The sequence below is a fragment of the Aotus nancymaae genome, unplaced genomic scaffold (assembly GCF_030222135.1).
Source record: "Aotus nancymaae isolate 86718 unplaced genomic scaffold, 86718_ANA_hifiasm-v0.15.2.pri h1tg000010l, whole genome shotgun sequence".
In the NCBI taxonomy this organism is placed as follows: domain Eukaryota; kingdom Metazoa; phylum Chordata; class Mammalia; order Primates; family Aotidae; genus Aotus; species Aotus nancymaae.
Window position 1 is genome coordinate 38,583,190 of NW_026988421.1, and position 144,179 is coordinate 38,727,368.

At 37.8% G+C, this 144,179-nt stretch overlaps 1 protein-coding gene across 1 annotated transcript; it reads right to left on the reverse strand.

Annotated features, from left to right (window-relative positions):
• Window positions 1–236: 236 nt before the first annotated feature.
• TNKS2 (tankyrase 2) lies at window positions 237–71,640 on the reverse strand. Its single transcript, XM_012454767.3, has 27 exons — window positions 71,178–71,640; window positions 59,184–59,408; window positions 55,526–55,621; window positions 53,447–53,483; window positions 53,202–53,277; window positions 52,736–52,830; window positions 50,404–50,470; window positions 45,615–45,801; window positions 44,369–44,490; window positions 41,720–41,811; window positions 41,553–41,631; window positions 38,565–38,736; window positions 35,280–35,359; window positions 30,629–30,774; window positions 29,577–29,742; window positions 28,641–28,860; window positions 26,003–26,112; window positions 24,929–25,117; window positions 21,818–22,070; window positions 20,999–21,081; window positions 19,888–20,008; window positions 17,165–17,262; window positions 16,635–16,709; window positions 14,785–14,890; window positions 6,168–6,354; window positions 3,422–3,578; window positions 237–2,589 (listed from the first exon to the last, which is right to left on the reverse strand). Exons 1-27 carry the CDS (start codon window positions 71,374–71,376, stop codon window positions 2,527–2,529), a joined length of 3,501 nt encoding a protein of 1,166 aa, XP_012310190.2. The 5' UTR covers window positions 71,377–71,640; the 3' UTR covers window positions 237–2,526.
• Between the last annotated feature and the right edge of the window lie 72,539 nt (window positions 71,641–144,179).

Sequence of the window (144,179 nt, forward strand, 5' to 3'; positions counted from 1 at the left end):
AAGTTGTGTTGGATGGACTAAATGTTGAAAACGTCTTACAGCTACTTTCATTTTACTGAGCAAGTATGGCTACAATATTCAATATTTCAAACTTCAAACTGCATTCTTTATCACTATTAGACTCAGAACTACATTGTTTTCCTGCAATTGTGGTTTATTGTAATATCTTAATCCATTTTCTCAAAGACCATTCAACACATTTATACTATTCCAGTAATTACCATGCTACCCAGAAAAACAAGTGAACAGTTTATTAAGAATTAAATGAGGGTATGGAATGTGATACAGTCTAAGTAAGACACTGAAGATGGGTATAATAGTACTACTTGCACAAAAAGTTAAATTTCACTTCAAAAAAAAAATCACAAGACAAAAGAAAAAGCAATTCCATCATTATAAAATAAGCTATTTCATGCAAAGTACTAATCCTCCCCACCCCCAAAACCCCAACTTCCCAACAAACAAAAAGCTATCTGAAAACACTGCCATGCTAACATATTAACCACAGTATATTCATTCATGGAAAAACACACTCATCAAGCAATGGATTAGATGAAATAACACAGTTTGCAATATTGTAAACTCATAGACCACAATGATTTTACATGAAAAGCAATTCCAGATTCACTCATAGGGTGAGTAATATGGGCTAAATGTTGAGAGATAATGTAAATATAAACCCCATTAATTCTCTCATTATCTTCTAATTATAAAACCTGGAAACTTAGATAATCTGAAAAATTTATATAAAATTTGGCATACTCCATTTGTGTTCCAAGAAATGACTTTAGGATCATATTCATAATTACTAGAGAGCTGTATAAAAAGCACTTCAACGTCAGGATTTGACCTCTTAAATAACGACCATAATTTACATCATAGAAACAACTCCAGAAATGCATTTACTCTGATTAACTCTTATTCAGGACAAGAAACATGATTTTCTAGCACTTTATGTATAAGTTACTGCAAAGGGCCAGTTAATTTACAGACTGAATAAAATGCAAAATAAAGGTGAACTGGTACAGAGAGTGATGGGGAATGTCCTCGTTAAGTGAGTAAAGATCTTCCCTCGACTTTGGAGGGAGCTACAGTCAACAAATAAAATAGACTGCCAAGCCGTAATGCACGTACGTCTCTGTAATAAGATGCTTAAGCATGCTTCCTGGAAAAGAGGTTTATATTAGAAAATAGGAATGGCATTTTATGGGACAGCATTTCCTTCTATAGCTGCCAAACTGAACACAGGCCTAGTCACCATATGGTGCACAAACTGAGAGCATATTTCCAATTGGGCATAACGTCATGGAGAGGCAACCCAGGAGCAAGTAGCACCTGTTTCACTGTACTTGCCCATTCAGGAGGCCTGGAGGGGACTGAGACAACTACAGTTTATAGTTCTGGGTTGAGTTTACCCATGATGTATAGTTTGGCTATAAACATAGCAATAAAACCAAGTAAAAAAGAATGGAAAAAAAAATACTTAGGATAAAAAACTACCCAGTCTTTTATCTACCCAAAAAAATAGTTGGCTATTTTTTTTCCCTTTAGATTTAAGGTAATTAGAATACATTGGGAAATGATTTAGGATTACCCCCACCTTGGAAATGTAACATCTTACTTAAGTTCCATGAAAAGAACACAGTAATTGTTCAATAGCAAGATTTAGTTTCTCTAAAAAACAGGAGCACTTTGCTCTACTTTTCACAGAATGACTTTAGAAAATTTTCCAACATGAAAGCCAGAAATTGAGGCCAGTAAAGAAGCTTCTTTAGTAATCAGGACCTATCATAGTTAGAGCTCTTTGGAATGTGTCTTATACATACAAAAGTGTCACAAATTAAATCTTCAGCATATTTGTAAGTTCTATGAGAAAGATTTCTAATGACAGATAAAAGCTCTCATCAGCAAATTAAATCTGATAAATCAATCTTTCCCAACTAACAACTCAACATAGCGTCTGGAATCAAATGTAAAGATCACTCAATCATGATGATGCAAGATGAAGTACAGATGAACAATACATATGAAAAAATTTTGTAAACCGCTGCAGTTCTAAAACAGATTTATATTACAAAGCAATGTAAATAAATATTGGGCTAGTACAAAAGCTCTTATTTACAGTTTTACAAATGAAATTGTATTCAGTGTAAATGCTGTGTTTTAAAGAACACAGTACTGTATTAGTAAAATGAGCTGTTGAGGGCATTACAGTTTCTGTTAGAATCAATGAATAATGTATAAAAGGTTCAAGTTAACTCTGTTTATAATTTAGTACAGACAAACCCAGTTTAACCTGGAATGGCATCTGTTAAAGTGCTGAAAAACAGGAAATATTTAGAAAACACTGTACATTATTAAAGCTTTATCAAGTCAGAATGTTAAACTTCTTTCACATTTTTATCCTTTTGCTATAGGCTTGTAGGGCAAGATGATTTTTTTTTTTCAGCAAAGGAGTAAAACTTAGAGGCCACTGCTGCTTTGATGATTTTAGGTTCAGTGGAATTAGTTTCTTAAAACAACTATTTATCCATCAACCATACCTTCAGGTCTCATAATCTGGTAAGTAATTAAATACTCAGGATAAGCCTGGAAGAGAAAGAAATTCAAATAATGGTACACAAATTTTCTTGAAAGATAAATAGACTTACTGTAAGTATTCCTAACGTTAGGGAGGAGGCTCTAAATTAGTGTTGTAGATCAGAATCATCTAGGGACATTTTCTCAAAACATCTTTACCCTGACTACAATCCTTTTGATTTTCAATCAGCAAGTCTAGGATCAATACTAAGTTCATGTCTGATTTTAGTAACTGAGGTGATTCCAATACCTACCCCCAGTTCAGAACACTGCTCTAGAACTACTTTTGGCTGGATCTATGCCACTGAGAGCAAAACACAATTATATACTTCTTTGCTACAGACAGGCTAACTGTTAAATACAAGATTTCAATAATTTATAAGAGCTAAAATAATCCGGTACAATTGGCAAAATTTGAATAAAGTCTGTAGGTCAGATATAATTACCTCAATGGCATTTTCCTGATTTTGATAAATATAAGGGAATATTCTTGTTTTTAGGAAATTTACATGGAAGCAGTTAACGGTAAAGGGACATGTCCTGCAACTTACTCTCAAACAGTTCACAAAAAAATATGTATACATACACAGGGAAGGAAGAATGATAAAGGAGAAAAAAAGAGAATGATAAAATGTTAACATTTAGGAAATCTAGGTAAAGGTTATAAGGGGATTCTCTTTACTATTTTTGTAACTTTTCAAGTCTGAAATTATTTCCAAATAAAATTTTTAAAAATCCAGTTCTTAAGGCAATAATATGTCTTGTCAATTCAAGGGATTAGTAAAAAGTTAAAGTATGTCTCTCGAGCATTTTTGAAGATGAACAAATAGAACTGTATTACCTGTTCTCCTCTGTAAATAACATATTCAGCTAATGCTAGGCCATTTACACTGGGCCTACCAGTGACTGAGTGATGACCTGGAGGAGAATGTGCCATTTTCATTGCACTGAACTGCAGGAAAGACTTTCCCAAGGTTACCCGGCAAAAGAGCAGTTGCCTATAACATGAAAAGGAAAATATCACCCTGAAGGCAAATTTGACACATAAATATGACAATCTGTGGACATGGCATAAGTTTTAAAAATTTATTTATACATAAATATTTATGATTGTTTTTATCATTTCACCCCTAAAAGAACTTTTTAAGAATCTCTTCTACTACTCTTATTAATGAAATAATTTGTCACTTTAGTCCTTATTTTAACTACCTGAAAAATGTAATAACCCTATAGAGATGCAGACTCTACCACCTTGTTTATATCTCAGCAAACACACAAGTCACTGGCCAAGTGGGAAGATGGCTTAGGGGCCTTCCATCAAGTGGCTTGCAAGTTGGACACATATCTAATTAAGTCCAGTTGATTTTACCTTCAAAATACATTTGAGGCCGGGCGCGGTGGCTCAAGCCTGTAATCCCAGCACTTTGGGAGGCTGAGGCGGGTGGATCACAAGGTCAAGAGATCGAGACCATCCTGGTCAACATGGTGATACCCCATCTCTACTAAAAATACAAAAAATTAGCTGGGCATGGTGGCACGTGCCTGTAATCCCAGCTACTCAGGAGGCTGAGGCAGGAGAATTGCCTGAACTCAGGAGGCGGAGGTTGCAGTGAGCCAAGATCGCGCCATTGCACTCCAGCCTGGGTAACAAGAGCGAAACTCTGTCTCAAGAAAAACAAAACAAAACAAAAAAAACATTTGAAATCCATTTACTTTTCTTAATTCTACTGTCACCATTAAGTCAAATCACTGAAATTTTCCCCTGGACTATCATACAATGGCTTCTAAAACAGTCTTCTGTTTCTACTCTAATTCCTGTCCATATCTTTCCCATCCAAGTAATTAAAACAAATAAAAATCAGATCAAGTCACTTTTCTGCTTAAAACCTTTTAGAGGCTGCTGACTGTACTTCGGAGAAAATCCAAATTCCCCACAGTGGCTCCAGTTTCTCTAATCTCATTTTATGTTCATTATGTCCCATGCACATTAGTTTTTTTCTTTTCTTCACAAAGGCCAAACTTCCTTTACTAATGGTCCCCATCCATGTAATTTTCACCACCACTGGAATGGTATCTATTTTACCACTCTTCCACTCGCTGACACCCACTCAATTTTCAGACTTCAGCTGAAATGTTACTTCCTTAGATAGGTCTCTCCTTACGACCAGTTTCAGTAGATTACCCTCCCATTTCTCTCAGGCATGTGATTGGCCTTTCTTAGTTTCAAACAACCTTTTAGTATTGCGTCAGTTTCTTTTTAGAAAATAACAGGAGATTTTGGTAGACTAGTTGATGGTTCTATCTTCCAAAGAAGAGGGAGGTATTAAAATGTTGCTCATTACTAATAATCAGAACTATTTAGCCTTCAGACTATATATGACAAGTAAAAACAGCAGTGTTCAATGTACAAAATCTCAGAAAATTACATGCCTCCTAACCAGTCTAATTTATGATCTAAAATAGAAGTGGGTGGGAAGTCATACATAGGAGGGCCTACTGCATACCACCTATGCAAGTCTAAATTTAGAGGGATAACAGTAAAAACAAAACAAACACAAAGAAAGAACTTGTTTCCCTCCACGACTGCAATTCTTTGGCTCTGGAGCCCTTTGAAATCAGCTGGGAAGCTTTTAAAAATTCTAATATCCAGATCAGGCCTCAGACCAATTAAATGAGACTCTCTGAGGTTGGAACACAGGCATTAATAGTTTTTAATATTCGCTAGGTGATTCCAATGTGCTGCCAAGGTGCAAAGTATTGCTCTAGGGTTTTTTTCTAGATCAGTGGTCAGAAATACAGCGTCACGTCTGGGAACTTGGTAGATACTCAAATTCTAAAGCCCCACCCCAGATCTACTAAATCAGCAACTGAGGAGGTGGCGAAAAGAATCTGTTTAAATAAGCCCTCTAGGTGATTCTGATGCTTGATAAACTATGCTCTATATGTTCAATAAGCAGTGCCCTAACTGTGGAATAAATCTCAGGAATTAATCTTATTGGATTTTTCAAATGGCATAACTTTTTGCCTATAAGGATTTTATAAGTTAGGGCCAAGTTACTGAAATGATTTTTAACAAGTGATTTAGAACAGGTAATTAAAAGTGGGAAAAAAAGTACAAAGTAGTTATTTGATTATTATTTGCTTTCAAAAAGGATAGATGCTTTAATTGTAACTTCTAACAGTAAATTGAGGATTAGGACTCAGGCACTGCCATAAAAGACTCGACAAATAATGCCATTTTAGCATTTGAATACTAGATTTTTGAAGAGTCCACAGAGTCCTATAATATTCAAGGACTACAATAAAGCCTCTTTCATACCTAATGTTACTTTCTACTCAGTATGCTTCAAGGCAGCAGGTATTCTAATGATTAAATTAGTTAAATAGGTCAAGTGCTTAAATTATAATTGGCCTATACAGATCACTTAATAAATATTAGCAATTATAATCAGTGAGAGGGCCAAAAGCAACCTAAAACATGCCTAGCTTGCATTCTTAAGGCTGTCCAACATAATGCTTTGCTCTAAAAAATGTAACTAGTTCTTATCTGATTATTATAAAAATAATGAGAACAAGTGATGTCTTACCTGTGGCAAATGTAACAAGATCTGTCTTTGTGAACTGGACACCCAGTACCTCCTCCAATTCCATATACATATTGATTGCTTTTGGAAGAGTTTTCAGCAAAATAGATGCCAGCTCCAAACATGCCACCTATGTATGCATGCCTTTCATCAAAGCCTTTGTGGATAATTGCATTCACAAAAGGAGACCCTGAAATACATATAGATGGATGACAACAATTTAAAATTTATCTTAAAAGCAAAAAACGAGTTTCTTAGAAACAGAATTCTTAAATATACAACCCCACCACAATAAAGCCAGAACAAAAAAGGGTAACCAGATAACTGTCAGCCAGCTTACTATTTTAGAATAAAGAACTGCTGGAGGAAGATCCAAGATGGCCGGTTAGGAGCAGTTCAGGATTGCAGCTCCCAGTGAAAGTGCAGAGGGTGAGTGGATGCTGCATTTCCAGACGGATTTTTATTGCCCACAGACCAGGAGAATTCCAGGCGGAGGAGCCCCGCGGGTCGCCAGCGCGGCTGTTTTGCTGGCGCCCTGGTGCGGCGGTTCTCCGTACAAAACACACTGGTCTGGGTCTGGCGAGTGGAGGTCCGGGAACACAGTTGCCCATTCATCTGATTAAAAAAGGGGACTGAAACAGGGAGCCAGGCCATGAGATTCCCGGGCAAAAAAGTGCCACGAATCTCAGAGCTGCTGTTTCAGCCAGCGCAGTGGGTCGCCGCACAGGAAATCATACAGATCCTGGCGCCTTTTCAACAGGCAACCAGAACACCTGGGAGAGAGCCGACCGTTCAACTAAAAAACAAAAGGCTCTGAAGGCAGGGAGCCAGGTGATCAGGCCCGGCTGGTCCCATCCCCACAAAAACAAAAACAAAAACAAAAAACCAGCAATTGGAAACGGTCTGGATTGAGAGTTTCACAGCAAGCACAGCTGAACCCAGGATGGTCCAGCTCTGTGGGGGAGGGGCGTCTGCCATTACCGAGGCACTCCACCACTACGGAGGCAGACCACCATTGCTGAGGCAGCCTGCCGTTGCTGAGGCAACCCACCATTACAGAGAGAGTCCGTCATTACAGAGGCGGGCCACCATTCCCGAGGCAGTTCTAACTACACCCATATAAACAGGACTGCAGGGAAGTTCACAGGGCAGCTGGGTGAAGCCCACAGCAGCTCAGCAAAGCCTCTGCAGGCAGACAGTGACTAGGCTGCCTCCTTGCCGGGCAGGGCAGCCCTGAAAAAAGGCAGCAACACAGCAGAAACTCATAAATAAAGCCCTAACTCCCCGGGACAGAACACCTGGGGAAAAAAAAGGGGTTTATAAGTTCTGCTGCAGCAGACTTAAACGTACCTGCCCAGCAGCTCTGAATGAACAACAGAGCTCACAGCTCAGCACTTGAGCTCCTATAAAGGACAGACTGTCTCCTCAAGCAGCTCCCTGACCCCCGTATATCCAAAGAATCACCTCATAAAGGAGAGCTCAGACTGACATTTGGCAGGTATCCTTCTGGGACAAAGCAGAAGAAACTGGTAGCAACCTTTACTGTTTTGCAGCTGCTGCAGGTGATCCCCAGGCAAGCAGGGCCTGGAGTGGACCTCAGCAGTCCTACAGCAGAGGGGCCAGACTGTTAGAAGGAAAACTAAGAAACAGAAATAACTTCATCATCAACAAACATGACGTCCACTCAGAGACTCAATCAGAAAGTCAGCAACTACAAAGACGACAGGTGGATAAATCCACAAAGATGGGAAGAAACCAGCGCAAAAAGGATGAAAACACCCAAAACCAGAACACCTCTCCTCCTACAAGGGATCACAACTCCTCACCAGCTAGGGAACAAGACTGGATGGAGAATGAGTGTGATGAAATGACAGAATCAGGCTTCAGAAGGTGGGTAATAAGAAACTTCTGTGAGCTAAAAGAACATGTTCTAACCCAATGCAAAGAAACTAAGAACCTTGAAAAAAGATTTGATGAAATGCTAACAAGAATGGACAACTTAAAGAGGAATATAAGTGAATTGATGGAACTGAAAAATACAACACGAGAACTTTGTGAAGCATGCACAAGTTTCAACAGCCAAATTGACCAAGCAGAAGAAAGGATATCAGAGGTCGAAGATCAACTCAGTGAAATAAAACGAGAAGGTAAGATTAGAGAAAACATGGTAAAAAGGAATGAACAAAGTCAACAAGAAATATGGGACTACGTGAAAAGACCTAATCTACATTTGATAGGTGTACCTGAATGTGACGAAGAGAATGAATCCAAGCTAGAAAATACTCTTCAGGATATTATCCAGGAAAACTTCCCCAACCTAGCAAGGCAGGCCAATATTCAAGTCCAGGAAATACAGAGAACACCACAAAGATATTCCTCAAGAAGAGCAACCCCAAGGCACATAATCGTGAGATTCACCAGGGTTGAAATGAAGGAGAAAATGCTAAGGGCAGCCAGAAAGAAAGGTCAGGTTACCCACAAAGGGAAGCCCATCAGACTCACAGCAGATCTCTCAGAAGAAACCCTACAAGCCAGAAGAGAGTGGGGGCCAATATTCAACATCCTTAAAGAAAAGAACTTTCAACCCAGAATTTCATATCCAGCCAAACTAAGCTTCATAAGTGAAGAAAAAATAAAATCCTTTGAGAATAAGCAAGTACTCAGAGATTTCATCACCACCAGGCCTGCTTTACAAAAGCTCCTGAAAGAGGCACTACACATAGAAAAGAACAACCAGTACCAGCCACTCCAGAAACACACGAAATGGTAAACAGCATCAACACAATGAAGAATCTGCATCAACTAATGGGCAAAACAACCAGCTAGCATCAAAATGGCAGTATCAAATTCACACTTAACAATATTAACCCTAAACGCAAATGGACTAAATGCCCCAATCAAAAGACACAGACTGGCAAACTGGATAAAAAGCCAAAACCCATCGGTGTGCTGTATCCAGGAAACCCATCTCACATGCAAGGATACACAAAGGTTCAAATAAAGGGATGGAGAAAATTTACCAAGCAAATGGAGAGCAAAAAAAAGCAGGAGTTGCAATTCTCATCTCTGATAAAATAGACTTTAAAGCAACAAAGATCAAAAGAGACAAAGAAGGACATTATATAATGGTAAAAGGATCAATGCAACAAGAAGAGCTAATGATCCTAAATATATATGCACCTAATACAGGAAAACCCAGATACATAAGGCAAGTTCTTAATGACTTACAAAGAGACGTAGACTCCCACACAATAATAGTGGGAGACTTTAACAGCCCATTGTCAATATTAGACAGATCAACGAGACAGAAAATTAACAAAGATATCCAGGACTTGAACTCAGACCTGGACCAAGCAAACCTAATAGACATTTACAGAACTCTCCACCCCAAATCCACAGAATATACATTCTTCTCAGCACCACATCACACCTACTCTAAAATTGACCACATAATTGGAAGTAAATCACTCCTCAGCAAATGCAAAAGAACGGAAATCATAACAAACAGTCTCTCAGACCACAGTGCAATCAAGTTAGAACTCAGAATTCAGAAACCAACCCAGAACCGCACAGCTTCATGGAAACTGAACAACTTTCTCTTGAATGTTGACTGGATAAACAATGAAATGAAGGCAGAAATAAAGATGTTCTTCGAAACCAATGAGAACGAAGACATCACATACCAGAATCTCTGGGACACATTTAAAGCAGTCTCTAGAGGAAAATATATAGCAATAGGTGCCCACATGAGAAGCAAGGAGAAATCTAAAATTGACACCCTATCATCAAAATTGAATGAGCTAGAGGAGCAAGATCAAATAAACTCAAAACCTAGCAGAAGACAAGAAACAACTAAGATCAGAGCAGAACTGAAGGAGACAGAGACACAAAAAACCCTTCAAAAAATCAATAAATCCAGGAGCTGGTTTTTTGAAAAAATCAACAAAATAGACCACTAGCCAGATTAATAAAAAAGAAAAGAGAGAATAACCAAATAGATGCAATAAAAAACGGTAAAGGGGATATCTCCACAGATTCCACAGAAATTCAAACCATCATCAGAGACTATTACAAACAACTCTATGCACATAAACTAGAAAACCTGGAAGAAATGGATAAATTCCTGGACACTTGCCTCCTCCCAAGCCTAAACCAGGAAGAAGTCGAAACCCTGAGTAGACCAATAACAAGGTCTGAAGTCGAGGCGGCAATTAAGAGCCTACCACCCAAAAAAAGCCCAGGTCCAGATGGGTTCACAGTCGAATTCTACCAGACATACAAAGAGGAGCTGGTACCATTCCTTCTGAAACTGTTTCAAATAATCCAAAAAGAGGGAATCCTTCCTACATCATTTTATGAGACCAACATCATCCTGATACCAAAACCCAGTAGAGACTCAACAAGAAGACTACAGGCCAATATCCATGATGAACATAGATGCAAAAATCTTCAATAAAATACTGGCAAGTCAATTGCAACAGCACATCCAAAAGCTTATCCACCATGATCAAGTAGGATTCATCTTGGGGATGCAAGGCTGGTTCAACATACACAAGTCTATAAACGTAATTCACCACATAAACAGAACCAAAGACAAAAACCACATGATTATCTCAATTGATGCAGAGAAGGCCTTTGACAAAATTCAACAGCCCTTTATGATAAAAACCTCAATAAACTAGGTATTGACAGAATGTATCTCAAAATAATAAAAGCTATTTACGACAAACCAACAGCCAATATCATACTGAATGGGCAAAAACTGGAAGCATTCTCTTTGAAATCTGGCACTAGACAAGGATGCCCTCTCTCACCACTCCTGTTCAATACAGTACTGGAAGTTTTAGCCAGATCAATCAGGCAAGAAAAAGAAATAAAGGGTATTCAAATAGGAAAGGAGGAAGTCAAATTGTCTCAATTTGCAGACGACATGATTGTATATCGTCTCAGCCCAAAATCTCCTGAAACTGATAAGCAACTTCAGTAAAGTCTCAGGATATAAAATCAATGTGCAAAAATCACAAGCATTCCTATACACCAATAATAGACTTAAAGAGAGCCAAATCAAGAATGAACTGCCATTCACAATTGCTACAAAGAGAATAAAATACCTAGGAATACAACAAGGAACGTAAAGGACCTCTTCAAGGAGAACTACAAACCACTGCTCAATGAAATAAGAGAGGACACAAACAGATGGAGAAACATTCCATATTCATGGTTAGGAAGAATCAATATCGTGAAAATGGCCATACTGCCCAAAGTAATTTACAGATTCAACACTATCCCCATCAAGCTACCAATGACCTTCTTCACAGAACTGGAAAAAACCACCTTAAACTTCATATGGAACCAAAAGAGAGCCCGCATAGCCAAGTCAATTCTAAGCAAAAAGAACAAAGCGGGAGGCATCACACTACTGGACATCAAACTATACTACAAGGCTACAGTAATCAAATCAGCATAGTACTGGTACCAAAACAGAGATATAGACCAATGGAACAGAACGGAGGCCTCGGAGGCAACACAACATATCTACAACCATCCGATCTTTGACAAACCTGATAAAAACAAGCAATGGGGAAAGGATTCCCTGTTTAATAAGTGGTGTTGGGAAAACTGGCTAGCCATATGCAGAAAGCAGAAACTGGACCCCTTCCTGACACCTTACACTAAAATTGACTCCAGATGGATTAAAGACTTAAACATAAGACCTAATACCATAAAAACCACAGAAGAAAATCTAGGCAAAACCATTCAGGACATAGGTGTAGGCAAGGACTTCATGACCAAAACACCAAAAGCATTGGCAACAAAAGCCAAAATAGACAAATGGGACCTAATCAAACTCCACAGCTTCTGCACAGCAAAAGAAACAGTCATTAGAGTGAACTGGCAACCAACAGAATGGGAAAAAATTTTTGCAGCTTACCCATCTGACAAAGGGCTGATATCCAGAATTTACAAAGAACTAAAACAGATTTACAAGAAAAAAACAAACAAGCCCATGCAAAAGTGGGCAAAGGATATGAACAGATACTTTACAAAAGAAGACATACATGAGGCCAACAAACATATGAAAAAATGTTCATCATCACTGGTCATTAGAGAAATGCAAATCAAAACTACATTGAGATACCATCTCACGCCAGTTAGAATGGCGATCACTAAAAAATCTGGAGACAACAGATGCTGGAGAGGATGTGGAGAAATAGGAACACTTTTACACTGTTGGTGGGAGTGTAAATTAGTTCAACCATTGTGGAAGACAGTGTGGCGATTCCTCAAGGACCTAGATATAGAAATTCCATTTGACCCAGCAATTCCATTACTGGGTATATATCCAAAGGATTATAAATCGTTCTACTATAAGGACACATGCATACGAATGTTCATTGCAGCACAGTTTACAATAGCAAAGACCTGGAACCAACCCAAATGCCCATCGATGATAGACTGGACAGGGAAAATGTGGCACATATACACCATGGAATATTATGCAGCCATCAAAAACGATGAGTTTGCATCCTTTGTAGGGACATGGATGAACCTGGAAACCATCATTCTCAGCAAACTGACACAAGAACACAAAATCAAACACCGCATGTTCTCACTCATAGGCGGGTGTTGAACAATGAGAACACATGGACACAGGGAGGGGAGCACTACACACTGGGGTCTGTTGTGGGGAAATAGGGGAGGGACAGCAGGGGGTGGGGAGTTGGGGAGAGATAGCATGGGGAGAAATGCCAGATATAGGTGAAGGGGAGGAAGGCAGCAAATCACACTGCCATGTATGCACCTATGCAACAATCTTGCATGTTCTTCACTTGTACCCCAAAACCTAAAATGCAATTAAAAAAAAAAAAAAAGAACTGCTAACATCAATTAATGTTTCTAATAGGATGCTGGTTCATGTGCTAAAATAAGGACACAGATTGAATTAGAAAAACAGATTACTTGAAATATCAATGCAAGAGTTAGCAAATGTCAGACTGAAAATCCATACAAATCTGAAACCAAGAGTCTCATAATTCACTTTAAATAGCAAAGCTAAATGCGATTAGGTCTTACGATAATGCCTATGCCTGTGTGCTTTTTTTTTAAGCTATCAAGTGGCCCAGGTAGTTCACATTCTTTTTTTTTTTTTGAGATGGAGTCTTGCTCTGTGGCCTAGGCTGGAGTGCAGCAGCACAATCTCAGCTCACTGCACCCTCTGCCTCCCGGGTTCAAGCAATTCTCTTGTCTTAGCCTCCTGAGTAGCTGAGACTACAGGTGCACACTACCACACCCGGCTAATTTTTGTATTTTTAGTAGAGATGGGGTTTCACCATATGGGTCAGGCTGGTCTTGAACTCCTGACTGCAGGTGATCCACCCAACTCAGCCTCCCAAAGTGCTGGGATTACAGGTTTGAGCCACTGCACCTGGCCCAACTTTCACATTCTTATTCTCTTTCTTATACCTCTTCTCTGTCTTTTATCCTTCCACTTCAGCCTTTCATTAACTGCAATACAAGATTCTATCTGCAAATGTGGTACTTTCTCTCACTCCTTGCACATTGACTTCTTTTTCCTCTTTCCTTGGGAGTGGAGTAGAGTGGGAGATGGTAAAAGTAAAAACCCACAGCTATCATTTATCAAGATCACATTCCCTGTCCACAGAGAGATAGGAAAATACACTGAATTCTACTTTACAGAAATACAGATGAATAGAATCACTTTTTGAGTTAACTTGAGAAAACCGAAATTATTTATATTACAAATTAGAAAAACCACATTATAACCATCGAGTTAATAGACAAATATTATGTTCTGGGTCAAGAGATTATCCTGATGATTATTTAGGGTTTTGGAATAAGGAGGGCTATTTAGATACTGCACATGAATCCATTCTGTTACTGCCATTCTCTGAGGGTACTATGAAGTTTCTTGTGTTTTAGAGAACTTTACAGGTCTCTAACATTTTTCTGCAATCACGAACAAGTGAAGAAACAGACTAGAACTACTATGGATAATGTACCTGAAGGCCTGATAAATACTACATTAATATATTTAATTTTGCTAAAATTTGAAAGACTAATCAACATCTGTCAGCTTATAATACAAAAAACCAGAAAATTCCAAGAAGAATAAGTAATTGTGCTTTCAATTCAATTCTATAGTTAACAGAAACCTCTATAGGTTCAATAACAATGGCTCTTTTCACATTGTGTGGGTTTGATACTTAGAATAAAAATCAGAATAGGATGTATACCTTCTTTTGAGGTGATTCCAGGTCTTATTTTATTTTTAATTCAATCAATTAGTTAAAATACAAAATTTCTTAGAGTGACCATAAGCAAAATTTACTATTTAAAGAAAAAAGGAAAAGATAGTCAACACTCCCATTTCTCTCTATTTTTTACTGTGGTAATCTTATTTAAAAACAATCCAATATAAAATATACAAATTCGAAAGAAGTTGAAAATATGAATATAAATATAAAATTTACAGAAATACGAGGTTTATTTTAAAAGAATGACATAAAGAATATACAGGCTTATTATTATTTCACATCCAAACCAAAAAAACTATTCTAATGTGAAGGACAGTGGTAGAGTTGGCGGGGAGGAATCTTACCATGAAATAGCATTCGTTCATTGGCATGGTTGTGGTTTTCTTCAGAAACTTCTTTTCTCCTGTGAGTATATCTTTCCCATAGTTTCTTGTTACAAACCTTCTGAATCTACAAAAAATAAGCCAGCAAAATCAAATCTTTAGGTCTTTATAATTACTTACTGACTTCTTCATCTAAACCAAAGATAGGTCATACATTTAGCTAGAAGGGAGGCAAAACTTTTCTCTGAAATATAAAATGTGTTAATAAACTAAAAATACCTTGTCTCAGCCATAAAGTTGGAAGTATAGCTACATTATGGAGATTAAAAAATTCAAAGAAAAAAATGCTATATGTAAAGGTCAAGAATACTGTTAACTTATTAAAATACTTCCATTCTCATTAACTTAAAACTATTACAAAAACACCTCCAAATCAGACACGCCAAGTTTTTTTCTGTACAAAGTACTAGAAACTGTATCCTTTTCTCCCAATGTATCTGTCTCAGAGTACCATATTAATCTGTTTTAAATTAAGAATATTTAAAATAGTGTCCTCTCCCCACCCACAACACACATACACGATTACTCCCTCGACCCTCTAATTCTGAAAATTTTTGTCTGGAGAAGATTTTAAGGTAGATGCTTGTCTCATTATGAATATTTCTAGGAACAAAATTCACAATCCTAGTGTTGTTTCTTAGCTGTGTTTAAAGGTGCTACATCCCCCTGCTGGTCCCTAGAGCACACCTGGGAGCTGATGGTTTTATTCTTGACTCAATGCAAAATATTGCCACAGACGTAGTCAAGGACCGTAACTGTCATAAATAGATCTCATTTATGCATTAAAAAGAAACAAAAAAACCCTGTTTTATCACTGAAAAATTTTTCATTAAACATTACATGAAAATATCTTTATTAGAAGAAGAAAAGTATATCTTTCTCAAATCCAACTACTTTAGAAAATCAAACACATAATCTCTCTCCTGCTCTCACTCTTAACAAAACTTCACACATTTTGTTAATGCTTGTAGACAAAGTGGACTTGACTGAAATGAACCTGTAGTAGGCATGCATTTGTCTGATTAAATATTATACTCATAGTATGTTATGAAACAGTAATACAATACAGTTGATTTTATACTGTTCAGAGTTTAACATCTGTGTATCAGAAAGGCATTTGCCACATTTTAATTCTAACCTTATGTCTCATTTTTACAATTATTAAGAATATACTGCATCAATGTAGTTAATACAAATTCATTATTCATTAAATATGGTGTGAAGTTTTGATTGCTCTAGTTCTAGAAAAACATAATGTTGCAAAAGTTCCTAAGAAGAGTAACTAAAATCAGTAAGACAGAATGGTCATTAAATGACTCAAAACATTTCTAAAAGACTGTTTTTTTTTTTTAAAAGATGAAGAGAGAGTACAATTAAAGTTTATAAAAAGGTGATATTTCTGGGGACTTTGAGAAACCTGGAGTAGTCAATCAGTATAAAAAAACAACCATTCTATGGCTATAAAGATGGTATCTGCCACAGAAAAATGTAGCTTTGTTATAAGAGAGTACTTTAATAGTACTTTATATAAAGTCTTCAACCTATAGTATTTATCATTACCCCAAGATAAAGCATAACCCATAAACCTGAATATGTTCAACAAGAATTTAATTATTATCCATTATTAAAAATAGTAGAGGGATTTGGAGAATATTAACCTTCCGAGGGTTAAATTCTTCCCCAAAACAGTCTCTGATGGTGAGTCAAGGGCTTACTAGGCTAGACAAATTAACACTCTTATGAAAGTTACTTATAGCTTCAGGCTTTGAAAACTATGGTCTCAGAAAACTTTATTTTCACTAATTTATTACCTTGAGAATATTGTATCTATTGAAGATTCCACCTGCATGACCTCCATCTCTGTGCTCTCGAACTGTACTTTGCATCTGATGGAAAAATGGTTTGAAATATATGTGCATTACCATTTGTGTATTTTCTGATTTGGCGAACATGGTTCTTGACTTATCTGACTCTATTTTTGAGAATACAAAACGGGTTTTAACATTTTTGTTATTCAAAGAATATGAGGGCTGGGGATGGTGGCCCACTTTAGGAGGCTGAGGCAGGCGGACTGCGTGAGCTCAGCAGTTCAAGACCAGCCTGGGCAACATGGCAAAACCCTGTCTCTACTGAAAATACAAAACAAAAACAAAAACAACAAAAAAGAAGAATATGAGTTTTATAAATTCATGAGTAATATGTTCTAGAAACAGTTATTAGAAAACAATTATTTATAGGTCAAAATTATATAATGCAAACTAAAGGAAGAAAAAGAAGCCAGAGGATGCAAGGTGAACTAAACATACAAAGCCAGCCTAATGTTGAAGGTATATGAACATACCTCTTCCTCCACAGACTGAAACTCTTTATCATCAGGAGATAGATCTATGAGAATTGTTCCACTACCACAGGTGTTCAAAGTTAAATATGGGTTAAGACCTATGAAACAAAATTTGAAGGTAGAAAAATAAATTGCCAATAAACAATGAACATCAAAACCAAAAATAACCACCTAATTTTTCTGATGCTTACTACCAATTTTAAAAAACATTTTATACTGTGATAATTTAGCTATTTAGAAAGGCTGAAAGTACAGAGTTCCTATGTACGCTTCACCCAGTTTCCCCCTAATGTTACCATTTTACAACCATAGCACATTTGTCAAAATTGATTAACTAAATTGTAGAAGTCATTTTTTTCACCAGTTTTCCCCACTAATGTTCTTTTTTTTTGTTCTGGGATCAAAACTAGTATACCACATTGCATTTAGACTACTAATTTTTGACCCTGACAAGTAATAAGGGATTTTATGGAAATATTTCAGGAAATCTTTCTCTTTATCTCCTATTCTTAATGAGTTTGTAACACATTTTCTTCTTCAGATTACTTCCTTTGCTAACTACACAGGCCTTTCAACATTTATCTTTCTTCTTTGTAACTATGAGGAAGAATTATGACAGAAACTTGCAGAGCCTCAGGCAATTTTAAATCACCCTAGAATGAGAAATCCATAGTTTACCACCTGTTGAATGTATATTCTGTCCCATGATAGATTGTTTACCTCAGCAATGAATTTGTGATGTTTTCCAAATGTCAATGACCAAGATAATCATATATATTTTTGTATCTTTACTCTTACAAAAGCTTTTAAAATTGGATTTTAAACAGAATTTTCTAATTCCTTTGATATATTTGTAGCACAACTTTCTCCTTTAATCTCTACAACAATATCTCTAACACCGCTGTTTTCCCGTGTAGGGGCCAAATCCTTTACTGCTGGGTCACTGCATGAAGTTTGCCTCTGGAGATGAAGAGCACTATTGTGGTTCTAAGCTATAGTCTGAAGAACAGGACTACTACCAACATGCCAATGTTAATAAACACAGTGGCCGAACTGCAGTATTTTTAAGGATTATGAAGAGCATATGGAGAGTATTTTACAGAAAAAAGACAGTGACAAATGCTTGACTAAGGCATCTGCAACATATGTCAGAAGATGTTTATCAATACTGAAAGATCAGTATGGTACTAGTCATCTATTGACTTGATGCACTGAATAACAGGTAAAGCTGTTAAGTCAGCATGACAGATTGTTAGAAGATCATCACAGGCAGCTATCAGTTCCACTTTGTAAATTAGGTAGAAGTATGGAATCCCTGTTGGTTGACTAACATCAGGTTGGGGAAAAAAAAAAAAAGAATCCTGGCTTCGAATGAACATAAGGAAGGTGGTAACTTTATGTAGGAAAGTGATCCTGATATGCTAGATCAGACATGACATTTTATCTCATGACGTTTCTCTTTCATATAGGAATGAATGTTCCTATCCAAGTGTAGCTGGATGTATCAGAGTGACTATAGGATCAGAGGTGGCATGAAAGTACCTCTGCCATTTGGAGGCAATGTATCTATTTCTGTCATTGAGCCTTTCACCTTTTCAGTGCAGTCCTAATTCAGTATTATTCCAGTAGAGTCACAATGATGGTCCACAACTGAGGGTTCTAGTTCCTCATTTTTAGTGCTAATTATATTGTATGCTAATATTCCAGGAAGCCATGGATTTTTCCTCCTCTTTATCTTATAAAAATTTGTCCTCTATACTAGAAAAAGCCAAGACTATATTGCACTTTAAATATCTTGTCCTAGTCCCTATCAGGCAGTGAAATACATCTACCTTTAATTGAGCTTATTCTAGAATACCAGTTGAAAGTATTCCTTAGCTTGAATCACCTACATTTTTAGAAGTGCTCTTATTTCTTTAGAGGTGGACCCCATCCTGGCTGGCATACATTCTTTCCCGAAAATACCTTCATTTTTACTAATGGAGGTTTCTCTTTAACCCCAGCTGTACAGCTATGACATTCAATTATTGGATATTTTTGACCCCAGGATACATCACTCCCTCAGTTTAACAATAAAGTTAAATGTGGTTTTGACACTTAATTCACCTTTTTATACCCATACCTGGTACAGATAAAATGTTAACATCTGTTGAATAAATGCAATTTGCATTTTCCTTACGTGCCAACACTAAGGAGAAATAAAAATATTACTCAACTTTGTTTTGTTCAATTTCCTCAGTTGCAACATTATTGTTTTTCAGTATTTTCCAGTATTTTCATCCCAAGTGCTTAAAATTTTATCTATGCATAGAGATCTATTACAGTATTTTAAGGGTTAGCCTGAATACTTAGTCATTATCTATTATATTACCATAAGAAATGAGATACTTAAGTTTCAGATCTTTAAAATTATAAAATTTTAGAGCTAGAATAATGTCAGAAAATAATCTCAACTAACTTCCTTATTTTCAGGAGCTAAAACAATTCCCAAATTTCTGAATGATCCAGAAATTTTACTTAGTTTCACATCTTAACAGCAGCAGCTCAGTAAGTTTAAGTTAGCAGCAGAGCTAAAACTTAATCCCAGTTTCCTGAATCCTAAATTAGTATTCTTCCTATTAAACAGATTCTGTCATACATATTTTAAAATTATAATTAGTACACTAAGGGTTGCCTTTATGCAAACTGTTAAACTGACAACAGCAATTATTAAAATAAAATACCTTGTTGTCCGGAGATAAGTCTCTCAACTCCTTTAATTAGTTTGTGTCTATGTCCATAAGCATTGATTCCAATCTCCTTCAGCTCCTTGTGCCCCATCTCAACCAATACATCCAAAGTGATCTTACACAAGAGGAGGAAACTATTTAGAACGCTTATGTGGTGAACCGTCATATACTGGTGTTCTCATAATACGTAAGATTCATACATTTACTCCAGATTATTTTAAACATTTCTAAAAATGTTATTTCCATTTAGCATAAGAACCTGAGCAGAACTAAAATGCAAAACAAAAACGCACTTTCAAATTAACCACATTCAGGTATTTTATCTTTTCCATAATACGTTTCTACCATCACTCTATATGCAACCCTATTTACATAATGTTTTTCAATGGTTCCTTCCAAGTCTGGACTACGCCAAGTGGTACTTCTGCATCACTGTTCAAAGTAACCCTTTTACCTTTAATACAGTAATACATTATGGTTTCATGAAATTGAAGCCATTCTTTAAAATCCTGTTTTATTTACACACGTTCCATGAAGCTTTCCATGAAGAGTCCAGCTCACAGTAATCTCTTCCTTCTTCAAATTTCTAAAATCTATGCTAAAGATTGAATTTTCATATGTTCTTATTCTAGTTCCCTAACTACACTGAAAGTTCCTTAGGGTGCAAATCTACAGTAACACTATTTTCTGAAAAACCACAAAAATCAGTAATGTATTCTCTCAGAGTACTTTAAACTGAGACTGCTTAGAAAAGCCCAGATATGGCTGGCATATTCATATACCTTTCCATAGCAGCTAGAAAAGTGTCAGGCTTAAGAGAGAGAACTGAATAGAGGCAGCTCAAGGATAACTTACTTCAATAACTGAATAAGCTAAACTTCCCATTCAAGAAAGCTATTTTACCATTACTACACAAGTCAATTGTGTGGTAATAAACTAAATGAAAGTTCCAAGATTGAGCCAAATTAGATGACTGACTGATGTCATCTCTTAAAAAACATTCTCCCCCAATAGCTTACATGGTTCAGCTCATTTCAAGTTTGTTCCAAATTTTCCTTGAGCTTCCTTAAAACACTAAACACAACAATATGATTCATCTACTCACCTGTTCTCTCTCAAATATATCCATTAGGTGCTCAAGCCCAAGATTCCTTACGAATTGAGTTATGCTAAAATCTACTCCTGGAACTGGGAGATAAAAAAAATCCAAAGCAAATGAATTTCACACCAGAATAATGTATTTCATCACTATAACAATAATGTCTTATTACTATATATGAAGAGAATAAAGATGAGGCAAAATATTTATAGCCACTTAGGATGTAATACTGAACAAGAGAAAGCTATACAATTTCAATATTAGAAAAAACAGTTAATCAATGGGGCAGTCTCAGTACTCCACATTGTTGCATAAGGTGAAATGAATTTTAACAGAAAAGGTTTACATCCAAAGAGTAGGTTAAGGGCTGGGAGTGGTGGCTCATGCCTGTAATCCCAGCACTTTGGGAGACCGAGGTGGGTGGATCACCTGAGGTCAAGAGTTTGAAACTGGCCTGGCCAACATGGTGAAACCCCATCTCTACTACAAATACAAAAATTAGCCGGGCGTGGTGGCGGGTGCCTATAATCCCAGCTACTCGGGAGGCTGAGGCAGAAGAATCACTTGAATCCTTGAGGCAGAGGTTGCAGTGAGCCAAGATCACACCACTGCATGCCAGCCTGCGTGACAAAAGCAAAACTCTGTCTCCAAAAAGAAAAAAACAGAAAAAAAACAAAGCAATATAAGGCTAAACCTTTTCAAGGCTATGTTAACTAATTTGATACTAATAGTTGTATTTAAAGTTAAAAATGACTTTTTAGCATCCCAAATGACAAATACGGGCTACAATACCAGTTAGAAAGTTATTTTTGCAGAATGTCTCACCCTCCTTTTTCTCCAAACTGGAAGCACCCTCTGTTCCACTTGAACTAACTACTGAAGACAGTTCTGAAAAACTCCCAGATAAGTTGTCAAGACTGCTGGCTGCAGAAAGGCTTGATGGGCTAGATGGACCTGAAGACAGAGCATCTGCAGTGGCTCCTGGGCTTCTCACACCATTGAGCACTTGCGGCTTGTAACAAGAAGGCAGAACAGAAGGGGGCATGGCTGCTGTCAGAAGAGCGCTGACATCATCTGCCTAGGGTATGTGTCAGAGACAAAATCTGCCATAAGCAAGTTTTAAAATGCTATTATACTTAATAAAATATATTTAAAAATATGACAAAACCCAGCAATTTGTGCCAGGATTATCACAATGAAGGATTATTCATTTTAAAAAGTGAAGCAAATAGGTTAATACAGGTCAAATATCCCAAGTCTGAATTTTTAAAAATGTTGATGTAAAGCTCAAAGGAAATGTTCATTGTAGCATCTTGGATTTCAGATTTTGGGATCAGGGATGCTCAACAGTAAATATAATGCAAGTATTTCAAAATCTGAAAAAAAAAAAAAAAATCCAAAAGCCGAAACACATCTGGTTCTAAGCATTTCCGATAAGGGATATTCAATCTGTATTCAGCTAAACTGTTATTAAAATATAAGACATAACTGAGAACATCTCTTCCAAAACACATATAATCAAAATATAACTTAAATGTGGCAAAGCATGAGCAAAACCCTAATTATGATATTATGACTGAGAAGCACAATGAATTACAGAAATACCAATTTTGAAAGGTAAGAGTTTTTAATCCTATTGTGGTTATTGTGAAAGAAGTAACTCAACATACATGGAACTTTAGCAAACAGAATCATTTGCATTTCCTGAAAAATATTCAGCAATATATTTGTTCCTCAAAATTGAAAGCTTTTTGGAGAGGAGGTGGGTAGGAAAGATAATCCTTTTAATCAAATCTGCTAGAATGGGGCTGGGTGTGGTGGCTTATACCTGTAATCCCAGCACTTTGGGAGGCTGAGGCGGGTGGATCACTAGAGGTCAGGACCAGCCTGGCCAACATGGTGAAACCCTGCCTCTACTAAAAATACAAAAATTATTAGCCAGGTGTGGTGGCGCATGCCTGTAATCCCAGCTACTTGGGAGGCTGAGGCAGGAGAATCATTTGAACCTGGGAGGTGGAGTTTGGAGTGAGCCAAGATTGTGGCCACTGCACTCCAGCCTGGGTGACAGAGCCAGACTCTGTCTCGAAAAACAAACAAACAAAAAACAAAAAACAAAAAAACCTGCTAGAATGGAAAAAAGCCCCCACATTTACTGGTACATTAATTTGTTTAATTAGTAATATATACTATTCTTTCATAATGTTCAACTAATATTCAGCAAGGAATAAATCAGTACTTGTTTCATAGTCATTTGTTCTGCCTATTCCAGTCATCACCTTTCTCTTCCCCCAGTCTGTGCAGTCCCATGGCACTCAGTTTATATATGACATTTGTTTACAATGATAGTATCATTTATTGAGTGTTTTTTATACACCTGATACCATGCCAAAGACTTTAAGTAAATTACCCCATTTAATTCTCACATTAACCAGATATATTTTACCCCTATTTATAGATGAGGTAACTAAGTTTAGAGGTTAGGCAATTCATAAGATTGTACAATTTAAGTGGTGGAGCTGGAATTCTAGGCCTGGTCTGTCTGACTCTAAAACCTTTGTATGTTCTCCAGAGCATTTTGCTGCACTGTCACTTAATTATATCTGGTTGATGAACATATGGGTGGAATGAATTCCAAATGTTCACTTTTAAGGTAGTTTGGAACTAAAAAGACATTTCCCTGAAGAGATAATGTTGCAAATATGGCTGGGTTGTCAGTGGCTGAGAAAAATCTCCTGAAGCCCCAATGCAGCTGAACTACATCAGTTTCTTACTGTAACTTATAACAATGGAATCTCTCTCAGCAGAAAGCAGTCTGCAGAAATGATTCCCCTTCCTTCCCATCTCAAAAAGAATTCCTTCTTCCTTTCCTTCCACTGTGTCCTCAGTGGTAGTCAATGTACTCAGTGGTAGAGGCAGAGAGAAGCATCTGCTTCAGTGCCCAAAGCAGAGGTGGAAGATTCAGTGGGAGCTCCTAAACCTGCTCCATGCTCTGGAGGAGGGGAAGGAACACAGGACCTCCACAGGAAAGTGGGTAATAGGCTTGTTTCATGAACAGTTAAGGTAGGGTGAGCAATAAACTCTGCGATGAGGCAATGTGGGAGGAAAAGGAATCTCTACTGGCAGCCGGTGCTTTGCAGCTTTGTGGTTGCACCCTGGGGGCAATGTTCCCAGTTGGGGCTGTGTGTAAGACCCATAGTCTCTACCATCTTGTGCTGCACTATAAGTAACAGTATTCTCTGAGAGCCTGGGCCTGTTTAGTTTCCTAACTAACATAAGCAGTTACATCATGTACTTATTTTTCCTATTTTCAAAGTACTCGGTATACAAGTATTGATCATTCTATTCTACAGAAAAATAATTATATTACTCTATAATTCTATTTATATATATACATATATATACACACATATATATATATACTTTTTTTTTTGAGACCAAGTCTTGCTCTTTTCACCCAGGCTGGAGTGCAATGGCACAAACTCAGCTCATTGCAACCTCTGCCTCCCAGGTTCAAGTGATTCTCCTGCCTCAGCCTCCTGAGTAGCTGGGATTATAGGCGTGTGCCACCACACCTAGCTAATTTTTGTATTTTTAGTAGAGATGGAGTTTCACCATGTTGGCCAGGCTGGTCTCGAACTCCTGACCTCAGGTGATCTGCCTGCCTCAGCCTCCCAAAGTGCTGGGATTACAGTTACAGGCATGAGCTACCACATCTGCCTTAATTCTATTATATTTTAATACTAAAGAAGTCTTGCATTAAAATTGGGCTAAAAAACAGATTTTGTCATTCACATTCACTATAAAGACATTTTATAATAACATTTCAAGTGAATTTTAAAAAGTCACAAATTACAACAATCCCATGAGGAAAAACAATAACAACAACAACAAAAGTCAGAAAAGCACTGAGATTTTTTCAAAGAGCCCACCACTTACTGAAACTAAATCTAAAGGTGTTTGTCCTTCCTGATTTTTAAGAGTAGGATCAGCTCCATGGGCTAGCAACAAAGCACAAAGCTGTGTTCGTCCCTTTTGGGCTGCTTCGTGCAAAGGTGTGAAAGCCCATTTGTCCGTGGCATTGACACATGCATTATACTTTATTAGTAGAGCTGCTACATCTACATGCTGTAAAAGAAAATACCCGTTACAGTCTGAAATATTATTTTGTCACACTTTACTTCTTAAGAAAAAGCTAGCTATGTACCTACTTCTACATTTTCAAACTTTGGAAAGGAAAAGAAAAACTCTTTCTTCCCAACATCACAACTTATGGGTAGCTGATTAAAAATTACAGTGGACATTTCAAAAACTTGAGGAACTATCCAGAAAAGAGTTAACAATTCTATATAGCAGGAAATTAAACTAATGACTTCAATAATTTCTAATTTATTCAATGTTGTAACTACTAAACATCAATTTAAAAAGCAGCAATCTTCCTTAATTATTCAAACTATACCATTGAAGATGGTCAATTTTGAATGTAACATTCAGGACTATGATAAGTCAGGAACAATGCATCTGAATCTATACAGATTTCATCAACCCCAGTGGATTTTCTGGGCACCAACAAATAAATACAATCACCAACATCTCACTGAAAATAAGAGACAGGTGGTAAGAAAGATAATAAAACAACACCACACTGCATATCACACAGCAAGCTTACAACAGATTCAGAACTGAAATTTGGAAGTTAAAATTTAACTTCTTTAACTCTCCATGAGAGCTAAACTTCTTTAGCTCTACCATGGCTTTAGCCATCAAATAAGACTTATTTCTATTGTAGTTTTATCCTTTTGCTAAAGGATTTAAAGCAAAAGAATTTTAAAAGATTCAGTTAAAAAAGAGTAAAACTATAAAACCACCATAAAATATTACGCTAACTCATTTACTTTAACTCATTTACTTCTCTGTAAAATGAGTATATCAAACTAAATTCCATTTGAACTGCAATACTGACTTTCACTTTAAAATTCCACAATTTTTTAAAGGTAACACAGAAGAACTTACCCCATAAGATGCTGCATTATGTAAAGGAATAAGTCCTCCTTTGTCTTGGGCATTCACATCAGCTCCATGTTGTAACAAATACTCTGCAACTTCTAAATTGTTATAACCAGCTAATTTAGAAAAGAAATAAAATTATTTTGTTTTTTCTTTTTTAGTCCTATGTCATAATACGTCTACTAGTTACATAAAAAAGTCACACACACATACACACACATATATATATATACACACACATATTTATAAGGCATAGACATTACTGAAAAGATTAAAAAAGAGATTTCGTATAAATCTGAAATACCTCATTGGACTCTATTAACAATTTGCTTTCTAGAAAACATTTCCCCCGGCCTCAAGTTGGAAGCTTATCATGTTATCTATTAGTTTTGTAGATCCCCAGAATTAGATTAACTGATTTGCTTGTATCTTTCCTATTAAAACCTTCCTACCAAAGTCTCTGCCTTCATAGTTGTTACATACAACTTCTTGAACTCAGGTACATAGGTCTCAAGTGCTGCAAGTCAAAGGTCTGCAATCACATACAAGTCAAACCAGAGTGGGTCTCAGAGCCTTCTTCCCCAGAAGGCCACAAGAACATGCTTGTTTGCTAGAGAGAGCTCAGAGGTACACACCTCTGCAAGTCTGGTAGAGGAACTTATGTGTTCTACCCGACATACGTGCTCTACCATGGCTTTAGCCATCAAGTAAGACTTATTTCTATTGTAGTTTTATCCTTTTGCTAAAGGATTTAAAGCAAAAGAATTTTAAAAGATTCAGTTAAAAAAGAGTAAAACTATAAAACCACCATAAAATATTACGCTAATCTAAAAGTCTTTCTAGGTCTCAAGGTATGGTATTTAACACTGCAAAAGTGGACAGAAATATTTTGTGCAAGTTATTTGACTTACAAAGACAACCTGGACACAGATATTAATGTTAAGTGTTCTAGATAAGCTACAAGAAAAATAAAAGCTAACATAAAATATGCACAGCACAATTTCCAATTAGAGGTCAAGTCATATTTTGTCTTGCAGGGACTAGAAACTTCTGATAGCCAGTGGAAGTAAAGCTTTTTCTCACCATGTTAGCATTTGCGGCTTATCACTTCCAGAATACTTGAAAGACATATAGAGTAATTGGATGCCTTGGACAGTGAGGTTTCAACTTACATGGAGTGAGAATTTAAAGGTAAAAAATCATATATAACACCAAATTATAATACAAGACTGAAATGAACAGAACAGATTTCCATCTCCCATATTACACAAAGTGGCAGAAATATTTGCATGATTTTTTCTTTCTTTTTAAACCATGTATATTTAGATAAACTTGTACGAGTCCACTAGGCCTATGATGGAACTTCACTGAGGTATTAGCTGTAGCTCAGTGATTTTAATGGTTTATTCCCTAATATCTGTAATGCAGCTGAAAAAGCTGTACTGAAACCATAATATATTGTATATCTGCACTAAAAACAAAGGTACACTGTGCTAGTTTTATGAGTGAAAACTTAGAACAAATGTTTTAAATGAATTGTCCCCTACCCCCAAATTCTTATGTTGAAGCCCTAACCCCAGTACCTTAGAATGTGACTGTATTTGGAGACAGAGCCTTCCTAAAGAGCTAAAATTTGGGTGGGCTTGAATATAATCTGACTGGTTTCCTTAAAAATAGAGAAGACTAGAACATATAGAAAGAGACCCCATGTTCCAGGAAGGACACAGTGAGAAGGTAGACATCTGTAAGCCAAGAGGGGGCTTCAGAAGAAACCAACACTGCCAACACCTTAAACTTGGACTCCTAGCCTCCAGAACTGTGAGAAAACAAATTTCTGTTGTAGCCACCCCGTCTTTGGTATTTTGTTACAGAAACTCTTGCAAACCAAAACAACAAATAACTTGGGTGAGAGGTTTATGTAACTTCTGAGAGTTTAAATTTTATTTTATTTTCCTGCTTGTGCTTAGCAGCTATCATCAGGAAGAATAGAAAGCTTTAGCTTTCCATAAGGAAGGCTGGCTCAAGTAGGCATATTTTTCAAAACTTGTTTACCAAAGATGATACAAATAAAATGATGATCTGGAATAATGATCCCAAAGCACATGGAGTCTGGCAGAGCCTACACTTCAATTGTTCTTACTGAATGTAACATACTAGTAATAAAGTGAACTGGAACTCAGCTAATAGCTTCAAGTATGGTTGTCTTGTACAAATATACTAAAGGGTGTAATGGTGGCATTCGAAGGTATTTGATTTTAATTCTATTTATTTTTTGAGACAGCGTCTTGTTTTGTTGCCCAGGCTGAAGTATAGTGGCACAATCTAGGCTCACTGCAGTGACCTCCTGGGCTCAATCTTCCCACATCAGCCTCCTGAATAGCTGGGACTACAGGTGTGTGTCGCCACTCCTGGCTAATTTTTGTATTTTTTTTTAGTAGAGATGGCATTTTGCCATGTTGCCCTCAAACTCCTGGGCTCAAGCAATCCTCCTGCCTTGGCCTCATAAAGTATTGAGATTACAGATATGAGCTACTGTACTTGGCCTAATTTGAATTTTTAAAGTTTAGTTAAAGGAAATATTTTACCTAGGTAAAATGAATCTCAGGTGTTACCAGCCTAAATCTGTGAAACTCCATTCACTTACCTGCTAAATGTAAAGGTGTTGAATGTCGGCCTTGGGTATCACGGCAGTTTACATTATCAGGTGAAGACAGCTTCTTCACTCTGGCTAAACAACCCTTCTTGGCAGCATCTAGCAAAGCTGCATCTCCCCTAAGCAGATCTTGAATATCTGTATCTCCATCTTTAACAAGATCCAAAGGAGTATTTCCATCCCTGTTTTTCTTTGTAGGGTCTGCACCATGCTAGGCACGTGAAAAATAGAAAAAGAGGAGGAAATGGCTCAAACGTGCCTTTGGTCAACGAGAAAATAGTCAATGTAACTATACCAAAGAAAAACTAAATTTATATTGAGACTCTATCTTAAAGGTTAACATTGTTATTAACGTTTACTTTATATACAAAATTACAATAAAAAGAATACAGAGGCAGTTAAATATTACTGCGTTTCTCTAATGCATCAATGTAGTCAAAATTTTAAATTACATTCAAAATAAAGTAATATTTCTTTAAAAATTAACTTTCATGTTATACCATTTTTACTTTTCATGAACATTTAAATAAAGTATAAATCTCTGTATTCTTGGTATTGTAAAATACCCACTGGTATCTGTATTGAACCAGTATCATCCATTTTATCAATGCTAAATAAATCTGGCTTTTAAGTACATACTTCATCAAATATTTTTAGGTTAAAGTACTAAAGAGGAAAAATAAAAATAGTAACAGAACTATCACATAATAGTTGGCTGTAGACAAAAATAACTCTAGGTGCTCGTAAACATACTTGTGGATTAAAATATAAAATAATGTTTATGACATTTATTCTAAAATCTAGGTACAGAATTAGATAACATTCCTTCCCATTGCTTAATAGTTTAAGTGTATACTGGAATTATTTAAAAAACCATAAACATATTCTATGTAATTCATACTATTTACAGTAAGTAATTAAATATACCTGGAGCAGAAGTTTGCAAATTTCATATTTTCCTTTTGCTGCTGCTTCATGTAATGGTGTAAATTTCCATAAATCAGCTACATTAACCACTGCTCCATGTTTAACAAGAAGTTCTGCAACTTCATAATGTCCATAAGAACATGCATTGTGCAAAGGTACAAGGCCTCTGAAAAGTGATAAATGAACAATAATGCCCCAGAAGAACAAGTTTTAATTTAAATAATTACATATAACTGATGAAAGATAATTCTTGAACTACCTGAGACATTATACTGATTATACTTTGTAAAACCTAAATCTATTTAAGGCAGAAATAAGTTCTTTTTTGGTGAGTCAGGGGAGAACATTTAAAAAATGTTTTAAATGTAGAGATGATAATAACCATCCATATATACAACATAAAATTGTATATATATATATATATATTTTTTGAGACGGAGTTTCGCTCTTGTTACCCAGGCTGGAGTGCAATGGCGCGATCTCGGCTCACCGCAACCTCCACCTCCTGGGTTCAGGCAATTCTCCTGCCTCAGCCTCCTGAGTAGCTGGGATTACAGGCACGCGCCACCATGCCCAGCTAATTTTTTGTGTTAGTAGAGACGGGGTTTCACCATGTTGACCAGGATGGTCTCGATCTCTTGACCTCGTGATCCACCCGCCTCGGCCTCCCAAAGTGCTGGGATTACAGGCTTGAGCCACCGCGCCGGGCCTAAAATTGTATATTTTTAATAAAAAATAACTTCAAGATAAATTGGAAGAATTCAAAAATCCTCCATGAAAACTGAAAAGTTTACTACATTAAAAATCACTATCACACTAATGCTGTAATCTCCTTGGCCATTATAAAATTCCCATGCATTATGCCAGTGAAGTCTTTATATGAATGCTAACCATATAAAATCTTAACTGAAATTAAGAAGCTCTATTTAATACTTAAGCCAATGTTAGGAAACAGATTTCCTTGAAAAATAACACATAACGTATTTCCAGGTTTTCCTAAAAACGTCAGGTAAAAGTAAGGAAGAGAGTCCGTGACACTCGTTAGTATTTACCCTTTATCTTTAGCATGCACATCAGCTCCGTGCTGTAGCAGATATTCCACCACAGACACTCTGTTATACCCAGCTGCAAAATGAAGTGGTGTAGACTGACGCCCTTCAATGTCTCTGCAGTTGACACTCTGAACAGTACACAGTTTCTGTAGACAAAAGGCAACATATATGATACTATATCTATATATTCTAGGAATTTTCAAAATGTCTGACTTATTTTCTTGTCTCTTTAGTATTCTTATTTCATCATATCATTTACTGGGAATCCCTCTGGTCCTCTCATCTACGTCTTTTTTTTGTGTTTGAGACACAGTCTCACTCTCTTGCCCAGGCTGGGGCGCAGTGGTACAATCTCAGCTCACCACAACCTCCACCTACCGGGTTCAAGCAATTTTTCTGCCTCAGCCTCCTGAGTAGTGGGGACTACAGGTGTGTGCCACTGCACCCAGCTAATTTTTGTATTTTTAGTAGAGATGGGGTTTCACCATGTTGGCCAGGCTGGTCTCGAACTCCTGACCTCAAGGGATCTGCCCACCTTGGCCTTCCAAATACCAGGATTACAGGTGTGAGCCACTGTGCCTAGCCTCATGTATGCCTTTATATTCTACTTTTTCTAAAGCTAAAGGGTACATTTTATCATTACCACTACTATATATATATATAGGTAAACTAAGTGCCAATCATCAGCAAGTGTAACTTCCATTTTGTGGCAAATACACACGGGGTACATGAGATTACTCTAGTATCAGCATTACCGAGGGGCTTATTAAGAATTCAGAATCTCAGGTTTCTATCCACTGAGTCGGAATTCGCACTCGAACAAGATCACTAGGTAATATGTAAACACATTAAAGTTTGAAAAGTACTCCTTTAGAGCGGTGGTTCTCAAACTTTAATGTGCATTGGTTCCAACCCTCAAATTTTCAGTGTAACTGTTGCAGAGCCTAAAAATCTTCACTTCTAACAAATTATTAGGTGATGCTGAGGCTGGTGGTTAAAGAACCATAGCACACTATATGGAATGAAATAACTAATAGAATGCTGATGGTTCGGCTGGGCGTGGTGGCTCATGCCTGTAATCACAGCACTTTGGGAGGCTGAGGCAGGCTCATCATTTGAGGTCAGGAGTTCGAGACCAGCCTGGCCAACATGGGCAGTCTCTACTACTTGGGAGACAGACAGGAGAACTGCTTGAACCTGGGAGACAGAGGAGGCTGCACCAAGCCAAGATCATGCCATTGCAGTGAACAACTGTCTTAAAAAAAAAAAAAAAAAAAAAAGAATGCTGATGGTTACATACAGCCCTGGGGAGAATTAAGAAAACAGTCCATTTTCTGTGTTCTTTGGTTCAGATGAGGAAGTACAGTTATGAAAAGCATGAAAGTTTGGGGAAGAAAAGGAACACAGATAAAAAATCAGAGTGATTAAAGAGTCAAAAGAATATATCCATATTAGGCTGGGCGAGGTAGCTCACACCTGTAATCCCAGCACTTTTGGAGGCCAAGGGTCACCTAAGGTCAGGAGTTCAAGACCAGCTTGGCCAACATGGTGAAATCCCATCTCTACTAAAAGCACAAAAAATTAGCTGGGTGTGGTGGCAGGTGCCTGTAATCCCAGCTACCTGGGAGGCTGAGGCAGGAGAATTGCTTGAACCTGAAAGATGGAGGCTGCAGTGAGCCGAGATCGTGCCATTGCACTCCAGCACAGGCAACAAGAGTGAAACTCTATCTCAAACAAACAAACAAACAAAAAGAATATATCCATATTAGTAAAAACTCTTTCCCCGCTTTTACTATCCTACCCCCCAAAGCAGGGATAACCTAAGTTCAATAAAATAAAGGAGCCTGCTATCAGTGGGTTGACCTCAAGGGGTTTAATCACTATACTGGTAAAGCTCTTCTGTGCTTCCCAAATAAGAGTTGGCTAGATATATAGATTCAAGGTCCCATTCAAGAAATGGTATTTCAGTGGGTCTCAAGTTAGGTCCCTACCAAACCTAGCAGCACCTGGTACACATGTTAAAAAATATTCATTTTCATTAACATATTCATTTTTTAACATGTGTACCAGGTGCTGCTAGGCTTGGTAGTTATCACAAGGCATTCTACTCTTTACCTCTCAGTTTAATTTTGTCCACTCTGAGACAGGTTTTCTAGTAGCAGGTATCAAATAAAGTATCCAGTCTGGGGGATTATCAGTAAAGAAACACAACTGAGCACAGTAGTTAAGTGTTCATTAGATAATATGCAGATGTTCTTGTCCCAGTGATATGTACAAAGTCATCTGTCTAGAGGTAGGTAAGAAGTAGCATGGCTGATGGAGATAAATGTCCATCAAGTGATTTAAAAAGCAGAGGGTAGGGAAGACAGCCTGATGCCTATCACAGGTTTTCCTGAATCCAATGGCATTATTGTGTTCTCTAAGTCCATTTCCTGCCCTCAACTTCATCTCCTCTTTATCTATCCCCTCCTCTAGACTCCTTTCACCTTTATAAAAACAAAGTTTAGTTTTTAACATGTTTGTTAAATATAGTTTTATGTTCTTTAATATATGTAAGAGAATGAGAATTTAAAATTCTGTATCTCTCCCTGCCCACACACACCAAAAAAAAAAAAAAAAAAAAAAAAAAATCAGTTAATTGCCTTAAACTTAATTTTCATGTCTCTTGAAAAATCAGTTCACAACCTTTTAACTCAAGGGATTTGTATTTCCAGAAGTCAATAGCAACAGAAACAAAATCCTTTCAATATCTTATTAGCCTCCTACTTAAGGGAATGAGAATAATGAGGATCAAAGTAAAACATGTCAAATAATAAAACTGCATAATAGCTGCATTTTTCTATGAGAAACGAACTTAAAAAACAAATCTGAAGTTATCTGAGATGTCTATACTGTCTACGCAGATAAAGCAACAGAAGAGGATCACGTAATTTGTAGAAAGCTCTTCATTTAAAAGGGCAGTGAATAAATTCCCTGAGAGCTCTAGTTCAGAAGGGAACAACATTTGTATTTCTTCCTGAGAAAATCTAAAATTATTGACTTTGTGAGTGGGTCTGTTTAGGATTTAGAACATTCTACAGAAACATAATGAAATTGCCAGGGCATGGTGGCTCATGTTTATAATCCCAGTACTTTGGGAGGCTGAGATGGGAGGACTGCTTGAGCCCAGGAATTTGGGAACAGCCTGGGTACATAGTGAGATTTTGTCTTTACAAGAAAAAAATCAAGAAAATTAGCTGGGCATGGTGGCATGCACCTGTAGTACCAGCTACTTGGGAGGCTGAAGTCAGGAGGATCACTTGAGCCCAGAAGATGAAGGTTACAGTGAGCCAAGATAGCACCACTGTGCTCCAGCCTGAGCAACAGACCCTGTCTCCCCGCCTACCCCCCACCAAAGAAATATAATGAAATTACTTCAAATAGCTACTTCTGCCATGAATTAAATGAATGAATTTAACTTTCTATAAAACTTAGTACCTGTTAATATCCTCTCAAACAGGATCAAGACTGTTTTGAAAAAGTCTCCAAAGGGGAAGGGGAAGAAATACAAGGTTTGCCTCCCCTACTAGCTTTGGAAATTAAAATAACACTATTGCATTACTGAAAAATTATTTAATTCATGAAGAATGGTTAAATTTTAATTTATATTAAATTCTAAAACAGTCTCACCCTCTCAAAATGTTAGGCCTTTGAGTTTACACAATTTCTGCAGGTAAAAGAAATATCTGAGATAGATAGTAAGATATTACATACTTATTTTTTTCTTTCTTCTCTTTTTTTCTTTGACGGAGTCTCACTCTGTCACAATGGCTGGAGTGCAATGGCACAATCTCAGCTCACTGCAACCTCCGTCTCCCAGGTTCAATCAATTAACTTGCCTCACCCTCCCGAGTAGCTGGGATTACAGGCGCCCCCACCAACACTCCCGGCTAATTTGTCTTTTTTTTTTGTATTTTTAGTAGAGATGGGGTTTTGCTATGTTGGCCAAGCTGGTCACAAACTCCTAACCTCAGGTGATCCACCCACCCCCACCTACCAAATTGCTGCGATTATAGGCGTGAGCCACTGCACCGGCCTTACATATGTATTTCTATAGTAAGAGTCAAACAGTAAGGAAGGGTTACTCTGGGGAAGGCTCTAGTCAGAGAAACACATAAGAGCTGAAGTTGGCAGCTCTGAGAAAGAGCTGTATTCATTACTGTACTAAACCCTGAATCCCTAGAGGTAGAGGGGACAAAGAAATGAAAAACTCAGAAGAAATCTATAGACAAAAGTCATACACTGTTTTTCCATCTTCTTGTCTTATGTGTCATATGTAAACAGTAATATTCAGTAATTTGATATACTTTATTCTGTTAAAGGTACAAATTAATAGGTTCTTTAAGCAAAACCCATTTGTTATTACCTGAATTTATTTATATTTGTGAATGTAGTATTTACTGGGATGTGTGTGAAAGTGAAGTCTTTTTCTTTCATTACCTAATGCTCCTTATTTGTAAAAAAAAAAAAAAAAAAAAAAAAGATTATATTATTGACCTTTTAAAGCAAGGCACATACAAATAAACCAGGCTCTTCATTATAACAGTACAGATTCATTAACAATGTCAAGATAAAAACCCAAAGTTAACAAAAATATAATATTGTATCTTACTTTTACAGTTTCCACATCTCCAGCCTTTGCAGCTTCCAGCAATTGTCTGTCTGCCTCTGAATTACCTAATGAGATACCCTCTAAAAAAGAGAGAGAGAGAAAGAGTGACTAATCTCTATTTGGAAGATGGAACCAAGTTTTATGGAAGACATCTCATCAGAAAGCAAAGTTCCTTAACAATTTGGTAGATGATGTAGGAAATCTCCATGGTAGTGAGGGGGTAGGGGTTGAGGAGGGGAAAAATAAGATTCTCTTAAAAGTCTTTGAAATACAATCCATATAAGCAAAATATGTAAATGTGTACAATGATTATAAAATGTGATTTAAGCAATATAAAGGAACATAAAGTAGATGACTAAAGATGGCCTACTCTATAAGAAAGCCATTTGGAATGGTGCAAAAGAATTAAATTAAGAGAGCAACTAGAAATCTAACTGTGGTTCTGTCATTAATTAGCTATCTGAACTGGAGCAAGTCACTGGAACTTCCTGGGCCTCAAATTTTTTTTAGTTCTAAAGACATAAGGTAGACTAGAAGAAATGTAACATCATTTCCAGGTCTGAAATTCTATGCTTACAGCTCCTTTAAAGTGTCAGACAAGGAAAACATCTACCTTGCACCTTAGAACAAAATGAACTCCAGATGGATTAAAGACCTAAGTACGAAAAATTAAGCCTTAAAAATACTAGAAAAAAATGGAATATTTTCATAATATGAAATAAAAAAGCTTCTTAGAACAGTACATCAAAGGCAGCATCGGCCAGGTGCGGTGGCTCACGCCTGCTACCCCAGCACTTTGGGAGGCCGAGGCAGGCGGATCAAGAGGTCAAGAGATTGAGACCATCCTGGCCAACATGGTGAAACCCTGTCTCTACTAAAAATACAAAAAAATTAGCTGGGTGTGGCGGCAAGCGCCGGTAGTCTCAGGCAGAATTGCTTGAACCCGGGAGGTGGAGGTTGCAGTGAGCTGAGGTAGCGCCACTGCACTCCATCCTGGCGCCTGGTGATGGAGTGGGACTCTGTCTCAAAAAAAAAAAATAAATAAAGGGCAGCATCAAAAAAAAGAAAATTGGTATTTAGAAAAATATGTAAGGCAATAACAGCATTAAACAACAACAAAATGGAAAAAAAAATCATACTTAACATGCACCTTTAAAGAGAATATATTTGAGGCTGTAGTGAGTTGAGATTGCATTCCAGCCTTGGTAACAAAAGAGAAACTCTGTCTCAAATAAAACAAAACAAAATAAAATAAAATAAAATAGGCCAGGCATGGTGGCTCATATATGTAATCCCAGCACTTTGGGAGGCCAATACAGGTGGACCACCTCTGGTGAGGAGTTCGAGACCAGCTGGCCAACATGGAGAAACTTCATCTCTACTAAAAATACAAAAATTGGCTGGGCATGGTGGTGAGCATCTGTAATCCCAGCTACTTGGAACTGAGGCAGGAGAATTGCTTGAACTCGGGAGGCAGAGGTTGCAGTCAGCCAAGATCGTGCCACTGCACTCCAGCCTTGGTGACAAGAACGAAACTCCGTCTCTTTCTCTCTATATGTATATATAGGTATACACACACACACACACACACACACACATATAATTTAATATATAAGGTGTTCTTAGGAGTACTTTGGAAGGCTTCAACAAATGAGCTAAAGACATGAACAAGAAATTCACACATACAAAAAAAAGAGACATGGTTGGCTGGGCTTGGTGGCTCACACCTATAATCCCAGCACTTGGGGAGGCTGAGGTGGCAAATTACTTGAGGTCAGGAGTTGGAGACCAGACTGGCCAACATGGTGAAACTCCATCTCTACTAAAAATACAAAAATCAGGCGCATGCTTGTAATCCCAGCTACTCAGGAGGGTGAGGCACTAGAACTGCTTGAATCTGGAAGGCTGAGGCTGTAGTGAGTCAAGATTGCGGCACTGCACTCCAGCATGGGCAACAGAGTGAGACTCCATCTCAAAAATAAATGAATAAGGAAGGAAGGAAGGAAAAAAAGAAATGGGCAATAAAAACATTAAAAATTAAGTTCAGATTTACTCACAATCAGAAATGTAAATCAAAATATCATTTTTTTCCCCATCTGCTAGTAGGCAGAGAGGAAATGGAGAGCTAAACTGATGGGACTTTTATAGTTAGCATTAAAATCTATTACTTCTGTAATTCACATATGCATATTCATTCAAGGAAAATATTAAGAATTGTAATATCTAATGCTGACAGAAAACAGGTGCTTCGAATACTCTGTGACTGTAAAATGGTAAATACCAGTTTTCTATTAATAGAAAACGATTTCACAATTATATGCTACCCATTGACCTGGAAATTCCACTTCAATAATTTATTGTAAGAAACTAGTTACAAAGGCAAGTAAAAGCCATATGTAATGGTAATTAGTATAAAACTGTTCTATCAGTTGGCTGGTGTTAGAAACTAAGTACATTCTATCACTAGACAACTGAATAGGACCAGTGTTATTAACTCCAAAACCGACAACGAAATGAATGTGTGGTGTGTGGGGGAAGTAATGGGAATCTTGAAAGCAGTCTTGTAGTTCACAGTTTTGGCAGATTCCAGGAGGCTGTTATCAATCTGCCTTTATCTGTTCAAGTAGTGTTTCTCAAAACATGGTTCCCAGACCAAAGGCATAAAGATCATTAAGGACTGACTGTTAAAGACAGAAAAGTTTGATCTATTACATTTTTCTCAACTGAGCTTTTAGATGTCAAAGCTACTGTATTAAATTCTAATAAAAGTAGAGATTTAGACAAAAATACTTTAAAATTTATGGGACCGTATCTCTGGGTTGAAATGTTTCATCAATGCCAAGTGTGTAGACATCTGATTAAATCTTTTAAAATGTAATGAATATGAGTGTATTCAGTTGTTAAAGGTTTTAATAAGTCAAATAGTTGGCTACCTTATACAAACTCTACCTGCCTCGAATATGTAGGATCTAAAAATTCCTTTCTTTAAAAATAAATAACAACTATTTTATCTTACTCTTATAACTTTCTTAATAAAAACTTGAGAGCCATCTATTTAACTTGAGAAATTGGGCAGAAAATGCTACTGGAACAAAAATCATAATTATCATTTAATGACACTTGGGGACTGAGGATATTGAGCTGATTAAAAGTTTAATAACCTAAGAAGAAGTAACCAAAAATCCTCAAAATTTTTTTCTTATTAACAACTCCTACCTCTAACAACTAAGTGAAAATTTCTTAAAGGTTAATTTAAAAAATTAATTTCATGGAAGCATATAATACCTTGGAGGAGTTGCTGTACGTTTTCATTTCCCATCTGTAAAGCAGTAAAGCCCTGAAGGGATATAATGTTAGGATCACACCCATAGCTCAGGAGTAGGCGGCAGGTCTGTAGATGACCACAATAAGCAGCTCTGTGCAGAGAAGTCTGACCAAGATTATCCAGAGCATTAACCTTAACAATGCAGAAAAAACTGAAATTAGCCTGCAATGCAAAATTTAAAGCCATGCTATCATATATTTAACACTTTTTACTACTTTTAAGTCTCAATTCTTTTATGAAGCCTATTATCCAATGCCAAAGCAAGTTATTTTTGCTCAAATCTAGAAAATAAATTTACCAATTCATGAAGGCTAACATCAGAAGGAAGATCCAGTTCTGGGTTAAATGTGAGAGGCTGAATAGTAGTTGTGTTTATCATTAAAGCATTCACAGATTCAGAGATATTTAGAGTTAAACATTGCCTAAGAAAGTTGAACCCGTGTATTTTTATGGATCTCTAAAGTGTAGAAATGTAAAGATTAATCCAAGATAGACAATAGTAACAAAGCCAGAGATAAATTAGCATTAAACGCTTATTTCTATTCACTTTATCTTTTCCCTTATTTATTATTGTTTCATTGAGTGTGTTATGTAAAATATATAGATACACATACTATGGAACAGTCACACAGTGGAATACTCAGCAATAAAAAGGAACAAACTATTGCTACATGGATGAATCTCTAAAACATTACACAATGTGAGAAAAACCTTACACAAAAGCATACATTTTGTTATGATTCCATGTATGTCAAGGCCTAGAACAGGCACTTTTATGTCAGAAAAAATAAAAATGGTTATCTGTCAAAGTGGAGACTGCCTGGGACTGTGCATTGCTTTTGCCATGAGATACTGTTCTATATCTCAAAAGGAGTTTTGGTTATGCAGGTGTATGTACTAGTCAAAATTCAGCAAATATCCATTTAAAATCTCTACATTTCACTGCATTCAAATTTTACATCTAAAGAAAAACTGTAAACAAAGATTAAACTCTACTTGATGTGAATGTGGAAGTATTTAGGAGAAATAGTCTGCAAATTACTTTGAAATGTGTCAAAAAGAGATAATGGTGGATGGAGGGAAAAATGAAAAGATATGTAATAAAACACTATAGTAAAATGTTAGTAATAGAATCTAAGTGGTAGGCAGATAGTTTTTCTCTGTAAAATTCTACTTGGTTATATCTTTGAAACTTTTCAAGATAAAAAGAATCACCTGTAAGACTCTACCAACCTTATCCCTACCCCCACACTTCCCCTTGCCATGGAAATATCTTCAATATAACTAGGAAATTAAGTTCCTCAGTAATCAATCCTGTGGACACTAGTGTGTTTTGAGACACTGGAAATTTATATTCATGCAATCAGACAGTATTTGAATGGGAATATAACCAAGACCTCAATGAACCTAAAACTGAAGTACGAATAGCTAGTCTCCCTGCTTACAGGGCCTGAAAAATTGATTTAAAATGCTCAGGACAATCAAACTATTTATTCACATACTCTAACTCACTGACATGTGAAAAATACCCACTTGAAAATTTTATTTGGCTACCACTTTGCGTTAGGATTAGGGTGACCACTTGTTCTCGTCTGCCTAGGACTTTCCTGGTTTTAGCACTGAAAGTCCTGTGTCCCAGAAAACCCCAAGTCCTGGACAAACTGGATGGTTGATCACCCTAGTCAAGATTGTTTCACTGAGTGTCACAACTCTAATTCAATATGCATCCAGATACTCTTCAAGTAATGTAGCACAAATATGAAAAAAGCAATCAACAGTTATAGAACACAGAGACAAGATATGCCAAGCAGTCAAGCAGAAATAAACTTTATTTTATTCAATAATTTACAATAGGAAAAGATCAAGATTATACAGTATCAAGAATTCCCCCAAATGAAAGAGTTAAGACATGGAGAGGCAACACAAAAAGAAATTGGAGAACTCTAAGTGGTTTCTTGAATGAATGGAAACCCAAGAAAGGACAGGTAAGAAAACTATTCTGCAAATTTCATTTATGCAAGGGCCTCAGGGGCCATCCAAGGAGAAGAGTGTCTATTCCTTTCTTCTCCCTTCATCTACAGCAGCTCCATTCTTTCTCTGTTATAGAGTATACTGAATTTCAACTAAAGATTTTGTTTGAAGGAGGCAAGGATCTGTGGGTAAAAACTGTTAAAAACTGCTGAATCAGGTGACTACTGTCATTTTTTCCAATCTGATATGCTAAGTATATCTTTTGCTTAGTAGTACTTTTAAAAGTTCCTGGGTAAGAGATTATTTCTAGCCTTGATGAAAGCATATTTGGTGAATAAAATGCTTTGTGCACAAACGTCAACTAAAGAACAGTAACTTATCAACAAAACTTACCCTGTGGAAACTAGTGTGTTTTGAGACACTGGCTAATTCAAATTCTATTGGGGAGTTATTATAATATTTAATTATTAAATGTATACTTACTCTTCAGTCTTTTCATTTCAGTCAAATTATTTTTAGTCAAATTATTTAAACAATTTAAAATTAATGTATTTCCTTCTGTTCAAGTCCTTTGGCTTAGTTACAGAAATGACAGAGGGTAATAAAAATGGTGGTTGGGAAGAATAACAGAAGTTATAATAGCAACCAAGAATTAGAAGATATGGGTGAAAAAAGATGAGTAGAAAAGATGATAGGTCACAAAAAGTCTTTAAGAATAACTTTGACCTGTAGGGTGTGGTTAAAAGGAATGGAGAAGGGAGGACATACAGAAAGAATGCGTATCTGAATAAACCTATAGAAGTTCTAGCAAAAATTAGATGTAAAAAAGGTTACCTGCTGGATAATTCTTAAACATAGATTATGAGGGAAAAACATAATACTTATGAGAAAGTAAATAGTTTAGAAAGTCACGCATTTCACCCACTAAATAAAAAAAAACTCATTGCATTACCAAAGATACCAAAAAGGAAGTATACCTTTGCTTCATGTTTCACCACTACTTCGACAACATCATTATGAGCTTTCTCAGATGCCACATGCAGAGGAGTCAAGAATCTTAAAGAGAAAAAGTCAGCCAGACAATGAATATACTTTCCAAAAGAGTAAAATCTCAATAATATTTAATTATTAAATGTATACTTACTCTTTAGTCTTTTCATTGATGTTTGCTCCTTTTCTTAGCAACAGTTCACATATTTGCTTTCTTTTGGGATATGGAGACGCGGCAGCACAATGCTAAATAATTTAAATTGCAGCATTAATCAAGGACTACACAAAATTGTTTTAAGAATACTCGTGTTTCCAATCAAGAACAATCAAGTAGTAGTTATTTAATCTCTGTTTTACTTTTGATGCAACTTTGCTCTTGACTTTTGATTGAATAGAACTGCAATAATCACTAAATTCTGACAGGGCCTGAAAATCCTACCTACAAGATAATATCTATTATTAAATATTCTGATCAAACTTTATAGTTGTCCTACATCTTTGAAAAAGCTACCACTGGTGTGATGAAAGCCTTAATGTGACCAGTATCTTTTTAAAAATAGTTACCATGTAGCATTGTGTTATGCAATACTTTAAAGTTTAAGAAAACACCCCAATGGTTGAACCGGTTTCTTTACATGAAGAAGTAACAGAATACAGCCGGGCATGGCACTTGCGCTTGTTAACCCAGCACTTTGGGAGGCCGAGGCGGGCAGATCACCTGAGGTCAGGAGTTCAAGACCAGCATGGCCAACATGGTGAAACCCCCTCTCTACTAAAAATACAAAAATTAGCCAGTCGTGGTGGCACTCGCCTGTAATCTCAGATAACTTGGGAGGCTGAGACAGGAGAATCACTTGAACCCAAGAGTCGAAGGTTGCAGTGAGCCAAGATTGCACCACTAGCCAAGACTGCACTCTAGCCTAGACGGCAGAGCAAAACTCTGTCTCAAAAAAAAAAAAGAAATAACAGAATACTCATCAGCTCTGGATTCTGTTTGGTAATAGCACTGACGGAACAGCTAATAAGCTGAGTAGTATTTATATCTCTCTCAACTAGTTGATTCAGCAGCATAAGGAACATGCATTATCTCTTTGCAAAATCAGTGGTAGAAAAATGATATAATCTGGAGTTTGAGGCTGCAGCATCTCTATGACGTATCCAGGAGGAAAGGATACAGGAGGTAGAGATTTGCCAGTTAAAAGCCTAAGCCTAATATCTGCACAACAGGTGTTCAATAATGTCTGAATGATACATAACAAAATCAATGTACATATGTTAAGTTAAAACTGAAACCCGAAAACCTATAGAATAAAAGTTCTGGGTAATTTTTCAGCTAAGCTGCTCTATATATCTAAAAGCACAGTACACATGAAATTTGGTCTTTGATTTTAACCTGTTGTTAATCATAAAGCTTATCATATCCTCATGACTTTGCTGCAGACCCATTCTTTGATGTTGCTGTCACCAAAATCATTCCTTTACCCTCAATAAAATCAGTTCTAACTGGAGAACATAGTTACTTTGGTATGTTAAGGGTAATCATCCCAGGACATCTATCATGAGAGCACAGAGAATAGACATGGTTTTTTAAAGACTTTTTTTTTTAATCACATCTACCTCAAATTACACCCACTCCTCTGCACCATCATAGAGCAGGGCCTGTAAATCTCTGGTAACATGTAAGAAACTGCTACTGTACCATAACTACTCACCAACACTTAACTCCTAGTGTGTTTTAAGGTTAATTACAAAAACAAGTTGCTTAACAGCAGTATATTTAAGGGAAAACAACAGGTAGTATTAGCTTTTCCAACCAGAATTTTCCATGTCTGTCTTTCCAAGTTTCTTTGTACAGTTTTAATGCTGCTATGGTTTTAATTTTATACTAGCATTTCTTGTTAGTCTATAGCTTTGCAATTTTTTTTTTTAACTTTAGATGTTTCTTAAAACAGCAAAAGGTCCAAAACGCTTTATAGGTAGGTTTCTACATAAATTTCATAGTTTACATTATAGCATAAGGAAGAAAACTTACCATAAAAGATATTAGGTAAGTAAGGCTACTATGAGTTAAATCTGCTTTTACACATATTCATTCACTTATCTTCTCTCACCCAAGGCACATTCTGCAACTGATACAATAGGATTTACTTTTTTCCTTTTAAATTCCTACCTTTCTTTTTTTCTACCTTTCAATTTTAAGGTAGCCCCTGATTTTACCATTCCCTTTCTTATCTTTTATCATGTATCCCTATCAGTTCCCATTCTTTTCTGACTTTTTTTCCTTAGACTTCTCTACTCACATCTATTTTGTCGCAGCTCCATAGTTATTATTACTTCTATCAGGGAAGTAATCTCTAAAATACTTTATTCACATTCTAGATCTAATTTTGAAGAAAACTGCAATACTGGAAGGAACTACACCAAGTGTTTTCATATAGTTGGTGGTATTATTTATTTTCATTGGGTTCCAAATTTTCTACCCTAAGCATTCATTTTTTACAACCCCTAAAAAGGTAAACTATATGTACCATTTATGATAATAAAAGCAGTACATATAATACATGCCAGAATCTGAATAAATTTTTTTCTGGAAGGATTCTCGAACTGGTAGTAGTATTGCCTTCTGCAGGGTGAGGTTGTCTATTTTTTGAAACTGTTCAAATTTTAAAAAAATATTTATATAGGCACTAATTTTTAAAAAACTACAGACTTAAAAAAATGCTAGTTCTAAAAGTAGGACATTATGATTAGTTTACCATGTTCTTGGTTATTGTATTTTAAAAACTTAAATCTGAAACATTACCAATGCTGTTTCATGTGTTTGAGGATGCTTGAAATTCACCATTTCCAGAGAGAGATGTTTTTTGATTCGAGTAACATCAGCTTCCCGTGCAGCTTGCAGCAACGAGTGGCCTTTAAACTCATCTAGATGAAGAAAAAGCATTTACATCTATAACAAGATCAAATTTACAAGGCTTACCTAAAAGACACCTAGTATTTTCCTTGAAATTATTTTCAAAATAATCTGCCAAAATAGCCAGATTTCCCCTCTGAAGATATTCTCCAAATTTAATCCCTGAAAACAGACAGTGGTACTCCAGGTCCCTCCAGTTATAGCGCAATTGTATAGACATTTGGCCCCAAGAGTATACACAGATTTAGCCCATGGCAGACTCATGGTCTGTTCTAATTAATAATTCATTTTGAGATATCTAGAGTACTACCACATATTCCTAGACCAGAGAGGTTTTAGAATTTTTCAAGCACAAAATTTTTCTCAGTAAAGAAATAGTGATCCCTACACTGACACCCTGGCTATAGCAGATAGTTTTGCTCATACCATCAGGGAACTGGGAACTAGACAAGTTGGATATTTGCAAATGCTACCTATGATAATGAAAAAATAAAAGAGATTTTCTTAAGATTCTCTTTTACTCATCGGACTTGTGGAACTACCATTTATCCTTTATTATTTCAGGATAATACAAGTCCAATATAAGTTGCTTATTTATATGTACTAATACTGTATCCAAACTAGGTGGTTATTTCTTACTACATCTACTTCAGCTATAGACAGAAAACCATAGAAATTGGCCCAGGTGCCACTGAATATTAGATGTTAAGATCTAGAGACTGTTTACAAGATGGCAATCTTTTAAAAAAAATTTTTTTAAATTATTTATTTTCTTTTACAGACAAGATGGCAATCTTATAAAGCTTTAACTTAACATATTCATAAGCTTCATTAAACAGAAAAGTTGTATCAAAGATAAAAACAAACCAAAAGCTTTCATTTCAAAGGCATAGCATCCAATACATCTAATATAGTACATATAAAAAGCATATAACTTGACTTGAAAGAATTAATTAATTTTTCATAGTATCTTAAGTAGAAACTTCTAAATTATTAACTATGCTAAACAACAGTATACACCTGTGGCTAAGAAAAATATCTATTATTTAAACATTTCTACAAACAAACAGGAAAGAAAAAATGTTCAGTTTATTGACATAATATCCTACCTGAACATTTATAATGTTATACTCACATGCTAATCTTTCTTTTAACTGTGGTGTGGGAGCCAAGTCTATAGCACTTTTATTGTGACAGTTGAGCAGTGTTGGATCTGCACCATAACTTAAGAGAAGAGAACATACTTCCACTCTGTTCTTAGAAGCTGCCTCATGAAGAGGAGTGAATTGCCACAAGTCCATTGCATTTACACAGGCACCATGCTGGAGAGCAAAAAGCATACATTTAATGTTCAATTTTTAAAAGAATTCAGAATTATTAGTACTGTGTAATTTAACATCATGCAAGCTAAAACAGGTTATGTTGCCAAAGTTCACTTTTTAAGCCAATTATTTCAGAATGAGTATACATTTTTCCCCAATGGAAAAAACAATAGCTGATTGCTAGCCCTACTAACAAGGGTCTACTTAACATTTCTACTTTTAAGAACAGTTAAGAATGAAGCGGTAGATTAATCTGCATCTTTTCCAAGAACAAATTCTCCTCTTGAAGTACAGCTGACATACAGTGAAACACACAAATCTGACAAATTCAGACAAATGTATATATCTGTGATACCGTCACCCAAATCAAAATACAGGACACTTTCATTACCCCAGAATGTTTCCTCATGCTCCTTTTACAGACAATTCTTGCCCCCATTCTGACCACATATTAGACTTATTTGTTCTTTAATTTAATAAAAATGGAAGAATATAAATTTCTAACATATGTACTTCTCTGTCTAGATTCTTTCATACATACAATGTTTCTGAGATTCATTTATGTTATTGTACAAGTAGTTCATTTTTTTGTTGAGGAGTATTTCACAGTAGAGACATACCATAATTCACTTATTTATCATCTTGTTAATGGACATTTGGACTGTTTCTAGTTGGCTGGTTGAGCATTTTAATCTGAAAACCTGAAATGTAAAATACTCCAAAATCCAAAACTTTTGAATACCAACATGACACCACAAGTGGAAAATCCCACACCCAACCTCATGCACACAAATTGTTTCACGCACAAAATTGTTAAAAAATATTAGATAAAACTATCTTCAGGCTATATGTATAAGGTGTATATGAAACATAAGTGAATTTCATGTGTAGACTTGGGTTCCAGTCTCAAGATAGCTCATTAAATAGTATATATGCAAATATTCTAAAGTCCAAAAAAATCTGAAATCTAAAACACTTCTGGTCTCAAGCATTTCAGATAATGCATACTCAACCTGTGTTATGAATAAGCTATCATAACATTTCTTTATGAACATATACTGTCATAGTAGATACATGTTTAGCTTTATTAGAAACAGTCAAAGAGTTTTCTAAAGTGGCTATAGTATTTTACACAGCCACCAGCAACATTTGAGTTCCACTGCTACATTGCAACATTTGAGTTCCAGTTGCTACAAATCCTTGCTAACACTTTGTATTGTGAAATTTTTAAATTTTAGCCATTTCCAAGTACTACAGTTGGCTAAGTATGGACCAAAGGAGTCATACTAGTTTAACCAATCAAACACAAATTTCCTTCTACAGCATTCATCTAAGGTGATCTTACTCTTCCAGTATCTTCAACAATGGGGAGCAATAATTTGCAGCTAACATGGCTTTTTATAATTACTAGAGAACTCCTGTTGTTAGAAAGTTTTTTTCTACATTAAGTTAAAATATGTACTTTTAACTTTCATCTATTTGCCTTTGGAGCAAAAGAAGTCATAAAGGACACTCATCTTTTGTATCAGATGGTTCCCACTTATTATCATGGTGGCCCCTCAACTAAATATACTTTAAGAAATTCATTGAAAAATAATTGAGGACAGGTGGAGTGACTTATACCTGTAATTCTAATACTCTGGGAGGCCAAGGTGGGTGGATCACTTGAGCCCAGGAGTTCAAGACCAAACTAGGCAACATGATGAAATCTGTCTCTACAAAAAATAAAAAAATTAACCATGTGTGGTGGCACCATGCCTGTAGTTTCAGCTACTTGGGAGGCTGAGGTGGGAGGATCACCTGAGCCTAGGAAGGTTGTGGCTGCAATGAACCATGATTGCACCACTGTACTCCAGCCTGGGTGGCACAATGAGACTCTCTCCCAGCAACCAAAAATAAAAAAATTAAAAATTAAAAAATGAGATCCTAAAATCAAAGATTCTAGTGTGGTTTGGCTGTGCAGAGTACAGTGCACTCATTATATTTGCTTGCAATACTATTCTACTATTGGCACAAAGTTATGATAGCTTTTTAAGTTGTCACATTACAATTTATACTTAAATTGAGTTAGTGGATCATTTAAGAACTCTGTATTATTTTTTAAACATGAAATAAACACCAAAGTATTTTTTCCTCACTCATCTTGTTCTTGTGTGTGACTTATTTTCATGAATTTAAGTGTCCTTGCTGAGCCCCATTAAATTTAATCTTACTGGCTTCAACCAAAGCTTAGAGCCTGGTGAGGTGGTTTTGAGTCTTGATTCTATCAACTTGAGTATCAGTTATCCTTCTCGGCTTCATGTTAATCTGCAAACTGGATAAGCATCCCTTCTAATTTTTTACCAAGTCAACAATAAAGGTGTGCACCAAAATAAAGGCAAAGATAGAATCTTCAAGCCCTACTGGAGGTCCCAACATTCCCTTCCAAGCAAAGAAGTATCAGTTGACACTCTGCACAGTGGTTTAATTAATTATGAATCTGACAGAATTTTTCTCTCCATTCTAGCCAGATCTGTCCATTTGCTTACTAGTACTCAGAGACTATGAGGAAGAACGTTAAGAGAATTCCCTGTTATTCTTGTGCCTGTTAGTGCCAGACCTTCATTATTTGAATGCTTTGTCCAGGGATCATATCTTAGTGCCTTCCATGGCTAGCAAATGCCCTGGTCATGGAAAGCAGTCACTGGGTGTTTGCTGTTAAATACCAGCTTCTGCTAGCTGAACTATTTAGGAAAGGGTTGCCAATTGACTCAGCACTGCCCAGAACCTGCATTCTCAATCCCTATCTACTTGCTTTCTCCTGATTTTGCTTAACTTTACTACCCTGGTAACTACTTACACCCTCACATCAGCTAACTCCCTCTGTAGGTATGACCTCTAGTTAGCCTTTCCTTCTTATTTAGTAAAACACAAGGTCTTAGGAAAACACCACTCAGTTGTCTTTGAGTCCCAGTGCAAATCTGTTTGATGTTTCATTCTTATCCATAGAAACTTTCAAATGTTCTGCTGGAGTAAAGATTCAGTTTTACAAGAAGCAAAAGCATTACTGTTACAAATGTATAACATTATAGCCACATTATAAGTTTAATAAGGTTTATATGCTACTCAGAGTATCTAATTATTATTATAAAGTTGTTTCAATGGGAAAATATATTTCACAGGATGCAGGCCCAAAAGGAACCACAGAGGCAATGGAAACAAATGTCCTTTCTCTTTCCATGACAGCTGCTGAGAGAGTGGGGAAAAGTACTGAAAGGGTAGAATGGGTGCAGGGTAACACAAGTTAAATGGGTATGGGTAACATCCTGGGATCCACTTCCAAAAATAATATGTATCTTCTACTCTTACCTAAAAAGGATCAAAATAGGAAGTTCCGGGCTGAGCGTGGTGGCTCACATCTGTAATCCCAGCACTTTGGGAGGCTGAGGTGGGCGGATCACCTGAGGTCAGGAGTTCAGGACCAGCCTGGCCAACATGGTGAAACCCCGTATCTACTAAAAATACAAAATTAGCTGGGCATGGTGGCACATACCTGTAATACCAGCTACTTGGGAGGCTGAGGCAGGAGAATCACTTGAACCCAGGAGGCAGAGGTTGCAGTGAGCTGAGATTGTGCCACCGCACACCAGCCTGGGTGACAAAGCAAGATTCTGTCTCAAAAAAAAAAAAAAAGGTTTCTTGCTAGTCTTGGGAAACTATTTGTTAAACAGCTGTTGAGCATATTGGAAGAAAAGAACCTTACCAAATGAGTCTGCTCCAACTCAAAGTATAATTGGCAAATCTTGCTATTATATCTCTGGTGGTTTTAACAAAATATGGTTCACTAAAAACTGCTTTCTTAAGAGTTTTGAAACTTCACCTTTAGCTACAAATTACGGAATCACTTAATCTGCTATTTCATATGATTTTTTTTTTCCTTTTTTTGAGACAAGGTCTCACTCTTGCCTAGACTGGAGTGTAGTGGCACGATCTTGGCTCACTGCAACCTCCACCTCCAGGGTTCAAACAATTCTCCTGCCACAGCCTCCTGGGCACATGGGATTTCAGATAAGTGCCACTAGATGATGTGCAGCAAGATGACAGTGCTACTTTGTATTTAAAAACATATGATATCTAGGCTGGGTGTAGTGGCTCTTAACTGTAATCCCAGCACTTTGGGAGGCCGAGGTAGGCAAATCACTTGAGGTCAGGAGTTCAAGACCAGCCTGGCCAACATGGTGAAACCCCATCTCTACTAAAAATACAAAACTTAGCCAGGTATGGTGGCACAGGTCTGAAATCCCATCTACTCAGGAGGCTGTGGCAGAAGAATCATTTGAACCCTGGAGGTGGAGGTTGCAGTGAGTCAAGACTGCTGCACTCCAGCCTGGGCGAGAGTCAGACCCTATCTCCAAAATTAAAAAAAAAACAATGTGGTATCTCAAAAATCTCAAAGCAGTCAAATGCTGAGCTATCAGTCACTTATATTTCATAATGCTTATAAATACTTCTTCTTCAAGCACTAAGAACACAGAAAATAAAAAGAAACCCAGATACACTCATGTATTTCAAGTGATTTTATATAACTCTAGAAAGTAACTAGGAGAGTATAAGAGCACTAACCTTGACCAGAAGTTCAGTTACTTCGTAATGACCATAAGAACAGGCATTATGTAATGGTACCAGATCACTACAATGAAAAAGGGGGGAAAAAATCCTGTTTTAGTATAGATTCCTTAGGCCTAGGGAAATTTACAAATTAAAATTTATTTAATTAATTACTTGTACTTAAATAGCAAATGGATTACGTGATGTTCTAATAAAAACGTCCAAAATTTTTTAACATCCATTTAAACCCTAAGTCCTAAGAATGTGAACTCCCAAGTATCTTTCACATCCATCTTCCTTTGTACTTCACTGCTACTGTCACTGCCTTAGTTTTGGCCTACATTATTTCTTCCTTGCACTATTGAAATAGGCCCCACCCCACTTTAACCTCCAAGCTGAGGCAGATTTTTCTAAAAGGTAAGTCCGATGTAGTTACATCTTAACATCCTTAATGGATTTTTTTGTGCTTTCAAAAGATGGTTCCAACTTATTAACATGGCATACACAATGACCTGACTCCCTCCCTAGGCTTACCCTTCAATAATGGTATGCTAAACTTACAGTTTCCAGTATGTCTCTACACATACTGTTCCCTGGGTATAGATTTCCCTCCTTCCTTTGTTCTGGTTCATTTCTACATGTCTTTTCCAGACTTAACTCAAATACTGGCTCATTTTTAAAACTTTTTTGAGATCCTTAATAAACTGAAATCCTATTCTTCCACGATGGGAATGGAGGAGGAACTTTCCATATGGGAAGATACAGTGAAACTTTAAAATCCTCATTTCTACCTTTAAGCTTTTCCTTCTCCTTTGGGATCACTCACTAATATACTGCCACAGCCACCATCATGCCAGCCTCTGGTAAGGGATGGTCACCTGTGATTTAGTCTTTAGTTCTATGAGTCCTCTCTTTAAAGGTTCATGGCTTTCCTTACTACTTTTGAATATATGATTCTTCACTTGCCTGAGCACCAATTTCATTCCTAACTACCTGCTGGATGCTTCCGCTGTGTTCCTAAATTGTCCCATTAAACTAAGAGTTCTAGGCCGGGTATGGTGGCTCACGCCCGTAATCTGAGCACTTTAGGAGGCCAAGGCAGGTGGATCGCCTGATGTCAGGAGTACAAGGGCAGCCTGGCCAACATAGTGAAACCTTATCTCTACAAAAAATATGAAAATTAGCCAGGTGTGGTGGCAGGCGCCTATAATCCCAGCTACTCAGGAGGCTGAGGCAGGAGAATCACTTGAACCTGGGAGGCGGAAGTTGCAGTGAGCCGAGATCACACCACTGCACTCTAGCCTGGGTGACAAAGCAAGACTGTCTCAAAAAAAAAAAAATAAATAAATAAATAAAATAAAGGCAAAAACAAAAACAAAAACATAAACAAAACCACAAACAAACAATAAGAGCTCTAGAAGTCAATTCAACATTGTCCCCCCAAACAATTTTGACTCCTGTATTTCACATGGGTATCATTGGATCTAACTCATTCAGAACTTAAGAGTGTAGTTTTCTTTTTACTTCTCGCTAATCATACCCATTCAACAAATCTCATCCATTCTTACACTGCAATATTTCTTGCATCCTTCATTTTCATTTCTTCTACCACATTATGGATCCTGATTATGCCGAAACCTCTAGAATGCTCACTTTCCTAACTGCTGTTTTTGCTTCTAGTCTCCTCTCTCTCCAATTTAGCCAAAACACTGCTTTCAAATGCACCTCCTAAAACTTCTTTTAGAATAATCATTCCCTTTGTTTCAGATCACGGAATGAAGTCTGAATTACTTTGACTAAATACCAAGTCCTCTAAAACCTGGTTCTCACCTATTTCTCTAATCCTAACCTTCATTTGTGTCTTGTGTGAATCAACTGCTCCAGCAAAGCTAGTCTAGTATCTGCTTTAGCACCCCCGACTTATCCCAATTGTCTTACAGAGTAATGTTCCCCAAACTCTTTGCTTTCTTGAATTGAGACCTGACTTTACATTCCAGGTCAAGTAACACCTCATTCTGAGGGATTTCCCAAACACCCCAGGCAACCATCACTAAGAGTCCCTCCTGGGAACTCCTGCAGTACTATCCTTCTCCATGACCCAACATTCGGTAGAGACCACATTGTATCCTTAGGTATCTTTTCATGCCCTCTGAAGTGTAATGTAAACCTTTTATGAGTGGTAGGCTTAAGGTTTTTTAATTTCCTGTGCCCTCAGAGCAACCTGCACGTTGTAAAAGCCCAATTATATATTAATGTTCTTTAGTAAAAATATGATTTTTATAAGGTTACAAAGATTGTTTTAAGACAGTAAGATTTAAAAAGTCCTCGTTTTTGTTCAAATGCTTACCCTTTATCTTTAGCATGGACATCAGCTCCATGTTGCAATAACAGCTGTACAATCTTTACTCTGTTATATCCTGCTGCCAAATGCAATGGAGTTGACTGAAATATTAATCAAATAAGTTAATGAAATTCAAATAACGGCTGAATAAAATGTGTGAGAAGGTAAAAACCCAAATATAAAACCAGAAAATCCAATTTTCACTGTCTAAGTAGTTATCCATTTGGTTTTACAAAATCCAACATACATATTGAAGGCATAGTATACAAGTTTATAAATTCACTATTGCATACAGGAAGCAAATAACTGTTTATCATCAATAAAATTTTACTAAGCTTAAGACTTTGAAATAGTGCTTAAAAGAAAACATCAGTACTTTCTTCAAATATATTTCAATTTATCATAAGATAAACACATCTTTATCTTTATGTTACCAGGAGATAAGCACAAACTCAGTTTCAAAAGCAAATACCTTTCTGCCATCACTTGCATGGCAGTTGACATTTAATGGTGTGAGTAGAGCCATCATTTTTTCTTCATTGCCACTCCTAGAATATAAAAAAAAGTATTAGCAATTTGCACTCTGTATCAGCTCTTCTTTGAGATATGTACTGTAACCATTAAAAACAATTTTTTTTTAAGTCTGCTTACTGTAAAAAAAAAAAAAAAGTTAATGGTGAAATATTCCTGTCACATATTTATAACATTAGTACGTACCTGGCACTTTCTAAGAGTTCATCTTTCTTATATTCACCTGTGAATTAGAAAAAAAAAGTATAGAAATTAAAAAGAAAAATCAATGACAGTTTTATGCAAAAAGATGCCCAATGAATTATAAAGTGATAAATTTGGAAATAAATTTCCAATAAATGGAAAATAGTTCATTAACAGATTATGTAGTTTAAAAGTATCTGCATGAAAAACAAACATAAAATACCTTTGTTATGGGAGTAAAAACAAGAATGATTCTATTTTACAATGAAGGGCAACCTCAACTATATAAAAACAATATGCTCAGGAAAAGGAGAGCCCAGAAGAAAATATACCAAAATATTAACAAAGTTTGTCTTGGGTCATAAATTATTGGTGACCTTTTCCTTTTTCCCTTCAAAATTCTTAAAATGAATAAGCTATTTTTTTTTTTTGTAACAGAGAAACAGAATATATCTACAACTTTGATCCAAACCTAAAGAAGGCTAGGTGTATTGGCTCATGTCTGTAATCCCAGTACTTTGGAAAGCTGAGGTGGGCAGGTGGCTTGAGCCCAAGAGTTAGAGACTAGCCTGGGGAACATGGGGAACCCTCTCTCTACAAAAAATACAAAAATTGGCTGGGTGTGGTGATGCATGCCTGTAATCTCAGCTACTCGGGAGACTGAGGATGCAGGATCACCTGAGCCCAGAGAGGTTAGGGCTGCAGTGAGCTGTGACTGCACCACTGCACTCCAGGCTGGGCGACAGAATGAGACCCTGATACACATACACACAAACACATACACCCCAACAACAACCAAAAAAACCCTAAACAAAAGGAAACACTATAGAATGACCAAAGAATCTATAGCAATACCGATTAAACATAATCATTAACATCTTTATGAACCTAGAAGATTTTTCAACACTAATATCATGTTTATTTAATGCTATTTTAAATATATACAAATATAAAAATGGATCAACTATGAACTCTTTATTTTTACAGCCTTTACTTTTACAAATGAATACAAACAAAACTAACAAAACTATAAAACCAGTAAAATTATATTAATATAATGATTTGCTGAATGACATCCAAACTGCTGCATACAATGTGAATTGTGTGCTGAGTGCCAAGGAAATGATTCTTTTGAACCCCAAGATTTAAAAAACAAAAATAAAAGCACAGAATAACATGAACTAGTGAAGGAGAAAATGAACACTGGATTGACAATCACAATAATAGTGCACACTTCTAGAAGTCTTTTCATGAAGAAGTCTAAATTTTCTCAGCAATGTTAGAAGAAATATTACAAAATCCAGCCACAGAGCTCATAGCAAAGCCCCTTAGGCTCTTGACTTTTAGATTAGGTATGATTCTAGTCATCATAAGGTAGGTAAGAATCTGGTAAATAATATGGCAGAGTTGCTAAGAGGAAAGCACACTGACAAGGGAGAAAAAATGTGAAGTGGATACAACTCAGGAAAGCTTGTCAATCTATACTCTAGCCTTATGCATAGGAAAAGGTTCCAAGGACATAAATATGTTACAGCAGAGTACAACTAGCATTCTTCATGGTACTAAAATGCATGTGCCTAGAATCCTCCTCTGAAAAGCCAACAGAATGGCTGGTGCTTTTTGAAAGGATTTCATCAAAAATGATTAAAATACATTAAAAAAAAATAGTACAGCGTATATATCCCTTACCTGAAATGCTTAAGACTAGAAGTGTTCTGAAGTTTGGATTAGAAATATTCAACCTGTACATAAAGGGGCAGGCCTAAGTTATCTGGAAAACTCAGGGGTATTAAAAAAATATCCTGAATACACTACAGCAACATACAATTATCTATCACCCTCTGCCCTCAAAAAGGCAACAATGACATACTTAAACATCAATTAGAAAAGAAAAGAAAGCTTTATTTTTCTTAGATAAGAATCAAATGTCAGCCATGTAGATGTAGAAAAGGATAGCTACTGAATTGACACTATTTTTTAAAATCTAGCTGAGGTCATTAATCACAGGAGGCAAATTTTCTACCTGGCAAGCTTGTTCTTTACAGGCTTCCTGGAATAACCAAAGAGGGTATACAGACTTACCAGTAAGCACTGCTTTGGCAGATGGATCCGCTAAATCCAATGCTGTCCTTCCATCTGTATTTCGGATAGTTGGCTCAGCTCCATGCTGTAAGAGCACTGCAAAATAGCAACACTATTTTGAAGTTCAATGGTAATCTTAACTTGATTTTAGTAAATCATTTTCTCAAGAATTCTGGTCCAGCAAAGTCTCAAAGTTGTTTAAAGACCTTTCACATCTTGTCAGAATGGGACCTGTTACATTTTAAATATAAAAATAATATATAAAGCATTCTATTATTTAATGCATTAAAGACACAGTAAATAAGTTTCCCCCCAGTTCAGTGTGAGATTCCTTTGCTATTTATATAGCTGGTGGCAAGTGACTAAGGATAGATAAGAGTGTATAAGGGAAAAAAAGGCAAGTTTGCTTGAAAGCTTGTTTTCTCATTCCAAAGGAACACTGCTTATGCTAGAAAGACTGTTCATCATGACAGAAATAAAATGTCTAAAGCTATAAATAGCCTGGGAACAGAGATGTGTAGGATCTTTAAGGGTGGAAAAAAAAGACACACACACAAAAAAGAAAATCACACAGGCAAATTCTTTTTTAAAAAACTGAATAGCTTCCTTATGCTTTCAACAAATTCTGTAAGGCCATCAGTCATTATCTCTCTATTCTTCAGGAAGGCTGAATAATCAACAGAAGGCTGTTTGTATTTGTCCACTATTGACACCATAATACAATGCACTTGTAAGGTACAAGGTAAGTGATCTAAGGAGTGGAGTAGATGCATTGAAACCAAGGTGCAAACTGCTCCTTACAAGGACAATTTTTCTTTGGAAAAATTTTAACTGAGGGATATATAAATAAAAGTTGCTAGCTGAGTAGTTTTTTGAGGTTAATTACACTGAATTTTGAGTTAAAATCCAAATACCGTCAATAGAATTAACAAACCCCAAATCAAAACTACTACATTATAATCAAAGGCACATAAAAAGAGAACTCTTGTGTTTTACTATATTATTATTTGTATTATTATGAAGATATTCCAGTACACTCTCTAAATAAGGAGCTGGAGGAAGACAAGCAAATACGTGCAGAAAGGAAGCTCAGCTCCTGTTCTTTGATAGGGTGAATTTCCATTCTGCTCTATTCCTATATATACCAGCACTGCTCAACAGAAATAAAATGTGAGCCACATAAATAATTCAAAATTTTCTAGTAACTAACTACATTAAAAAAGAAACAGTTCAAATTAATTACATCCAAAAGTTGTATATCTGCATTTATATTATAATCAATATAAAATTAGGTATTTTACTTTTTTTTGTACTAAGTCTCTGAAATACGGTATCCATTTTCCCCTTAGAGTACATCTCAATTCAGACATTGCAAGTCCTTAGCTACCATAATGGATAGTGCAGATTATAACTATATTTGGAAAACGCTACATTGTTAAAACTAATTAATTATATGTCTGAGATTATGAGGTACCAGATGATGGGTTATGTGGTAAAAATGATGTATTTGAACGTAGGGCAGGAACAATTTAAGATAACATATAGAAAAGGAGAATTGGGCAGAGGTAACTAGGATAGCCATTTCACATCTTTATAAATGACCTAATTTAAACTAAGCTGGTGATGTTGATATAAATAGTGATTTGGGATGGTGGGGGTGATCAGATCCAATTTAAGCCCAGCATAGGGCACCTGGACTTCTAGTGCACTCAACTGGCTTTCTAACTGATAGGGATTTCAACTGTCCCTGTTTTACATTAGGAAATAATGGAGTTAAGGTGGTAATGAGTCCAAAATCCCTGAATCTGTCTCACAAAAGTAAATACCAGGTTAATAAAAATCCTCAAAAAGATTTATCACATACTGTGTAATTTTCTTATTCATCCTGCCATTTCTATTCTCTTATCACCCTAAGTCATGCCTTCATCATTTCTCACCTGGGTTACTTTATAGCTTCCTAACTGGTCACCTTGATGCTATCTATCCATCCTACCCAGCCCCCTACCAGATTACTCTTTGTAAAATACAGACTTGCTTAATGACAGGGATATATTTTGAGAAATGCGTTGTTAGGTGAGTCCGTCATTGAGCCAACACCACAGGGTATACTTACACAAACATAGATGGTATAGCCCACCAAATACCTAGGCTACATGGTATAGCCTACTCCTCCTAGACTACAAACCTGAACAGCATATTACTGTACTAAATACCGCAGGCAATCGTAACAAAATGCTAAGTATATCTGTAACTAAATATGTCTAAATATGGTATAAAAGATAAGAAATGGTGTATCTGTATGGGACATTTACCATGAATAGAGCTTGCAGAACTGGAAGTTGCTCTGAGTGAGTAAGTGATGAGTAAATGTAAAGGCCTAGGATATTATACACGTTACTGCAGACTCTACATAAACACTGTACACTTAGCTATGTAAGTTTATTTTTAAAATATTTTTATTTCTTCAATTAACTTTAGCTTACTATAACCTTTTTAAACTTTTACTTTTTGACTTTTGTGGTAACAGCTTAAAACACAATGTACACCTATACAAAAATATTTTCTTTCTTCATGTCTTTATTCTATAAGCTTTTCTCTATTCAAAAAATTTTTTACAACTTTTATGTTGAAAACTAAGACACAGACACACATACTAGCCTCGGCCTACACAGGCTCAGTCATCAATATTACTGTCTTCCACCTCCACATCTTGTCCCACTGGAAGGTCTTTAGTGGCAATAACAATACATGGAGCTGTAATTTCCTGTAATAATGCCTTCATCTGGAACGTGTCCTAAAGGACCTGCCTGAGGCTGTTTTACAGTTAACTTTTTTAAAATTGCTGAGTATACTCTAAAAAAAAAATAAAAAGTATGGTAAACAAACAAACCAGTAACAAAGTTAGTTATGATCAAGTATTATGTAGTGTACATAATTTTGTATGCTATACTTTTATATGACTGTCAGTGCACTAGGTTTGTTACCCCAGCATCACCACAAAAACCTGAGTAATGCCTTGTGCTATGAAGTTAGGACAGCTATGAAGTCACTAGGTGACAGGGTTTTTTCAGCTCCATTATAATCTTATGGGACCACCCTTATGGAGTTACATGGAGCATGACTGTATACTATGTACTCTTATCACACTGTTCCCTTCCTCAAAAAAATCTTCAATATTCCGCACTGCCTACACATACTAATATCAAGCTCCTTAACCTGGTATTTAAAGCTTTTTATAAAGAAATCCCCATCTACCTTTATAACTCTTTCCCCACTGGAAAGACTTTCCCTTTCCCACTGGAAAGACTCCAGGAAGTAGGGCCTTGACTTGATCCTGCCAAGTCACTGTGCTCACTACCCTCTTAACACTCTCTATTCCCTTCCACCATGCCTTTATCTGGTTCTTTGTGTATTTTATCTCTCAAGAGAATGCAAGTTTCTAGAGAATAGGAACTTTGTATTCCATTCTCCAAAGAAGTACTATATACAAAAAGACACTCAGTCTAACCAATAGTGGTTAGATTAAATCATGGAATGTTCTTAAATATTTAAATTCCGCTTGACAGAATTTGATGATATGAACAAATCAGTTCAGTTCAGATTTAGCATAGTTACAACATTAGGAAGTAGGAAGAGTCAGAAAAGTAAATAATCTTACCAATGCAAACATCAGTCTTTCCTTTAATTGCAGCTTCATGGAGAGGAGTATAATTCCAATTATCTCGAGCATTGGGGTCTGCACCATTTCGCAAAAGGAGGTTGACTACTTCAGCATGACCAAACGAGCATGCATTATGAAGAGGAATAAGGCCCCCATCATCACGTGCTTGGACATTTGCACCATTTTGAAGCAAATATTCAACTACATCTTTCCGCCCAAAACCTAGAAGAAAACAAATTGTCCACACATAAGTTCAATGAGGAAAAGATATCAAATTAGAATAAGTACCATCTGTGGCTCACGCCTGTAATCCCAGCACTTTGGGAGGCTGAGGCGGGTGGATCACGAGGTCAAGAGATTGAGACCATCCTGGTCAACATGGTGAAACCCCGTCTCTACTAAAAATACAAAAAATTAGCTGGGCGTGGTGGCATGTGCCTGTAATCCCAGCTACTCAGGAGGCTGAGGCAGGAGAATTGCCTGAACCCAGGAGGCGGAGGTTGCGGTGAGCCGAGATCGCGCCATTGCACTCCAGCCTGGGTAACAAGAGCGAAACACCGTCTCAAAAAAAAAAAAAAAAAGAATAAGTACCATCCACGCTAAAATGTTTCAGGTTGAAAAATAACCGACTCAACAATTCAAGAACTAATTAATGGAAAGGTGATCAGAAATATATCAATAACTAACCTTACTGATAAAGCTAGAGGGACTCTACACTAAACAGTAGTGGTAGCTAAGTAGTGCCTTGGGTGGTACTATTACTACTAACCTCAGAGAAAGATTACAGAATCAGTGACTGAAAGCTCAAAGTTCAAATGTTTCTCGCTCTACAATAGAGTTTTGTATATTTAGTATATATATATTTTCAGATGTTCAAACTATAAAACTTGAATATGTAAATCACAACCTTATGAAAGTGACAAAACTCTTGCTAGAATTCCTTTCCCACATCTACCTTACAGAATGTTTCAGCTAAACTAGGGGATTACGAGAACCAACAAAAAAAAGATCAGCTTACAGCTAATATTTGTCTATGTAGTGAGACACAGATGACTCCAGGCCAAAGTGTGAAATCTGGTGTCTTCAAAGAAGCCCCTACTTTGCCATTTGCACAACGCATATAACTTCTTGCCATGTTGGAGGCCTCCTTTAGATACCAACATTCCACAGTTCTGCTCAACTGCCCCCAAATCAAATAAAACAAAAAAGTCTGGTAATTCATTTATACTGGTTTACAGATTTAGCACCAATGAGTTTCAATCTCTTATCATTCCCATATATTAGTACTTGAAATCTTTTTACAGCTAGTTGTGAAATGATAAGGCTTTTAGGCATATGTTAAAGCAGATGGAGTGGTCTACAAAGTGTTGGGGTAGAGAGAAAGTAACCGCTCACTCTTCTGAAATTTCTCCATTCTATTCTTAAAGCCACCAAGTCTGAATGTAGTTCTTCCAAGATGACCAGCAATGAGAACAGATAAGAAAGTAATGGTACAGTCTTTCTAAGGTGAATGCCTGGGGTTGGCCTGACTGCAGCTGACGGAAGAGCTAAAGATAGTTGAAAAGATTAACTGCTTTTGTCTTAACATTGCTGGGCTCTGTGGTCACAAAGATGAGTATCTTTATATCTTTGATTCTTTCTCCTCTCAAAGAGCTCATAATTTAAGATAGGCAGATTTTAAAGTTCAATACAATGTAATTGCTATGTATATATAAAGTGCTACTAGAGCTCAAAGAAGGCAACTCCTAAACTAGGGGAAAGCAGAGTGGAAAGGACGTGCCTAAGGTGATTCCAGTGCTGACAACTAAGCTGAAAGCATACAGAAAAATAAAAGATCATTAAGAAAACGAGAAGAGGAGTGAGAGGTGAGAGAAAGGAGATTGGCAAGGAAGGGTACTGTAGTTCAGGCAGAAGAAAAAATGTACACAGACATGGAAGTATGAAAGAACAAATGCTGGCCAGATATGGTGGCTCACGCCTGTAATCCCATCACTTTTTGAAGCCAAGTCAGGCGGATCACCTGAGGTCAGGAGTTTGAGACCAGCCTGGCCAACATGGCGAAACCATGTCTCTACTAAAAATACAAAAATTAGCAGGGCATGGCGGTGTGCATCTGTAATCCCAGCTACCCAGGAGGCTGAGGCAGGAGAATCTCTGGAACCCGAAGGGCAGAGGCTGCAGTAAGCAGAGATTGCGCCACTGCACTCCAGCCTGGGTGATTGAGCAAGACTCCATCTCAAAAAAAAAAAAGAAAGAACAAATGCTTCCTAACAGTCAGGACACAGAATGCCAAAGGGGGCAGATGCTAGATCAGGAGTGTGGCAGGTTAAGGTAGCACCTGGACTGTGTCCCATAAATTAGTATTTTTCAAATTGTTTTCAGACGGCAGATTTTTTTTTTTTTTTTGAAACAGAGTTTCGCTCTGTCACCTAGGCTGGAGTACAGTGGTGCGATCTTGGCTCACTGCAACCTCTGCCTCCCTGGTTCAAGGATTTTCCTGCCTTAGCCTCCTGAGTAGCTGGGACTACAGGTGTGCACCATCATCCCCGGCTAATTTTTTTGCATTTTTAGTAGACACAGGGTATTGCCACATTAGGCAGGCTGATCTCAAACTCCTGACCTCAAGTAATCTGCCCAACACAGCCTCCCAAAGTGCTGGGATTACAGGTGTGAGCCACCACGCTCAGCCCAGACAGCAGATTTCAATTAGATCTTATTTAAGATTATAACAAGTACATGTCATGTTTACTGCTAAATTCCCAATGCCTAGTACATAGTTGGCATTCATAGAGTTGCAAATTAATTGAATAAAATAAAAACTATTCTGGTTGAATCCTCCTTCTTCTCCTCACAAAGACCCAAAAGAAAATATTAATGTATCCCTGAGCACCTCTTAGAAACAGTTTGAAAAATACTACAAAACAGTCACAGAATTATATATTTAAGGCAGTATTTGCCCCTGCCTTTTTTTTTTAAGAAAGATCACCTTGGCAACTGTGTGAATAAATGAATCAAATGCAAAGATAGGCAGTAGACAGGTCCTTAAGTTTTATAACACTACGTGTCACAGTCTAGGTGACAGATAAGGGCTAAAATTAAGACTGATTTGGTGGTTAGGATAGTATATTCACATGGTTCATGTGAACACAATGGGTAATATTCACATGGCTAGTGAAGCCTTCCTCCCACCCCTGTTCCCAGCTTCCCAGTTCCCTTCCTTCTATCACTTTTTTTCATATACCTTTAAGTTACTGTATATATATACAAGCAAACATCTGCTAATATATATATTTAAAGATAGTGTTTACATCTTCCTTTCTTTAAAAAAAATATATTATTAATAATATCCCATAAATCAACACGTATTAGTATTGTATATATTTTCTGGATTGAAAGTATCAAAATGTAACTAGTTCCATTCTCACACATAGTTAGGTTGTTTCCAATCTTACTATTTTTTTTTTTTTTTTTTGAGACGGAGTTTCGCTCTTGTTACCCAGGCTGGAGTGCAATGGCGCGATCTCGGCTCACTGCAACCTCCGCCTCCTGGGTTCAGGCAATTCTCCTGCCTCAGCCTCCTGAGTAGCTGGGATTACAGGCACGCGCCACCATGCCCAGCTAATTTTTTTTTTGTATTAGTAGAGACGGGGCTTCACCATGTTGACCAGGATGGTCTCGATCTCTTGAACTCGTGATCCACCCGCCTCGGCCTCCCAAAGTGCTGGGATTACACCAATCTTACTATTAACACACACTACTGCCAAGGTTTTGGCCTGTGTAATGGAAGACTGAAGGTGCCATCAACTGAAATGGGGGCAAGGCTGCAGATGAAAATAGATTTGTGGCAGAAGATGAGAAGTCCAAGTTTTAGACAAGTCCTATCTCACTGGGGGCTTCTTGCTTCCTCTACCCAATTTCTAAATGTTGAGATTCCTTAAGACTCAGTTCTCTACCATCTTTTTAGATAATCTTATCTGATCCCATGGCTTTAAATACCACTTAGATACATAACCCTCAAATTTAAACCTCCATTCTAGCCTTTTAACTCAAATTCCATAATGTTTACTTAACATATATCCTTCTGGATATTTTAAAGGTACCTGAAACTCAACATGTTTCCAACTTCTATTTCCACTGACACTACCTTACTCCAACCACTATCACCTCCAGCGTAAACTCCTGCAATACTCTCTCCAAAATAAATTCTCTCATTTCCACTTCTGTCTCTAGTGACCTTTTAAAAACAATCATATCACAGCCCTGTTTAAAATGTTGCTTGGCTTCCCATTGCTGCTCTTAGAATAAAATTCAAATACTCTACTATGGCCTTAAAAGCTCTATCATGAACTGGCCCTCACCTTCTTCTCTAATTTCAATTCACACAATTCTTCCCTTTCCCAACTATGATACAGCTTTCTTTCAGTTTGTCAAGTATGCCAGTGACTTGGTACATGCTGCCCTTCTGCTGCTTGCAGTGCTCTTCCCTTGCACATAGCATCCTTGCTTCTACTCACTACCTGGTTTGTTTAAATGTCACCATCTTAAGAAGGTTATCCCTGACCATCCTATCTACAACAGTCCATTCTGCCCATCCACATTTTTTTCCTATCTTCACACTATTTAGTTGGTCTGTCTCCCACCTCCTCCACTAGAATGCAAGCTCCATACAAGCAGGGATTTTTGTCTCTGCTGTTCATAGCATTATTTCTTGGCACTTATTACACTTTGTAATTACTGTTTACTATTTTCTAGACTCTTAGTTCCATGAAGGACAAGAGCCATGTGCATCTTAATTCGTTACTTCCCCAGCATCCTTCAGAGTACATGGTACAGAGTAATTTGTTGATATTTGCTGAATTAATATCATGGTATGTGAAAAGGAAGCTGAGAAGTAAAACTAAGAAAGAATGGCACTGCAGAAGCCAAATAGGAAAAATTTAAAGACAGGAAGGTCAACTCTTGTCATTATCCCTGACTTCAGCCTTCCTTCCTGATCCCTCCCCCGATATGATCAATCAATTGTTGATCATATTGTCCTCCCAAAGTAGGCTATCCACAGTTGTCCTAATCAATGGTTCTGCTATCCCAACCACTTAGCACTCAACTGCAGGAAATGCTTTTAGAAAAAGGCTTCTTAGCCAGGCATGGTGGCCCACACCTGTAATCCCAACACTTTGGGAGGCCAAGACGGGCAGATCACCTGGGGTCAGAGGTTCAAGACTAGCCTGATCAACATGGAGAAACCCCATCTCTACTAAAAATACAAAATTAGCTGGGCATGGTGGCACATGCCTGTAATCCCAATTGGGATTGGGAGGCTGAGGTGGAAGAATTGCTTGAACCCAGGAGGCGGAGGTTGTGGTGAGCTGAGATCATGCCATTGCACTCTAGCCTGGGAAACTAGAGTGAAATTCCATCTCAAAAAAAAGAAAAGGGCTTCTTAAATTGGAGAGTAAGAGAAAAAGAGTCAAAATAAAGAAAAACTTGTAAAGCTAATTCTATCTTCATAAAGTTATTTGATGTACCCAAGCATTTTAGAATAAGGATTACTATTTCTTCAGCAGTAATAAGTATATCTGAAGGAAGCAAGATGGTGACTCACAGGGAGTTACCCTCAGAAAGGAGAGTTAGGTGTGCACAGAAATAGCTGGAGTAAAACATCTAGCTGTTACAAGAGACAGTGTCAACTGGAAAGGTATCTGTCCCAAAGGACTGGTGATCTAAAAAGAAGGTCAAGCAGTAAACCTTCTGTCAAAATAAAACTGGAAAGAGAAGAGGGTTGCGTGAAACCAGAGTTAAAGAGAAAGACATTACTGAAACTGAAGTTTTAGCTGAGGCATTCGATATGGGTAGAATGGGTCAAGTGATTATATCCACACAGTTACCAACATTCCAAGACACAGATTACTTCTATGTCAATGTCTCTGTATCAACATGATTTCCTAGTCATTAAGATGTCTGAAACCAGTCTGGTCACTGATAGTATAGATCAGTATGTTTTTACAGTCACACTGTAAAGACTACAATATGTGAGAGAATGTAATCTGCTATGCTGAGACAGTAGATGAAGAGTTGAGATTTTGAATGTTTGAAGCCACATCTTGGGCACTTAAAAGAAAAAAAAGCTGTTGGGAGTTTGATAAGATTTAAGATACTTACTGGACGGGTGCGGTGGCTCACACCTGTAATCCCAGCACTTTGGAAGGCAGAGGTGGGTGGATTACCTGAGGTCAGGAGTTCGAGACCAGCCCAGCCAACATGGCAAAACCCCATTTCTACTAAGAAATATAAAAATTAGGCAGGTGTGGTGGTGTGCACCTGTAATCCCAACTACTTGAGAGGCCGAAGCAGGAGACAGGAGAATTGCTTGAACCTGGGAAGTGGAGGTTGAAGTGCAGCCTGGGTGACAAGAGTGAAACTGTGGGCCCCTCCTCCCCACAAAAAAAAACTACTTCCCAAACTGAGGAGTAATTCTTGATAAAATCCCTATTGTTACGGTCTCAAAAACAGTTCAAAGTAGTTCTGTTAAGCATTAATTTCTTGAAGAAAAAATGATTTGCAGGGTATATTCTGATCACGTTCTCACTGGCCAGGTAGAACATGAATAGGCATATCCTCAGAGTCAATGTCAATCTCCATATTCTAAGGATCTCTTTATGAGGAACCAGAAGCCTAAATAAAGTTGGTGGTCATGGTTGCTCAGGACACACCGTAGTTTATTTTGTAATTATGGAACAGCACTCTACTTCAAACACTGCTGTACTTGTAAAAATTCTGATGAAACCATATATGTAGTATGAATCTACTGTAAAGTGCTTACAGTTAAGCAAAGCAGGCCTATTTGTAAAGTATATTTGTTGACCACATTAACCATGTGTCAGTTAATAGCAGGCATTGTGTCCTGTTCATTTCTGTTTACTCAGGGACAAGGTCAGTGTCTGGCATATAGAAGGACTTGACAAACATTTGTTTAACGCATGTCTAATACTCTGCTGGAATAGCAAAGGACCCTCACAAAGAATATGGTATTAATGATTTGTGACAACTAAGAAAAGCAGTCTCTTGTCAAATTTATTACTTATCTAGATGCCATCAGTTTCAGCAGCGCCAGGTACTGCTTGCCAACCATGACTATTATTAATAATATCATATTTTGCTGTTATACTGGAAACATGCTTTCATCTGAATGGCTTCCCAAAAGCTGTGAGGCAGTCAAGTCACTACAGAGAAACCAACTTAGACTCTTGGGAAGTTTAAGTGCTAACCCCCTCCTGTCTTTTATAGTCCAAAGGTGGGATTAATAACTGATAACACAATTGGTCCATACGAGATGGTGATGTTTTGCAATATCTAAAGGTAGGCTATCACACACGGTTCTGTCCAAAGGCAAAGTTCTGGAAAAATGTCAACAAATACCATAAAACAAAGCTCCTGTGGTCTGGGAGATTGGAAGGTATAATCAAACAGCTTTCAAGCAGCCTTTAGCCAGGATGCTTAGTGACAGATTTTTTCTGAGGAATGTCACTTTAAACTTCTCATTTACTATTTTAAGTTACAAGGTTTCCCTCTGTTGCCCAGGTTAGAGTGCAATGGCACAATCTCGGCTCACTGCAGCCTTGATCTCCCTGGCTCAAGTAATCCTCCATCTGTAGCCTCCCAAGTAGCTAGGACTATAGACCTGCACTACCATGCCTGGCTAATTTTTCTATTTTTTTTTGTAGATACAAAGTTTCGCCATGTGGCCCAGGCTGCTCTTGAACTCTTGAGCTCAAGTGATACTCCTGCCTTTGGCTCCCAGAGTGTCAGGCCTGTGCCACCATGCCTGGCTCATTTTTCTTTTTTCTTTTTCTTTTTTTGTAGAGATGAGGTTTCACCATGTTGCCCAGGCTGGTCTTGAACTTTTGAGTTCAGGTGATACTCCTGCCTTTGCCTCCCAGAGTCCTAGAATTATAGTGTGTGGCACCATGCCTGGGCCTCATTTACTATTAACTTTAGTTTCCTAAGATCCAGCAAAATTATTTCCCACATATATTTCGTAAGAATGAAAAATACAAAGGAGAGGGCTTTGCCCATCTCTACTTGGGATATACTGTCTGGCCAGATTAGTAGAAACTTGGAAAAAAACACCATGGCCTGTGGGGTGATGAAATTTTGACCACCTGAATAGGAGAATACTGAAAGGAGTATTCCAAACTCTTGTTATTGAAGCCAACTGTCTACCTCTAAATCCAGCAAGAGCTGAGGGAAAAGGCATACCTCAAAATCTTATAATAGATTGGGAGATTTGATAAGTAAAGAAAGATTATGAATTCCTAAACAGACTAATCTTTATTTGATACTAGGGTTTCCTGCTGATACATAAATGATTTAATTACATTCCATAGCAGAAACCAATCCTGAAAACAACAATCTATAATTGTAGTTCTAGGTTCAGTAAATTTTGTGCATCTCTTACAACTATGATGTTGACCTACAACCAAAGAAAGGTTATTGGAGGTCTCCAATAGTTACCATTTTGGGAAAGGATTATGAACGGCAGTCACAGAAGCTAGTATATCTTTGGTAGTTGAGCAGCTAAAACCTTCACTTGGAGGAAATCTGCCCACTTTCTTGTACCAGCCTGTTGGTCAAACTAGGCTGAAATCCTCTGTACAACACCTCTGAAAAAAGCCAATCGAGCCACTGCTTGAATACTTCAGCCAGTTCAATGGCTGAATATTGTTAAAGGTTGTCTGACCCCTTGTAACCTTTCCCTTATTGGCCTTAGTTTTGACAAGTAATATCTACGTACTCTTTGTGATTCTTCCACATATGTGAAGACAGTAACATGGTGTAGTCTTCTTCCATCTCTAGAATATGCAGCATGAATTTTTCTATCTATGCTTGTGCAATAAATTTTGGATGCTCTGATTCTACTTTCCTCCTCTGGGTAAAAAAAAAATCCCTTATATTTGATTCACAGAATTGAATATAATAATCCAAGTTCAGTCTAACTGGTCCAATGTATATGGTTCAGTAGCATACTCATACTAACAGTAACATAACATACTATAAATATAAAACAAGTGTTACCTTGTTTAGTAGGACTCTACAATGCAAGCTCCTATCCCTGCTCCAAGAGTTCTAAGATTGTAAGGAATGTCACATATTTCTTTCATTTCTATGATGGGCATCAAGATGACTTTCTCCCCAAGTTTGTGTCACTTCTTCTTTACTTTTTAGAAGTAAGTTCAGAGAAGCAGTCTTCTTTACTGAAATTTGCTGTTTTCTAGGGCATTAACTTGTCAAGAATCTCAGATATTTTTACTTTTAGTAAAATTAGAGCAACAGCTACCCTACTACCACCAACTTGCCTCTACAAGTTCTATTATGTGCTGCCAAAAAATCATTCCTATCTTGTGTATGTCTGTGTATGGTGGGGGGCAAGTGGCAGGCAGACTGAAAAGGAAACAATTTTCAGAGTCATTTTTCTCCTAAGAAATTACTTCTTAAATAATATTTATCTAGAAGAAAAGCATGCAATCTAGTTCAATAATAAAAAAACGCCTAGTAGTAGAAAAATTCCTGTTCATGTTGACTATCTTTTTCATTAACAGAACTTAATTGTCTTGGTGCTGGCAACTGATTATTCTTTTAATTGAACTAACTTTTTTGAGGATGAAATTAAACCAAATTTTTTCTAAACTGATTTTCATATTTTGTGGTCTGCATGCACCTCTCAGTCCTAATATTACTTATGAATCAAAACAAAAAGACAAAAACAAGCCTTCCACCAATAAAACCTCCAAACTTTAATCAGCTAAAAAAATTTTTAAATAATGATGTCTCCCAGCCTCTCCAATAGCTCACCCTATGATTGATGTACAAACACAGGAAACTGCTTGGTCAGGCAGTTATATAATACTACCACCTATGTTGAACTTCCAACAGTATGCTTGCAGGCACATTAAGATGACTGATAACTCACTACCTACAAGAGATTATAGAGAATAATTATAGACAATATGTATTCTCCACATATTGAGTGAAAAGGTAGTTGGACGCACTTAAAAAACTTCTCTCTGATAAATCTAAAATTTAGATTAAATTTACAAAGTCAATTTTTAAAAAGGTTTCTTATATGCTTGGATTTAAGTACAGGACTTTAAAAGTTCTGGTTGAATGAAGATTCCCCCCCTCACCTCCTGTTAATTTTTATTACTCTCCTTTCATACCTTTAACTATTAATCTTATAACCTATACCTGATAATTTGGGTAAGTTGTGAGGGTTGGGTGGTTTCCAAAATATTAAATCTTCCATTTCAACTTGAACAAACAAAATGAAATCTATGTAAAAAATGCTTTGAAATGTTGGAACAGAACTGAAGGTAGGAAGGTAGAGAAGGAACAAGGTCACTGAGCTGATACTCATAACCTTACACCTCTAAATATTACTATTTTCAGATATGAACTCATTAATACACCAAATTCTTGAAAGGTAGCAACTAAGATCTTTCTGGACTATTTTTATCCCACAGATCAAATGAACAGACTCTAAGTAACCCTACCCTTCGGCTTATGTATCAGTTGGTTGTGACAGTTTGCCAAATCAGTTGTTTAAATATTGACTACATGGTCAAACAGGACAATCTGAATTAGCTGAAGAACAGCAGCACTTACCATCAAAATTTCGGGTAAAATTTTGGCTAACTAGGTGTGATTTGACTTAAGTATTCTTCCTTCTCTTTCCATTGCCCACAAACTGTTTCTAGTTCTCCCACCTAGGTTCCCCAGACTTTCTTTTTTTAAAAAGACTCCCCAGTGTAAATCCAACAAAGATGCAATTGATCAAAAAAGCATACCTCCTGGTAGTGTTTACATTTAAAACTCGGAACAGGGTAAAACGAACAAATCTCCAATTGGTACAAAGTGTAAAAGTAATGTTTGTGAAAGAGGAAACCTTTCTCGCTGCTCCTTTTCTCTTCATCACTCTAGCCCCAAAAGAACAGGAGCACTTTAAAATGTATTCCCTGCTTTTTCAAAAAATTGTTTTTAACAATCATGAAATACACAAAACAAAAAACCGGGATGGTCAGAGGTAAGAGGAGGTACTCCCATTTTCAATCACACATGGCTCACCTGAAGTTAGAAACAGTCATGATCTTTCTTTCCTACAAGTGAAAAACATGTATGCTTTATGGGAATAAGCTGAATATCCCATCTCTGGTTCTTTTAAATTCTTTGACTAAATTTAATATGCTTACATCATAAAGTGAATCTAATAAATATTAAAAGAAAGTAATTCATCTAAATCTCAGAATGAAGCAAGGTTAGTTCCAACTTATATTCTAGATCCAAGCTAAAGTACTTGCACCATCTTTTCTATTATACTACTACTTTCCACCTCAACTTGTGTGTGTGTGTGTCAAAGACTTCCCGCACCCAGCCTAGTCAGATTTCAGTTCTCCCAAACTTGCCTATTTCCAGTTGCAGTCACTCCAGAAACTTGCTGATTGGCTATTCTGATAAACCAATTAACGCTAATGTGTCAAAGGCCTATTAAGCTACTCCTCCGAAATTACATCCTCGCATTTTACAAAGTCCTTCAAGACCTTAATCCAAATGGAACTTGCAAGAATGAAAAATTTTGGAGGTAACTGATCGTTTAAATCATAAGGTCTATTTACTAAAGTCTCCCACTCTTTCTTGTGTGTAGACGCCTTCTAGGGTAACAAGACCGGAAGCTGGTACAGGTATTGTACCAACAAAACAAAGCTAAAACCCCAAACCACCCCCTCCCCTCGGCAAAAACAAAACAAAAACTTCCAGTGAGTGTGGCACGCTCACCCAACACCCAATCTCCTCAGTCCCCACCGGAAGAGAGGGAGATCACCAAGACCACAGTCCTTAAGGGACAGGTAGAGGGGTGGAGGAGCACTGGTTTCAGGCCTAGGAGCCCCGGGTGCGCAGGTGGGGTCTAGAGCGAGGCGAGGGGGCGCTGGCCCGGGTTACCTGCGGCGAAGTGCAGCGGAGTTGATTTCCTGCCCGCCGTGTCGCGGCTGTTCACCTTCTCCGGCGTCACCAGCCTCTTGACTCGCTCCACGTCCCCATTGCGGCACGCCTCGAATAGCTCTCGGGCAGCTGGCTCCATTGCCTCGGCCGCCGCACTCGCGCAGGCCGCTCCCCCGCCGGCGCAGCGGCGGCCCGACATGATCCTGGCCGCCGCCACCGCCAGCAGCAGCGCCAGCAAGGGCAGCAGGAGCCCCGGCCCCGCGAGCAGGAGGGCGAGGCCCCCCGGAGGAGAGGCGCTCAGGGCCCGGGCCGGTTGGCTCCCTGCTGTCACCGGATCCGGCGCAGTCCCATAGCGGTGCCGAAGAGCACCCTTAGCTCGGCTCCCTTCCCCCAGCTGCCCTGCTGCGGCAGAGGCAGCGCGAATCTGCCGGCCGAGCCCTGAAGCGACGCGGCGGCGGAAGCTGGCAAAGTCCCTCCTGCCAGCTCCGCCGAGCCCTGGGAGAGCACGTGACGTCGTCCCGCGCGTGCGCAGTAACCGGGCATCGGCCGTGCAGGTTTCGGCGAGCGGGGCTTCGCGGAAGGGTTTGTGGGAAATATGTAGTGACAGGCTTCGCAGGAGAAGGGGCTTCGTCCCATCGCCATCTTTGCGGTGGGTTCTGCTGAAGCTGAACGGTCCTGCACATTGTTTTTTTTTTTAAGTCCTGGGCTTTTCAAGCCGAACTTCCTCACTACCATTACACTGAAAAAGAGCCCTTGAAAGTTTTGCTCCGATCTTGCATATTCTTTCGGAAGTAAATTGTCCGTATTTTCAGCTTCCACATCCGTTTTTTTTTTTTTTTAACTGTGTCTCTTTTCTTTCCTTCTTCCTTCTCAACTGCTTTGTTGTTGTTGTTTCTTGTGAAACATTTCTCAAAAGTGAACGAGTTGTCATTTAATTAGAAGTTTGGATGAACTGCCCCCAAAATAAAGGAAATCAGAACAGATGAAAGTTGACTCCAGTTGGGGGGATGGCTCTGATCAATTACTCTTTCCATAGTAAGTTATTAGCTCAGGTATGATTAGAGGAACTTTATATAAATCAGTATTGTACCCGACAAGTCTGAAGTTTGGATACACTGAGCATATGCATCTCCAAGAAAGTTTTCTGAGTTCTAATTTTTTTCTTTGGCCAACAAATCAAAGAAAAGCACATAATTGATTGTCATGCTTAAGGAGTGGTGTAGTTTTATACGCTGATTCCCCATTACACTCCCTTGTCTTAAAAAACGGAAACTATGCATATACATACATTTTACTTACAGAAGATGATACAGATTGACCTTTGGCATTCTGAAAAACATTCCCGCCCCCCCCCCCCCCCCAGGCCTTAACCTGTTTTTCAGGAAATCCAGTTTTTGTTGGGGAGTGTTGACTCACTACAGTGCTAAAAGAGGATGTACACTTTCTTAAGCATTTTTATAAATATGGAATTGAAGTTACGGTACATATCAATAAAGTTAACATGCATGAACGCACCTAAGGACTAGAACACTACCAATATGGTTGCGTTTATCTTAATTTTTCTTTCCATAAATCTGCTATGGTGATCTATGATCAGTGATCTTTGAAATCACTATTGTAATTGTTTTGGGGCACCACAAACCACACCCATAGAAGACAGCAATCAATCAATCAATGTTGTGTGTGTTCTGACTGTCCCACCGAGAGGCTATTCTGCCATCTCCCTCTCCTTTGGTCTTCTGTTCCCTGAAACACAACAAAATTGAAATTAGGTCAATTAATAACTCTACAATGGCTTCTAGGTATTCAAGTGAAAGGGAAAGTTGCATATCTCTCACTTTAAATCAAAAGCTAGAAATTACTCAGTTTAGTGCAGAAGGCATGTTGAAAGCTGAGATAGGCCCCCTTGCACCAAACAGCCAAGTTGTGAATGCCAAGGAAAAAATTTTGAAGGAAATTAAAAGTGCTATTCCAGTGAATACACAAATGATAAGAAAGTGAAACAGGCTTACTGCCGATCTGAAGAACGTTTGAGTGGTGTGGATAGAAGATAAAACCAGCCGCAACATTCCCTTAAGCCAAAGCTGAATCCAGAGTAAAGCCCTAACTCTCTTCAATTTTGTGAAGGCTGAGAGATGAAGTTGCTAGAGGCATGTTAGAAGCTAGCAGAGGTTGGTTCACGAAGTTTAAGGAAAGAAGCTGTCTTTATAATGTAGAAGTGTAAGGTGAAGCAGCAAATGCTGATGTAGGAGCTGCAGCAAGTTATCCAGAACATGGGTCACCAACCTCAACCCTCGGGAGGTACTCGTCCCTGGCCTGTAAGGAACAAGGCCACACAGCTGGAGGTGAGCAGAGAAGGTGGGGAGTGGTGGGGTGGGGGATGGATGGAGGGGATGGGGTGGGAATGGGCCGGTAGTGAGCATTACGGCTTGAGCTCCGCCTCCTGTCAGATCAGCAGCAGCATTAGATTTTCACAGGAGAGCAAACCCTATTGTGAACTGCACATGTGAGGGATCTAGGATGAGACTCTAATGCCTGCTGATCTGAAGTGGCACAGTTTCATCCCCAAACATTCCCCACCCGCATGCCCCTCCACCCCCACCCCGGTCCGTGGAAAAACTGTCCTCCACAAAACCTGTCCCTGGCCAAAAAGTTTGGGGACTGCTGATCAAGAAGATCTAGCTGCGATAATTGATGAAGGTGGCTACACTAAACAATATATTATCCTTATAGATGAAAGTCTTTTATTGGAAGAAGATGCTGCCATCTAGAACTTTCATACCTACAGAGGAGAAATCAGTGTCTGGCTTCAAAGGAAAGACTGACTTTCCTATTAGGGGCTAATGCAGCTGGTGACTTCAAGTTGAAGCCAATGCTTATTTACCATTCTGAAAATCCTAGGGCCCTTAAGAATTATGATAAATCTATTCTGTTCTATAAATGGAATAACAAAGTTTGGATTATGGCACATCTGTTTATAGCATGACTTACTGAATATTTTAAGCCTACTGTTGAGACCCATTTATCAGCAAAAAAGGTGACTTTCAAAATATTACTGCTCATTGACATTGTGCCTGGTTTCTCAAGAGCTCTGGTGGAGATGTACAAAGAAATCAATGTTGTTTTCACGCCTGCAAACACAACATCCATTCTGTAGATGGATCAAGGAGTAGATGGATCATGGATCAAGGAGTACTTTCAAATTTCAAGTCTTATTATTTAAGAAATACATTACATAAAGCTACAGCTGCTGTAGATAGTGATTCTTCTGATGGACTTGGGTGAAGTAAATTGACAACCTTCTGGAAGGATTCACCATTCTGGATGCCATTAGGATTCATGGGAGGAGGTCAAAATATCAACATTAATAGGAATTTAGAAGAAGCTGATTCCATCCCTCATGGATGACTTTGACAGATTCAGGATTTCACTGGAAGAAGTAATTGCATATGTGGTGGAAACAGCAAGAGAACTAGAGTGGAGTCTGAAAATGTGACTGAATTGTTGCAATTTTATGATACAACTTGAATGAAGGCTAGGTATGGTGGCTCATTCCTGTAATCCCAGCACTTTGGGAGGCTGAGGCAGGAGGATTGCTTGAGGCCAGGAGTTTGAGACCAACCTGGTCAACATAGTGAGAATCCATCTGTACAAAAGATACAATTAAAAAAATTAGCTAGATGTGGTGGAGTGCACCTATAGTCCTAGCTACTTGGGAGGCTGAGATGAGAGGATTGCTTAAACCTAGGAATTTGAGCAAATTGCTTAAACCTAGGTGAGCTGTGATCATGTCACTGCACTCCACTACAGCTTGGGTGGCAGAGACCCAGTCTCTGAAAACAAAAAACAGAAAAACTAAGTTGAATGGATGAATTACTTCTTATGGAGAAAAGAAAAAAAAAAATTTTTTTTTTCACACGGAATCTACTCCTGGTGAAGATGCTGTAAAAATTGTTGAAATGACAACAAAGAATTTAGAATGTTACATAACATAGGTGATAAAGCAGCAGCAGAGCTTGAGAGAGTGGGCTCTATTTTTTTGTTTGCTTGTTTTGCCGTTAAGTTTCAACACCCAATAGATTCTAATTTTGAAAGTTCTGTGGGTAAAATGCTATCAAACAGCATTGCATGCTACAGAGAAAACTTTTGTGAAATGAACAGTCAATTGATGTGGGAAAATTCATTTTATTTTCTTTTAAGAAATTGCCATAGCCACCCCAACCTTCAGCAACCATTATCAGTCAGCAGCCCTCAATGTCATTGAGGCAAGACCCTCCAGCAGCGAAAAGGTGATGAGTTGCTGAAGATTCAGATGACTGTTAGCATTTTTTAGCAACAAAATATCTATTTTTAATTTTAAAAATTGTTTGAATTTTTAATTTTTTGGGTACATTGCAGGTGTAAATACATATTGGGTATATGAGAATTTCTGTGGTAATAATTGTAATGTCTCATTTTTCACTGCTGATTTTATTTATTTGAATCTTCTCTCTTTTTTTCTTAGTCTGCTAAATATTTGTCAATTTTGTTTATCTTTTCAAAAAACTCAACTTTTTTTCATTGATCTTTTGTGTTGCTTTCTTCATTTCAGTTTCACTTAGGGCTGCTCTAACGTTTATTGTTTCCTTTCTTCTAACTTCAGGTTTGGTTTGCTTTTGCTTTTATAGTTTTTTAAGATGCATCATTACGTTGTTTATTGGAAGTTTTTCTACGTTTTTAATGTAGGTGCTTACAGGTTTCCATTTTTCTTAGTACTGCTTTTGCTTTAGGCCTTCGTTTTTGGTATATGTTGCGTTTCCATTGTTATTTGTTTCAATAAACTTTTCAATTTTCTTCTTAATCTCCTCATTGACCCACTGTTTATTCAGCTGCAGAGTGTTTAATTTCCATGTGTTTGTATAGTTTCCAAAATTCCTCTGGTTACTGATTTCTAGTTTTATTCCATTGTGGTTAGAGACGATATTTAATATTTCAATTTTTCAATGTTTTAAGACTTGTTTTGTGGCCTAAGATATGGTCTGTCTTTAGAATGATCCATGTGCTGAGAAGAATGTATATTCTGCAGCCATTGAATAAAATGTTCTGTCAATGCATATTAGTTCCATTTGGTCTATAGTGCAGATTATGTCTGATATTTATTTGTTGATTTTCTGTTTGGATGATCTATGCAATGCTGAAAGTGGGGGGTGTTGAAGTCTTCAGCTATTATTATATATGTATCTATCTCTCTCTAATAATATTTTCTTTGTATATCTGGGTGCTCCAGTGTTGGATGCACGTATATTTACTACTGTTATATCCTCTTGATGAATTGACCCATTTATCATTATAAAATGACCTTCTTTGTCTCTTTATGGTTTTTGTCTTGAAAACTATCTATTTTCAGTCTGTATGTGTCTTTATATGTGAAGTGTGTTTCTTGTGGGCAGATTGTTGAGTTTTGTTTTTAAAATCCATAGCCATGCTATTTCTTTTGATTGGAGAGTTTAGTCCATTTACTATCAATGTTATTGACAAGTAAGGACTTACTCCTGCCATTTTGTTATTTGTTTTCTGGTATTTTCCTCCTTTTTTCCCACCTTCCTGTCCTCCTTTTAGTAAAGCTGATTTTCTCTGGTGGTACGATTTAATTTCTTGCTTTTCATCTTTCGGGTATCCATTGCATGTTTTTTGATTTGAGGTTACTATGAGGCTTGAAAATAATATCTTATAACCCATTATTTTAAACTGATGTAACTTAACATGGATCGCATAAACAAACAAAACTAAGAAAAACTCCACACTTTAACTTTGTTCCTCCTTTTAAAAAAATTATTGTAGCTATTATTTTTGATGAGTTTATCTTTTAGCCTTTCTACTAAAGATATGAGTATTTTATACATTACAATGACCCTGTTATAATATTCTGTGTTTATCTGTGTATTTACTATTATCAGTGAGTTTTGTACCTTCAGATGACTTTTTATTGCTCATTAACATCCTTTTTTTTCAGATTAAATAACTTTTTTAGCATTTCTTGTAGGATAAGTCTGTTGTTGATTAAATCTCTCAGCTTTAGTTTGTCTAAGAAAGTCTTTATTTCTTCTTCATGTTTGAAGGATATTTTTTGCCAGATATGCTAATCTAGAGTAAAAGGTTTTTTTCCTTCAGCACTTTAAATATGTCATACCACTTTCTTCTGGCCTATAAGGTTTCCACCGAAAAGTCTGCTGCCAGGAATATTGAAGCTCTTTCTCTCTCTCTCTTGCTTTCTCTCTCTTTCTTTCTTCTGCTTTTAGGATCCTTTCTTTATCCTTGACCTTTGAGAGTTTGATTATTAAGTGCCCTTAGGTGTCTTCTTTGTGTTAAATCTGTTCGTTGTTCTGTAATCATCTTAAACTTGAATATTGATATCTTTCTCTAGGCTTGGAAAGTTCTCTGTTATTTTTCCTTTGAATAAATTTTCTAGCCTTATTTCTGTCTCTACCTCCTCTTTCAATTTAATAACGCTTTGATTTTCCCTTTTAAGGCTATGTCCTAGGTATTGTAGGTGTGCTTCATCCTTTTTTATTCCTTTCTTTTTGTCTCTTTTGGCTCTGCATTTTCAAATAACCTGTCTCCAAGCTCACTAATTCTTCTTTCTGCTTGATCAGTTCTGCTGTTAAGAGACTCTGATGCATTCTTTAATATGTCAATAGCATTTTCCAACTCCAGAATTTCTGCTTGATTCTTTTTAATTATTTCAATTTAGATCCTGAATTTCTTCTCTTGAATTTATCTTGAATTTCTTTGGGTTTCTTCAACACACTATTTTGAATTCCCTGTCTGAAAAATCAAATATCTCTGTCTTTCCAGGATTCGACCCTGGTGCCTTATTTAGTTTGTTTGGTGAGGCCATGTTTTCCTGGATGGTCTTGATTTTTGTGGATGTTTGTCAGTTTCTGAGCATTGAAGAGTTAGGTATTTATTATAGTCTTTGTAGTCTAGGCTTCTTTGTACCCACTCCTGGAAGGCTTTCCAGGTATTCAAAGAGACTTGAGTATTATGATCTAAGTTTTTGGTCACTGCAGCTATATCTGCATTAGGGAGACCCCAAGCCCAGTAACTCTGTGGTTTTTGCATATTCGTAGAGGTACAATCTTGGTGGTCTTGGATAAGATCTGGAAGAATTCTCTGGATTATCATGCAGACACTCTTGTTCTTTTACTTTCTCTCAAACAAAGTCACTCTATCTGTGCTGAAGCAAGGGTGGCACAAGCACCACTGTGATCACTACCACCGGAACTGTGCTAGGTCAGACCTGAAGTCAATACAGCACTGGATCTCACCCAAGGCCCACTGTACCTGCTCCCTGGCTATTGCCTGCCTATGTTTGCTCAAGGCCCTGGACAAAGTCAATTAGGCTTATGTCCTTCCCTTCAGGGCAATGAGTTCCCTTGGACACTAGGTGGGTCCAAAAATGCCATCTAAGAGCCAGGGTCTGGGGTTGGAAACCTGAGATATGTACCTGATGCTCTATTCTACTGAATCCCTGGCATCCAAACCACAAGACAGTCCTTCCCACTCTTCCCTCTCCTTTCCCCAGGCACAGGAGTCTCTCCCCACAGTCACCACCAGCATAAGCCCATGAGGAGTACTGTCACACTACCATCGATGTTCTCTTACAGCCCAAAGGCTCTTCAGTCAGCTGTGGTGAATGCTGCCAGGCCTGGCACTCACCCTTCAGGGAAGTGGGTTCCCTTCTGTCCCAGAGTAGGTCTAGAAATACCTGCCAAGAACCAAGGCCTGGAATCAGGAATCCCATGAGCCTACTACTTGGTGCTTTACCCCACTGTGGTTGAGCTGGTATCTAAGTGCAAAACAAAGTCTCTGTCACTCTTCCTTCTGCTTTTCTCAAGCAGAAGGAGTCTCTCCTTTTTGTCATCACAGCTATGAATATGCTGGGTCACACCTCAAGCCAGCACATCTGGGAGTCTCACCCAAGGCTCATGGTGGGTTCTACTTGGTTACCACTGCTGACTAGTCAGGACCCAAAGGCTCTTTAGTCAGCAAGTCGTGAATCATGCCAGGCCTGAGTCCTTCTCTTCAAGGCAGTGGGTTCCCTTCTTCCCAGGGTGTGTCTAGAAATGTCATCCGGGAGCTAGGAGGCCTTAGGACTCTGCCTGGTGTCCTATCTTACTGAGGCTGAGCTGGCATCCAAGTCACAAGACAAAATTGTCTTTACTCTTTCCTCTCCTCAAACAAAAGGAAGGGGTCACTTTTGGAGCTGCAAGCTATGCTGCATTGGGACATGAGGAGTGATGGTGCAAGCATTCCCTTAGCTGCCTTGTCTGCGTCTCACTAGGTTGCTTTATTTTTAAAAGCATATTTGCCATTTTTTTTTTTTTGAGACAGGATCTCACTCTGTCACCCGGGCTGGAGTGCAGTGGTGACATCATGGCTCACTGCAGCCTCAAACTCCTGGGCTCAGAATATCCTCCTGTCTCAGCCTCCTGAGAAATTAGGACTACAGGCACACACCATCACACCTGGGTGATGTTTTTATTTTTTGTAGAGACTATCTTGCCCAAGCTCCATACTCACCATTTTTAAGTATGGGCGTGCCTCAGAGATATTGTAAACTTGGTCCCAGATCACCACAATAAAGCAAATATTACAATAAAGGAAAATCACATGAATTTTTTGGTTTCTCAGTGCTCATAAAAGTTATGTTTACATTATACTGCAGTCTATTAACTGTGCAATAGCATTATGTCTAACAAAACACTGTGTCTCACTGTGTCCCTTCATGTCCACTGGCTCCAAGCCCGGCAGAGCACTGCAACTTACCTAGGAGTTGCAGTCCTTGTGGCCTAGACTGCCTTTCAGGTTTACTTAGAACCTCAGAACACTTTAGCCCACGGAGGTGAGGCTTGCAGAAACTCAGGTTCTGACCCCTGGGATGGGTGATTTCCCTCTGCCTAGGGCTCATCTCAGTGGTGCCTCGGTGGGTTTCAGTTGAGTTCTGCACAGTGTTGGCAGCACTGAGTTCCAGTGTAACATCCTACAATTGCTGTGCTCTTCCTGACCCCCAAGCACACAGATTCTCTCTCTGTGCAAGAGATGGGGAAGGGGTGGTATCAGCAATTTAAGACTGTCTTTCCTACCCTCTTCAGTGCCTCTTTCAGAGATATGAAGTTGAAAACCAGGTACCGTGATCACTCACCTGATTTTTGGTTCTTAAGGAGGTGCTTTTTTGTGTAATAGCTGTTAAATTTGGTGTTTTTGTGGGGAAAATGATCAGTGGAAGCATCTATTCAGTTATCTTGCCTTGCCTCCTCCAAACTATTTTTAAATTAAGGTATGCACGTTGGGTTTTTTTTTTTTTTTTTTTGACATAATGCTATTGCATGGAGGAGAGGAGCACTGTGTGAAGGAAAGGCAAAACAGTCCCATCAATCTAGAGGTCTTTAATAAGGTGCTAATACCATTCAAGAAGCTAAGACCTCATGACTTAATCACCTCCCAAAGGCCACATCTCTTAATACTGCAGCAGTAGGGATTAAGTTTCAACATGAATTTTGAATGGGAACATCATTCAAAACATAGCAATAGCTTTTCTTATGTTTATGGTCTATTTGTATTTCCTTTCAGTAAAATGCTTATTTTTCTTTTGCCCATTTTTGTATTATGCTGTTTATCTCTTGCTACTGATTTGTAGGCATTTTGTATCTATTTTGGATATTAATCTTGTGTCAATTATATGTGTTAAAAAAATCTTCTCCAAGTTTGTAGTTTGTTTTTTTACTTCCCCAATACAAAGATGTCTGACTTATAATATAAAGTTGCAAATCCTTTAATCAAGGGTTTATTTCTCTCTATCCGTTTATTTATGAATTCTCCCTTACATTAAGGTTGTAAAAATACTATATTATCTTCTAAAATTTCAGATTTTTGCTTTTAACATTTAAGTTTTTAATCTTTATGGACTTGATTTTGGGTTATAGTGTGATACTCAATTTCTTTTCTTTATTTTGTCCCCAGGATAATAACAAATAGTCTTCATACCATCTAGTAAGTGCTTCCCTTTTTAAGAAGAGAGCTGCAGTGCCAAATCAAGCTTCCATACATTCATGAGTCTGTTTCTGGACTATATTTCACTCCACTGATTGATCTATAGATTCTTCCTTCTATACCATACTATCTTAATACTGCCTTATATTAAGTTTTGTTATCTGGTAGGACAAATCTTCCACTATATTCTTCTTTGCTTTTCTTGAGATTTTGATCTCCCATATAAATTTTGGAACCACAGGCTCAAGTTCTTTGAAAACCCTATTTAAATGCTGATGGGACTTGTATTGAATTTTACAGTTCACTATTGCGATTTTAAAGATATTGAGTCCTCTCATCATTGAACATGGCATATCTCTTCATTTATTTTCTTCTTTAAAGAATTTCAGTGAAGTTTTACAGTTTCCTTCATATAGGTCTCACACATCCTTGTTTTATTGCTATAATAAATGGTAAAAAAAAAAATGGCTTATCAAACCAGTGTAAAAAGATATTTTTGAAGTACTTTGATGTATTTCAATTTGTACTGGATATTAAATGATATTAAGGTATTAATGTTAATTGGATTAGGTTAATATGTTAAATGGTGTTCATTATGATAAAAATAAAAGGCCTTTATTAGAAACTCATATGCATTTACTGGTAAGATGACATGACATTTGTTTAAAATAGTTCATATGACATAGTGTCACTATTTTTAGTTTTAAATGGTTCATTAAAAAAGTGGGGGGAGATGAAAGAAGCGTGCCCAAGTGTTGATAATTGTTGAAGTGAAGCTGGGCAATGGGTATGTGAGCGTTCATTGCACTATTCTCCCAATTTTTGTGTATGTTTGAAAAGTTGTATAATAAAGACTTTAACATTATATTTTCTAATTATTTTTTGCTGAGGTATATATATCTATAGATGTATATCTATAGATATATATACACACATACATATATATATATATAGAGAGAGAGAGAGAGAGCGCAATTCTGCTAAACTCTCTCATTGTTTCCAAAAATTTGTCTATTGTTTTGGTCTTTTAGGTGTTCTAGACAGTCTTACCATCTGTGAATGTGAATATGTGGAAAAAATTTCTCCTTTTCCAATCCTAGGCCTTGCTGGGTTGGCTAAGACCTCAAATATAATGTTGAGTGAAGGTATTAATGTTGGGCATACTTGTCATGTTTTGATTTTTTAAAAGACAGCTAAGTTTCACTACTAACAATGTTTCTTTTTCTTTTTCTTTTGTGAGACCCTTCACTATGTTGCCCAAGCTGGAGTGTAGTAGTTCCATCATAGCTCACTGCAGCCTTGAACTCCTGGGCTTAAGTGATCCTTCTACTTCAGTCTCCCTAGCATACACCACTATGCTTGGGTATGATGTTTTAAAAGATAATCTTTTTGGTAATGTTTTGGTAGTTACACTGTCACTGGTAAAAGAGATTTACTCCTATTTGCACTTTGCTAAGAATTTTCATCATGAATAGATGTTGAAACATAATCAGATGTTGAATTTTATTAAATGCTTTTTTCTTTCTTTTTCCTTTTTTTTTGAGAAGGAGTCTTGTTCTGTCACCCAGGCTGGAGTGCGGTGTGCGATCTCAGCTCACTGCAACCTCTGCCTTTTGGGTGCAAGTGATTCTCCTGCGTCAGCCTCCTGCATACCTGGGATTACAGGGGCGTGCCACCACACCTGGTTAATTTTTATATTTTTAGTAGAGATGGAGTTTTACCATGTTGGTCAGGCTGGTCTTGAACTCCTGATCTCGTGAACCACCTGCCTCAGCATCCCAAAGTGCTGGTATTAGAGGCGTGAGCCACCATGCCCAGCCTAAATGCTTTTTTTCTGCACTTATTGAGATGTGTTATTTTTCTTTGTTCTGGTCACATAATCAATTATATGTATGGATTTTCTAATGTCAAGCCAATCAATAATTCAAACTTGTTTCCACAAAGTAAACACTGAGCCCAGGGAATTGCTCAGAAAAATTCTACCAAACTGTCATTGAATGAATTATCCCAATCTTGTCCAAACTCTTCTAGAGACTAGAAAAAGAGGAAATACTCCCTAAGTCTACGAAGCTAGTATAACCAAAGCAGACAAAGACAGAAACGAGAAAGAGAAATTACAGGCCAATTTCACTCATGAACATAGACGTAAAATTCCTGAATAGAATAGTAGCTAACAGAATCCAGAGAAGATTGTGTGGAACCAGTGGGTACTTGCAGCAAACACCCCAAACAAACAAACAAACATACAACAGATAACTCCAGGGATTCTTATACATATAATTAAAGTAACTATAGGACTGACTCTGACAAGTAGTTTTCCTAACTTTAAACAGAATACTTTCCCTTGCCAACATTTATTTTTCTCTTCATTATAAAGGGAATTGAACAGCTTGGACTTGGAGACAGTGAGTTAAAACAGAAATAAGAAGGCGGCAGAAAAAGACTATACCAGATTGAAATGTGTTGGATATTCATATCCACCCAGCACCTCAGAATGTGGCCATGGAGGATGGAGGCAGAGATTGAAGTGACGCATCTTCAAGCCTAGGAACACTAAGGATTGCTGGTAGTCACCAGCAGCTGGAAGAGGCAAGGAAAATGTCCTTTCCTAGAGCTTTCAGAGAGAGCGCCATCCTGCCAACACCTTGATTATATGCTTCAAGCTTCTAGAATTGTGAGAGAATAAATTTTGTTGTTATAAGCCACCCAGTTTGTGGTCCTTTGTTATGGCAGCCCTGGGAACTAACAAACATGATGGTACTGGGAGGTGAGATGCTGCTGTGGCAAATACCTAGAAATGTGGAAATGGCTTTGGAACTGGGTAGTGGGTAGAGGCTGGGAGAATTTTTAGGTGCATGCCAGAAATAGCCTGGGTTGCCTTGAAGAGATTGTTGGTAGAAATATTGAAGTTTAAGGAGCTTCTGGTAAGGGATCAGAAAGAAGGAAGGAGAGCTATGGAGAGAGCTTCCATTGTGTTAAAGCAGATATATATATATATATACACCACTAAAAGAATGTTGCTAGAAATATGAGCAATAAGGGTGCTTCTGGTGAAGTCCCAGATAGAAATGGGAAACATACTCTTGGACACTAGAGAAAAGGCAATCCTTGTCATAAAGTGGCAGAAAACTTGGCTGAATTATGTTCTCCTGTTTGGTGAAAAGTAAAACGTGTAAAAGAGGAACTTGGCTATTTGGCTTAGGAGATTTCCAGGCAAAGCATGAAAGGTGCAGCCAGATTTCTCTTTGCTGCTTACAGTGAAAAAAGAGAAGAAAGAGATACATTGAGAAATGCACTGTTAGGGAAAAAGAAACCAAAAGTTGATCATTTGGAGGATTCTTAGGCTATCCAAATAGCATGCTATGGAAAAAGGGCTAAGGTGTAGCTGGACATCTGTTTGCTATGGACATGAGGTGTGTGATTTAGGGATCCAATCAACCATCTCAGTAACAACCCACAATAAAGATGGGGTTATCCAGGATGGACCCATGGAACACCTTCATATCTAACAATGAGAGACTCCTTGACATTTATGAAAGACTTACAAGGTTTTTGAGAATTTTATACAAGCAGAAATTTGATACAAGACAAAATGAAGGTGGAATGACTTTTGAGGTCAGAGCCATGGACACAGAGGCCAGAGATAAAGGAGTTCCTACCTCAGAGGGCCAAGAGGTCACAGCATCAAGCCACCAAGGATTACTCTCAGGCTTTCAAACCTGGGAGAATTTGCACTGCTGGTTGTGAACCTGCTTTAGACAAGTAAGTCCTTTATTTATTCCAATTTTTTAGTTTAGGAATGGGAATGCCTGGCCCATGCCTGTTCCATAAGTGTATTTTGAAAGCAGGGAACTTGTTTTCTAGGTTCACAAATCTGTGGATGGAGAATAATTTTCCTCTGGGATGGACCATACCTAGAGTTTCACCCATACTTGGTTTAGGTTATTTAGATAACAATATTTGGAAGTTTATTGGGTGGGTGTTTAAGTGAGATTTTGAATTTAGATTTAATCCTGGAATGGGTTGAGTAAGACTTTGAAGATGTGGGGATGTGGTGAATATATTTTGTGCATGGGATGGGTGTCAGTTTTGGGGAAGCAGAGAGCAAACTTTACTGGGTTGAATAGTGTCCCTCCCAAATTCATATCCACCCGGAACCTCAGAATGGGACCTTATTCGGAAATTGGATCTTTGCAGATGTAATTAAGATGTATATTAAGATGAAGTCATATTAGATTAGGGTGGGCCTTAAATGAGATTACATCAAAGGACGAGGAGAGGGCGCACAGGGAGAAACTCATTTGAGGATTGCTGGCAACCACTAGAAGCTAGAATAGGCAAGGAAATATTCTGCCATAAAGTGTTTCAGACAGAGCATGGCCCTGCTGACATTTTGATTTTGAACTTCTTATTTCCATACATGTGAGAGAATAAATTTCTGTTTTTATAAGCCACCAGGTTTACGACAGTTTGTTACAGCAGCCTTGGGAAGCGAATACACAATTAGTTGTGAGAAACACTTGTCAAACATAGGAACACGTAGGATTGAAAGCTCATCAAAAGCTCACAGGAGAACAACAGTCTAGGCAAATGGATTAAATGGACAAGTGTTAAGGGAATTAGAGAGGTTTCCAAGTGACTTCTACTCATGTGTGAGGTTGGAAATAACACAACTGTACAACTGATTTAGTGAGGTCGGAAATAACTCAACTGTACAACTGATTTAGTGAGGTCGGAAATAACACAACTGTACAACTGATTTAGTGAGGAAGCTTTGGTTTGGAATTTAACTTGCAACCTAATGGGAACTGATTACATGTCTATTTATTTTTTCATCATTTGTATTCCTTTAAGTTTTCTTGATAAATAAGGGTGATATCTTTTCTTTTCAATGTCTAGGGTACTTTCAGCTATTTTATGTTCATGGCAGAAATTCTGGCATGTTTTGTTATTGCTAAAGCTGATATTATAGAAATACATTCTTATATTTTATAAAAACTTTCATATTTGTTTATTTTCACAGAATGTTGCTATAAACTTGAAAAATAGAGGTGAGCAAAAGGGAAATGTATAGCAACAAAGGTTAACACATACGAACACACATTAACGTTGTGTCACAGCTTGAAGCTTCAAGAAGAAGAGTTGGAGATACATTAGTCTTAGATAGAGACTAGTGTGCAGGCCATTTATTAGGGAGTGGTCTTGGAGTCAACACTTGTGGAAGGGAAGGAAAGAAAGCAGAATTGGGTAGAGAGAGAAGCTGAAGTCTAATCAATCAACCAACCTGATGATAAGCTCTGGATCTCGGATGGCCCTTCAGGATTGTCCCAAGTTGAAGCAAGAACAGGCACCTCTCAATTTTTGTATATGAGCTACTCTTGGAAGGAGTTATCATCTTGGACCTCCAGTTTTCTTTTGCCACAGCAATCCCCAAAGAGGACTGAGAACTGAGGACTGTCTTCCTGCAGCACTTCTAACAGCTGGGGGAACACATCTTCCATTCCTGGAGAAGAAATCTGGGTGGTACTTTGCAGCATCTAGCACATATACATACAGAAAATTGAGTCAGTCATATGCCTCAATTCGGCACTTTATCACTGTCGTTTCTGCAACATCCCCTTTCTTTTCTTTTTTTTCCCATTCAATTGACTCCCAAACCCAGTCTTCTTCCCTGATATGTTTGGTATATAACCTTGGATATGTATGTATCTTTAAAAAATATATAAGATTGCTTTGTGTATTTATGTGTTTAAATTTACATCAGTGGTATTGTGCTATAGTTATTTCCTCCCATTTTCTTTCAAAATTACATCAATGATATTGTACTACTGCTATCTATAATTCTGCTCATTGATTTTTTTGATCAACATTATGTTCTTGAGATTTATCCACCTCATTGTACATTCATCTGGTCCATTGCTTCCAAATGCTTCATTTCTACTTACCTATCTTTTTCTCTTGTTTTTTTGTTTTTTCTTAGGCTTTGGGGCTTTTTTATATTTGCCTATCTTTTTAAGTAATCAATACCAAAGTTAATCCCAACTACCATAACCAATGTTTGTATATGTTCCCTCTATGTGAAAAACTTTCAAAAAGTGTATTTCTGGGTTAAAGTGTATTCATGTATTAAGCTAACTGCTATAACAGATAACTCTTGAAATATCAGTGGCTTAACATAATAACAATTTCCCACTCACATAAAGTCCAACTGTCAGCAGGGGCTGGGGCACGCTCCATGCAGTCATTCAGGAACCTAGGCTGTTGGAAGCTCTGCCATTTTTTACTGTGGTTTTAAATGTCGCTATCCAGCCAACTGTGAGGAGAGAAAGTAAAGGAATGATTGGGGGATTTTTACAGGCCAAGGGTGTATATCATCACTCTAGGCTAAAAGTCATATGATTGCACCTCACCAGGAGGGAGCCTGGGAAATATGGTCTAGCTGAGTGTCTAGGAGAAAAAAAATAGGGTTGTTGAATGTTTGGCCAGTTTCTGCCATAGTTCACTCTTCTAGTAAATGGTATATGTTTTACTCTTCTTCTCACCCATAAGATATACCTTAAGAGAGACTGCTCAAAGTATCCTTCTGTCAGTGCATCCAATTTAGTTCTAGGATTTCCTAGTTATACACAGTCCTTTCAGTCATAGGAGCGGCTTCTTGTGGTCAAGCCACCCATGAACTAAAGAGATAAATTATTTGCCTGTATTCTTATTCCTACTCCTACATACCTAAAACATTCATTAGGGACAGGGCTTGACTCTAGCTACAGTCAAGAATTCTTATCTTGAAAAGAAAAAAAATGGGAGACACATAGTAATTGCTGGTTCATTCCAATGATAAAATCCTCTGAGGCATGCATTGTGAATTCCTCTTACCTGGGGTGTGGGGTAATGTGTAATTAGAACTGGGTTCTACCCAGGAGATGGAGGTTGCAGTGAGCCAAGATCATGCCACTGCGCTTCAGCCTGGCAACAGAGAGAGACTCGTTTGTCCCAAAAAAAAAAAAAAAAAAGAACCGAGTTCTATTCTCTTTGAGGCATTCCCTTGTCCACTGTTTTTCACAGTTCTTGCATTTTTCCTCCTGGATGTTCTTCCTTGCCTATTTTTCACGGCCATACCTGAAGAGGTTGTTGAGGAATACATCATTGGAGACTGCACAGCTTTCTCAGCCTGCTCTCAGTTATGCAAATTTCAGGACCTGATTGTTTTGTTTTGTTTTGTTTTGTTTTGTTTTTGAGACAGAGTTTCCCTCTGTTGCCCAGGCTGGAGTGCAGTGGCGTAATCTCAGCTCACTGCAACCTCTGCCTCCGGGACTCAACCGATTTTCGTGCCTCAGCCTCCCAAATAGCTGGGATTACAGGCATGCGCCACTATGCTGGGCTAATTTTGTATTTTTAGTAGAGATGGGGTTTCGTCATGTTGGCCAGGCTGGTCTTGAACTCCTGGCCTCAGGTGATCCACCCACCTTGGCCTCCCAAAGTGCTGGGATTACAGACAAGAGCTACCGTGTCTGGCCTGTTTTGTTGTTGTTGTTTGTTTTTTGTGACAGGGTCTCACTATGTTGACCAGGTTGTTCTTGAATTCTTGGTCTCAAGCAGCCCTTCTGTCTTAGCCTCCCAAAGTGCGAGGATTACATGAAGTTTATTTTAAGACTAGAATAGTCAAAAAGTTTTTTTTAGTCCAGATTCTGTTGTTGATGCCATTCGTTAGCTTTCATATTTGGCAAAATAATTCCTTCAAAAACTTAATAGTTTCTGATCAATTTGCTTCTAGTCAATTCCATATGTCTGTAACCACACCTAAATTACTTAATAAATATAATTCTAAAACCTGGTTCATTTTTGCTTTCTTGCCACAATGCCTTTCTCAATGGCAGCTTCTGATCATTGTATTATATTCAGTTATATGCTTACGCAGTTTCCTTATCCATGACTTTATAAAAGGACATGTAAGTTTTCTCCAACTCTTAGCAACCACAAACAACTGCTACAAATATCTTGTGTATTTCTCCTTGTATATCTCTACAACTGTCCTTTGGGGTAAAAACTCATTAGAGAAAGTGCTAGCTACATCGTAACATTTTACACATATTTAATATTATTAAATACTGCCATACTGTCCTCCAAAATGGCAGCACCATACCATCCAACCATAAACAGTTTTCTAGTGTCCCCACCCGCACTTAGTATTATTTAATAACATAATAAGTGTAAGATGGTCTCTTATTGTCTTAAATTACTGTGTGGATATGTCAGTCCTCCCCTGATTAATCAATACAAGCAATTCTAATTAAAATTTTAGAATTTTTGAAGAAATCAAACTTTTTCTAATATTTATATAGACTAAAGAGTAAAAATTAGGAAAGTCAATTTTATTAAAAAGAGCAGAGAAAGGAGCCTAATCTACAAGATATGAAAGTATATTATGGAGTTATATAATAAAAACATATGTTTTTGTCAGAGGAACAGGAACTAGACCATTGGAATAGAATTTACTTAGTTTTTTGAGACAGGGTCTCACTCTGTTGCTCAGGCTTGAGTGCAGTGGCGAGGCCTTGGGTCATTGCAGCCTCAACCTCCCAGGCTCAAGTGGTCTCCCACCTCAGCATCCCAAGTAGCTGGGACTATAGGCACATGCCACCATTCCTGGCTAATTTTTTATTTTTTTGTGGAGATGAGATCTTACTATGTTGCCCAGGCTGACCTTAAACTGCTTAGCTCAAGCTGTCTTTGTGCCTTGACCTCCCAAAGTGGTGGGATTATAGGCGTGAGGCACTGCACCCAGCCCTGGAACGGAATTTAAAACCCAAATAGACCCATGGGTGTATGAAAATGTTGTAAATAATACAATAATAATGTGGAAAATAATATTATTTGTTTATAATCTTCCTTCCTGGCCCCTGCCATAGTTTCATTACAGACAAGCTTCCTGGACCTAAATGTTTATCTCTTTCCCCTACTCACTCTATAAAAAAATCAACTCAAATGGATCAAAGGCTGTGTGGCAGGTACACCTGACAGCAATAACTTAAGCATACTTTAAGAATGACCCTACGGTTTAAGAATGTATGTTCAGACTTCTGAGCTAAGGAATCTGGGAACAGCCAACCCACAGATTCATTCCTTATCTATGAGGCACATCTGAACCCTCCAGGATACCCTGTGGAACTCCTGCAGTATAGGGGGTCAAGGTACTTTGTTTTGGGTTAAATGAAGGTTGCCAGGTGGAGGGTGCTAGGGGAAGGGTGCTATGTGAAAATGCTATATAAACTGCATGCTTTTTATAAGCAGATGTGGTTCTCCTGCCCAGTCTGTTGTTTGGACTGCCCTGTATATAAGGCTTCTCAATAAGCCCTATGTCTTGTTCGCTGGCTCTGGGTCTCTTCTTCAGCCTCCGTTGACTGAAGTCAGTAAGGGTCTGGTATGACAAAGACCTAAATGTGAAACCAAAACTATAAAACTAGCTAGATAAGAGGAAAGAGTTCTAGTGTTCTATAGTACTGTAGGATGACTATAGTTAACAATAATGTATTACATAGTTTTAAATGCCTAGGAGAAGGATCCTGAATGTTCCCAGCACAAAGAAATGATCAAAGTTTGAAATGATGGATATGCTAATTACCCTGGTCTGATCACTATACTTTGTATATATCAAAACATCACTGTAGGCTGAGGAGGGCAGACTGCTTGAGCCTAGGAGTTTGAGAGCAGCCTGGGCAACATGGTGAAACCCTGTCTCTATTAAAACTACAAAAATTAGCCGGGTGTTGTGGCGCATGCATGCAGTCCCAGCTACTCCAAAGGTTGAGGTAGGAGGATGGCTTGAGCCTGGGAGGTAGAGGTTGCAGTGAGCGGAGATCATGCCACTGCACTTCAGCCTGAGGGATAGGGTCAGACCTTGTCTCAAACAAACAAACAAACAAACAAACAAACAATCACTATGTACCCCATAAATATATATAATTATTATGTATCAATGAAAATACATAAAAGATAGAGCTTATGATGGGATACGGAAAGGAAATCAAATTGAGAACTGGGGATTTGAGTAAAGGAAAATGCTAATAATTACATTATAAATTTTAAAAAGTGGGGTTTAACATGGATAAATGATAGCTTGCTAAGAAATTAATATTATCAATTCAATTCTGTACATCTGAGGTTAAGAAAAGGCTCTGCTAGTAATTCACAGAGCTATATCACTTTTGGAAAGATTTCCACTTTTATTTTGTAAATATTATAGTTTGGTTAAGTTGTCTATACCAACATAAAATAAATTTAACATTTTTGCTTCAATCTTGAATAAAATTTTTCAGTGTATTTTATTAATAGTATGTTTTTCTACTTTGCATATTTATTTTTCTCATTTATTTCTTGATAAACTAGTCCAATGACATATTCCCTTGTTAATTTAAATTCATGTTTCCCCATGGGGCACACTAATTACTACACAGTTTGGATTTAAAGTCCATAATATACCTGATGAAAAAAACGAGAAACTCTCTTATTTAGCAGTCTAACTTTCTGAACATAATCAATAACTTTATTGAAAGGGAAGATCCAAACTCTGTGGTTAGGGCTTCTACTTTTAGTCAGGTAGACTAAGTAACTTATGGCAGAAAAAGGCACCCTTTAAGAAAAAGTGGGAAAATTGGATTTTAAAAAACCCCTGCCGTGTGCGGTGGTTCATGCCTGTAATCCCAGCACTTTGGGAGGCCAAGGCAGGTGGATCACGAGGTCAGGAATTCGAGATCAGCCTGGCCAATATGATGAAACCTCATCTCTACTAAAAATACAAAAATCAGCTGGGCATGGTGGCACGTGCCTGTAGTCCCAGCTGCTAGGGAGGCTAAGGCAGGAATATCACTGGAACCCAGGAGGCGGAGGTTGCAATGAGCCCAGATTGTGCCTCTACACTCTCCAGCCTGGGCAACAGAGAGAGACTCCATCTCAAAAACAAACAAAACAAAACCAAACCAAACCAAACCAAACCAAACCAAACCAAACCCAAAAGCTCATTATGGGTATTGGGAAGCTGCTAAGGCAACATAGAACTTGAGAGGTGAAGATTGTGGAGAGATGAGAACTACGGAGAGCTGAATGGACATTCTGCAGCAATGTTTTCTCATGGGGAATTTCACAATTCTGGGCTCAAGGAATGTAGATGAACCGAGCAAAGGGCCTTAGGAAAGGGCTGTTGCTGGAAGGCAGAGTAGCCATCAGAGCATTCATCAATCCTATGGGTGTGAAGAAACAGATATTGTAGACTGGAGGGACAGAAAGCTGAGCCCAGCAATTGACCATTTTTTTTTTTTTTGAGACAGGATTTCCCTCTGTGGCCCAGGTTGGAGTGCAGTGACACAATCACAGCTCACTGCAGCCTCAATCTCTGGACTCAAGTGATCCTCCCAATTTAGCCTCCTGAGTAGCTGGGACTACAGGCACATGTCACCATGCCTGGATAATTGTTTTACTATCATTATTATTTTTTGTAGAGATGGGGTCTCCTTATGTTGCCCAGGCTGGTCTCAAACTCCTCAGTTCAAGAAATCATCCCACTTTGTGCTGGGATTACAGGATTCAGCCACCATGCCCAGCCAGGTGTTTGTTTGTTTGTTTGTTTGTTTTCCATTTTGCTGAATTCTGAAGCTATAAAATTCAGGAAACTAAGAAGCCAGGCAAAGCAGAGTGGAGTTTCTGGCAGTCTCACACTGCTGAGGAGTCAAGGATTAGCATTCAGAACATGTCATGAAGGCTGGAACCTGGAGAAGTCCCAGGTTTTTAGGAACTTAAGCAGCTATGCTCTTGGATGGTAGTGATGAAAATGTAGAAAGAAGCTGTAATTACAGTGGCTCACACCTGTAATTCCAGTATTTTGGGAGGCTGAAGGGCTTGAGGCCAGGAGTTTGAGACTAGTCTGGGCAATGAAGTGAGACCCAGTCTCTACAAAATATAATAAAAAAATTAGCTGGACATGGTGGCATGCACCTGTAGTCCTAGCCACTTAGGAACTAGAGGTGGGAGAATGGCTTGAGCCCAGGAGTCTGAGCCTGCAGTGAGCTAGGATTGTGTCATTGCATTCCAGCCTGGGCAACAGAGTGTCTCTAAAATAAATAAATAGATTTTTTTAAAAAGAGGTAGAAAAAGTCTTAGTAAAACTGCAGCCTAACTTTGGGTTAGCTCAGTCCCTGATTGAATTGAATGGCCAGTTCTAACTCTACCTACTTAGCAGAGGAAAGGATGAGCCCTCTCTGGAGATTCCTTCACCATCCAGAATTTCTATAATTTTTCAAGAGACTATCTGACTGTCAATCAGAAAGTATCAGGCATATCAAAAAACAGGGCAAAATGACAGAGAAAGAGAGAGAGAGACAGAGAGAGACAGAGAGAGAGAGAAAAATAAGATGGGAGATTCATAGAATTGTAGCTCTTAACAAATATTTTAATATTACTATAATAAATGTATTAAAGAAAATAGAGAAAAATATGGAGAAAATAGATTAAGAAAAGAAAAAAAGAATTTTACCAGAGACAAATGGGACATAATGAACAAGTCTGACATACATGTAACTGGAGTCCCAGCAGACTAGGAAAGACTGAGAAAGCAAATGCTCTAAGATGGAAAAAAAAAAAAAAAAAAAAAAAAAGAAAAGTAATGAAAGAGCTAAATATATGGGTATATTATATATGAGTAGATTTTGACTGTATAAGGCAACAACAGTAATGCTGTTTGAAATTTAAAACATAGAATTTCACAAGGTATGGTGGCTCATGCTTGTAATCCCAGCACTTTGGGAGGCTAAGATGAGATGATCTCTCGATGCCAGTTCAAAACCAGCCTGGGCAACATAGTGAGACCAATCTCTACAAAAATTAATTGGGCATGGTGGTGTGTGCCTATAGTTCTAGCTACTCAGGAGGCTGAGGTGGAAGGATCACTTGAGCACAGAGTTTGAGGCTGCAGTGATTCATGATCATGCCACTGCACTCCAGCAGCCTGGGCAACAGAGCAAGACCCTGTCTCAAAAAAAGAAAAACAAAACGAAAAAATGTAAAAACATAAAATGTATAAAATTAAATATACAATAACAACAAAACAAAAGACAAGAACTGGTAAATGGAGTTAAAGTGTTCTAAAGTACTAGCATTGTCAGGGAAATAGTAAGAAAAGCCATTTTAGGCTGTGTTATGGTTAAATTGTGTCCTTCCCAGAAGGTATATTGAAGTCCTAACCCAGTACTTCAGAAAGTGACCTTATTTGGAAACAGGGTCATTGCCATTGTAATTAAGGTAGAGATGAGGTCATACTGGAATAGAATGACACCATAGAGTAGAAAACAACCATATGAGGACAAGAGATATAGAGGGAATACCATGGGAAGATGGAGGCAGAGATTAGATTGGAATGATGCACCTAAAAGTCAAGTGTATTAGTCAGGGTTCTCTAGTGGGACAGAACTAATAGGAAAGATGTATATATAAAAAGGAGTTTATTAAGGAGTATTAACTCACATGATGACAAGGTCCCACAATAGGCCATCTGCAAGATGAGGAGCAAGGAAGCCAGTCTGAATCCCAAAGCTGAAGAACACGGAATCTGATGTTTCAGGGCAGGAGCATCCAGCATGGGAGAAAGATGTAGGCTGGGAGGCTAAGCCAGTCTAGTCTTTTCATGTTCTTCTGCCTACTCTTTATTCTGGCCACGCTGGCAGCTGATTAGATCGTGCCAACCCAGATTAAGGGTGGGTCTGCCTTTCCCAGTCCACTGACTTAAATGTTAATCTCTTTGGGCAACACCATCACAGACACACACAGGAGCAATACTTTGTATCTTTTTGTCCGATCAAGTTGACACTCATTGTTAACCATTACATCAAGGAATGCTAAGGATTGCTGACTGTTATCAGAAACTAGGAGAGAAGCATGGAACAGGCTGTTTCTCAGCCCTCAGAAGGAACTAACCCAGCTCACATCTTGATTTTGGACTTCTAGTCTCCAGAACTATAAGAGAATACACTTTTGTTGTTATAAGCCACTCAGTTTGAGGTAACTTGTCATGACAACCCTAGAAAACTAATATAGATTGTAATAAATTGCAGTATTTAAATAAATTTGCTAATCACCAAAAAAAGCTAAAGAAGTATAATAAATAGATGGAGAAATAGACTAATGTAGTATTATTTAATTAATCCAAAAAGAAGGTAAGAAGTGAGAGAAAAAAACTCAGCTGAGTGAGATATACAAGTCATAAAATAATAGACATATTAGTCATGATATTACATGTTTCTTATTATATTGTATTAAATGTAAATGGACTAAAACATTCCAATTAAAAGACTGTCAGAAATTGTATAGAAAACAAAAGTCTGCTATAGCTGCTTGTAAGAAACATAGCTTGATATAAGAACATAGACAGTTAAAGGAAATGGATTAAAAAGTATATCATGCAAATGCTAGTCAAAAGAAAATGAATGTAGCTATATCAATACAAACCAGAACATTTTAAGGCAGGAAATATTACTAGAAATCAAGAAACATTTAATGATTTTGAAGTGGGTGTGCTATAGACCTGATTTTTTTTTCCCCCTCAAATTCATCTATCAAAGCCCTAATTCCCAATATGATGGTATATGGAAATGGGGCCTTTGGGAGGTAGTTCATGAGGTTGGAAAGTGGAGTCTCACGAAGAGATTAGTACACTTATAATAAGAGACATGAGAGAGATGATCTCTGTCTTTGCCATGTAAGGATAAAAAAAAAATGTAGCCATCTGCAAATAAGAAAGAAGGCTTTCACAGACAATGTGCTGGCACCTTGTTCTTGGATCTCCTAGCCTCCAAAGCTGTGAGAAATAAATGTTGGATCTTTAAGTCATTCAGTCTATAGTATTTTGTTATAGCTGCCCAAAATGAGTAAGACAGGGTGAATCCTTTAGAAATATATAACAATTTTATACCTATATACGCCCAGTAAATGGTTTCAAAGTATATAAAGCAAAATCTTACAGAACTAGGAGAAATAGGAAAATCCACAGCCATAGTGGGATGCTTTCACATAGTTCTCTCAAAAGCTAGTAGAATGATCAGACAAAATATTAGCAAGTAAATAGAAGATGTGAACAATATGAGTAACAAAGTTTAACCTAACACACATATAGAACATTACAGCCAACAACAACAGAATATGCATTCAATTCAAGTGTACAGGGAACATTTATTATGCTGAGCCATAAAGCATTCATAAAGTTTCTAAAGGTTTAAAATCATACAGATTGTATTCTCTAAAACAGTAAAATCCAGCTAAATATCAATGACAGTTAACTGGAAAACCCTGAACTGTTATTAAATTAAGCAATATAATTCTAAATACATCAGAGCTCAAATAAGAACTTGTAGTGGAAACTAGAAAGTATTTTGAACTGAATAATAATGAAAATATAACTTTAAAACCCATAGCTTCTACTAAAGCTGTCTGATAGAGACTTTTACAGCTTTAAAATGCATACTATTAGAAAATAAGGAAGGTTGAAATGAAGACTGTAAATATTTACCTAAAAAAAAACTAGAAAAAACCCAGCAAAATAAATCTACAAAAGTAGAAGGAAGTAAATAATAAATGTAAGAAAAGAAATTAGTTAAATAGAAAACAAATGCACAATAGAGAGAAACAACAGAACCAAAAGTGGGATCTTGGAAAAGAATAATAAATTTGACAGACCTCTAGCAAATAAATCAAAGGGAAAGTGAGAAAGAGGGAGATAACATGAGCAAATGAGAGCAAGCAAGCACACAATTCCAACATCAGAAATGAAAAAGGAACATTTCTACAGATTTTGTAAGAAGATGATATTAAACACAACCTGCCAATGTTGTATAGACTCAAGGCTACTAAGTAAGTTCCTTCTGTAATTTAAAATCTTCCCATAAAGAAGTATTCAGGTCCAGATAACCTTGTGGGAGAATTCTTTCAAATATTTAAGGAAGAGGTAACACTAATCTTACACAACTTCTTCAGAGAGTAAAAAAAGGTAGAATACTTCTAACTAATTTTAAGAGGCTAGCATTACCTTAGGACTAAAGTTTGAAAATTACATATAAGAAATGAAAATTATAGGCCAATCTCTTTCAAAACCAGAAATGTAAGAATTCTAAGCAAAATGTTAGTAAATTGAATTTATCAATATATAAAAAGACCAAATATCCATCAATGATAGACTGGACAAAGAAAATGTGGCACATCTACACCATGGAATACTATGCAGCCATAAAAAATGATGAGTTCATGTCCTTTGTAGATACATGGATGACTCTAGAAACCATCTTTCTCAGCAAAGTGACACAAGAACAAAAAACCAAATACTGCATGTTTTCACTCATAGGCGGGTGATGAACAATGAGAACACTTGGGCACAGGGAAGGGAACAACACTCACAGGGATAGGTGGGGGGTTGGAGGGGAGGGGAGGGAAGGGACAGAGGGGAGCAGGGAGGGATAACACTGGGAGAAATGCCTCATGTAGGCTATGGGTGGGGGTGGGGGTGGAGACAGCAAACCACCATGGCATGTATGTACCTATGCAACAATCCTGCAGGATGCAGGAAGTGTACATGTACCCCAGAGCCCAAAGTACAATAAAAAAAAAAGACCCCAATAATCATGACCAAATTGGCTTTTGCTGAGGTTGGTTTGACATTTGAAAGTTAATCAGTGTAACTCATCACATTAACAGAAAAAATGGGAAAATCATATGACCTACTTATTGGATACAGAAAAAGTATTTGATAGTGCAAAGACCAGTTGTGATGAAAACTTTTAGCAAACTAAGAATGGAAAGAATTTCTTTTATCTGATAAGGAGTATTTACAAAAAAACCTAAAGAAAATATAATATTGAAGAGTACTTATTTAAAGACATCCCTTTGAGATGGGTAATGAGACAAGGTTTTCTTCTATCACCATTTCTACTCAACATTTTATTGGAGGTCCTATCCAGTCCAAAAAGGCAAGAAAAGGAAGAAGAAAGCTTACATCAGCTTAGATGATATGAGTGTGTATGTAGAAAATCAAAAGAGTTCATGAACTATTAAAGTTAATAACTAACTTTAAGCAAGGTTGTAAGATACATGATTGAAATAGAAAAAAATTGTATTTTATATACCAGCAACAAACATTTGCAAACGAAAATTAAAAAGATAAAATCTACAATTATATCAAAACCATTAAATAACTAGGAATAAATATATTAAAACATGAGCAAGATCACAGCAAAAAATTACAAATTATTACTGAGAGGAAGTAAAGATGATCAAATTAGTAGAGGGATATACCATGTTCGTGAATTGGAAGATCCAATATTGTAAAGATGTTTGTATCAGTCAGGTTTCAATTAGAGAAGCAGAACCACTAAGGTAAGATAAACAAATAAATACGCTTATGCATCTCATAAAGTTTTGGTCAATAACAGACTGTATATACAATGGTGGTCCCATAATGTTATAACAGAGCTGAAAATTTTATGTTGTCTAGCGATGCTGTAGCAGTGGCAATAGGGTAGAGCAGGCATATGCTCTTTAAACACGTTTAGATACATAAATGCCATTGTGTTACAATTGCCTGCAGTATTCACTATAGTAACATGTTGTACAGGTTTGTAGTCTAGGAGCAATAGGCCATACTATATAACCTAGCTGTACCAACTAGGTTTGCGTAAGTACACTCTATATTTGTACAATGATGAAATTGCTTAACGACACATTTTTTAGAATTTATCCTCATCATTAAGCAAGTCATGACTGTACACACATGCATGCACATGTGCACACACACACTCTATAAATGTATACATAAATATAAACACTTGCATATGTATATATGATCTGTTACAGAAATTTAACCTTGCACAAAATAGGAGCTGGTAAAACAGTCTCTGTAAGGCTGTTGTTTCTGTGTCCAATGCTGGACCTTGAAATCTGTATGACAGACAGTTGAGAAGGAAAGAAGGATATTAGAGGGTAGAACCTGGATCAGCTCAAGTCTCACTGCCTCTAGCCTTGGTGATGTGGGTGTCCATCAGGAGAAACTGGTGACCTTTGCCAAAGAGTTGAAGGAGTTGAAAGAGGATTCAGAGTAAGTTGGAGCAATTACAACCTGACTGCTGTTTCCACACCAACAAAGGTGGATTGGTGATTTCCATCACCAATCATCAAAGGTGAGCCAAGAGATTAGCTACAATGTGCATGAGATAACAATGCCTGCTCTGACATATGAACATAAAAATTATAGCTGCTGCTTTACTTCTGCTCTTCAAATATCTTGCAAGAAAGGCCTCCTATGGTCCACCCTAACCAAAAACCATCAGGGAAAACCATTCTGGGAGATGTAGTATTGCCTAGCTAAATCAACCCATTACAAACCACACAGATGTCAATTTTTCCCAAATTAATTTATTGGTTAATTCAATTAACAGTTCCAGAAGTTGTTTTTGTTCCTCCTGTGGAAATTTACAAAATTATCCTAAAATTTATCTAGAAATGCAAAGGACCAAGAACATTCAAGATGATTCTGAAGAAGAAGGTGGGGACTTAGACTACCTATCAGGTATCATGACTTGTTATATATCTGCACTCATTATATCAAATTGTCTTTTGACAATTTGATATCCATATGAGTGCAATGGCACGACCTCAGCTCATTGCAACCTCTGCCTCCTGGGTGCAAGCAATTCTCCTGCCTCAGCCTACCGAGTAGTGGGGATTACAGGCATGTGCCACCATGCCCAGCTAATTTTGTATTTTTAGTAGAAATGGGGTTTCTCCATGTTGGTCAGGCTGGTTTTGAACTCCTGACCTCAGGTGATCTGCCCTCCTTGGCCTTCCAAAGTGCTAGGATTACAGGCATGAGCCACTGTGCCCGGCCTGTCTATTTCTTTTCTTATATCTAGTAGTATTTGTTTTATGAATCTGGGTGCTTTGGTGTCAGGTGCATATGTATTTAGAATTCTTACATTTTCTTGTTGAATTGATCCTTTTATTATTTTATAATGATCTTCCTTGTCTTTTTTTTCCTGTTGTTGGTTTAAAGTCTGTTTTATCTGATATAAGTATAGCCACTCCTGCTTGCTTTTGTTTTCTATTTGTGTGGAATGGTGGAATGTCTTTTTCCACTCCTTTACTTTGAATCTGTAAATGTCTTTACCCATTAGGTGGGTTTCTGGTAAGCAACATTTGGTTGGATTATATTTTTTCTCCATTCTGCCAGTGTATATCTTTTAAGTGGAGTATTTAGTATATTTACATTCAAGGTTAATATTGATATGTGAAGTTTTGCTCCTGTCATGATGTTGTTACCTAGTTGCTTTGTAGTCTCAATTGTGAAATTGCTTTATAAGATTTGTTAACTTTATACTTTTGTGTGCTTTTATGATGGTGAGTATTGTCTTTTCATTTCCATGTTTAGAACACCTTTGAACTTTTTTGTACAACTGGTCTAGTGGTTATGGATTTCCTTAGCATTGATTTGTCTGGGAAATACTTTAGTTCTGCTTCATTTATAAAGCTTAGTTTAGCAGGATACATAATTCTTGGCCAGCAGTTCTGAGTCTCACTCTGTTGCTCAGGCTGGAATGCAGTGGCATGATCTTGGCTCACTGCAATCTCCACCTTCTGCGCTCAAGCAATTTTCCTGCCTCAGCCTCTTGAGTAGCTGGGATTACAGGTGCACACCACCACTCATGGCTAATTGCCAGCAGTTCTTTAAGAAAACTGAAAATCGGACCCTAATCTCTTCTGGTTTGTAAGATTTCTGCTGAGAAGTTGGGTGCTAGTCTGGTGAGATTTTCTCTTTCTTTCTCTCTCTCTCCTTCCTTCCTTCCTTCCTTCCTTCCTTCCTTCCTTCCTTCCTTCCTTCCTTCCTCCTCCTCCGCCTTCTTCTTCTTCTCCTCCTCCTCCTCCTTTGTCTCTCTCTCTCTCTTTCTTTCTTTCTGGAATCTTGCTTTGTCACCCAGGCTGCAGTGGTGAGATCTTGGCTCACTGCAACCTCCTGCTCCTGCCTCAGCCTGCCTAGTAGCTGAGATTACAGGCTGTGCCACCACACCTGGGTAATTTTTGTATTTTTACCATGTTGGCCAGGCTGGTCTTGAACTTCTGACCTCAGATGATCTGCCTGCCTTGGCCTCCCAAAGTGCTGGGATTACAGGCATGAGCTACTGTGCCTGGCTGAGATTTTCTTTATAGATGATTAGTTGCCTCTCTATTGCTGCTTTTAGAATTTGTTCCTTCACATTGATTTTGGGTAGTCTGATGACTATCTGGGCAAAGATTTAAAAATGTGGACCTAAAGAATGTGCTAACCATAAAAGATAAAATTGATAAACTGAACTTTACTCATCAAAGATAATATTAAGACCATAACTGGTCAAGTCCCAGAGTGGGAGAAGATAATTACAATATATTTATATCTTACCATTGATTCACATAAATTAATAAAGAAAAGATAGAAAATATGTAACTTTAAAAAAAAATGGAAACAGGGTCTTGCCCTATGGCTCAGGCTGGGGAGCAGTGGTGCAATCATAGCTCACTTCAGCCTCAAACTCCTGAGCTCAAGCAATCCTCTCAGCTTAGTCTCCCAAAGTCTTGGCATTACAGGCATGAGTCACTGCATCCAGACTGAAAATTTTATACAAAATGAAGAAAAGATTGGAGCATTCTTAACCAGTAAGCATATAAACAATTTCATTAGTTTTCAGGGAAAAGCAATTTAAAACTATAATGAGATATCATTATATACCCATCAGAATGGCTACTGTTTAAAGGACTGACAATACCAAGTGCTGACGAGGAAATAGAATAGTGGAATTCATATCCTGCTTGTGGGAGTGTAGATTGGTACAACTACTTCAGAAAATTGGCAATATTTACTAAAGCTGAACATATGCAAATTTCATGACCTAGCAATTCCACTTCTGGGTATATGCTCACTCAAAGAAATGGATATACATATTGATTCAGGGTATATATCAAAACTTCTTTTTTTTTTTTTTTTTTTTTTTGAGACGGAGTCTCGCTCTTGTTACCCAGGCTGGAGTGCAATGGCGCGATCTCGGCTCACCGCAACCTCCGCCTCCTGGGTTCAGGCAATTCTCCTGCCTCAGCCTCCTGAGTAGCTGGGATTACAGGCACGCGCCACCGTGTCCAGCTAATTTTTTTGTATTAATAGAGACGGGGTTTCACAATGTTGACCAGGATGGTCTCGATCTCTCGACCTCGTGATCCACCCGCCTCGGCCTCCCAAAGTGCTGGGATTACAGGCTTGAGCCACCGCGCCCGGCCTCAAAACTTCTTAACAGCACTATTCATAATAGCTCTAAGCTGGACACCACACAAATGATCATCAATAAGTAAGTTGTGATACATGGCAGTGGAAAAGAAATAGATGATCTCATCAACGCAATGAAAAACAAAAGAAGTGGGATGATTCATATAAACTTCTGAACAGCCAAAAGCCATCTGTGGTATTAGATATCAGGATAATGGTCACCACTTTGGGGAGGTGATTAAGAGCTTCTGGGTGGTTGATAGTGTTCTAGTTCTTGATCTAGGTGCTGGTTACTTGGGTGTAACCAAACAAATAGCAAATAAAATTTAAAAAGATAAAATAAACAATTGCACAAAAACATTTATGTTAATTTCACTTTGCAGAAGTCAGTCAAGGTATATGCTTAAAATTTGTGCACTTTTCTTTAGTTTTGTTATATCTCAATAAAAAGTCTACTGAAAAACAACCAACCATCCAACCAATCCTCTCCAAACTTGGTGCTGAATTTTTGTACTAATCAAATAACAAGGAATCAAATAATAAGGAAATAACGAAACATGTGAACAGCAGAAACAATTTCATTGTTAGAGTAGAAATTGTAGCATATAACAAATTCTACCCAATCTATTATATTTTAACTTTAAAATACCTTTATGACCTAGAGAAAAGGTGCCAAACAAATTCCAACTATAAGTAGTGATAGCCAATCTCTTCTCCTAAATATTAAAGAACACAATTTTGATAACCAACAAGTAATTTTTGATCTGACAATATAAACAATTACACGGAAATAATTTTTATATATGTCTTTAAGTCTCCAGGACAAAATTCCTTACATTTTTAAGAAAATGTTCAACCTGAAACAAATAAAATATCTCTTATTATTTTCTAGAACACATTATATTTTTATCATATTGACTTTTAGCAATGTGGAAGTGAACAAATAAAGTCATATACGAACACTTTATAGGAGTGAGCCTATTAAGTGGCTGCATATATACTTAACCTCTGTAAAAAGTAAGCTTTAAAACTTGCAAACTGCCACAAGCTGGCATAGTTCTTACAGTTCTTGGTAAAGACAGCCATCTAGTGGAAACAGTTATATTGATTTTTAAAGGCTGGCAAATAGAATGAATATGAACCATCAATTCGACTATAAACTGCAATGTTGGTTTAAGGCTCACGAAGAGGTATAAAAAAAAAGATCCAGTTTTTGGATGCTCCTTATCTTATGTCCAGGTCTGGAACTGGGGAGGGAGTGTAGGTTGTGGGGTAGGGAAGTAAATCGGTACTTTGGTCCAGGGAGGAAAAGAGTGCCATTAGAACAGAGAAAGCACTGAACTCAAATATGCATTGCTTTGGACTGTATTGAATGCTCACTGAAGGCGGCAGAAAGAGACAATTTGGTAGGATAGTAGGAAGTTTTTTTTTTTTATGTAAGCTGAACAACCAGTGCCTAGTTGTGGTATAGGAAGTTTAGCTAGTGGTAGCTATCGGCTCAGTAAGACTTCTAGAATAAGTATTCCTTTAAGTTGATGGTTTAAAAAACTAGAGTCTTGCAATATATCAAAAGCACACTAGAGGCTCTGATTATGAGAAGAAATGGTATAAAGCAAAGAGTATGAATTAGAATTGTGAAGACCTGAGTTAGATATGCTTCTGGTGTGTATAATCTTATGACTTTGCTTATTTTACTTACCCAAATTACAGTTTTCTTATTTATAAAAATTGTATGGTAACAAAATGCACCCCAATGACTTGTGCCCAGGGAGAGAGCAACTCTCTCCTTTTGGTTTGTTGGATGTTAGTTGTGAATTAGTGGTACCAGAGGCACCTAGTAAAACTCTCTCATTATAGCTTATCCTTAATGTGTTTCTCTAACTTTTAACAGGTTTGATGATGGATGCCCTGAGCTGTAGGTCAGGTTTTAAATGCAGACTTTTTCTTATGTTTTATTTTCTTCTAAATTAGAAAATGCTAATTCACAATTGTAAGTCATTATAAGGGCAAATATTTGAAGACTTTGTCAGATAGTTTTGGACTTTTGAGTTGCATATTAATCAGACATTTTGGAGAGATTTTTCTCTGTGCAGCACATTTGGTTCTTTTCTTGTTGAGATGCTGATGTTTCAAATGTTTCAAACATTTGAACGTCAAATAACACTCTCTGGCTGTGTGCCCACCTAGGAAATATTTCTTGATATTCCATTGCAGTGTTTGTAGTTTTAAAATATGTCCTTGCTCTATCCACAGCTAGTACTCTATCACTACCAAATTCTTGATACAGTTTCCACTTCACATCACAGATGGACACAAAATGGATAGTAACCAAATATTCTCTTCCTCTATAGCATGCATTTTCAGTGATAAACACACAAAGTCATGAGGTCCTTCCTATATCAGGGGTCTCCAACCTCCATAGTGTGGACTGATAGAAGTCAGTGATCTGTTAGGAACTGGGTTGCACAGCAGGAGGTGAGCAGCTGGCAAATGAGCATTTCCACTTGAGCTCTGTTTCCTGTCAGATCAGTGGCAGCATCAGATTCTCATAGGAGTGCAAACCCTATTGTGAACTGCACATGTGAGGGATCTAGGTTCCATCCTCCTATGAGAATCTAATGGCCGATGATCTGAGGTGGAAGAGTTTCATCCCAAAACCATCCCCCTCACCATCCCCACCCGTGGAAAAATTATCTTCGACAACACTGACCCCAGTGCCAAAAAGGTTGGGGACCACTGATCTATATAATATATGTAATGTTAAGAGGTTGCCATGGCTTGAATATTTGTCCCCTCCAAAACTCATGTTGAAATTTAATCCCCAATGTGGCAGTACTGAGAGTTTGGACATTTAAGGGGTGATTGAACCATGAAGGTTCTGCCCTCATGAATGGACTAATCCATTCATAGATTAATAGATTAAAGGGTTAATGGGTTAATAGGTTATCATGGGAATGGAACTGGTGGCGTTATAAAAAGAGGAACAGAGATCTGAGTATAGTGCATTAACATGTTCAGCCTCCTCACCAAGTGATCCCCTGTACTGTCTCTGGACTCTGTGCAGGGTTCCCACCAGCAAGAAGGCTCTCACCAGATGTGGCCCCTGGACCTTAGACCTCTCAGCCTCCAGAATTAATAAATAAATTTCTATTCTCTATAAATTACCCAGTTTCAATTATTTCATTATAAGCACAGAAAATGGACTAAGACAGAGGGGACTCATCGTTTCAGTGTTTTTGAGCAACTATGTAGAATGAAGTACCTTCTAGCACGGGTATGTGATAGTAATTACCTTCCACATAACTATATTTCAGATACTCAGAGTTCGATAGTGTTATTTGATAAATTTTGCTAATAGCTCATTATGCTTTCTAGGAGAAAAATATCAGTTTTGTTGATTATGGCTGTTACTATAAACTTCTTACCAATACTATAATTTACACCTGTTTTTATTGTAAGGAATGAAACTTTGAATATTTCTGTAATTTGGTCCCTTTTTTGCCTTTTATAATCAAGATTCCTCAATTTAAGACTGAAAAGTATTATTTTGTGCATATTTGGTTACTGGAGAGATCATGGTGCTTTAACTGAAACTAACCCTAATATTTCAAAGTCATAAACTATTTGATGAATTTTCATAAGAGATAATGTTCTGGACACTAAGAGCAAATGTCTCACCAGTTCTCAAAAATTCTGTCTTCATCATTCCCTTTGAAATCTAATACTAGACAAGGATGCCCTCTCTCACTACTCCTATTCAAAAAAGTATTGGAAATTCTAGCCAGAGCAATCAGGCAAGAAAAAGAAATAAAGGGTATTCAATTAGGAAAGAAGGAAGTCAAATTGTCTCTATTTGCAGATGACATGATTGTATACTTAGAAGACCCCGTTGTCTCAGCCCAAAATCTCCTGAAACTGATAAGCAACTTCAGCAAAGTCTCAGGATACAAAATCAATGTGCAAAAATCACAAGCATTCCTATACACAATAACAGACTTAGAGACAGCCAAATCAAGAATGAACTGCCATTCACAATTGCTACAAAGGGAATAAAATACCTAGGAATACAACTCACAAAGAATGTAAAGGACCTCTTCAAGGAGAACTACAAACCACTGTTCAACAAAGTAAGAGAGGACACAAACAGATGGAGAAACATTCCATACTCATGATTAGGAAGAATCAATATTGTGAAAATGGCCATACTGCCCAAAGTAATTTATCGATTCAACACTATCCCCATCAAGCTACCAATGACCTTCTTCACAGAACTGGAAAAAACCACCTTAAACTTCATATGGAACCAAAAGAGAGCCCGAATAGCCCAATCAATTCTAAGCAAAAAGAACAAAACTGGAGGCATCATACTACCTGACTTCAAACTATACTACAAGTCTACAGTAATCAAAACTGCATGGTAATGGTACCAAAACAGATATATAGACCAATGGAACAGAACGGAGGACTCGGAGTCAGCGCCACACATCTACAACCATCTGACCTTTAACAAACCTCACAAAAACAAGCAATGGGGAAAGGATTCCCTGTTTAATAAATGGTGTTGGGAAAACTGGCTAGCCATGTGCAGAAAGCAGAAATTGGACCCTTTCCTGACACCTTACACTAAAATTAACTCCAGATGGATTAAAGACTTAAACATAAGACCTAACACCATAAAAACCCTAGAAGAAAATCAAGGCAAAACTATTCAGGATATAGGCATAGGGAAGGACTTCATGACTAAAACACCAAAAGTATTGGCAACAAAAGCCAAAATAGACAAATGGGACCTAATTAAACTCCAGAGCTTCTGCAGAGCAAAAGAAACAATCGTTAGAGTGAATCGGCAACCAACAGAATGGGAAAAAGTTTTTGCAATCTACCCATCTGACAAAGGGCTAATATCCAGAATCTACAAAGAACTAAAACAGATTTACAAGAAAAAAACAAACAAGCCCATTCAAAAGTGGGCAAAGGATATGAACAGACACTTTACAAAAGAAGACATATATGAGGCCAACAAACATATGAAAAAAATGCTCATCATCACTGGTCATTAGAGAAATGCAAATCAAAACTACATTGAGATACCATCTTATGCCAGTTAGAATGGCGATCATTAAAAAATCTGGAGACAGATGCTGGAGAGAATGTGGAGAAATAGGAACACTTTTACACTGTTGGTGGGAGTGTAAATTAGTTCAACCATTGTGGAAGTCAGTGTGGCAATTCCTTAAGGACCTAGATATAGAAATTCCATTTGACCCAGCAATCCCATTACTGGGTATATATTCAAAGGATTGTAAATCATTCTATTATAAGGACACATGGACACGAATGTTCATTGCAGCACTGTTTACAATAACAAAAACTTGGAACAAACCCAAATGCCCATCGATGATAGACTGGACAGGGAAAATGTGGCACATATACACCATGGAATACTATGCAGCCATAAAAAACGATGAGTTTGTGTCCTTTGTAGGGACATGGATGAACCTGGAAACCATCATTCTCAGCAAACTGACACAAGAACACAAAATCAAACACCACATGTTCTCACTCATAGGCAGGTATTGAACAATGAGAACACATGGACACAGGGAGGGGAGCATCACATACTGGGGTCTGTGGGAGGGAACTAGGGGAGGGACAGTGGACGGTGGGGAGTTGGGGAGGGATAACATTGGGAGAAATGCCAGATATAGGTGATGGGGAGGAAGGCAGCAAACCACATTACCATGTATGTACCTATGCAACAATCTTGCAGGTTCTTCACATGTACCCCAATACCTAAAATGCAATAAAAAAAATATATAAAATTCTGTCTTCAGATGTCAATCATGATACTTAGTGAAACTTGTCTTTTAAAGCTTCTATATGGAAAAATTACACTCAGGTGTACCTGAACCATTCTAGTTGTATATTCACACTGTAGACTTATGATATAATTCATAATGGTAATATTTTTGTTATAATTTTAATCACTATTTTTAAACCTTAATGAACCACCGTTGAGCTTCAATGTTTATTTTCAAACCAGAGATATTCCCCAATATAATAGAAAAAATTGCAAAATTTACAGACTTAATGCCAAATAATGTTTAAAAGGTTAGTTTTGATGAACTTTATTTACTTAATTTTTATGTGAGATTAATACAGTCCTTGTAGCATATATGAAAACTTAAAAAACAGATTGGCATTTAAAACTGTCATGGGATTACTGTGAAAAGTAGAAACCAAACTTCAAATTTGTCAAATGTATATAAACAAAATACATTTTTTCCTCTGAAATTGCCAAACTGCCTCTAGACTACTTAAGTGCTAGTTTGAAAATTATTTTCATAGATTCTGGGAATTTTAACCCCTTTGATTTTGGATAAGAGAATATAAAGAGCATTGGCTTTTGAAGACAGGAAAACATTGTGAACGGGAATTTTTGACACTGAGATATTGAATTCTTGGTAATAATTCCCTTTAAGCAATTCAATTGCTTTTCTTTGAGAAAGATTAGACATCAGTTATATTGGAAGCCCAAGTGACTACTTTTACTTTTATATAAAGAAATGGGACTGGTTTAAAAAAAGTTGTACCAGTTCTTTGAAAGAAAACCCTCAGAATGGATGTGTGTGTGTGTGTGTGTGTGTGTGTGTGTGTGTGTCCATGTGTTCAGTCACAAATGTATGTTTAAATTTTTTTCAGTTTTTTAAATTGAGGTATAGTTTATATACAAGTAAAATGCACCAATCTTAATTATACAGCTTGATGAGTCTACCTCTACATATCCCTGTGTGAACACCACCCAAATTAAGATAAAAACATTTTTATTATCCTAGAAAATTCTCTTATACCTCTTCTCAGTTAATCTCCCTGCTGCCCCCAACCCAAGATAACCACCATAGATTGCTTTTGCCTGTTCTTGAAGTTCACATAAATATATAGCATGTACTTTTCTGTGTCTGGCTTCTCTTTTTTAATTGTTGTTTTTGAGACAGGGCTTCACTTTGTTACACATTTTGTGCAGTGGCACAAAAATGTCTCACTGCAGCCTCAACCTTCTGGGCTCAAGTGATCCTCCCTCCTCAGCCTCCCAAGTAGCTGGGACTACAGGTGTTCAGTTAATTATATAATTTTTGTAGTGATGAGGTTCAGCTAATTTTATATATTTGTTGCCTTGTTAAGAGATGAGGTCTTGTTATGTTGCCCAGGCTGGTTTCAAACTCCTGAGCTCAAGGAGATGATCTGCCCACCTTGGCCTCCTAAAGTGCAGGATTTCAGGTGTGAAACACTGTGCCTAGCAATTGTGTCTGGCTTCTTTTGCTCAGCAAAATGTCTGTGAGATTCATCCATGTTGTGAGCATCAGTAGTTCATTCTTTTTTCTTGCTATGTAGTAGTCTATTGTATTTACATGGAATAGCAAGACATCTGCACACACAAAAAATAAAATTAGCTGGACACCTGTAGTTCCAGCTACCTGGTGGGGGGGGCGAGGAGGGAGGATCACTTAAGCCATTGTATTTACATGGAATACTACCATGGAATGCCACTCAGCAAGAAAAAGGAATGAACTACTAATATTCACAACATGGATGAATCTCATAGACATTATGCTGAGCAAAATTTGTTTATCTATCCTCTCGTGGATCAAAATGTGTGTTGTGTCCAATTTTTGCTATTATAAATAAAACTGCTATGAATATTTGTGCACTAATCTTCATATAGACCTATATTTTCATTTCTCTTGGATAGATGCCTAAAAGTAGAGTTGTTGTGTCACAGGGTGAGTATGACTAATACTATCAGAAACTGCCAGTTTTTCAAAGTGGTTGTACCATTATATGTTTCTAATCATCAGTGTATAAGAATGTCAGTTGATCTGCATTATCTTCAACACTTGAGATGGTCAGTCTTTTAAATTTTAGCCATTCTATGTATACGATGGCATATATTTAAATAGGTGAAAATGTGTTACTTTAAGAAATACTGCATTTGTGTTTTTGTTTATGCATTAGTTTTTGAATTTCAAAACATATTGGTTATAGAAATGCAATATTTCTGATCTGCTATTGCCTTATTCCTAGAAATAGCCTGATTATTGTTGGAATGCATAGTAATTTTAGGATATATTCATATATCTACACATATATAATGTATATGTAATAAATGTGTTAGAACTAATATGTTCACCATCAAGGATAAATAATAACTAAAATGGAGGCAATACATGTAACTGTGAGGTTTTCTAAGAAATAATTGCTTTTATTATTTGCTTTTCTTTTAAAAATTATTACTTTTGTCTGTTGAAACAATTTTTTTATCGATGCATAATAGATATGCAGGGTTTTGGGGTACATATGATAATATATTCATAAATTTGTAAAGATCAAATCAATGTACTTGGGCTATCCATTACTTAAACATTTGTCCTTTCTCCTTCATATTTGAAGGATAATTTTGGGGATACAGTATTATTGATTGCTAGTTTTGTTCTTTCAGAACTTTGAAAATGTCATTACACTCTCTCCTGGCCTGCATGGTTTTTGTTGAGAAGTCTGTTGCCTGATGAATTGGAGCGCCTTCTTATGTTATGTGCTTCTTTTCTTTTGCTGCTTTTAGGATCCCCTCTTTTATCCTAGACCTTTGAGAGTCTGCTTATTATATACCTTGGGGTAGTATTAGTTGGGATGAATGTGATTGGTTTTCTCTGATTTTCCTGTACCTGGATATTTTTTTCTCTCTTAAGTTTTGGCAAGTTTTCTATTTCTATTTCTTGAAGAAGCTTTTTACCCCTTGCTCTTGCTCAACTCCCTCTTGAACACCAATAATTCTTAGATTTGGGCTTCTGAGGTAATTTTCTCTATTTTGTAGGTGGTCTTCACTCCCTTTTTCTCTTTTTTTTTTTCTGTTTTGACTACGTATTTTCCAATAGCCGGTCTCTTCAGCTTACTGATGATTCTTTTCTCTGCTTGATCCATTCTGCTGTTGAGAATCACTAACGGATTTTTCAGTTAAGCAAATGTACGTCTCAGTTCCAGGATTTCTGTTTGATTTTTAAAATTATTTCAATATCTTTGTTAAATTTCTTTGATAAATTTCTGAATTGATTTTCTGTGTTATCTTAGAGTTCACCAAATCTCTTTAAAACTGTCATTCTGAAATCCTAGTCAGAGAGCTCACAAATTGCTGTCTTGCTAGGGGCAGTCACTAGTTCCTTTCTTTGCTCATTTGCGGGGATCATGGTTCCTTGTTTCTTGTGGGTGTACATCTATGTTTTTGCATCAAAGAATTAATTATTTATTCCAATCTTCTCTGGCTTGTTTTGGTTTTTATTGGATATAGCTGCTCAGAGATTCTTTTTCTTTTTCTTTTCTTCTTCTTCCTTCTTCCTTCTCCTTCTCCTTCTTCTTTTTCTCTTTGAGGCAGGTCTTAGTCTGTCACCTAGGCTGGAGTGCAGTGGTGACCATAGTTCACTGCAAACTTGAACTTCTAGGCTCAAGCAATGCGTCTGTCTCATCCCCCCGAGTAACTGAGACAGGCATACACCACCATGCCTGACTAATTTTTAAACATTTTTAGTAGAGATGGGGTTCTGCCGAGGCTGGTCTCACACTCAGCTTCAAATGATAATCCTGCCTCAGCCTCTCAAAAGAGGTAGGATTACAGGCATGAGCCGCTGCATCTGGCTGAGTAGATTCTTTTTTTTTTTTTTTTTTTTTTTTTTTTTTGAGACGGAGTTTCGCTCTTGATACCCAGGCTGGAGCGCAATGGCGCGATCTCGGCTCACCGCAACCTCCGCCTCCTGGGTTCAGGCAATTCTCCTGCCTCAGCCTCCTGAGTAGCTGGGATTACAGGCACGCGCCACCGTGCCCAGCTAATTTTTTGTATTAGTAGAGACGGGGTTTCACCATGTTGACCAGGATGGTCTCGATCTCTTGACCTCGTGATCCACCCGCCTCGGCCTCCCAAAGTGCTGGGATTACAGGCTTGAGCCACCGCGCCCGGCCTGAGTAGATTCTTTATCACTAGGTCACTGTAGCCTTTGCAGCTCTAGGTGGCGCCTTAAACGCAGGTTCACCTTAACTCTGGTAAATGATGGGAACAATGCCAGAATGGGGGAGGTACAAGAGGGGGATATCCCGGCAGCGGCAGCGTAGGATTGCCGGCTAGGGCTTTGTGCCCTGGGTACTTGTGGAACGAACCTCCTACAGTATGGTGCTGTTGAATAGCCACTCTAATTTGGCGCCTCCTTTGGCTAAATTACAGAGCATAGTTTTCAGGGCCGGGGATAGCATTCCCATCTCCCACTTTTCTCTGTCTGTCCTCCGGGATATGTCATACTTCAGGCAATTGCAATGGTTCCCGTGCGTTAAGGCAGGGACGGGTCTTCTGCCAGGGAAACCAAGTTAGTGGGGAAGCTGCTTGTCCACCTTGATCTCACTTTTTGCAGGGTAGAAACCATGAGTTGGTGGGAAATTATCTTCTCTTCTCCTTTCTTTTTCTTTCTTTCTTTTCTCTTTCTTTCTTTCTTCCTTTCTTTCTTTCTCTTTCTCTCTCTCTTTCTTTCTTTCTTCCTTTCTTTCTTTCTCTCTCTCTCTCTCTTTCTTTTTTTGACAGTGTGTTGCTCTGTAGCGCAGGCTGGAGTGCTGTGGTGCAGTCTCTGCTTCCTGCAGCCTGTGCCTCCCAGGTTCTAGCAATTCTCCTCCCTCAGCCTCCTGAGTAGCTGGGACTACAGGCATGCGCCACCACATGCAGCTAATTTTTGTATTTTTAGTAGAGATGAGGTTTCACCATGTTGGCCAGGCTGTTCTCGAACTCCTGGCCTTAAGAGATCTGCCCGCCTTCTCCTCCCAAAGTGTTGAGATAACAGGCGTCAGCCCGTGCACCCTGGTAAAAAATTTTCTATGTGCTCCATGTAAGACAAAATGGATGGATGGGCTTTGTGGCTGTGGAAGTCTGATTCCCTCACCATCTGCTCAGAGTTGTTTCACTTCTCTGTAGCTTTGGGAACAGTCTTATCTTTCCATCTAAGTTCTGGGATATTGCTGATGATAATCTCTGTGCTGTACATTTGTTTTTTGTTTTCTGTCATGAGAAGTGAAGCCGCCTTGCTTCTACGTCACCATTTTGGAACTGAGATCCTCTTCTCTCTCTCCAGAATAGTTATTTTTATTAGCACATAATTTCTCTTATGTTCAGTTATAAGATCATGAATTTTTCTAGAATTTTAGGAATGAGTTGAAAAGATAGTCAACTTCATCTTTAGCTAAAAAATGGATTTCCTTTTCACTATCAGCAAATTATATACAGCAAAAATAAAAATTATGTTAGTATTGTTTAGGGTATAACTTTTGCTTTCCAAAAACTAACTCTTAAAACTTTTATTCTAAACTACAAAATTTTGGTTTGTTAATTTTGCACTAGAAGTGGCTTTTGATGTTGTAGTTTTATCTTTTTTTAAAAAATCAACAAACAAATCCAAAAAACAGCTTTATTAAAATGGAGGAGGGGGGAACTTTTTCTAAACACTAAGTGTTATGTAGCCAAGCTTTTTAAAAGTAACATTTAAAATCTTCATACTTCTGTTATTAAAACAAAAACGAAGATTGTGATCTCTAAGCTCATTTTTCTAACTGTTTTGATTCTGTGTCTAGAATCTCTGCTGTTCACGGCTGAGTCAGCAATCTCATAACTAGGCCCTGTGTGTATACCTTTCCTCATAGCTTTGGCTGCCCACGTGGGAACTCATATAAGAATATTCGTTTCAGCAGTCTTTATGGTGGTGGATGGTTGAATGCTCTCCTAAGTGCCCATCATTAGAAGAGTGGCTAGGTAGAATTTGAAGATTGCATACCATGGGAATAAGAAAAAAATTAGAAGCAGCTAAGTAGATATACATCTGACAATATAGATGAACTTCAAAGCATAATGCAGAGGGAAGGAGAGAAATAGAAAGATATATAGCACAATACTATTGAAGTAAATGAAAACTACCTTTACCTTTACGCAAAACCATGTGTTTTGCAAGAACACTTACAAACACAAAGATATCAATTTAACTCATTGGCATTCAACTTTGGATACAGCTGACCTGTAAAATCTCACTTTTGAATTTGCCTTTGAAAAAGAGCTGTGAAGGACTGATTTATATCAGATTTTCTATTTTTTTCCCCAAACCACAAAAAAAAAAACAAAAAACACCAAGCCCAAAACCAAATAAGAAATAGAATAAGAAGTAAAATGAGACACATTACACAGTACTATTATATCAATTAAAATTATATGCATACAATACAGTGTATTTTTTGAGAACACCTATCAACATAAAGATACTGTTCAACGCATTGCTATTGAGAAATGGAAGGAATACTCACATCCCTGTTGGCACATAATATTAAGCATTGATGTTTAGGGAGAGGCAGTGTGGGAAAGGGGTTTGAAGGAAATTCACTAGATTCTAGGCACTGAAATTGATATTTCATGTATATTCTCTCATTTAATACTCACAATAGCCCTGTGAGGTGAATTATTATCTCTATTTTACAAATAAGAAAACTGAGACCAGAAAAGCTAACTGTGTTTCTAATGTCACATAACTCTTTAGTGGCAGAATTGGGACTTAAATCTTGATGCATTCGTAGAGAACAGTTTTTAAAAGTCTTGGTTATGCTTGAATCTGTGTGACCTAGTTCTCACAGAAGACAACCAAGGCTTAAGTAATACTGATGATGGAAATTATTTATTGTTTCTGTAGCTTGGTATTTTGTATTGTATTCTCCTGAGATCTTATGGAAAAATCAAACCTGGAATATAAAAATAACTTGTACTTAGAATCATTACTTTTTTTCAGTAAATCATTACTTTTTTTCAGTAAATCATTACTTTTTTTCAGTTTTTCCAGCTTTATGGCACTTTTCCAGGGTCTTTTAAAACATATTTGTTACTCTTTAACTGTGGTAAAAAAAGAAAAAAACTAGTGGTCTGGTTTGTAAGTAGCATGCTGCAATCAAACTGAGATCTTACTCTACAGTTAGTTACTCATTAAATAGAGCATATGATAATCAGAAATTTGACTTTGGAATTGGTTAAAATTGAAGCTGGAGCTCTGGATTGCCTATTAAATTCTTACCATTGATTCCAGGAGAAAAGAGTTTATAGTAGTTCATTTTAATTATTTTTATTATAATGTGATCTTGGCATAATGACAGCATGCAAACTTCCAAAATGAGTTTCCTAAGAAAAATGTTTACATTTCTTAAAAGCACTTTATTTTTTATTTTTTCCAACACTGTCACTTGCCTTTTTAAAAGATGTTTGTAATGAACATTAAACACATCTATGTTTAGATTTATAAAGGAATAATCTATTGAGAGTCAAATCTTATTCATATTCAGTTTTTATATTCTAAATTTAAACTCTCAATTATGAATTACTCATAATTCAGTTTAGCTTTTTTTTTTTTAAATTCTATTGTTCAGGTGGAAGACAGGAAAAATGAGGCCATCATACAGAAAAGGGAAAATGAGGAACTGCAGTATTTACTGGTGACAAAATATCTTCTTTTAATTAAGAAAAAGGGAAAGAATAGATAAAAATAGAAAAATAAATATTTGAATGACTTGCCATTGGGAAGGGAGATGGAAGTGTAAATTTGGCTCTTGCTTTGTTAAAAACTTTTTCAAAAATGAGGTGTCTTGGTAAATGTGTGGGTGCAAACTGAGAAACAATCAGAAGTTTGGCTTTTTGTTTTAGCTGTTATATTTCCAATGTTACAAACCCATCCTGGAAAAGCTTACTCAACATGTTCTCTGCCAAAGATATCAGCTAATAACTGCAATAAAGGAAACAGGCAGCGTCCACATTTGGAGAAGAATATAGCATTCCTTTTACATCATGGGCTGGCACTCTTTTAAAATGAGGGTGCCAAAGTTCCTACTCCCTTCCCTTTGGCGTGTTGAAGGCAGCTCACAGAAAGGGTCTTAGGCCTTAGTGATTTCCAAACAGGGAGGGAGCAGGATAGCCCGCTGACACTGAAATGGGTGAAGGAGCATGCTGGCTGCCAATTTTTGTCACTGAGGTGGGTAGCAGACTGTCATAGCAAGCAGGGAGGTAGGTATCTGTTAGCAATCAATTTTGATATGGCATAAGTGCTGTTGGTTGCCAAACTATATTCTAATTTAAAACACATATTTTTGATTCCTGGCAAGATGGTTGACTAGACACAGACAGGAAGAACATCTGCCACTGAGGGACTGAAACATCGGGAAGATGAGCATGCTCCAAGCAGATATTTGGAGGGAAGGGATTGAGAGTGGACAAATGGAGGACACAGACACTAGGCTGAAGGGGAAGCAAGGAGTGGCTTGCTCTTGTCCTGATCCTCCGGAATCCTGGCAGCAAGAGATCCCATGACCCCCAGAGACACTTGAGCTAGCAGGGAGAGCTGCTTAGAGGGGTGGTGGGGCAGGACTTCAGCCTGTGCAGAGCCCAGAGGGTTTGGTGAGGAAACATCTGCAGTGGAGCATGGCCAGGGATGCCCATACCCCAGAGCTTGCCATGCTCCCCTTGGAGACTTAAGTTTTAGTGGAACTGTCAGAGCTGAATAGAGCAGGGCAGTCTTGCTCATGAAACAAGGTCAGTCAATCTGAGCATCCTCCTGTCTGCTGACCACTCCTAGGACTCCAGTCTGACTATATTTGCTTGCAGTGCAGCCTCTAGGGTCCCTCCTGGGGGCTCACATCATAGCTTCTGAAATGGCAGATCACACCTGACCATTGGAGAGCACCAGCAGAGCAGCCGCCGCTGATGCACACCAGCCCACCCACACCCTCCCCTCACCACAGCCTCCCTGTGCTACTTTGCTGGCATGAACTTGCCCATGGCCACACCTCCGATGGCTTTGCTGGTGTGTGTGTGAGTGGACTTTGCCTCCCCTCCCCTGCCAGCATACGTGTGCTTGCATCCCACTGTACCACTGCTGTTGTTCCGAGTGGACCTCCCACATCCATCGCTACACTGCTACTGCCAGTGTGAAGGTGCACTCAGAAGCCAGTGTGGCCTCATCTTCCACCCTGTGCTGCCATTGCTGTTGGCATGAATGAGTGCATGGAGGCTGGCAGTCCTGTGCAGGCCAGCACCCTGCGCTGGTACCAACACCGCCACCAATGTGAACACACACACAGATGCCCATAGCTCTGTTCTCTGACACATACTGCCATTGCTGATTCTGTGAATACATGCACAGAGGCTGGCAGCCCCATGCCTACTAGACCTCCACCCCAGCTGTCAAGTGTGCACCCTGCCGTGCTGCTGCTGCTGACACATGTGCATGAGCACAGATTCTGCTGTCATCAACCTTATGACGTGGTTTGGCTGGTACCATCCATTGGGGTATTGTGGCCAGCAGTCTAGGAACACATTGGTCCTTCTAGTGCAGCAGGTTTCTAGCCTTGAGGGGGCAGATAACAAAGCCAGGGACCAATAGCAGCTCTCCAGAGTTATAGCACACAGCCATGGAGTGCTGAGCTGAGACGTGGCCCCCTAAAATTTTCAAGAAATGAAGCCAGTTGACTGAACCCACCTTATACCACAATCAACCTCCAAGGGTATTGAAGAAGGTAAACACAAAACAAAACAAAAACTCATCCAAAGGGCAGCAAAAGACCGAAGGAACATCAGCCCATGTAGATGAGAAAAAACCAGTGCAAGAACTCTCACAACTCAAAAAGCCAGTGTCTTCTTATTTCCTAATGACTGTACTAGTTCCCTAGCAATGCTTCTTAACCAGGCTGAAATGGCTGAAATGACAGAAGTAGAATTCAGACTATGGATAGGAATGAAGATTGTTGAGATTCAGGACAAGTCAAAACCCAGTCCAAGAATTCTGAGGAATACAATATATGACACAGGAGAGAAAAGATGAAATGGCCATTTTAAGAGAGAACCAAACTGATCTGATAGAACTAAAAAACTCACTGCAAGAATTTCAGAATACAATTGCAGGTATTAACAGCAGAAAAAAGATTAAAGATAAATGAACAAAACCTCTTAGAAATATGGGATTGTGTAAAGAGACCAAATTTAGAACTCATTGGCATTCCTGAAAGAGAGGCAGAAAGCCAGCAACTAGGAAAACATATTTGAGGATATCGTTCATGAAAAAATTTCCAACCTCACTAGAGAGGCCAACATTCAATTTCAGAAAATGCAGAGAACCCCTGCAAAATGACACAAGATAATCATCCCCAAGAGACACAGCCATCAGATTCTCCAAGGTCAAAATGAATGAAAAAATGTTAAAGGCAGCTAGAGAGAAGGGGCAGGTCACCTACAAAGGGAACCCAACCAGGCTAACTGTGGATCTTTCAGCAGAAACCCTACAAGCCAGTAGGGATTGGAGGCCTGAATTCAGTATTCTTAAAGAAAATAAATTTCAACCAAGAAATTCATATCTAGCCAAACTAAGCTTCATAAGTGAAGGAGAAATGAATTCTTTTCAGAAAAGCAAATCCTAAAGGAATTCACTAATACCAGACCTGCTTTACAAGAGGTCCCAAAGGAAGTGCTAAATATGGAAAGGAAAGACTGTTACCAGCCACTAAAAAACACACCTAAGTACATAGGGCATTGACATTGTAAAGCAACCACATAAACAAGTCTGAATAATAACCAGCTAACAACATGATGACAGAATCAATCTTGCATATGTCAATATCAACCTTGAAAGTAAATGGGCTAAGTGGCCCAATTAAAAGGCATGAACGGCAAGTTGAATAAGAAGGCAAGACTCAACAGGATGCTGTCTTTGACAGCCCCATCTCACATGCAATGACACCCATAGGCTTAAAGTAGAAGGATGGCAGAAAATCTACCAAGCAAACAGAAAACAGAAAAAAGCAGAGGTGCCTATTCTAATTTCAGACAAAACAGACTTTAAACCAACAAAGATAAAAACAACACAGAAGGGTATTATATAATGTTGAGGTGTTCAATTCAACAAGAAGACCTAACTATCCTAAGCATATATGTACCCAAAAGGGGAGCACCCAGATTCATAAGGCAAGTTCTTAGAGATCTATGAAGAAACTCAGTTAACTATACAACAATAGTGGGAGACTTCAACACCCCACTGACAGTATTAGACAGATCAGTGAGGAGAAGTTAAAACAGTTAGGACCTAAACTGTACACTTGACCAAATGTACCTAATAGACAACTACAGAGCTCTCTAACACAAAACAACAGGATATACATCTTTCTTATCTGTACATGGCATATACTCTAAAATTGACCACCCAATTGGATATAAAACAATCTTCAGCAAATTCAAAACATGAAATCATAGCAACAATACTCTTGGACCACAGTGCAGTAAAAATAGAAATAAACACTAAGAAAAGTGCTCAAATACACTTTCCATACAATTACATGGAAATTAAATAACCTGCTCCTTTAGGGTTAAACAATGAAATTAAGGCAGAAATCAAGAATTTATTTGAAACTAATGAGAATAAAGATGCAACATACCAGAATCTCTGGGACACAGCTAAAGCAGTGTTAAGACAGAAGTTTATAGTGCTGAATGCTCACATCAAAAAATTTGAGACATGACCAGTCATAAGCACTCACACATCTGTAATCACAGTGCTTTGGGAGGCAGAGGCAGGTAGATTGCTTAAGTGCAAGAGTTAGAGACCAGCCTGGGCAACATGATAAAACCCCATCTCTACCCCTCATGCTCCCCCCTGCCAATGTTAGAAAGATCTCAAATTAACAACCTAACATCACATCTAGAGGAACTAGAAAAACAAGAGCAAACCAACCCCAAAGATAGCAGAAGACAAAAAATAACCAAAATCAGAACTGAACTGAAGGAAATTGAGAAATCAAAAACCATACAAAAGATCAATGAATCCATGATTGGTTTTTTGAACGAATAAATAAGATTGATAGACTGCTAGCTAGACTAATAAAGAAAAAAAGAGAGAAAATCCAAATAGACACAATCACAAATGACAAAAGTGACATTACCATCAACCCCACAGAAATGCAAAAAACCCTCAGAGACAATTACAATGCACACAAACTAGAAAACTTAGAAAAAATGGATAAATTCCTGGAGATATATAGCCTCCCAATATTGAACCAGGAAGAAATTGAATTCCTGAAGAGACAAATAATAAGTTCCAAAATTGAATCAGTAATAAGCCAACAAACCAGAAAAAAACCAGGACCAGATGACTCAACAGCCAGATTTTACCAGGTGTATAAAGAAGAGCTGATACCACTCCTACTGAAACTACTCCAAGAAATTGAGGAGGAGGAACTCCTCCCTAACTTACTCTATAAGGCCAGCATCATCCTGATACCAAAAACTGGTAGAGATACAGCAAAAAAATAAAACTTCAGGCCAATTTCCTTGATGAACTGAGATGCAAAAATCCTCAACAAAATACCAGCAAACTAAATCTAGCAGGACATCAAAAAGCTGATTCACCATAATCAAGCACGCTTTATCCCTGGGATACAAGGTATGCAAATCAATAAATGTGATTCACCATGTAAAAAGAACTAAAAACAAAAACCATACGATCATCTCAATAGCTGCAGAAAAGGCTTTCAGTAAAATTCAACATCCCTTTATGTTAAAAATCCTCAACAAACTAGGTATTGAAGGAACATATTTCAAAGTAATAAGAACCATCTATGACAAACTCACAGCCAACGTCATATTGAATTGGCAAAAGCTGGAAGCATTCTCCTTGAAAACTGACACAAGACTAGGATGCCCTCTCTCACCACTCCTATTCAGCATGGTATTGGAAGTCCTAACCACAGTGTTCAGGCAAGAGGAAGAAATAAAAGGCACCTGAAAAGGAAGAGAGGAAGTCAAACTATCTCTGTTTCCAGATGATATGATTCTATACTTAGAAAACCCCATAGTCTCTGCCCAGAAGCTTCTTTATCTGATAAACAACTTCAGCAAAGTTATAGGATACAAAATCAGTTTATAAAAATCAGTAGCATTCCAGAATGCCAACGATATCCAAGCTGCAAGCCAAATCAAGAATGCAATCCCATTCACAATAGCCACAAAAAGAATAAAATACCTAGGAATTCAGCTAACCAGGGAGGTGAAAGATCTGTACAATAAGACTTACAAAACACCACTCAAAGAAATCAGAGATGACACAAACAAATGGAAAAATATTCCATCTCATGGATACAAGAATCAATATTGTTAAATTCATCATACTGTCCAAAGCAATTTACAGATTCAATGCTATTCCTACCAAACTGCTAATGATGCCTTTTAGAATTAGAAAAAAAAAACTATTTTAAAATTCATATGGAACCAAAAAAGAGCCTGAATAGCCAAGGTGATCCTAAGCAAAAAGAACGAAGCTGGAGACATCACTTTATCTAACTTCAAAATATATTACAAGGCTATAGTAACCAAAAGAGCATGGTACTTATATAAAAACAGATACATAGACAAATGGAATAGACTAGAGAGTCCAGAAGTAATGCTGCACATCTACCACCATCTGATCTCTGATGAAGTTAACAAAAACAAGCAATGAGGTAAGGACTCCCTGTAGTCAAGAAATAGTGCTGGGATAACTGGCTAGCATATGCAGCATATTGAAACTCTACCCCTTTCTTACACCCTATACAAAAATCAACTCAACATGTATTAAAGACTTAAATGTAAAACCCAAAACTCTAAAACCCTGGAAGGCAACCTAGGCAATACCACTGAACTTGGGACCTGGCAAAGATTTCATGATGTAGATGCCAAAAGCAATCATAACAAGAGCAAAAATTGACAAATGGGACCTAATTAAACTACAGAGCTTCTGTACAGCCAAGGAAACTACCAAAAGAGTAAACAGACATCCTTCAGAATGAGAGAATATGTTTTTAAACTATATCTCCAACAAAGCTCTTACATCCAGAATACATAGGGAACTTAAACATAGTAACATTAAAAAACAATCCCATAAAAAGTGAACAAAGGACCTGAACAGACACTTTTGAAAAGAAGACATACGTATATGAAAGAATGCTCCACATTACAGATCATTAGAGAGATGCAAGTCAAAACCACAATCAGATTCCATGTCACATGAGTTGGAATGGCTATTATTAAAAAGTGAAAAAATAACAGATGCTGGCGAGGTTGCAGAGAAAAGGGAATGCTTAATACACTGTTGGTGGGAATGCAAATTAGTTCAGCCATTGTGGAAAGCAATTTGGCAATTTCTCAAAGAACTTAAAACAGAATTACCATTTTATCTAGCAATCCCATTACTGGGTATATACCCAAAGGAATAGAAATTGTTCTACCATAAAGACACATGTATTTACATGTTCATCATAGCACTATTCACAATAGCAAAGACACGGAATTAACCTAAATGCCCATCAAAGGTAGAATGGATAAAGAAAATGTAGTACATATATACCATGAAATACTATGCAGCCATAAAAAAGAATGGGATCATGTCCCTTGCAGCCACATGGATGGAACTGGAGCCCATTATCCTAAGTGAACTAACACAGGAACAGAAAACCAACTGCTAATTGTTTTCACTTCAAAGTGGGAGCTAAACATTGAGTACATATTGTCACAAGGGAACAACAGATACTGGGATCTACTTGAAGTTGGAGGGTGGGAGGAGGGTAAGGATCGAAAAACTGCCTATCAAGTACTTTACTTATTACCTGGGTGATGAAATAGTCTGTACACCAACCCCCATGACATGCAATTTACCTATATGACAAACCTTCATGTGTGCCCCAGAACGTAAAATAAAAAAAAAAAAAACAATAAAAATCATATTTTTGATTTGGTAATGATTTGGTGGTAGTGGTGCTGGGTATAGCGGGAGGTAAGGGGCTAGGTGCGGATGGCTGACGTCTGACCAAATGAATTCTTGTGTCTCCCCTTGAGTGTTAGGTAAAGACTTTGCAAGGTGTAATTGGTTAAAACTGGTGAACTCCAGCAGAACTTCACAAAGGAAGATTTGGTTCTTTATTTACTGATGCTGTATAGGGTCCTACTTTATAGCTGAAGCCAGAATTTATCTTTGGCCCCATAAATTGCTGATAACTCTCGAAATAGAAAGCATTTATATTCAAACATTCATCTGCAGATTGGTCATGTAAACTGGCAGGTCAGGGTCCTGTACTCTTTCCATTCAACAAATATTCATTGTAGTCTTACTTGTGAATAGCAAACTTTGAGTCTAATTGGAGAGATAAGCTATAACCCATATAAAATATTACAATACAAATAAATAATTCAAATATAAAAAGACTAGTGTGGTCTGAAAAGATTTCTTGGAGAAGACTGGATTTTAACTTGGGCTCAAGGAATGGAGCAGGATTTAGATGAGTGGAGAGATTTGGAGGAGAAAAGACATGCATTCTGAATGGTTAGGGCCTGATTTAACCTTTGGAAGAAAATTTTTGATGTATATATATCATATGTAATTCAAAATAAAACAACTGTAATATTGTAAAACATAAAAAATTGCATGTATGATGAAATTAAAACAGTTTATGGCAGATTTTCTGGTTGTAAAATTTTGGTTGAGTCTATTATAGTTGACTCCCACCACCCACTCTCCCTTGGGTTATTGTCTTAAGCACTTCTTTCCTCTATTGAGGCATCCAACACTGGAAACAGAGAGATTCGTAGCTGAGAGGAAATAAGAAATAAGAGGGCAATAAAGGAGATTTTTTTCCTTGTTTGTTTTTGTTTGAACTGGAGGGTTTAAATTAAGAAATAGTGGGAGATAAATTTGGTGAATAAGTATGATTGGATTTTAGCCTTTGAATGTTAACTAGATGAATATTCTGTAATGGTAATGAGAATCCATTAAAGGTTTTACAGTGTATGGTAGATTTATTTATTTATTCATTTTTTAAATGAAAAAAAATTGACTCTGTGCATATAGTTACCCAGTGTGTGGTATATTTATGAGAGCAGAGGTTTAGTTTAATGATCTTTCTATATTAATAGAAAGATCAGATAAAGGAAGATTAGAGGGAGGTGAGACTACATGATGAGCAAGAAAAATACAGAATGATTTTTTTTTTCTTTCTATCCTTTCTGTAATTCACTCTACCTCCAGGGTTATTTCATCCACACATTAGTTGAGTTTGTTGCTTCCTTTCTCTTCTCCTTTTTCTCTTCCTCCTTCCCTCCCTTTTTATACCCAGGATGTTCTGTATTAAGGAAAAACACATTTGTCCTCACAAATACATTAAAATACAATACAAATAAAATAATTGAATTAGTTAGGATTTCATTTGGCTTCAAATAAAGGAAAATCTAAAGTAACAATAGCTTAAACCATAAAAACATTTAGTGTTACTTAATAAGAAGTCTGGAAATGGGCAGTTCCAGGTTTATTTAATTGCTCAATAATGTAATCAAGGACCAGGGTCCTTCTATCTTTCCACTCTGCTATCCTCACTGGGTTGATTTTTAGTCTTCATGCCGTTCCCGGTGGAGGGTCTTGACAACGAATTTTCAGGTCCTTGACATTTTGCATAAATAATTTAACAAAACACACAAACAAAGTAGCAGAGGAATGAAATGCAGGAAAGAAGCATTAAAAGCAGAAATTTATTAAAGCGAGAAAGCATTCCACAGGGTGGGAGTGGGCCCAGGCAAGCAACTCGAAGGCCCAGTGATATGGTTTGGCTGTGTCCCCACCCAAATCTCATCTTGAATTGTAGCTCCTATAATTGTCATGTGTTGTGGGAGGGATCCAGTGGGAGACAACTGAATCATGGGGGCAGTTTCCTCCATACTTTTCTCATGGTAATGAATAAGTTTCATGAGAGCTGATGGTTTTATATGGGGAAACTCCTTCACTTGGCTCTCATTTCTCTCATCTGCCGCCATGTAAGATGTGCCTTTAACCTTGCATCTTTTACTGTGATTGTGAGGCCTCCTTAACCATGTGGAACTGTGAATCCATTAAACTGCTTTTGCTTTATAAATTACCCAGTCTTGGGTATGTCTTTATCAGCAGCATGAAAATGGACGAATACATCCAGTTACAAAGTTTTCTGGGTTTTAAGTACCCAATTCAAGGTTCTTCTCTGTATGAAGAAGAACTCTTATCTGTATGAAGGATTTGGTCTGTGGCTAATTAAAGAGTGAGGTGAATTGGCACCCTATGCAGCAAAGGGATGGTCCCCGCTTGGCCCGTGGCCAGTCCAAGGCACTCTCCCTTTCCATCTGAGGTATGGTGGAAGGGGAAGGTTGCAGGGAGAGCAGCTTTGATCCTTTGCTACTCAGCTTGGGGAGATGGGGTTTTTCCCTTTTGGTTTAGATTTAGGAAGTTTGTGTTAATTGGCCTAGGTTTCCTGCCACCAGACCCAGGGGTTTTCCTTTTGATCCAGCTTTGGGAAGTCAGCGTGAATTGGCCTTAGATTTCCTGTCCCCAGACCTTGGTGCTTTCTCTTTTAAGAAGTTAGCGCAACTTAGCCTTAAGTTCCCTGTCACCAGACCCTATTTTCCTGCCTCAATACATGTCACTTCATTGTTGCAATATAGTAGCCACAGCTCTGGACATTATATCATCACATCTACATTCCAAGAAGAAAAGAAGAGACAGGTACAAAGAGTAGTTACTTCTAAGACTCTCTTTTTATTTCAGAAGAGAAATCCTTTAGTAAACGTCTCCTTACACCTCATTTGATGAAATCAGATCACATGTCTATTGTACAACAAACTGATGGCAAAATAGAATAAGATTACTGTGATTGGTTTAAACCAATCGTGATTCATTGCTTGGGACTGAGATCAATGGCTCTATGCTTACCTGAACAAATCAGAATTTTATTGTCATGGAAGTGGGGCTTAAGTGTGGAACAAAATCTGCCATAACTGTTAACTTAGAAAACGTAGAGGAAATGGGAAAGAATGGTAGTATAGTACAACTCAAGTTTGGGCAGAGATCTACAGGAAGTTTATTAATTCAACAAATACAATTATTGAGCCCTTCATACATGCCAGGCACTTTAAAAAATGCTGGGGATGTACCGGTAAATAAAATAATTTATGTGTGTGGTGTTTGTGTTGGGGGACAATAAACAAATATTTATAATATTTATTTAGTATCAATATTTAATATAAAGTCAAGCAGTACTGTATACAGTAAAGTAAGGGAAGTTGAGAGGCAGCATATGATGAGCAACATGTTATTTTAGATAAAGCACTCAGGAAAGGCATCTCTGATAGGGTGATCATTGAGTAGAGGCCTGAATAAATGAGGGGACATGTATTGGGGGGGTGAATGCTCCAGGGAGAAGGAACAATAAGAGAGATGTGATTAGCATCCTTGAGTAACAACAAGGCCAGCAATGCTTAAAGCAGGGTGAGCAAGTTGGAGAGTGATAAAGATGCTGCTGCTGATGAGATAACCAGAGGCCAGATCAGGCCAGGACTTGTAGATTATGTTAAGGAGTTTGTATTTTATTCTTCTAAAAGACATTGGAAAGTTGTGACTAAAGGAGTGATATGATGAGGTTTGTATTTTTAAAAAGATCACTTTAGTTGTTCTTCGGAAAATAGGTTGTAGGGAGGCAGGGATGGAAGCAGAGAAACCAAATAGGAAACTATTACAGTGGCCCAGCAATAGATAATGCTGGCTGAGACCAAGGCAGTAGTGTTGGAGGGGTGAGAAATACTGATATTTAGAGAACGTTCTGAAAGTGAAACAAATAGAATTTGCTAATGAATTAGATGCAGGATGTGGGAGGAAGAGAGGAGTCAAGGATGACTCCAAGTTTTTCACTTAAGCAATTAGGAGACTTAAGATGCCATCAGTTGAAATTAAACAGTAGAGGATGAGTAGATTGGGAGAGAAAAATAAACAGTTTGGTTTTCTATTTTAAAAATTTGAGTTCATATCAGGTATGTGGCAATGTGCACATAATTTTTTAAGCACTCTATTCTTACCAACAAAGCATCATATACATCTATTATAATATTACCATTTTCAGGCCCAATGGCTTGGACAATCAAAATATGGGGAGAAAGGAAGAGGGTTAGAAGAGAAATATTTATGAAGTGACATCATGAAAATTGGAAGAGAAAGGCAAGGTTGGAAGGCAGGAAATAAAATGTGGCCAACAGTGGGGATGGAGGTAGGGAAATGACAAGGTGAGAATTTGCCTTTCTAACAGCTCTTGGGTATGTTGATGTTGATATTAGTAGCTTGTAGACCATAGTCTGAGTAGCATTGTTGTGGACATAATACCATGTATGCATATTTTTATCTGCAAGAATAGTGGCTTATACAGAGAAGCGTTTATTTTCCTTATACAATAAAAAATTTGAATGTAGGAAGTCCAAGGTAGGTGTAAAAACTCTATGATATCATCAAATTCCCAGGCTCCTTCTATCAATTCATCCTCTGCATATTGGTTTACTGCCTCTTGGTTGCAAGATGGCTGCTGCTGTTGCAGACTTTTCATCCACAATCTAGGGAAGGGGCAGTGCTAGTTACATCTGCCTTATTTATTAGGAAATACTTTCCCAGTGTCTTATTCACACAAAATTATTTAGCTATCATTAGTTGCAAGAGAGATGGGTAAGTGATTATTTAGCATTTCTAGCTTCTATAGTAGAGGAAGCCTAGGAAGAAAAGGTAGAGCTGGACGCCAAGTGAGCCAACCTCCTATAGTGACTGCAACATAGTTATTAAAAAATAGCATATGCCATACCATTGATGACTGAGTTTGTCTCAGCACATGTTTAGTCATTCCTACCTCATGTATTCTTAGGGTACATCTTTACTGGTTTTCACTTGGTGATTTAAACCTTCTATGGACTTTGCAGCTGCTGAGTGTGCATTATTTAATCAATCGATTTCTGGATACTTTCAAGGTTGCTTTTCTGAAAAAGGTCATTGATTTTGTAGAAAACTGGGCACTCTTATCTTACGTAACCATTCCTTTTTGCCTGAAATTTTGTGAACACAGCTTTGGCACTATCCTTGAAGCCAAGTTAGAGAATCTGGTTTTTTTCATTTCCATTCTATTAGTGGGAGATGTAGTTAATCTGGTAATATTTTCAGCAGCAAGGTGTGATTCCAGGGCCAGTAAAAGGGTCATTTAAGAATTTTCTATTCCTGGACTGGGTGCCTGTAATCCCAGCACTTTGGGTGCTGGTGCCTGTAATCATGCCTGTAATCCCAGCACTTTGGGAGGCTTAGGCAGGTGGATCACCTGAGGTCAGGAGTTTGAGACCAGCCTGACCAACATGGTGAAACCCCTTCTCAACTAAAAATATAAAAATTAGCTGTGCATGGTGGTGCATGCCTGTAGTCCCAGCTACTCGGGAGGCTGAGACAGGAGAATCGCTTAAACACAGGAGGAGGTTGCAGTGAGCTGAGATTGCACCACTATACTCCAGCCTGGGCGACAGAGCGAAGCTCGATTTCAAACAAACAAGAATTTTCTATTCCTAATTTCCACCCCCACATTGTAAAGTGTTGGTTTGAGAGGGCAGAAACAGATCTACTCTCACCTTCCTAGAGAGAGAACCATTCAAGTAGGTTCTTAAATAATTCTCTAATTTTAATTGATCCTGGCCGTGTGAATTGGAATATTTGGCTAAATGAGGAAAGCCTTTAGGACTGCAATGGTATATAGTCTATTAAGTTTTTTCTTTCAACAATAGACAACTGTTAAGTATGTATCAATTCATTGATTCAACAACTATTTTTGGACTGCCTACTATGTGACAAATTCTGTGCTAGGATCTAGAGATACAGTGGTAGACAGTATCTCCAGATACAGTCTGACACAGAATTTGTCACATAGTAGGTGGTCCCATTTTCCTCTGGAGCTTATAAATTCCTTTTTAAAGACTGGGTAAATGTTAATGTATGTTTTGTTCCTTTAAGGTTTTAATATTTTCATATGTAATTTAAAAAACATTTCAAGTGGGTGCAGTGGCTCATTCCTGTAATCCCAGTACTTTGGGAGGCTGAAGTGGGCTGATCACCTGAGGTCAGGAATTTGAGACCGGGTCCTGAGGTTCCAGTCTAGAGGGAATGTAGTTAACCAAATGGACAATTACAATGCGAATCTAATCTGGAATGGAGGGGGATGTTGAGGAGATTTCCTGGAGGAAGTGATGTCTACATCGAGACATAAAAGATGAGTGGGGAGTAGTTAGGCAAAGGGAGGGAGTGGGAATGTGAGGAAGGAAGAGTGTTCAGGTGGAAGGAACAGCATGTGTGAAGACCCAGAAAACACAGAGTATTGGTTTGTCTAAGAACCCCAAAGAAGTTCAATGGCATTGTTTGTCAGGTATGAGACAGAGGTACAGCATCCAGCGGGGAACAAAGAAGAAAGTACCGACATCTGCCAGGGTGGAGAAACAGCAAGGGTGGTGGAGAAAAGAGTTATAGAAGTGAAGCTTGAGCTGAATCTTGTTATAATGCAGTCATTGAAAACACACAACTCCACACAAGATAATGTGCCAGCTGCTGGCAGAGTGCTGGGTCTAAAAGTGATAAACCAAACAAATATTCCCTGGCACCTGCCCTCATGCATTGTATGATGTAACCCTAGTCGGAAAATACACTAGAAATAATCACATAAATAGGCATATATAGCAGTGGTCTCCAACCTTTTTGGCACCAGGGACTGGCTTTGTGGAAGACAATTTTTCCACGGATGGAGGTGGGGAAAATGGTTTCAGGATGAAACTGTCCCACCTCAGATCATCAGGTCTTAGTTAGACTCTCATAAGGAGCGCACAACTTGGATTCCTCGCATGCGCAATTTACAATAGGACTGGCGCTCTGACAGGAGGCGGAGCTCAGGTGTTAAAGCTGGCTCGCCAGCCACTCACCTCCCGCTGTGCTGCCCTATTTCTAACAAGGGGTTGGGAATCCCTAGTATATAGTGTGAACCAAGGCAAATTCTATGAAGGCAAAGTACAAGATGATGTAATAGTGAGATCTAACTTAGATTGGGGATGGCGGTGGTTAGGGAAATCCTCTTTGAGGGAGTGTCATTTAAATTAAGAACAGAAGGACAAATAGGCAAAGACTCAAGGAAAGTGGTTCAGTAAAGAGAAAAACATATGAACTTTCTGAAACAGAAAGAATTTGTATGTTTGAGGACTTGAAAGAAAAGCAGTGTGGCTGGAGGAAAATAGGAGGTCTGGGAGGTGTATGAGATGAGCTCAAAATGTACAAGGAGCTAGATCATATAATGTAATGGTGAGGATTCTGGATTTTTATCCTAACTTTAATAGGAAGGCACTGAAGAGTGTTGATCAGATTTACATTTCAAAAATATTTTCCTGGCACCTGTGTGATGAATGGATTGGGGAGGGGAAGAGTGAAAGTGAGAAGATCAGTCACAAGGCTCTCTGTTGTTGATAAGGGAAGCAAAGATGGCTTGGACTGACTTTGGGTTTGAGGTATATTTTGGAGGTAGAATCAGCAAGAACTGTGATGGGTTAGTTACAGGGAGTAAGGAAGAGGGAAATCTCAATGATGACTTCAGGTTTCTGGTTTGACAACTAATTTGTCATTTTCTGAGAAGCAGAAGACGGCAACACCAGGCTTGGATGGGGCAGGTGTAGAAAGAATGAGCTCTGTTTTGGACATATTAGATGTGAGAAGCTTATGAGCCATCCAAGTGGAGATGTCAAGAAGGCAGTTGGTGACATGCATCTTGAGGCCAGGAGAGAAACCTGGTTTAGGGGTGAAAAATCTAGGAGTCAGTAACATACAATTGATGAATTAGTGAGAATGAATGAAATCATCTGGTATAGAGTGTAAAGAGTCCAGAATGAGGACCTGGAATAACTCTATTCTTCAGAGATTGGGAAGAGAAGGGGAAAAGAGGATGAGCTAAAGCAAGCAGGAAGGCAAGGAAGAAACTAAGGGAGACTGAAGTTTCATGGAAATCAGAAGAGTGTTTTGATATGAGGATGCAGTTAATTGAGAGGTTTAGTAAGATGAGGATTGAAAATTTCTATGGGATTTTACAACCTTAGTAAGAAAAGTTTCTCTAGTGTGGGTCAGTAAAAGGGTCAGATGGGAGAATGCAGGTATAGATTAAAAAGTGAATGACAGATGAGGAAGTGGATCGAGTTTGTAGACAATGCTTGCAAATGAAATTACCTTCCTTAAGAGTAGAAAAGCAAGTTTATTAGGGGAATTTAGTGGGATTTGTGGGGCAGTGTGGATTACCCTATTGAAATTTGTGGTCAATAATTTAAAGGGCCACCAGTCTGCACAGCTGTGTGGTTTCCTTCAGCAACATCAATTGTTAAGGGGCACGCATATTGATGGTGGAGTTCAGGCTGAGATTCTGCCACGTGGGATATTTGCCTGTGAAGTTGAGTAGAAAAAGTGAGAGTTGGTGAGCTTGTGGAGGTTTGGAATAATGTTGGAGTGGGAAGGAGTAAGTGTTCTGAGTCAAAGAAATAGGTGCAGGTTTGAGGAGGAGCTGGGAGAGATGAGGCTTCAAAGTTTTGAAAAGAGGAAAAAAATTGTCACCTCTTTTATGAACTTTCCATTAATGTCCTTTTCTTGTTGGCCATTGTCCTTTATATATTAATTATCTGAGCTTTCTGTTGGTCTCATTATAATTATTTCCTTTGTTTTTTGTATACATGTTTATTCAGTCTTGTTTGTGGCCAGTAGAAATTAAACTTTTAAAACGTCAAATTGATCCATCTTTTTCAAACATTCCTCTCCCCATTTTTCTCTGGAGCTTATAAACTCATTTTTACAGATTGGGTAAATGTTAATGTATATTTTGTTTCTTTAAGATTTTAATTTTTTCATATGCAATTTAAAAAATGTTTTGACCAGGCACAGTGGCTCATTCCTGTAACCCCAGGACTTTGGGAGGCTGAGGTGGGCTGATCATCTGAGGTCAGGAGTTTGAGACCAGCTTGGCCAACATGGTGGAACCTTGTCTCTACTAAAACTATAAAAATTAGCTGCATGTGAAGGCGCATGCCTGTAATTCCAGCTACTTGGAGACAAAGGCAAGAAAATAGCTTGAACCCCAGAGGCAGAGGTTGCAGTGAGCTGAGATCATGCCACTGCACTCCAGCCTGAACCACAGAGCGAGACTCTGTTTCAAAACCAACCAACAAACATTTTATTTGGGCTGAATATGGTAGCTCACGCCTGTAATCCCAGCACTTTGGGAGGCTGAGGTGGGCAGATCACTTGAGGCAAGGAGTTCGAGACCAACTTGGCCAACATGGTGAAAATCCGTCTCTACTAAAAATATAATAATAAGACAGGCATGGTGGTGGGTGTCTGTAATCCCAGCTACTTGGAAAGCTGAGGCAGAATCACTTGAACCCGGGAGGTGGAGGTTGCAGTGAGCCGAGTTTGTGTCACTGCACTCCAGTTTGGGCAACAGAGTGAGACTCTGTCTCAATTAAAAAACAAAACAAAACAAACAAAAAAACCTTTTTATTTGGAGATAATTGTAGATTTCCATGCAAGTATAAGAAATAATACAGAGAGATCATGTGAACCCTTCACCCAGTTTTTCCCAATGGTTAGCATCTTTACAACATTATTAGTACAATATTACAACCAGGAAATTAATATTGATAAAATCCAGTGACCTAACTTAGATGGTCTAAATTGGCTTTTTGTATAAGAAGCTGAGCAATAGCATTATTTTTGACTAATTCCTTATATTCTTTATCATTTCTTGAATTCATATATATATGTATACTTATGTGTGTGTATTTAAAGTTATGTATTTTCACGTTTTGGTCCATATACATTCTGATTTTTTCTGTGTGTCTCTACCTGTGTCTAAGTCTACATTTATATTCATACATACATACATACACAAACAGAGGAGAGAGAGAGAAAGAGAGAGAGGAAAAAGAGAGAGAGAAAAGTTTAAAAATTGTCTAAAGATTTAAACAATATATTCATATGGCTGGCTGGCTGGGTTCTGTCAGGAAATCACACTACAAGGGTCATTAAAGGGAGCTTAATGAAGGGGCCATTTACAGAGGTGTGGGAACAGGGGTTATGGGTTCCAGCAGGAGTGAAAACATCCAGGGTCTAGATATTGCAGGAAGTTTTTAGCATCTGAGTTCCCCGGGCCTAAATAAGCAGGGCAAGGGAGCTGTCACTGGAACCTGATGAGAGTTGTTGCTGTGAGAAAGGGGCCATCTAACAGTACCTGTGACTTTAGGTAGAGGACCACAGGCATGGCAAACCATATCTCAAGTGGGGAATAAAAAATTGCAATATCTCCCACTTCCTATCTTATTGGTGCCACCCATTGGCCAAATGTAACAAAAAGTCACTTTTGCAAATTCTGAGTATTATTATGCTTTTATATGTTTGCCTATTTGACAGATAAAAATATCTTTGTCTCAACAAAATCCTAGTCCCATTATTTTAATATACACTGCTTAGATTAATAGCAATGCTATGTTTATTCTTTGTCTAGTCATCATTTGTATTTCTTAAAAAATGCATAGTTAATTATTTTGCATGTTTTTCTAATGGGGCAAATTATTTTGTTAAAGACCTTTTTATATTTGAGCAGCCAGCCCTTTTCCTGTCATATACATTATATTTTCCTTCCCCACAGGCTTGCCTTTTCTTTTTTGTTTGTGACATTTTCTGTTATAAAAGAGTTTAAAGGTCTTACATTGTCAAAATTTTTATATTTTACATTTTGATTTATTTTGGTTTGTGCTTAGAACACCAGTTGATTTGAAATGCTACTCTTGCAATATCTGAGGATTTTCCTGGATATTAAATTCTGTTCCATGAATCTGCCTGTGATTATCCAAATTCCAGTCTAACATTTACATTATTGTGGCTTCTTAGTACATTTTATCAGTTTGTTGGATACCTTTCCCCACATTGATTTTCTTTCTCAATATTGCTGTTTTTTTCATGTATGTTTAGTCATGCAGATGAAATTTTGAATCAAGTCAAATTGAAGAGAAATCCCGTTGGCATTTTAGTTGTCATTGTGCTGTTTGTATTAATTTCTAGAGAACTGAAATTCAGCACTGAGCCTTCCCTTTCCAGAAACATGATGATCTTTCCAGTTTTCCTAAGTCTCAATTATGCCTCTTAGTAAAGACTTGTAGTTTTCTTCATATTAGATCTGCGTATTTATTTAAAATGTATTCTTAACTATTTTATGTTTCTGTGATTACTAATATATATGAAAACCATTATTTTAGCATACATTTTGCAACAAACCACCTACTCCCTGGAGTGTCTTCCATTAGTCTTTCATTGAACTTATTTTAGTCTATTCTAGTAGAAAACTGGTGCATGTATAAATACCCCTATCAGCTCCTTTAAAATATTTATTTTTCAATTTACTTATTTAATTCAACTAGCTAGAAATGTCAGATTAATTTTTGAAAAACTCAAGCTTTAATGGGAAATCATCTAATGTTTTACCATTAATACCATTCTGAATATCAGTTTGAGATACCTTTTTAAAATCATTTTATGAAATATTCTCTTAGAATTAAAAATATAATTAAAAATGTTAAAGTTAAATGAAATATTTTTATTTCAATTAATATAATTGATCATATTAATATATTTTCCATATTATATAATCTTTTAAAAATATCAAAATAATTTTTTTTTGCATAGAGATGAGATCTCACCATATTGCTCAGGCTGGTCCTGAGCTCCTGGGCTCAAGCAGTCCTCCTGCTGTGGCCTCCCAAAGTGCTGGGATTACAGGCATGAGATACCACACCCAGAAAAATTTCCAATGTTTTATGTAGGATTTACAGAAGAGCTTTATTGAGGTACAGTTGACATAAACTAAACTGCATCTATTTAAAGTGTAAAATCTGATAGGTTTTGACGTATGTATGTAATTGTTAAGTCAACAACATAATCAGGCCCAAATATTTCTTCATTCTTTAAAATTTTTTTTTAGTTTGAATTTCTTTTTTTAATTTTGAATTTCTATGAGTACATAGGTGTACATATTTACAGGGTAGATGAGATGTTTTGATACAGGCATGCAATGTGAGATAAGCACATCATGGAGACGGGGTATCCATCCCTCAAGCATTTATCCTTTGCATTACAAACAATCCAGTTATACTCTTTAAGTTATTGTAAAATACAGAATTAAATTATTATGGACAATAGTTATAATCTTTCTCTCCTCACATTCTTTCCCACATCTCACCCCCGGGCAACCACTGTTTTGCTTTCTGTCATCATAGTTCTCAATTTTTTAGAATTTTCTCTAAACGTAGTCATACGGTATAAGGTTTCTTGGGGTCTGCCTTTGATGTGGTTTGGATCTGTGTCTCTACCCAAATCTCATGTCGAACTGTAATTCCCAATGTTGGAGGTGGGGCCTGATGGGAGGTGATTGGATCATGGGGGCGGGTTTTCCCTTTGGTGCTGTTTGAGTTAGTGAGTGAGTTTTTGTGTGATCTGGTGATTTAAATGTGTGTGGCATCTCCCTTTCCCTCTCTCTCCTCCTCCTGCTCTGGTCACGGAAGGCATGGCTGCTTCCCCTTTGCCTTCCGCCATGATGGGAAGCTTCCTGAGGCATCCCTAGAAGCTGAAGCTGTTATGCTTTGTGTGCAGCCTGCAGAACTGTGAGCCAATTAAAGCTCTTTTCTTTAGAAATTACCCAGTCTCAGGTATTTCTTTATAGCAGTGTAAGAATGGACTAATACAGCCATCTTTCATGTAGCATAATTATTTTGAGATTTTTCCATGCTGTTGTATGTATTGATAGTTTATTCCTTTTTTGCTGAGTAATATTACATTGTATGGATATATCACCTTTTGTTTATCCGTTCACCTGCTGATGGACATTTGAGTTTTTTCCAGTTTTTTGCTATATTACCAGTAAAGTTGCTATGGACATTCATGTACAAGTCTTGGTATGGATTTTTGTAGTATAACCTTCACATTTTATGAAGAGGAAACCAAAGTACAGAAAGGAATTGCCTGCTTGAAGCAACTGCTAAGTGGCAGAGCCAGAACTTGGAAGGTGCTGGACTGACCTCTTGTCTGGCAATCCACCCACATACCCCAGTGTGGAAAGACCAGTGAGTGGCACAACATGAGTTGGAGTAGCAGTTTATTTTAATATCCTCACTGGGCCAAAACTAACTTTCTTTCTCTCCTTCCTTCCCTCCCTCCTTCCCTCCTTCCCTCCTTCCCTCCTTCCTTCCTTCCTTCCTTTCCTTCCTTCCCTTCTTCCCTTTCTTTCCTTCTTCCTTTTCTTTTCTGGTTGTGTCACACAGGCTGGAGTGCAATGGCACGATCTTGGGTCACTGTGACCTCTGTCTTCTGGGCTCAGGTGATTCTCCCACCTCAGCCTTTTAGGTGGAGTGGGCCATCATGCCTGGCTAATTTTTTTTTTTTTTTTTTTTTTTTTTTTTTAGTAGAGACGGGGTTTCATCATGTTGCCCAGGCTGGTCTTGAACTCCTGGGCTGAAGCAATCCACCCGCCTCAGCCTCCCAAAATGTTGGGATTACAGGTGTGAGCCACTCACTGTGCCCAGCCCATAGTTTTTTTTTTTTTCTTTTTTTTTGAGACGGAGTCTCGCTCTTGTTACCCAGGCTGGAGTGCAATGGCGCGATCTCGGCTCACCGCAACCTCCGCCTCCTGGGTTCAGGCAATTCTCCTGCCTCAGCCTCCTGAGTAGCTGGGATTACAGGCACGCGCCACCGTGCCCAGCTAATTTTTTTGTATTAATGGAGACGGGGTTTCACAATGTTGACCAGGATGGTCTCGATCTCTCGACCTCGTGATCCACCCGCCTCGGCCTCCCAAAGTGCTGGGATTACAGGCTTGAGCCACCGCGCCCGGCCGAGTTTTTTAATAAGTCTTGAAATCAATAAGTGTTAGTCCTCCAACTTTGCTATTTTTCAAAGTTGTTTTGGCTATTCTAGGTTCTTGCATTTCCATGTGAATTTTAGAATTAGCTTTTCAATTTCAAAAAAAAAAAAAATCTTCTGGAAAATTGATTGGGATCGCATTAAATCTATAGACCAATTTGAGGATAATTTGGCATCTTAATAATATTAACTTTTCCAGTCCAGGAACAGGAACATGGATCTCTCCATGTATGTATTTAGTTCTTTAATTTTTTTTTTTTTTTTTGAGATGGAGTCTCATTCTGTAGCCCAGGCTGGAGTGCAGTAGCATGATCTCGGCTCACTGCAACATTTGCCTCCCAAGCTCAAGCAATTCTCCTGCCTAAGCCTCCCAAGTGGCTGGGATTACAGGCTTGTGCCACCACGCTTGGCTAATTTTTTGTATTTTTAGTAGAGATGGGGTTTCACCTCAATAGCTAGGATGGTCTCAATCTCCTGACCTGGTGATCTGCCCATCTCAGCCTCCCAAAGTGCTGGGGTTACAGGTGTGAACCACAACGCCTAACCCAGTTTTTTCCTCAGTATTTTGTAGTTTTCACTATACAGGCCCTCTACATTTTTTGTCCTTACATTCACAGATGTGTTCTTAAAATACTTCAATTTTTGGTGGTATTATAAATAATATTGTTTTTAAAATTTCAATTCTGATTTTTTGCTGCTAGTATAATAGAAATAAAATTGATTTTTATATATTAATCTTCTATCCTGTGACATTTTAGACTCACTTATTCATTCTAGTAGCTTTTTGGTAGATTCCATCAGACTTTTAAAGGCAAACATGCCATTTGTGAATAAAGACAGTTTTGCTTCTTCCTTTCCAATCAGAATTTTTAAAATTTCTTTTTCTTGCCTGTTGCACTGGCTAGAGTTTTCATTATAAGAGTAAATAAAAGTGGTAAGAGTGAACATTCTTGTCTTGTGCCTGATCTTAGGTGGCAAACATTTAGGCTTTTACCATTAAGTTTGATATTAGTTGCAGGTTTCACAGATATTTTTTATTGTGTTGGGGAAGTTCCCTTCTATTCTTAGTTTGCTGAGTATTTTAGCAGGAATGAATGTTGGGTTATATCAAATGCTTTTTATGTGTCTACTGAGATAACTTTAATGTTGGTTAGTTTGTTTACATGGTGATTTGTATTAATTGAATTGTGAAAGAAAATTTTCCAAAAATATACTTCTCAGTTACAATTTTCAAATTTTATGTAAGATCCGAAATCCCTATTTCTATCTTAAATAATTATACATTTTTACTTTTATTTAGGTTTTAAAATAAAGGTTATACCATCTGGTCAAATGAATTGGGAAACATTTCTTTTTTTTTCTGTACTCTTTAGCATATAAATTATGGATTCCTCTTTAAAATTTTTGAAAGAGGCCGGGTGAGGTGGCTCACGCCTGTAATCCCAGCACTTTGGGAGGCTGAGGTGGGTGGATCACTTGAGGTTTGGAGTTCGAGACCAGCCTGACCAACATGGAGAAACCCTGTCTCTACTAAAAATACAAAATTAGCCAGGCGTGATGGCATACGCCTGTAGTCCCCTTTACTTGGGAGGCTGAGGGTGGAGAATCGCTTGAACCCAGAAGGCAGAGGTTGTGGTGAGCCAAGATTGGGCCATTGTATTCCAGATTGGGAAACAAAAGCAAAACTCCATCTCAAAAAAATAATTGAAAGAAAAAAATCTGTGAAACCATATGGGACTGTAACCTGGTATCATTGGAGGAATATTTTTTGACACATTAAAAAATTTCCCTCTTTATTAGTCTATGAATTTTATCACTTTATCATTGAAGATTTTATAATATACATATTTTGAGAATTGTTTTGTTAATAGAGACTTTAAAAATTTATCTGTGTTTGTGTCTCCTTTCTCATTTCTCATATTGTATGTTTGTATAGATCCTCCTTACCTTGATTAGACTTATCAGAGGTAAGTTTTACTAGTCTTCTTTAAAAATAAACCATCTCAGCCAGGCGCAGTGGCTCATGTCTGTAATCCCAGCACTTTGGGAGGCCAAGGAAGGCAAATCACTTGAGGTCAGGAGTTCGAGACCAGCCTGGCCAACATGGTGAAAGCCCGTCTCTACTAAAAACACAAAAATTAGCCAGGTGTGATGGCGGGTGCCTGTAATCCCAGCTATTTGGGAGGCTGAGGCATGAGAATTGCTTGAACCTGGGAGGCAGAGGTTATAGGGATCCAGGTTTGCACCACTGCACTATAGCCTGGGTGATAGAGTGAGACACAATCTCAAAAAACAAAACAAAACAAAACCCCAAAAAACTTATCTCTTAAATGATTTAATATTTTAAATTGGCTAATTTCTGCTGTAAGCTGCTATATTTTTTCTTTCCTCATATTTCCCTTAAGTTTATCTTGTGGGTCTTTTTATGGCTCCTTGAAATGATGTGTATTTAACTTATTTTTATTTTTGTGTTTGTTTTATTATAAATACTTGAGACTTCACATTTTCTTCTGAGTACTTTTCAGAGGCAAAGTTTAGAATAACTAGTGTTTTACTTATTTCCTAAAGAATCTTTGACTGCAGTTTTATACTCTTTTTGTGTTCCAATCTATTTAAGATGGTGTTTCATATCCCCAAATTGGTTACTTTTTTGTTCATTTAAAAAATTAATTGCTAGTTTATTAATTGTATTGTTGCTATGAAATGTAAACTGTACAATTTTTAATTTTTAGAACTTATTTTCTTGTTCACTAGGATGTGATATAAAGTTCATGAGATACAAAGTGTGATATATCTATCTATTTATTTAGATATATTTATTAACTAAAAGTTTTAATTATGCTTTAATAAACTATGTTTGCTTTTGTTAATTAGATCTATTCTGAAAAGAGGGATGTGTTAAAGCCTATTATAGTTCTAATTTTTCACTTTTGTCTGTATTACTAGCAACTTTGGCTTTACCTATTTTGGTGCTATGTTATTTGGTGCATGATAATTCATACTGTATTTTTGGTATTGCTCCTTTTTATCTATCTAACGTGACCCCATTTCTCATTTAAAAATTCTTTTTGGCATGAATTCTGTTTTGTCTAATATTAATATAGTGAGGGTCTCAGATAAGCTTCAAATTTGTTTTAGACATTTTTACATGAAACTGACTAACCAGTAAGATTAGGCATATCTGTTGCTACAATGCCTTCTGCTATGTGAATGGTTGCCTTTCCTTGTTTCCAATAGTAAAATAACGTTTTCTTTTATATTTTTAAATTACTCCAATGGGAATCAATAAGTGAGTAGTAATCTGATTCCCATATCAGACTGGAAACCCCTGCCTCCAGGCTTGAATTTTTGTGTAGTCTATCCCCCACATAGATCCCCAAGCATCTTTCTAAAATGTAAATCTAATCCTGTCTCTCCCTGTATTAGTCCATTCTCACACTGCTATAAAGAAATATCCGAGACTGGGGAATTTATAAAAGAAAGAGGTTTAATTGACTGATAGTTGTGCATGCCTGAGGAGGCCTCAGGAAACTTAGGATCATTGTGGAAGGTGAAGGGGAAGCAAAGACCTTCTTCACCTGGTGGCAAGAGAGAGAAGTGCAAGGACGGAAATGCCAGATGCTTATAAAACCATCAGATCTCAGTAGAACTCACTCGCCATCAGGAGAGCAACGTGGGAGAAACCGCCCCCATGATCCAATCATCTTTCACTGGGTCCCTCCCTTAACATGTGGGGATTATGGGGATTACAATTCAAGATGAGATTTGGGTGGGGACACAAAGCCTAACCATATCACCCCCAAAAGGCTTTAGTAACTTGATATCCTTTGTGTCTAGTATAATACTCCTGATCACTCCAGACTCATGGCACTCCAGTTGCCCTGAATACACAGTCCTTTCCTGATGCCTCACCTTTGCACAGGCACTTCTCTCCTTTTGGAGTATCTTTTGGCCTATTTTTCACCTTTAAAAACAAAGGCCTGAAGATGGCCAAATAGAAACAGCTCCAGAGTACAGCTTCCAGTAAGAGAGATGCAGAAGGCGAGCGATCTCCACATCTCCAATCAAGGTACTAGGTTCATTTCAATGGGACTGGTTGAACAGTGGGTGTAGCCCAAAGAGGGTGAACCGAGGCAAGGCACGGCACTGCCCCACCTGGGAAGTGCAACTGACCAGAGGATCGGGGACTTATCCCTCCCCCTGGCACTCCAGTTCAGATACTGTGCTTCTCCTGTGCCCTCTGCAACCCACAGACCAGGAGATCTCTGCCAAAAGTGCCATGAATTATCAGCACAGTGGCTGCTCCAGCTGGCGCCATGGGTTGTCAGCACAAATCTGGATGGGCAATCTGACTGGCACCAAGAATGCCAGCTGGACGGAGCTACCTGCCCCCCCAGAAAGAGGGAGAGTTGAAAGCAGGGAGACAGGTGATATGGCTCCGCAGGTCCCACCCCCACAAATCCCAGCAAACTGAAGCCCTCTCACTTGAGAGTTTTGCAGCCAGCACGAAACTTGTTCAAGCTTCACCCAGGATGATCAAACTTGGTGGGAGGAAGGGAGTCTGCCATTGTGAAGGCGGGGCTAATCGCACCTGTATAAATAAAAGCCAGAGGAAGCCTATATAGCAGCCAGGCTGAGGCCAAGACAGCCCAGCAGTGCCTCAGCAGGCAAACAAGGGATAGACTATATCCTCAAGCAGCTCCCTGACCCCGAAGAACCAAAAGAATGCCTCATATAAGAGAGCTCAGGCTACACCAGGCAGGTACCCTTCTGGGACGAAGCTACCAGAGGAAAGATCAGGCAACAATCCTTGCTGCTCTGCAGCCCCCATAGGTGATTCCTAGGCAACCAACGCCTGTGATGGACCACCAGCAGTCTTACAGCAGAGGGGCCTGACTGTTAGAAGGAAAAATAAAAAACAAAAAGAAATAACCTCAACATCAACAGAAAGGATGCCCACTCAGAGACCCCATCTGAAATCCCCAACTTCAAAGATCAAAGGTAGATAAATCCATGAAGATGGGAAGAAACCAGCGCAAAAAGGATGAAATCATCAAAGACCAAAATGCCTCTCCTCCTCCAAGGGATCACAACTCCTCACCAGCAAGGGAACAAAACAGGATGGAGAATGAGTTTGATGAATTGACAGAAGCAGGTTTCAAGAAGATGGGTAATAACAAACTTCTCTGAGCTAAAAGAACATCCTCTAACCCAATGCAAAGAAACTAAAAACCTTGAAAAAAGGTTAGACAAAATGCTAAATAGAATAACCGGCTTAGAGAAGAACATAAACAACTTGATGGAGCTGAAAAACACAGCAGGAGAACTTCACGAAGCAAACACAAGTTTCAATAGCCGAATCGATCAAGCAGAAGAAAGGATATCAGAGATTGAAGATCAACTCAATGAAATGGAATGAGAAGCCAAGATTAGAGAAAAAAGAGTGAAAAGGAATGAACAAAGCCTTCAAGAAATATGGGATTATATGAAAAGACCTAATCTATGCTTGATCGGTGTACCTGAATGTGATGGGGAGAATGAATCCAAGCTGGAAAACACTCTCCAGGATATTATCCAGGAGAACTTCCCCAACCTAGCAAGGCAGGCCAACATTCAAATCCAAGAAATACAGACAACATCACAAAGATATTCCTCAAGAAGAGCAACCCCAAGACACATAATTGTCAGATTCATCAGGGTTGAAATGAAGGAAAAAATGCTAAGGGCAGCCAGAGAGAAAGATGGGGTCACCCACAAAGGGAAGCCCATTAGACTCACAGCAGATCTCTTGGCAGAAACTCTACAAGCTAGAAGAGGGTGGGGGCCAATGTTCAACATCCTTAAAGAAAAGAACTTTCAACCCAGAATTTCATAGCCAGTCAAACTAAGTTTCGTAAGTGAAGGAGAAATAAAATCCTTTATGGACAAGCAATTGCTGAGAGATTTCATCGCCACCAGACCAACCTTGCAAGAGCTCCTGAAGGAACCAATAAACATGGAAAGGAACAACCAGTACCAGCCACTGCAAAAACGTTCCAAATGGTAATGATCAATGATGCAATGAAGAAATAGCATCAACTGATGGGCAAAACAACCAGCCAATAACAAAACGGCAGGATCAAATTGACACATAACAATATTAACGTTAAATGTAAACAGCCTAAATGCCCCAGTCAAGAGACACAGACTGGTAAACTGTGTAAACTGGTAAACTGGTAAAAAGTCAAGTCCCAATGGTGTGCTGTATCTAGGAGACCCATCTCATGTACAAAGACACACACAGACTCAAAATAAAGGGATGGAAGATTTACCAAGCAAATGGAGAGCAAAAAAAAGCAGGGGTTGCAATCCTAGTCTCTGATAAAATGGACTTTAAACCAACGAAGATCAAAAGAGACAAATAAAGGCATTATATAATGGTAAAAGGATCAGTGCAAAAATAAGAACTAACTATCCTAAATATGTTTGCACCCAACACAGGAGCACATCCAGATACATAAAGCAAGCTCTTAATTACCTACAAAGAGACTTAGACTTCCGCACAATAATAGTGGGAGACTTTAACACTCCACTGTCAATATTAGACAGATCAATAAGACAGAAAATCAACAAGGATATCCAGGACTTGAATGCAGATCTGGATCAAGAGGACCTAATAGATATCTATAGAACCCTCCACCCTAAATCCACAGAATATACATTCTTCTCAGTACCACATCACACTTCCTCTAAAATTGACCACATAATTGGAAGTAAAAC

Bases quoted from the DNA above. Each gene is read 5' to 3' on its own strand.
- TNKS2 (XM_012454767.3), bottom strand. From the start codon at position 71,376: ATGTCGGGCCGCCGCTGCGCCGGCGGGGGAGCGGCCTGCGCGAGTGCG. The intron at 44,491-45,614 runs GTGAGTATAACA...TTCTTCATCTAG, and splicing joins GTTAAAAGAAAGATTAGCAT to ATGAGTTTAAAGGCCACTCG. The intron at 2,590-3,421 runs GTAATACAGTTC...TTTCTCTTCCAG, and splicing joins TTATTTACAGAGGAGAACAG to GCTTATCCTGAGTATTTAAT.